Source organism: Diplotaxodon limnothrissa, linkage group LG9 (genome assembly GCF_057381915.1).
Source record: "Diplotaxodon limnothrissa isolate DT_005_m linkage group LG9, D_limnothrissa_male_GT1.1, whole genome shotgun sequence".
NCBI classification, from domain to species: Eukaryota; Metazoa; Chordata; class Actinopteri; order Cichliformes; family Cichlidae; genus Diplotaxodon; species Diplotaxodon limnothrissa.
In genome coordinates this window covers 25,418,268-25,558,798 of record NC_140604.1, presented here as the reverse complement: position 1 = coordinate 25,558,798, position 140,531 = coordinate 25,418,268, and the positions used below count along the sequence as shown (strand labels likewise).

At 42.9% G+C, this 140,531-nt stretch overlaps 9 protein-coding genes across 12 annotated transcripts; 5 read left to right on the top strand and 4 right to left on the bottom strand.

Moving 5' to 3' along the window:
• The first annotated feature begins 130 nt into the window (after nt 1-130).
• usp12a (ubiquitin specific peptidase 12a) lies at nt 131-8,235 on the top strand. The gene is made up of 9 exons (XM_085362355.1): nt 131-271; nt 1,256-1,336; nt 1,414-1,627; nt 2,949-3,184; nt 3,413-3,489; nt 3,964-4,047; nt 4,140-4,337; nt 7,112-7,190; nt 7,282-8,235. Exons 1-9 carry the CDS (start codon nt 224-226, stop codon nt 7,381-7,383), a joined length of 1,119 nt encoding a protein of 372 aa, XP_085218481.1. The 5' UTR covers nt 131-223; the 3' UTR covers nt 7,384-8,235.
• Nucleotides 8,236-9,988: 1,753 nt separating this feature from the next.
• gpr12 (G protein-coupled receptor 12) lies at nt 9,989-11,020 on the top strand. Its single transcript, XM_085362354.1, has one exon. The coding sequence runs from the start codon at nt 9,992-9,994 to the stop codon at nt 11,018-11,020; it is 1,029 nt and encodes a 342-aa protein (XP_085218480.1). The 5' UTR covers nt 9,989-9,991.
• A 4,899-nt stretch (nt 11,021-15,919) lies between these two features.
• wasf3b (WASP family member 3b) lies at nt 15,920-27,939 on the bottom strand. Its single transcript, XM_085362353.1, has 9 exons — nt 27,871-27,939; nt 23,708-23,866; nt 20,939-21,073; nt 20,617-20,770; nt 19,867-19,984; nt 19,410-19,591; nt 19,049-19,324; nt 17,857-18,170; nt 15,920-17,687 (listed from the first exon to the last, which is right to left on the bottom strand). The coding sequence occupies exons 2-9, from the start codon at nt 23,838-23,840 to the stop codon at nt 17,530-17,532; spliced, it is 1,470 nt and encodes a 489-aa protein (XP_085218479.1). The 5' UTR covers nt 23,841-23,866; nt 27,871-27,939; the 3' UTR covers nt 15,920-17,529.
• A 1,846-nt stretch (nt 27,940-29,785) lies between these two features.
• On the bottom strand, nt 29,786-38,721 carry cdk8 (cyclin dependent kinase 8). The gene is made up of 13 exons (XM_085362352.1): nt 38,299-38,721; nt 36,900-36,975; nt 36,354-36,464; nt 35,534-35,674; nt 35,031-35,088; nt 34,817-34,948; nt 34,586-34,729; nt 33,824-33,893; nt 33,570-33,642; nt 32,229-32,326; nt 31,941-32,019; nt 31,588-31,746; nt 29,786-30,836 (listed from the first exon to the last, which is right to left on the bottom strand). The coding sequence occupies exons 1-13, from the start codon at nt 38,424-38,426 to the stop codon at nt 30,711-30,713; spliced, it is 1,395 nt and encodes a 464-aa protein (XP_085218478.1). The 5' UTR covers nt 38,427-38,721; the 3' UTR covers nt 29,786-30,710.
• A 1,277-nt stretch (nt 38,722-39,998) lies between these two features.
• Nucleotides 39,999-45,719, top strand: rnf6 (ring finger protein (C3H2C3 type) 6). Its single transcript, XM_085362351.1, has 4 exons — nt 39,999-40,052; nt 41,092-41,247; nt 41,353-41,517; nt 42,973-45,719. Exons 2-4 carry the CDS (start codon nt 41,106-41,108, stop codon nt 44,817-44,819), a joined length of 2,154 nt encoding a protein of 717 aa, XP_085218477.1. The 5' UTR covers nt 39,999-40,052; nt 41,092-41,105; the 3' UTR covers nt 44,820-45,719.
• Nucleotides 45,720-48,756: 3,037 nt separating this feature from the next.
• Nucleotides 48,757-99,542, top strand: atp8a2 (ATPase phospholipid transporting 8A2). Of its 4 annotated transcripts, none has more exons than XM_085362930.1 (37): nt 48,757-48,996; nt 51,191-51,298; nt 55,748-55,892; nt 59,336-59,435; nt 59,657-59,755; nt 59,841-59,886; nt 60,115-60,155; nt 61,744-61,817; nt 62,164-62,233; nt 62,486-62,613; nt 62,886-62,997; nt 63,325-63,493; nt 63,596-63,723; nt 63,817-63,894; nt 63,978-64,066; nt 64,282-64,326; nt 64,524-64,599; nt 64,691-64,879; nt 64,958-65,007; nt 65,099-65,168; nt 65,257-65,341; nt 65,507-65,646; nt 69,698-69,836; nt 70,436-70,500; nt 78,881-79,053; nt 84,838-85,021; nt 86,239-86,349; nt 87,649-87,723; nt 88,087-88,209; nt 88,661-88,739; nt 88,814-88,875; nt 89,343-89,399; nt 90,786-90,893; nt 92,546-92,634; nt 92,811-92,915; nt 96,679-96,770; nt 97,981-99,542. In XM_085362930.1, the coding sequence occupies exons 1-37, from the start codon at nt 48,954-48,956 to the stop codon at nt 98,073-98,075; spliced, it is 3,642 nt and encodes a 1,213-aa protein (XP_085219056.1). In that variant the 5' UTR covers nt 48,757-48,953; the 3' UTR covers nt 98,076-99,542. The 4 variants fall into 4 exon arrangements, with proteins under 4 accessions (XP_085219056.1, XP_085219060.1, XP_085219057.1 ...); XM_085362934.1 differs by having other exon boundaries at nt 55,715-55,892; XM_085362931.1 differs by lacking the exons at nt 48,757-48,996; nt 51,191-51,298 and adding an exon at nt 53,842-53,949.
• A 1,396-nt stretch (nt 99,543-100,938) lies between these two features.
• shisa2b (shisa family member 2b) lies at nt 100,939-108,313 on the bottom strand. Its single transcript, XM_085362350.1, has 3 exons — nt 108,262-108,313; nt 106,900-107,800; nt 100,939-102,404 (listed from the first exon to the last, which is right to left on the bottom strand). The coding sequence occupies exons 2-3, from the start codon at nt 107,201-107,203 to the stop codon at nt 101,836-101,838; spliced, it is 873 nt and encodes a 290-aa protein (XP_085218476.1). The 5' UTR covers nt 107,204-107,800; nt 108,262-108,313; the 3' UTR covers nt 100,939-101,835.
• A 1,120-nt stretch (nt 108,314-109,433) lies between these two features.
• spice1 (spindle and centriole associated protein 1) lies at nt 109,434-116,413 on the top strand. Its single transcript, XM_085362348.1, has 18 exons — nt 109,434-109,491; nt 109,687-109,782; nt 110,106-110,153; nt 110,245-110,385; nt 110,521-110,623; nt 110,823-110,941; nt 111,196-111,281; nt 111,369-111,511; nt 111,648-111,773; nt 111,867-112,141; nt 114,335-114,466; nt 114,541-114,667; nt 114,758-114,853; nt 114,954-115,387; nt 115,625-115,814; nt 115,892-115,970; nt 116,134-116,197; nt 116,321-116,413. Exons 2-18 carry the CDS (start codon nt 109,687-109,689, stop codon nt 116,375-116,377), a joined length of 2,316 nt encoding a protein of 771 aa, XP_085218474.1. The 5' UTR covers nt 109,434-109,491; the 3' UTR covers nt 116,378-116,413.
• Nucleotides 116,414-130,053: 13,640 nt separating this feature from the next.
• On the bottom strand, nt 130,054-132,207 carry LOC146625643 (uncharacterized). Its single transcript, XM_085362347.1, has 2 exons — nt 131,076-132,207; nt 130,054-130,949 (listed from the first exon to the last, which is right to left on the bottom strand). The coding sequence occupies exons 1-2, from the start codon at nt 132,205-132,207 to the stop codon at nt 130,054-130,056; spliced, it is 2,028 nt and encodes a 675-aa protein (XP_085218473.1).
• Nucleotides 132,208-140,531: the final 8,324 nt, after the last annotated feature.

Here is a 140,531-nt window from a genome sequence, read left to right as displayed (position 1 = left end):
CATAATGTGTGGATACAATAGCCACAAGCTTTTTTATATACGCTGTATTGAAGCTACTCACTTCCGTGATTAAAGCTAAAACGGAAGCACCCGACAGAGAACGCTCTCGCGTTCTTGAGCAATTGGACCTTCCGTCGCGAGCTCCGCAGAATCTACCCTCACGAGGGGAGCCAGCCCAGTCTTGTCAGCGCGCTGCGGTGTGGTGGAAGATGGCGCTAGCCGAATGGAAATCCTAATGACAGTCTCCAAATTTGCCTCTTTTTGTACCATGGTAAGTGCGCGGCAGTCTCATACTGTTATTAGTCAGACTATAGGGTGGTACGGAAACCGCGGCTGCGCTGCTATTGGCGTTTTAAGCCGTGGAATTAGAAATGAAAGCAGTAAATTTTGCTGCCAGTGCTAGCCAAGCAGTTTTTCGTCTATAGCCCAGCCAAGCAAGCAGCCACCCACCGCCTTCTCCGCTCCCCGCTTTTTGTTAACGACAGTTGACGGGCACACGGGAATGCTTGCTGCTTTATTACTCATAGCTTGACGACTTATTTGGTTAACATTTCTCACAGCTTCCCCGGTGACAGTGCACCTGCTGCACCTGTGATTTACAGCTAACTAGCTAACGTGAAGGTAACTAAAGCTAAACCAGTGTTTCTGCTTGCCAGCAACTGAAACACAGCTGGATAATGGGTGACTTCCGAGGATTAATCTGCGGTATGTGACGGGAAAACAATGAGGAGAACAGACAAGTTGTCGTGGGAATCTGCCAGATAATATTAACGCGGGCAATGACGACATTGTTTAACATTAGCTGCGCAGTTGTGGACCCATTCCAGGTCCAGATCTACTCTGCACAGTTTGTTGCTGTCTGCACGGCGCGTCCTAGCCTTTCACCCGTACTAAATAATACCAAAGGGATACATATGCAGCCACCGAGTCATCGTAAACTTCAGAAACCTTTGAAATTGAACGTTTTCTGTTCTGAAACATGCAGTTTTGATCAGTTTTGCTTCTCGTGTTGACTTGAGTTGTGTCTAAGAACAGTTAAGGAATTATGACTCCTGGCAAAAAAAGGTTTAATATGAAAAAAGCTGGTCTTGGAGCTTTAAGCACCCACTGTTTTTTTCCATTTATAGCAGCATACATGACCTTGAAAATGTGAAGCTAAGACAGGATTTGCATTGGGATTCGGATGCAGTGTTGAAGAAAATTATCTGTCTTGTTTGAGGACAGTAAAATATTTGTCTGTCTGCTGTGTTTACAGGGCGCCAATGCCTCTGCTCTGGAGAAAGAGATTGGATCTGAGCAGTTTCCAGTCAATGAGCACTACTTTGGTCTGGTCAATGTAAGTGAGCAGTAACACTACCTGTGTTGCATCTGTACCTGACAAGTGCTCACATTGGGTTTTCCTCTTGTTTGTAGTTTGGAAACACTTGCTATTGCAACTCAGTGCTGCAGGCTCTGTACTTCTGCCGGCCTTTTCGGGAGAAGATCTTGGCGTACCGGAGTCAGCCTCGACGGAAGGAGAACCTGCTTACCTGTCTGGCTGATCTGTTTCACAGCATTGCCAATCAGAAAAGGAAAGTGGGAGTCATACCACCCAAGAAGTTTATCACACGACTGCGCAAAGAGAATGGTGAGAGGAACTGATCCAGACAGGGAGATTGGTGGAACAAAAAAAGACATTGCAGAGAGTGAAACTATAATTTGCTGACCTGCAGAGACAGCAAGTAGGGCTGGGCGATATGGCCTAAAATCCATATCACAGTATAATTTGAAGCATGTGCGGTAACGATATATATTGCGATATATTCTTTCCTTCTGTATAACGTATTTTACAAACTATAAGGCACACTTAAAATCCTTTAATTTTCTCAAAAATTGACAGTGTGCTTTATGTATGAATTGTGGTTGTGCTTACTGACCTCGAACAGATTTTATGTAGTAAAGGTGCACAGAAATCTGTCAAAAAATGTTTTAGTACGACTTTGGTAAGCTATGAAGCTGCACCGTTTGATGGACTGCCAGAGCATTACAGCTACCGTAGTCAGGAGCCTTGCAGAGTAATCTGGGTCCAAAACTCCGTCTTCTTCAGGTCCCAAAGTCAAAGGAACACTGCGGCATCACTGAGAGTTACAAACTGTCTAAATTCTTTCATCTTTAATAAAATGATCAGCGTTGCTGCTTTACCAGGTGTAACAATTAAGTTTAACATCCAGGCATCCATGAAAACAGAATTTATTACATTTAACAGAGTTAGAAGTTAACAGAAAGTTAGCTGGCTAGTTTCCACCTAAACATGATATAGCATGTTCTGACTGAGAGATGTCTGAAAAAATTCAAACGTACAGCTCTGCTATCACTTCCAACATAAATGAAGACAGAAAACTAAACAGCAGTGACTGAAGTTGGACTAGCTGGTATATAATGTTGTGCTACGTGATCGCTAGCTACACAGCTACGTTAGCATAACATTAGCACAGTGAAGCTCGAGGATGAACGCTAACTTTTTTCCACTCGATGAAAGTTAACGTGAGAGTTTCTGGTGGTTAGGGACAAATGCAATCACATGGCAGGATCCTAAAAACGGACCAAACTTCAGTCAGGAGAACAACTGAGATAATCCATCCATCCACAATAAGAGGTTAGTCATTAATATACTGCACCAACATGGGAATAGAGCAGCTGCGAGAGAATTCAACATTAATGTTGAAAGTGGAGGAAGCTCAGGTTTTGGCTTTCCCCATATTCCAAAAGTGCTTCTCTTTGCTATTACTGCCGCCCGGCATAATTTGCAGATGATGTTGTTTGTAGCTGCAATGCTTTCGACCAAAACAATATACCGTTTATACCGCCCAACCCTGACAGCAAGACATCCTGTTGTTGTTGTTGTTGTTGCTTCTGAACTTGGAGAAACGCTAAAAATGCTGCTTTTTGTTGCGATTTTTATTCCTCAGAGCTCTTTGACAACTACATGCAGCAGGATGCTCACGAGTTCCTAAACTACCTGCTGAATACTATTGCTGATCTGCTTCAAGAAGAGAGGAAGCAGGAGAAGACAAACGGCCGCCTGGCCAATGGCACTTTGGACTCGCAGAACAACAACAGCAATGCCACACCTGCCCCCACTTGGGTCCATGAGATCTTCCAAGGCACTCTGACCAATGAGACGCGCTGCCTCACCTGTGAAACGGTGAGATTCTTCACTTCATTCTGACACATAAGGTGTCATATCATCTTAACAAGACGGTTGCTAAACAGATTTGTTCAATATGCTTGCAAGGATAAAGCTGCAGTGGCACCACAGAGCTTAGTTTTTGTGCAAACATTGTTTAACTTAAGGAATTAAGACCTGACCGTGTAGTTTAACAGTTATTCTAACCTTTACAAGTCTTTTTGTTTTTTGTTTTTTGTTTTTCAGATAAGCAGCAAAGATGAGGATTTTCTGGACCTCTCTGTTGATGTAGAACAGAATACCTCCATCACACACTGCCTCAGGTAAAGCAACACTGCTGCATCAGCAATTGAAGGAACAGGATTAGTAGCTCCGTGCAACGATTGTGAAAAATGACACCTATTTGATGGTTCCAGGCTCTTAAAAGATAGCATTTGCTGCCTGTTTTCTTCTTACACTTCGTTTCTTTGGGTTTTGGACTGTTGGTTAGACAAAACAAAGCCATCTGGAGACAACAGGCTGGGCTCCTGGAAACTGAAATGGATCATTTTCACTGTCTTTCGATTGAAAAGATCAAGTAACTGCAACCATTTTAGATCTTTCCTAACACATCTTGTTGAAGCCCACTTAAGTCAGACTGAAGTTATTATTAACATTTTTGTTACCGGCCATTTCATGTCAGAATAGCTCCTGCAAAAAGGCCTGTTATTAACTGGAAGTGAGTCACACCCTGCATTTTGTTGTATTTTTAAATGTGGAGTTAAAATTGACCGATTTTCTCTTTTGATTCCTCTCAGAGGTTTTAGTAACACAGAGACACTGTGCAGTGAGTACAAATACTACTGTGAAGAATGTAGAAGCAAGCAGGAGGCACACAAGAGGTCAGTGTATAGGTTCATTTTTAATGTATGATTTTGTTTGTGGTTGGACATTTATATCCAGCGTTGCACTCGTCATTGTTCTTTTAATGTAGGATGCGTGTAAAGAAGCTGCCGATGATCCTAGCTCTGCACCTGAAGCGCTTTAAATACATGGAGCAGCTGCAACGCTACACCAAGCTGTCCTATCGCGTCGTCTTCCCCCTGGAACTCCGCCTCTTCAACACCTCCGGGGACGCCACCAATCCTGAGAGGCTGTATGACTTGGTCGCCGTGGTGGTGCATTGTGGGAGGTGTGTATGTGAACACATAACCGGTATAGAGAGATAAACACTTAATTCTTTGTTTTAATAATAAAATACATTTGAACCCGTAGGCTCAAGAGTAAAGTTGCATTACATCTGAATCTCATAGGGCAACATGTAGACTCTTGTGCATGGGTGGTGCAGTGGTTAGCACAGTTACCTTAGTTTGAACCTTCCTGAGGCGCCTGTGGTGTTAGCTTGCTATGTGTTACTACCTTTCTTCTAGCTACTCCGGTTTCCTCCCATGGTCCAAAGGCGTGCATGTTAGTAGGTTAACTGCTGATTCTAATCTGGCTGTAGAAGTGGAAATGAGGTAGATAAAGTAGATATGACAAAGTTTAGCTCATTTAAGTTTCCATCAATGCTCAGCTGTGTTCTCCTTTATGTCTGTACTGCCTTTGACCCAGTGTCACTGGGAGTTAGTCTGTCAGTGTTTATTCAAGGTGTTTCACTGCTTTTCAGCAAGTGGATGCTGAAACAGAGTCCAGTTTTCCACAGCTGTTTTAGGAATAATAGATTACACTTGAGTTTTTCTGTCTCCTGTCGAACTAAATTCCAGGGATGAATTCGTAGCATGACATTGATGGTCAAGGCTAAAGCCGCTGATTAGTCACAGAAATAAAACCGACAATTATATCATGCATCAATTTCTCTCAATTTTTTGTAAATTGGTTAGTCCGTAAATGTAAAGAGAAAGTAAATATTTCCATTTAATGAACATTACTCACTATTGAGAATGAAGAATGACACTATCAAGTCATTCTTAATTGGGGGTTCACTTTTCTACTCCTTATTGCCTTCTTACTGGGTGCAAGTGAAATACTTCAGTGTTTACCTTTGACAGGTGAACTGCTCATGATGTTACAGAGATGAACCGTACCAAAAAAAAAAAAAAAACATCTGTCTTCCAAGTACAGTTTATATTGCCCTTTATCTCTTCCCAGAAAAGCAAAATAAACAGCAACTCTAAAATATATGGTAGTGGTCTGCCAGCTGTTCACCGCACATCCGCCACTTGTTTTTCCACCTGTCTGGACATACTTATATTTAGGGGTCATAAAATATCTTAACAGGCTTTTACTGCAAAACTTTCCAGGAACCTGAGTTGGTAGAAGCAACTGCATCAGCCACATAGTCTGCCAATCATTCTCTGTAATGGAAGCCCCAGGCTCTATCCCACTTTTCAGATTTCAGCACATTAGTTGCTAGATTTTACTTTTATGCATTATGCTCACCGAAACTTTGTCAAAGACCAGAAACAAGGTACACCAAGAGTCTTCCCCCAGCAAGTCAGCGTGCCCTCCTTACCACAAAAACTAACTAACAGACTAAAACCAGGAATACAGTGGGTGTGTGGATTCTCTGATTTCTTGTCCTCATCACTTGCTCTGTGACACAGCTAACATAAAAAACGGACCCCGTACCGTTTTTGAAAGATGCAACACGGGGAGCCACTTCTGAAATGCTCCATCAGCTCTGGTAGCTGCGATGTACCTATACCCAGAGTATTCCTGGGAAACTCTAACCCTCAATGTGATAAATCTTGGCCTCACAACCCACAGGACACTGTGTACTCCAATGTCCGCTCTCTGACAGGTCACAGCTGTTTCAGAGGCACAAAGGAGACCTAAACAATAACAATCAGGCTGACACTTTTAATAACTGGTCTCATAATGATGATTCAAAGCTTGCATCGTTAAGCTTGCCTGCTTAAACTCGGCAACATTAAGAAACATCAAATTATGATATGTTTTCTAACCCTTTCCTATCATTTCGTCAGGCTTATTGCATCATAAGAATAGAAAGTGTTACATCAAAGCTGCACAGGTGAAGCTGAGGTTAGTCGAGTTAGACAGAATTAATAACTGCTTTCGATTTCAGTTTTATACAAAAAAGGGCTTGAGGCGCTTCCTGGCATATTGTTGTACTTACCAGACTTGCTTGCAGTCGTGTTAACATTTTCATAATTAATAGTTAAAGCTTTGATTGTACCCGTCTTGGCACTTAGCAGTAGAGAAGTGTCTGAAAACCAAACAAATGCAGATGACTCACTTCAAGTGAAGAGTGTTGATTTATATTGAGTGTTTTATATACAGAGTGTTTTAATCCATTAGTGCTTATAAATTGGTAATGTAGAAGTCATTTCTTACCCTTTCTCTCGCATGCTACTGAATCTGTTGTATTATTACAAACCTCCACGTTGAGATGGTCACTGTTGATTTTAGACTTGTGCAGTGAATCTTTGCAGAGTATACAATGTAACTAACGTATGTAAGTGGTAGATGTACGCCATAGCCTCGATGTCCTCCATTGTTCTCTTGGGTTTGTGTTGCATACAAATTATGTCATTGGGCTTTCGGGCCACCTTTCTATGACAGCCCCACCCATATTAAAGTGGTACTCAGTCATAATGGGGAAAATGGCTCAAACTGAGTGGACCTGAGTAAGTGCTTGTTGGGGGAAAAAACTCGAGTCGTTTTGGCAAATCTCCCTCCATCAGTTTGCTGACGTCTCTGTCCTCATATTGAGGTGATGATTGTTATTCTTACTGATTCATTCAAAAACTGCAGTGGAAAAGTAGCTGGAAATGCACAGGAAGAATTAACAGTACCGAACAGGCTAATCACGAGGTTTTGTTACATTTCCAGGGAGTTGGATGTCAGATTAGGGTGTAGTTTTAACACCGAAATATAAATCTCCTGTCAGGCTTAATGGTTAAAAGTGACTTTGCTGAGCTAATGTGCTGTTTTATTTCTCTTCAGTGGTCCAAACAGGGGTCACTACATTGCCATTGTGAAAAGTCACGACTTCTGGTTGCTGTTTGATGACGATATTGTAGAGGTGAGCGAGTTTATTTGTGTGTTTGTGTGATTTAGAGTTCACTGTAAGCCTCTATTTCTAAAGAAAATCATTCTCCATTTCTGTTCCACAGAAAATCGATGCACAGGCCATAGAAGAATTCTACGGTCTCACTTCTGAAATCTCCAAGAACTCTGAGTCGGGCTACATCCTCTTTTATCAGTCCAGAGACTAAATTTGGATCCTTGTGTGTTACTGCATAACCCAAGAGAAATGCTCTGTTTCCTCTCCGTGGACGGCGGCAGACTTTAAACGCACCACAGCAGCCTGCACGGTGTCATACCTGTCTGCACAGCTGTAATCCATACCTGTGCTTTTTACACACTCGGCAGTGCAGCTCAGCTGTGGAAATTCCCCATACGTACCAGCCTGACCCCGTCCTTCCTGCCCCTTCCACAGCCCCCCGCCCATGATCCGCTGCTGCTGCTGCTGCTGCTGCTGCTCGGACAATAAGACGATACTGAATGCAAACTGTGTCAAGATTGTTTTTAAAAAAAGAAAAAGACTTTGAATGAGGGTTGTACAGATGTTTGTTGGTTGTATGAGTGGCGTTTTAGTTTTTGCTTTGGGTGTGGGTTGAATGGGTATTTAATAATTCATATGATGTAACATTGGCCTGGTGTCTTCACCCCCCACATTGTGACCTGGAACGTACTGAGAGAGGATCATGGATGTAAAGGAAGATCAATTGTTGGGGGGAGTGGGTGGGTGTCCCACATAGAGGACACACCAGGCTGTGTATTTCTACAGTGTACAGAATGGTATTTGTATAAATATTACAAGAAGATAAAATTATCATAGGAAAATGTTAGACCTTGAGAAGACGTATTAACACTATGGTGCACTTTTGATACCGTTTTGTAGGTGTTGGCAAGCTTAATGTGAGGGTTTGCTTGAAAAAAGGCCTGTTGTGAAGCGATCATTTTCTGTTTTAAAGAAAAAGAAATAAAGCCAGTAAGAATGAGGCTGGGTGTGCTCCCTTTTTCGAGTCCCACAGGTGCACACTGATGACTCATATGGGGGACTCAACATCGCCCCTTAGTGGTGTTACTTGGTATTCCAGCTTTCCCGCTACAACAGGAGCTATTTTTAATCCATTCAGGCCCAAAAAGACAGGTGCCTTTAAAGAAACGCGCACAGCCGTTGTTACCCCCTGCATGGTCAGTTAAGTGTAGTCAGGTGTATTCACCTCCCCACCCGATTCACTTCACACGAGGTGTCTCTGAGGCAGAGGTGCAAGGGGATGTGACAAAGAAGATGGAGGACAGCGGGAACGGGAGGAGGTTGGGTGACACACATCTGGGTAGCTGTTAATAGCACAGACGGGACCAGAATAGCAGGGCGTCGCGGGAGGAAACCGAGCCTCTGCATCCAGCACCTTCACGCGTGAAACGAGTCGGGTAGCAAAAAGGAGAAAAAAGCCGGGTAGGGGTCATAGAAACTAACAAAACCCTGCAGATCAGGTGATCAAACCTCATGAGATTAGGATCCAGTGTTGCACTATCATATGTGTGCTCTTTGCACGGAAATCGTGTCAGAAAAAGCGAACCGTGCCGTACTAGAGCGCAGACACCTGTACGCGCGCTTCACACCTGTCTTTGTCCTTGAGACGCCACGGACTAGACACATTTAGCTCTTTGCCAGAGACCGGGTAAACTCAGTTAATCTGGCCCATTTGGGACTCCTCCTCCTTTATCACCCCTCCACCCCCCTCGCACTCACACCTCCTCTTCATCTCTTCCGCCGCTGCTCCGCTCGCTGCTCCCTGCACAGCCGCAGTCCACAGCGATGCGCCGTTAACGGCTGAGCCGCTCCGCGCTCTTTTTCTGCTTCCATTTATTCCCCTCTCCCGAGCTGCGTCTCCGTCCACAGTGAGATACCGTGGAAATGTCAGGCTGTCGTTCTTCAATTTAGACCGGGAAGTCTCAGCTCACAGAGTCAAGGTAGGCTGGGTGTGGAGGCGCATTATTGAGCATCCTTGACATGCATGGAAAGATGCCGCCTGTGTGTGTGCGTGTGGTTTTTTCCTCCCCCTACAGCATCCTTTTGCTGACGTGGAGCAGCCAGTGTGTTTCTTATGCAAGGTGCACAGGATAAAACGGCACTTATGGTATGAGAGGAAGAAACAAGCAATTCCTGAAATAACGGGTGCGGTGTCTTCTGTTGTGGAGAGCGGGACTTGTCTGTGAATTAACTTACTGCTATCGCCTCTGGTAGTTTATCGATATTTGGCTGTCTTGGCCTGGGATTTTTTTCTGCAAAGCATGCTCTGCTTTATGTTATCCTCTTGGGATTTTTTTCTCTTGCCACATTAAAAAAATGTTATAATCTCCTTAGCAGTCACGGGTTAAATTCCCAAAGGAAAATACCAGTTAGCCGTATGGAGCAGCGTATTTCTTCAGCGCAGGCTTTTATTGTTTTAAAAGGATGAAAATGAAAAATACAGATTTTTCTTTTATTTAATTCAAGCAACACTGAGGTAATGTGAGGGTTTGCTAATTTGCTCCTAAAGTTCTGTGCACCACCTGCACTGTATATAACCTTGACTGTCTGTGGAATGAGTTACCCTGGGTCTTAACAGCATGGATTGAGATGTACGATGCAGACAGTACTGATGAAACAGCCCCTGTTTTTGTCTTCCCGTGTAAAAAGCCCAAAACATAGAAAAAGAGGCACTTGTGGCCGGTTTATATGATGCTTCTTGTGCTCTTTTTGGCCATCAAAGTATGCATAACATCAGAGTGACCTGTATTTGTTTTTGTCAATTTCAGACGGGGGGCACAATGAGTGAAGAGCCACCAGTCACCCCCAGCTGGCTGGCTCCTGATTCCACAGCTTGGGCCAGTGGAGGTGGTGGACCAATGGACAACAGCACCAGCCTGGGGACGCTTCCACCGGAAGACTCCCTGCGGCCCAGCCAGCTGCCGCTGCTGGTCAACCCCTGGGACATTGTGCTATGCTCATCTGGGACTCTGATAGCCTGTGAGAATGCTCTGGTGGTGCTTGTGATCTGGCAGAACCCGGCGCTCAGAGCTCCCATGTTCCTGCTGATTGGCAGCCTGGCATTGGCTGACCTGCTGGCCGGCCTGGGCCTCGTACTGCACTTCACCTGTGCCTACTTGCTTCGCTCTGATTCAGCCCAGTTGCTGACTGTGGGCTTGATAGTGGCCTCATTTTCTGCTTCTGTCTTTAGCTTGCTGGCTATCACTATTGACCGGTACCTATCATTGTATTACGCCCTCACCTACAACTCAGAGCGGACAGCGGCCTTCACCTACACCATGCTTGTGCTGCTGTGGGGCCTGTCCCTTTGTCTAGGCCTGCTGCCCGTCACAGGGGTCAACTGCCTAGCAGAGGCGGCTACATGCAGCGTGGTGCGGCCGCTGACAAAAAATAACATTGCCGTGCTGTCTGTCTCCTTCTTGCTGCTCTTCGGTCTCATGCTGCAACTCTACGTCCAGATCTGCAAGATCGTGATGCGCCACGCTCACCAAATCGCCCTGCAGCACCACTTCCTGGCTGCCACACCCCACTACGTCACAACCCGAAAGGGCGTGTCCACCCTAGCCATCATCCTGGGTACTTTTGCTGCCTGCTGGATGCCATTCACTGTTTACTCGCTCATCGCTGACTACACGTACCCGCCGCTCTATACCTACGCCACACTGGTGCCTGCCACCTACAATTCGGTCATAAACCCGGTCATCTATGCCTTCAGGAACCAGGAGATTCAGAAGGCGCTGTGGCTGGTGTGCTGTGGCTGTGTTCCCACCAGTGTGGCCCACCGTGCACGGACTCCGAGTGATGTCTGACCAAGCAGACCCAGGTGGGAAGAAAGAGAGGCAACCTGGGTCAGCTCTGCTCCTCACTGGATCTTACCAGTGCCAAAGAGAGAGCAGCAGCAGAGGAGGTCCGGGGCAGTAGTGGAGGGCTGTGGCTTGAGCTCTGGCCTGGAGATGTCATTGGCAGACGCAGATTGGTTAATCATCCACAGCCAAATGGATGCATGGATGGATGGCTAGATGGCATTTTTTTCTTTGATACACGTACCACAGGGCAAAGTATCTCACTGTCTTCCCCAATAAAGACCACTATCGGGACTTCCTCCCGTTCAACCCATGCCACACCCTTCCTCATGTCTGCAGAGAGCACTGAGTGCATCACATGTTAAAGGCAGCAGCTGTATATATAAGACATGCATACACTAAGCGGAACCGGACCACTTGAGGACATGTGCTTATTTTCCACCAACAGGGAGGAATTGTTAGTTTGCGCCTGCGTGTGTGTTTGTGTAAAAACCTCACGGCGCATTAGTTTGTGATGAGCGGAGAAGGAAGGAGGGAGGGAGCCGACCGCGGCTCAGTACGCAGGCATTTCCACAGCAAAGCCCGTCTGGAGCAGCAGCAACCCGGCAGCTCTGCTGCTGCACTCTGAACGTGCGTCGAAAGCTAAACAGCCGCGGAGAGCTATAAATAGACCCGGAGCTCTCTGATCTGCGCCCTGCGTTCTCAACGGAAAGAAATCAAGCCGCTCCCTCTTTCTTTTCTCCCCTCTCTCATGTTCTCATCCCTTTTTTCCACCCTTTCTGGAGGTATTTTAGTTCAGCTCGCATCTCTGAAGGCCAAGACAAAGCACTTGAGAGACTTTCCCCATTAGCCCCCTCTTTCATTTTTTTATTAGTATGGATGGAGGCATCAAACCATATAGAGGCCTGTTGGATTAAATAACATGACTACATACCTCTCCTCCTCCACCTCCTGAGGGGAGATTTACATTTCAAACATATAAAAGAAAAACAGCTGAGGAATAACATGGGTGGTGAAATTAACACAGCTGATCAAATAAATGGAACCAGAGTAGCAAAATTATACTGTTTATTTTATTTGATCATGTTTCCCTCCCGAAGAGCCTCAACCTCATTAATAGGTGTGCATGTAATGGCCCGGTTTAATTTGCATGCAGGTCCCTCATTGCTCTTCCCGAGTTCAGTGTGGTAGGTCACACAGGTCGCTGCAGGCAATGTGCCGTGGTTTCCTGATGTCGCCATGACCCAAATAATTGTGTTTATGTATAATATACCTCACATTGAAAGAGCTAAAATCATTGCACCAAGGTCACAGGAGAGGTTTTTGTTTCAGCATTTTGCTTCAGATGCTCTGATAATGATCATTCCACATCACTCCTCAGCTGCTCTGAGTTAGTTCTCCAGAATATTTTGGTTTAAAAACAGGTCTGCAACCTTCTCGAAATCGTCAAGTCCTTATTTCCTATTCAGCAATAACTAGCCTGTGATTGGTAGTTATTTTTTAGACGCGAAGCAATACTCAGACAGCAATAACATCCGCATCCCACCGCGACTTCTTCCTACAGAGTCAAGTACCATCTTGGCGATGTGTTGCAGAGAACAGGCTCAGCGAACTACGAGTGATGCTTCAGAGATACATCTTCAAATGGATGATAGACACATAATCACTCCCATGGCTGAGGGAAAAGAAAAAAAAGAGGATGAAACTACTCATTCATCACAGTGACACCACTGCCTCATTTCTCCACAACCCTACATCGGTCTTCAATCATTTATCACACCGGGGTGAAAATGTGAACTTTCTTTTCCTGTTGCCTCTGCCTTTTGTGAGCATACGAACTGTCCGTCCTGAGTTTTGTAATCTCAAATGTGTGATTTGGGACTGTTTTGCATGGTCTCTGGGTGTGTGCATGTGTGTGAGTGTGATCCATCAGCTCAGCAGACCAGAATCTGTCTCCTTGTGTGGGTCAGAGGGGGAATAATGTAGGTCTGAGACATATCAAGTCCTGTTGACCTCTGACCTTATAGGAATATGCTGTAAGTCTTCCTGTCAATTCTGAAATAAGTGGCCTCGTTATGTGTTTGTAGAGCTTCTTGGAAGGAGATGGGACTAGGAGGTGGGTGCAGTGGCTGGAGGGAGCTCCAGCACCTCAAGCCAAAGTGAAACGGACTCTAAATGAACTGGGATCCTAGTCCTGCTGGTGTCTTCTGTCTCCTCTATCAGTAATATTTTACTCTACGTTAAACAGTTTAGTCTGGTTGAGGCAGGTGTCCGTTAAGTGACCTCTGAATGATCCTATGAGCTAAAAAAGGCTACTTCCAAATAAAAAGATAATGTCTCTTCTTTCCTTTCTTGCTGCTTCCCCCAACTCTCAGAGAGCCTGATTTGTGGGGCTCCCAGTATTAATCTTTCTGGCCTCAGACCAGGTGGGATCAGTGAGGAAAGTTAAAGGACAGCATTTCCAAGCATTGGAGTGTAGCCCTTGTATGTGAACTTGTGCACAGTGTCAGACTGCACCCTGTAGTCATTTGATTAGCACCGACAGGTCAGACTGGCACACCACAAACCATCACAAACTCTTGTTACTTTACCTTTGAAGAAAAGTCTATTTTGTTATATTCATTGAGAAGTTCTATTTTTTTCCACTTCAGTCTGGCTTGACTTCTTTCGGATTCTGATGTTGTCTTGATATATTAACCGCGCTGTAAAGCCTTTTTCTGAATGTAGTATTTATCAACTTGTTTAACCGACTCTCTCGACTTGTGTGTTTCTGTAAATAAGGCATGCCGAAGAGGAGGGACTTTATACCCACCGTGCATGGTGCTACCAAAGCCAGTCAAACTACAGGATGAGTTAAGGTTGCACCATATTTTCAGTGACATTTCTCCACTTTGGCTGTTAACGTGGACTCTTTGTTCAGTTAAGACTTTACTTTCCTCGCTTCAATATGCACCAGTTTGTCAAGGCTGGTTACAGGATGATTAGGAAGGCTTGGGTAAGCGTATGGGAGATGTTTTGGTGGTACGTGACTTTCTCTCATTGGTGAATGTGAATCTCTTGTGTGCAGCCAACAGTATTGTTGAGATTTTCATTGTTGAACATGTGAAAAAGGGCTTTGTATCCAAGAAAGGCAAACGACTGTGATGTTGGATGTAATACTAACCTGTAGACGCACCTGTTAATGTACCCAAAGGTTTCACGGTGTCATAGTACTTAAGGTTGTGTACTAAACAGCGGTTATTTTTGGTGGGTAATGTTGCCAGTAATGGGCGCTTAGTTAAGCAGGAGAAGACCTAATTTAGAGCTAAATATCAAAACACTCAAGGGTAGGGATGGGCAATTAATGCTCCCAAGGGGAAACCTGAGAAACTGAGACTGTTGTGGAGGGCCCCACCCTGCTGCCAGGGTACACCCTGGACATGTCAACGTCAAAGGATAAATTGGAGATAATTTACCTGAATTTCAGAGTTTTCCGTCTATATATGAATCCCACTGCCCCACTACAAGCAGTTTGTTCTTGTTTCTGCGCCCCACCTCTCCTCTCTTTTTCAATTAATTCGTCGCTCATTTGTACATGGGGTTCTGCCTGGCTCGGGAGCCACCGCCAGTGCCCTTTGTGGCCTTCCCGGACCATATCCTCAATTCATGCTTACGCCATATACCGTTATCTACTAGAAATGCTGTCAAATCTAAATGAGGATATGGTCCAGCTTAGTGATATTATTTGAGTAGAATTCAGCAAATTGGTTCAAGCTTCAACAACAGTCCCAGTTACTCATGTGATCCCTTAGGAAAGGTAATTGCCCAGCCTTGCTCAAGGGTCCGCGAATGTGTGGGTATGTGTGTGTGCGTGTGTGTTTTAGGGTTGGGTTTGGAGATAGGGGCGACACCACGGAAACGGTAAGAGGATCTTGTGTAAACGTATGCGTAGTTCTCGATGTGAAATGCACTTTATTTTTGGGGGGATGAAAATGGCACAACAATTTAAGTATCTGCAAAATATAAACGATAATCAACATGCACTAACTTAACTGAGATATTGTAAAAAGAAAAAAAACACATTTGTGTGACCGTGCTGTCTATTTTTCCAAGGTGTTAGTTGTACTTTTTATTGCTTTGGTTAGTTCACTCAACTGAGAGATCTTGTTAATTTTGTATTAAAACCAAACATGTGCTGTGCATAAAACTCCTGCCTGGACTCCCTTTGTTCATCCTTGCCCCTCCCTTTTCGCACTCTTCTGTTTCCCTGGCAACTCCCTTCTTAGCTGTACTGTTCCCATGGAAACTGAAGGGCCAGGTATTTGTCGTTCCTATGACAACAGGGAAGAGACACAGAAACCCAGTAATTTTTGTTCATTCATCATTTTATTTTTCTCTGGGTCAAAGGTTACACAGCTGACACTAGCATATACATGCCCCCGCCCTCCCCAATCCCGATATCCCTCCCTCACAGCAGTGAGCGACAGCAGGCGGCTCAATAGCCTATCATACTCTTCATCAGTAAGTCTCTCATCCATTCTTCCATCCCCAAAGTATTTCAGATGCTCGTTCTGGTCATCTGTTCTGCAGCCAGCTCCTCCATAAATTCCAGTTATTGTCTACACATCAAAGTCTCGCTTGGTGATCTACATCATAAGTGTTTCAGTAAAAATAGTTTTTAAAAAAAAGGTACATTGGTTAGCTCAAGAGGAAAGTTTCTAATAATTCTAACACTCTCAAGCTTTAACTATACATAAAATAACAACCTGTTCTCATTCCCAGGACGTTAAACACTCCTTTTTTTTTTTTTTCTTGACCATCCCAGCTTTGCCGTAATGGACGTTAAACACTCCTGTTTGTCTGAGCCGCTGGGCCTCACAGGCACGCACAAAGTGGCATGTGTGTTGCGACGGAGGATCTATCTCATGGTGCTAATAAAAGACCACTTGGCAGCACATTTAAACACACGGCGTAATCAGCATTTTTCAAAATGCAGGATTCATGTTGAGAAGGCCTGTATCTCGACATAATCGAGTGCTTTTTAGCACCTCAATTGAAACGTGAAAGAATCACAGAACACAAAGCCACCCATCCATCTCCCTAATGAGGGTTTTAGAGACGACTGTTATAGGTGTGACCAGAGCTTAAAGCATAATTTATGGTCCTGCAAATGCGTCTGTCTGCATATGTGTTTCTGTTTGAACACCGTACTAAAAAACGTGCTCCTGTCCAATCCTCCGAAATCCCAAACTGCACGCTGCTGGACGCACGCGTAGGTCAAATGCTAATGACAAGGTTTGACGAGTGGGCTGGAATAGGGAGGTGAGTGACAGCGGAGTTCATTGGGAACAAGAAAAGCATGAAATTAACATTAAAGATCAAAACTTCAAGAGCACAAAACATACGCTGGAGCTCATTGTTTTTGACTATTGGTTCCTCTTTAGCTCTTTGTCTGTTAGAAGTTATATGTATGTGTGTGACCCACAGACCGGTTGTACCGCATATTTCTGTACACTGCCTCCATCTGACAACAAACACTCTCCGCAGGCAGACGGGCAGTCCGGACTGCTTTCGCGCTGCCCCCGCTCAAGTATAAAACGCCTAAGCCTCCATTACACTCGTCTGCAGATACGGACACGACAGCAGGGTAAACATTCCTGTTATATTTCTTTGACATCTGCCGCCTAAGGCACAGACTTCAGCCCACGTGGTAATGACCCACATGCTTTTTCACACCTTGTCTAAAGTAACTTGCATGATTAAAAGTAGGTTAAATACCCTCAGCACCACCTCCACGGTGACAACCCCAACAGAGGTTAACAGCTGGGAGTCTCCATCGATCTTCTTTTAAAAGTGACAACTGACATCACTCAGACGCTAGCGGACTTGCAGAAAGTACAGCGCACATTTTAGTTAGGAGTGCGTGGGTGCCATGTACCGTGGCTGAGGCCTTACACCAGCGTCTTTTATCTATCTGTCTATCTTTTTGTCATCTATTCTATTAAGATTTAATAAATGCAAAAATGCTGCAAAATAGAGGACGGGTATCTCTTGGCCTGTGATATTGCCACAGATAGGATGCCAAAGGCCAATTTGTGTGCAACTGTGTGACACGGTGATATATGACAGGATGCTTGTATTTGACGCCCAGGGATGAGAATGTGTTGAAAATAAGCACCTTCACAGGGTTTCTATAGTGTAATAACAGGTAGAGAAACATCCACTGGGGTGTATTCACAATGCTTGTAATGTAGTCATCAGTTCTCAGTGTTAGTGTTTCACAGGGTGGTCAGCATTACATTATATTACTTGTCTCTTTACAGTGTTTATGCATCCCAAATACAACCCCAGATTTTCAGTCTTGGACCATTCAGCTTATATCAACCCACAGCATGTGACTGTGTGTAGGTGTAATGTGTGTGTTTCCAGCAACTAAGCCTGTGACGACCTGTGAACGTGGAAAAGTGGGCGTTTTTCAGGTGTGCGTGAGAGCGATCGACTGCGTGTCTTTTGGTGTGGTTGTTTACGTCTTCGTGTTAATCTGACCAATCATTCTCCTCCAACTCGGAGTCATCCTCCGAGTCGGAGTATTCCACAGCGATGCGTCGCGACAGGATGGTGGCCACGTCATTTCCAACCGGCTCTCTCTTTGCCTGCTGCTCCTGCTGCTCCTGTACTTTCTTCAGCTGTATGCCTGCAGAAAAATATGAAGTGTTTTTTTAACTACACAATTATTACACAAGTTATAAGACAACGTGAAAACTCATAAAAGGCATCGTTAAAAATAAATACATTAAAATAAATGTAAACATGTCCAAAGAGGACAAATTTACATCAAAAGGACACACAGGCACAGTTCTTACCCATACGTATCGCAGCCAGCAGATCGCTGCGGGCGTCGTTGACCGCTGTGGTCTCAGCGGATGCGGCGGAGGACATCTTGTGCGTTGTGGAGTGGGAGGCACCAGCTGGAAGTGGAGGAGGTGGAGGACCAGGAGGAGGTGGAGCAGCCTGGGCTCCAGATACAGGTGGTGGAGGCGGAGCATAGCCGACAGCACCAGCCATTGGTCCGGGAGGCATCGGACCTCCAGGAGGTGAGGCAAAGGCCGTCTGAGCAGAAGGGATGACAGGAGCAGGAGGAGGGGGAGGAGGACCAGTGTTGGCATAGCCGTCCATACTGCGAGGAAGAACAAGAGAGTGAATAGAGTTAACAATAATTTTGTTTTCTGACACTTCTGTGACTTTTTCTTACATTTCCCTCCTTAAAAGTAAAGATGAGCATGATAACGTTGATGTAAATCAAATGTATTCAGCTCCGTATCAGTTCATATCTTCTGGTGGGAAGCCCACAGTTTGAAGACCAAAAAATACTAACTCACTAGGTGGCAGCATTAGCTCAAACTTTACAAGAGTAGACTCAAGTAAGAGATTTGTGCTGGCTTTTTTTAAGTATTTGATACAGCCTAAAATATAAAAAGAAATTATAAGAAGAAAGTTTTACTTTATAAAATAAAATAGGGTCAAAGTCTTCTGAAGCAGCAAAATCACTTTCACTGGCGACCTGTGCAGGAACCTGAACCTGCCTAATGACTGCTGGGATAGCTTCCAGCTCCTCTGGGACCCGAAGCTAAATAAGGAGCTGAGTTGTGCTGGGATTTGATATTTATGTCTCATGTTTCTGATTTGTTTTCTCATATTTAAAGACTGCACCTGCCCATGGGCCCTGAATGTTTTTGTTTGTTCAAAGTCTAAGTGTATCAGCATGTTTAAATTTACATTTTTTTAAATGTAAAATAATGCAAAAGCATTAGCATTGGGCAGAAATGTGAAGAAAATACTGAACTATTAGTGATACAGTGGATAATTAAATACAGCTTATGGCAAAATAAACTGTCTGGCCTACTGTATAGCGTCAGTAGTGATTGGGATGAGGTTCCTGCATATGCACTGTGCATAAAGTTTAAACATATGTATGCAGAATATTTTGTGAAGCTTTTTTGCTTTGCTTATTGCTGGAAAAAGCGAGAGAACTAATAAGCAGACGAATCCATTTACCTGTAGTCCACTGGTGGGAGAGACATAGAGCCACCGTTCATAACCTCAGTGGGTGGAGGAGGCAGTGGAACGTGGTGGTGGTGAGAGCGGCCCAGTGTGCCACCCTGATAGGCCATCATGGTCCTGCCTCTGTTGTCGTGTTCCCCTCCTCCGCGTGGTGCGTGTCCGGCAGTCATCTGGGCAACTAGGGCGCTGGGTGGAGGGCCGGAGTAGGTGTGGGCGTGACCAGCATGGTTCATACTGTTGGGGTAGTGGTGCTGATCCAGCCCGTGTCCCCTGATGAGGAAAATATAAATGCAGCCTCATGCGTAAGAATAAAATGTGATGAAAACTAAGAGCACACTGGTGTTTGCTCATCTACCTGTTCTCTGGTGACATCGAGCCCTCAGAGGAAGCGCCTCTGTCCCGGTGTATGGTGTGTCGATGGTCTGGCCGCAGCTCCTTATCCAAAGCCATCATATTCCACTCCTGCCGACGGTTCCTCGCTTTGCGGACCTTCTTGACCTCCCTCTGTAGTGTCCCATCCACACAGCGCCTCTGCTCCTGGAAGAAAGTAAGCCAATAGGTTTTAGGTGATATTAGGTTAAAATAAGCAGCACTCTTTATTAAGAGTTGTTTAAGATATGAAAAATGTACATTTCTCTATCCATCAGAATCAGTTGGACTAAAAATACAATTTTATGTTGTATGTTTGGTTATCTGCCCAAGAGCACCTCAAAATGTAAAATTGCAAGCACCTGTGTTTGACACCCAAATAAATGCTTAATATTAGACCTGTCCTTGCACACTGTATAATATCCTCTAAGTCAATATGGTACCTTCTGCTTCCTTTTCTCTTTCCTCTTGTCCTCCGTGTCCTGCAGCATCTTTTCTTTCCACAGGTCAAAGAAGTAGGAGGGGTCTGTGTAGAACTTAAGTGCCTCCTTGTGGTCATCCCTACAGAGACGAACCCCGAGAAAGTTATGACGATAAACAACCGCCTCCTTATGCAAAGCCACGTTAAGTAGAATCAGTAAGTGTATTGATCCTTAAGATACAAAGAGATGATGGACACAGTGACAGCATCATTTGCTGGAAATGAGACACGCAAATACAACAGATTCTGAGGCTAATGGAAGAAAAGGAGTGAAACTACTAATAGAGCTCCAGCTTTTTTATCACAAAGAGAACATAACAGGAAACGACAGGATAAGGCAGAGCGATGCCGAGAGAATGGAAAAAAGTGAGCAAAGTGTGTCATGTAGTCAGGATTAGGAGTTGGGATTCCCACTGGAGCAAGACATGCTAAATATGTAATGCACACAAGTACTAAAAAGCACACTGCATAAAGGCAGTGACCAAACATGGTACGAAATAGTACCAATTCTGGTTTTTCACTCTTCATGTAGAAGCAAGAAAAAGCCAATGAAAACCTCCTGAAAATGTTTTAAGATTTAAGCCCTTTTTAAAACCACTGAATTAAAATCTTCGTTGGACTGACACTAACCAAAGTAAGAAAAATAAGAGTCATTTATTATCGCTTAAGCCCATCAAGCTGTTTGGGTGTGTTGTGCCTCAGCAACACCAACCTGTAAGGTGTTAGTATGTTGAGAGGTGGAGGCTTGTCGCTCAGGTTGTACATCTCTTTGACCGGAGTGGGAACGCTGCTCTTGGACACCACCTGCTGGTCCTGAGTGGTGGAGCTCTTGAAGGCCTTCCTCATGTTGATATCTTGCAAGGAAACTAAGAACACAAAAAGAGGAAAAGAGGACAAATGATTCATCATTGGAAGGACAAAAATAGTTTACAAAAGCCATTCAGTACGCAGAACATGAGATCAGCAGGACTTCACCAATGAACGATAGCTTAGTGTGCATCCCCCCCACACCAGACTTCAACCCTGTGACTCACCTTCCTCCACAGTGGAGTCCAGCTGTGTGACCTTGACAGCCAGCCGATCAATGCGATCCTGGAGAGAATTGGCACGCAGGTAGAAGGTGTTGGCCTCATTAAACAGCTCGCCAAATATGTCCTCCGCATGTTTGCCTGGGAAAAAAAAACAGAAGGAGAAAGAGAAATATGAGAGAGAGACTTTTAATCGTTACCTGGAGCCAAGAGAAACCCCTCAGAGACCAAAGTCCAATCAATACACCGGTAATGTGACACAACGTGAAACAGGAGTCTGCAGGAAATGGTGTCTCATACAACTCCATATAGCAACAATCCTCATGAATAATTGATTGTTAGCTGAAAACACACAATCCAAACCATAATATGAATTCGTCTGTGTGGATACAGACGCTACAGTGACTAAAGCAGCTAACCAGGATAGTAAATAACACATTCTCTCCTGCCTCAACAACTGCTGTTACGTAATAAATAAGCCTCATTGTCAATGTTTTAAGTAAAAGTTGAGTACTGATAATGCTCCATCTAAATATAAAGCAGTTTGCTTGTCGTCACCCATTTGATTTTAACAGGTCACTGCTGCAGATGAATATCCAGGCTCTCGCTGTACACATAACCCTCCTCTTTATTTCCATGCAGCACACTCCCTGGCTCAAAAATGGGGCAAACAAGGAAGTTCCAAAAACTGCAGTACCTTAAATGACCAACTCAGGCTGACTCAAAAATCCCCATGGACTCCCATGACTCTTAAAAAAACTTTTGGTCTCTATAGCAAATTTGCGGCATTTGTTTTTTTGGATCAAGTTTGATTTTTCAGATTTTCACATATGTATAAACAAAACTGACCGATCAGACCAATCCGGTGTGCTCATAGCTAAAACCACACCAAGGTACTGGATGTACAATGATATGACCAGCAAAATGAATAGTAGGATAATACGGTTTTGGCACCAACATGCAGCTAGACGTCGCTTGAGGTTAATCAGCACTCTGAAATTATTTCTCCGCCTTCTTAGATGTGGTCCCAACTCTGCCAACAAGAACTCAAACTGTGCCAGCGACATCCTGAAATATGTACAAAAGCGGCAGTGATACAGCTTCATCTCCTGGATCAAACCATAAAAGTGCCCCTACTGAGCCTTCTCCTGAGAAGTGGATGAACTCAAAATCTTAATATCTTCCTTTTCTTGTTTAGAAACATCAGGAACTGCTCATCATCTCTTAATGCCGACTTTAATTTTTTGACAGTGTGTTTTTGAGGATGGATTTTGAGCAAAAATGACCAACCATCAGCTTTTCAGCTATGAGCACCACCTTCCATCAAGGATGTGTAGAGGAACAGGCCCAGAAAACAGAGGTCATTTCTCGGGTTCCCTGCTTTGTTTTCACTCCCTGACTTTATTCAGGGAGTTTATTCTAGTTCACTTAGCAACAATAATAAAAAAGCCTGCATCACCTATAATTGATCAATTTCTGAGTTTCTTTTAAAGGCACTTGTTCTGGTTGTGTTGTTCAACTTGAGCCCCACCCATGAGTTTCCAGGGTCGCTCTCAAGGTCTTACCCCAGAGCAGATACTTCCTCCTGCCACATATATGGCCCTGAAGAAGTCTGACAGGGGAGGTTCTCACTGTGGGAATGCACATAAAGGTACGGGACACACCCACAAACCGCCTGATGGAAAACTGCCTAATCTTAGCACAGAACTAATGGCTGCAAAAGGCCCTTCACTACAAGACTGTGGATCTGGGCAGTAGTGAAACAGAAACATATTACAGCACAAAACAAAACAGAGCACCTCCGGTACAATTCCAATAAAAATATTTAAACATAAACACTTTGTAACATACAATGTGTGGTATGACAAACACATACTGAGGGCTATTTCTGTCCTTCCCGCTGACAGGATGGGCTGTAAGAAAAACATTTAAAGGAAGGAAGAATCGCAGATCTGGCATGTAGAGCCCCGGTCAACTCTGACCCCTTCAGGGGATTCCTATGGACACTTATACACATGTGCTCACAAACACACACGCAGTGTCTGCAGATATCCCCCCACCAGGCCTGTTAGAGCATTTATATTTAACCCGCACAGCTGCTGTTGAAATACCCACTCCCTGTGCAGGAACTTGACACAATAAGAGACAGAGAATGGATTTGAGGTCAAAGAGATGAGGTGTTAACGTCAGAAAGGACAGTTTAAATTTATGCTGCTGAGTTTCAAAACAAACCTTAAACACAATTGCCATGAAAGCAGAAGGCAACTGTGGATAACGGGGGCAAATGGGAAAATAGCTGCCCTTTGTGCTGTTATAATGTAATGCAATAGAAAGCCAGCATATAATCGATATGAAACACTTCTATACACACACACACACACTTACAGTCACATGTCCACAGCTATAGATAAGTTCATTTTTTGCGTGCCTGTCTAAAAGGATTACATTTCGACCCTCCATGTTCCAATGTGAGGCTGCTGCAAGGCCGCTGTGAGCCCAGTGACCTCAGGCTCTATAACCATGACAACGGCCAAATCAATCACAGCTTCGGGATTAACGATGAAAGCATGTGATCTTGGCCCGTATACAAAGAGGCTACACACAGTGTGTACCATCGTCACGCTGAAATTAACGGGGTTACAGCCTGAGGATGCTTTTCATGTTCCCAAAAAAAATACTTGTATGCTTTTTTCTACTAGACCCTTTTAGCAGCCTTTTGTTTACCAGGACGGGCGTGCTAGTGTTGGTGAATGTGTCTGTGAATGTGTGTCTTACTCAGGCTGCTGAGCTGACGGATGATGGCGGAAAGCGTGTTGTTCATCACACAGTCCAGCTCGCTGCCGATGCCCTCGGGGAGTGCCCCTCGGCAGAGGTGGCGCGGCTCGATGTTTCTCTTCACCAGCGGCATGGTGAGGCTTCACGCCGGCACGCAGACTGCAAGAGAAACAGAACGGCTTTAGACACAAACGCAGGTGAAGTGTCCCAAGTGAGGACATCAAATAAAATGCTGATCACTTTATTGATTACTACTTTGGTCTAAAAATATCAGAAGTTAGAATAGAGCCATAAGCCTGCAACGAACCTTAAATTCAGGGTATAATTTTTACGCATGCGTGGCAGTAAGAGATTGTATTTTGTTGTAAACTGTCCCTGTTTTTCCTATTCTTGCTCTAAAAACGCAGCATTTTGAGATCAAAAACAAACAAAGTGTGGGTGGGCTGTTGACCACAGAGCGATGACCAAGAGTGTGCCAAAGCCAGGAGACTTCTGTCGACCAGCACGGAGATTAAAGCATTAGGGATAGGAAGATACGACCTGCCAGCTAATCCCAGCGCCAGCTTGTCACCGGCCCAGCTGGAAATCTGACACAACCAGAGATTCGTGGATGTGGTCAAGACCAAAAACAACAAATCCTAACACAAAACCTGCAGCAAACAAACACACCCGCATATCTTTCTCCAGATACACTGCTTTCTCATTTTGCTTACACCCACCGCTACTCTGAACTTTAATTGAACCCTGATTGCCTCTGATCAGACACTCCGAGCCCTCTGTAGTTCAAAAGAGGAGAAATCCCAGAGCAGCCATCTTATCGTTGTCTCCTCCTGCTTCCTGTTTTTGAGGTCTGAGCCTGGCTCCTGTTTCCTGGTCCTCCTCCCTGTGTCACATCTCTCCATCCTGTCCAAACACTTGGCTAGAACAATGTAGCTATGGGAAGAAGCTTCAAGGAGGACAAACAGGGGAAACGGATGGAAACGTGCACAAACACTTGTTTCCAATGAAATATTTTTGTTTCAGATTTGCAAAAAAAAAAAAAAAGGAAACAAATTATTAATTTTGATTCCAGAGTTTTTACTTTGCAGATATGCCAAAAAAAGCAGGTTGAAAAGACACAGGAGGCCAGTCAGAAGACTAATAATAGCAAAAGATAAAGGGAACCCCACTAAAATTTAATAAAGACAGCATACTGGAAAGTAGATTTTCAAAAACTCATTAAACCATTAAAACTATAAAACATAGACATCCTATTCTTTGTCAATACTTATGTCACTGCTTTGCTTGCACTCCTCATACCTTTAATACAATAAATTGCCAAAAATACGAGCAGGAGTGCTATCAGTGTCCCAGCAGGAGACTACTGTAATTGCAGATTGTGTAATTACAGCTGTTCACAAAGACAAGGACCACTTGTGTTCATCAAGGCCAATTCCCATCAGCAGACCGCTCATTTGCCCCTGTTTTTTTAGCCAGCGACCCCCTGCAAACCCCTGACAGCCTCGCGCCAACAAGAGAAAACAAAAGGGTAAAATTACACCATCATGTGTTCCCACAAAAGGACCCTGAATAGTCAGCAAGGGCTGGTTTGGCACAGAAAGGCCCAGCTTAGGTTTAGCTTTGTGCATAAACATTTTGGAAAAGCGGCGCTGTCTGCTGCTTAAAAATGAGGTGATGCAAATTAGAAGATTGCATGTTTTTGCTTTTACTGTCTGACCGGCATGACAATCACACTGATGAAGCGAAATAATGAGGGACCGGGAGGGAGGAGGGTGGAGGGGACAGGAGGAGGGATGAGGCCTTGTGCTGCTTGTGGGAAATGGGGGGGGGGGGGGGGGGGGGGGGGCAGAAGCAAAAGCATGAGAGAGACATGAGAGAGACACCGAGCGGGACAAGAGTGTGACCGAAAAGATCGAGTGAATGACACTAAGTGTAAAAGAGAGAGATGTGACACAGCAGAGGCAGACAAAAAGTGTGTGTGTGTGTTTATGTGTTTGTGTTTTTGAGGGAGAAAGAGTGTATCGAGTAGGGGGAGGGGAAGGAACAGGGACCTCGGGGAAGCTGTTGAAAGGTTCCCGGGACAATAGAGCTCCGTTCACAGGGCAACAGCACTAGCTCTCCCATGCATCCTCCCCCTTCCACCTCCTCCTCCTCTTCAACGTTCTTTAAGGGCCCCTGTGCTCATGTGATGAAAGAGTAGCAAGCGAGCGCTCCTCCTTCATCTTCCTCTCACTCAGGGAGGAAGATAGGAGTGAGAAATGGAGAGTAAAGCCTGCTCACAGCTGCAGAGAAGAACACATCTCACTCCCACATCCAGTGTCTGCATCTTCTTAAATTATTACAAAACCCCATGCACAGTAAGTCAGTCACACAAATGGGTACAAACGCACCAGGTAGGCTCTCAAATGTCCCATTAGCTGCATGTAAACAGTCCCATCAGCTGTAAAAATGCCTCTGATCCCTTGATCCGGCACACTTTCCTCCTGCGACATACCCACAACTGTACACACAGAGCTTCCAGAGGACTTTACTACAGATGTGCGAACTCCATTAAGAGCTGAAAGGGAGAGTCATTACCAATTTATGAACCGAGTAGCTTCTTGTGTTGGAGGCTGTTCTGAATAATGCAACTTGGATTACGTCAGGTCACACTGCCCTAAATATGAATAAATATATATATAAAAATATATATATATTCCTGTTTTAGTATTTCTCAGAGGCACTCATGGTGAAACATTGGTGGTGCCGTGCCTTGGATACAGTGAATCCTACTGGGTGAATAAAAGGCCAGAACATAAGGCTTTCTTTTATTTTTCATTCATTTACTGTTTAATATAATCTGATGACATCACACAGAGTTGTCTAAATTAATTTTGACATGTTACTGAAATATTAAAAGTTTTCCCAGCATATGAAACATGCTGGCACCCATCAAAGAAAAACCATCAGTACTGTGATTAAAAAATATATTTTGAAGCAGTATTATTTTATTTAAAGTGGGATTTCATTTACTCACATATGAAATACATTTCTCCTGTAATTAAATGACCAGACATAACAGGAAAACACAGATCCATGGCAAGAGAATCAACCCTCAGAGGCCCATTTAACCCTTGAGAGTGTTTGTTTTGTACATATTTTTTTTACTTAATAATTCACATGTGATTCTCAATACTTCAGCTTAACCACCCACGGGATCATTCTTACTTACTTCTTACTTCTTCTTACTTCTTACTTGAACGCAAGTCAGTATAAGCCAAAGGGATAATAACCCAATGAGCAAAGAGGCTAACTTATTTGTCAATTAAACAATTTAGATTTTATCAGGAATATACGGAAATCTGTGAGGACTACTTCATTATGCGAGATTTAATGGCTTTTAGAGGCTGTGGGTTAGCACTTTATATTAACTAAGCATTTCTCACTTTGATTTCAGAGTGTTTTATAGATCGGGTCACAGAAAACCAAACTGTCATCATGTCATTCATTATTTCATCTCTAACACTTTATTTGGATTACAGATTGAAATAATCACGTGGATGTCACGCTGGACTGGATTAAATGCGCTATTTTGATGATTTATGGATTAAAATCCACCCACACAAACACACACACACACACACACACACACACACACACACACACACACACACACACACACTCCTTTTCTCCACAGACGGATAAGCGCACATTCACACACGCTCACACGCGCGCAGGCGTAAACTGATGGCAACCGCGATCAATCAGTGTTCCGCACCATCGCTTCCCGTTACCGATGGGCTGACCCACATCTGTTCATCTACCTCCGTCCCTGTGAGTTTTTGCACCGGTTCTAATATGAAATTTAAATAGCTGTTTTTTTGTCCAGGCGCCTAATACACTGAACAAAACGCCGGTGTACCGCCAGCATCAGTCATATGCTTAAAAAAACATTAAAGTTACCCTGTAATTGTTTTATAATATTCAGTGTTTGAGGCTTTAAGTCCGTTTATTATCCTCAAATCGGGGTCCGCTCCAACTGACCACTTAGCTAGCTCATGTCCAGTGGTCGACTTCTTAGTTTGGACTAATGAGACAAAAATAAGCAGAAATACCCGCACAGATTTCACCATTATGATAAAGGGTGTTATTATTCGCTGTAAAAAGTATCATAAGGCCCTCACCAGCACTTGAAATATTAGAAGAAATCAGCCCGTCCGCATGTCCCGTTAGATACTCCTATTAGCTCTGCCATCCTGTGTCCCCCAGCCCGTCTGGCCACTCCGGGGAAAATCCTTTGAGGACGGGGGCACGCCCACGGACCATATTCACCAATCAGATGTCCAAGAATAAGATTTAGCGTTTGATAGACGTTAAAGCCAACCAATGGCTTCTTTGATATATAATGAGTGACAGGGAGACTCCCCGCTAGATAGCCGTGTTGAGCTGGAAGAGGGCGGGGCTAAGGTTGGGCGTTGCTAAACAGCTTAACGAGCATTTTTTCCTCCCTTTCACCTATCCGGGTCTGATACTTGTCAAAATTAGAGGTGCTGTAATTTATCTTCGACTCTCTCGGTGATGTGTAGACATGTAAATAACCTAAAATAACACCTAAAAACTAAAAAACTTTTTAAAAAATGTATTTAAAAAAACAACAACGAGATAAAGCATCCTTTTCGGGGTTAGTGAGATTCTCAGATTGATGCTGAGGATGGAGAGTATTGTATAACAGAACAAAATAGCTAGGCCAGCATCCTGCAGGAAGCGGTTCAGTGAGGACTGGCTATACTTAGATCAGTGGTTCAGTCTCTCAGGTATGTTTGTGGAGAAAAACAGCCATCAAAGCAAAAGAAAAACAAGGATGCAGAGAACTGTCTCTTTTCTGTAGACAGGATTTGGTAAACTAAAAAGGGGAGTTTCAGTATATAAACTGCACTTCTATTCCTGGATAAAGCCTAAATTTATTAAGCAGCTGCTACTTTGTAATAAACACATAATTTAGACAAATATGTGACCAAATATGGGAATTTATGCTAGTTCATATGGACCTCTGAGGCAAAAGAACTCTTATTTAATTTGAATGTTTAGTAACTGTGTGAGGCTATCATATCAACATGGACCACACAAGAATTAAGATAGTTCTAAAGGTAAAAGTGAGTCCAACTCAGACAGACCTTAGTCACATGGCAAAGTGTAATTAATGAAATGTCCTAAGAGTGTATATTATCATTTAAATCAAGGGTGCAAAACATTAGGCCCGGGGCCAAGGGATTGTGGTCTGTAGAAGACTACACTCCAACCCACTTGATGTGATTTTACAAGTGTTAGAGCTTTCCCTACTGATTAAGACCACCGCCCATGGCCATCCATACCACACCAAAGTACGAGGGCACTTTCTGTGAATGAATGAAAACTCTATACTCTAAAATGAAAATTACAGGAGCAACGATCTACTAGAACATTTTCTTGAACATTACATGTTTATCATGTTTCATTGGTGTCACACCCACTTCACATCAAAGCATCAAACAATTTAACATGAATTTAGCTGCACATCTGTGATTTAAATATCTGAATTTTTGGGGCCACAAAATTGCAGTTGGTTGACTTTTAATGGGTCCTATTTTCTTTTTATACATTTTGTACATTAATTTAAAAATTTAATAATCTGAGAATTTAACAATGAAAACAGTGGTTAGTTGACGGCCTTTTTAAACATGATTCAGCTAGATCTCTACTATAATAACCCATTATTGAGCAAGATTTCATATAGGCCTTATTAAATAAATAAAATTCAGGACTGATTTGATTTTCTCTCACTGTGGTAATGTCAAGTGCACATATTAACATCTGGGTGGTTAAGTTTTTTTTTTCTGTCCGTTTTCAAACAGCAGTACTTTGTGAATGCCTCGTGCTACCACGATGCATCAAATATCATCAGCAAAACTCGTCTTCTCTTCTTTCCCAAACTGAATTTTGTGAAGCTCACATTAGATGTCAGGTGTTCCCAGAAAAAGAATAAATAGGATGAAAGATGTTACTTAAAATTGCTTCACAAATAAGAGTGACAATGTTGATGTTTCCACTTTTATTGTCGGGATACTTGCTTCATGTAAAATATTTCAATACATTACAGTACAATGCATGTTCCGCCTGCCATCCTCCATGCGATTGGTTGGTTTTGTCATCATGTTGTAAGGCTTAACCACAGCACATGAGCAGTCAGCTATTGCAAGCTGCTTTGCCGCTCTCGCCATGAAAACAGAACCATGAAAACAGATTAAATTAGAAACTACTAAAATCTTTTTTTTTTTTTTTTTGTCCTCTCTGAACAAAAACCCCTCAAAGCCACAGCTGCGAGTGGCTCCACATCCTCCCAGCATGTTTCACAGCAGCTCAGTAAAGTCCTCAGCTGAGGCCCTCGTAGGGCCGCTTGCACAAAATAAACAGACAGACAGGAGGACAGGAAATCTGTCAACGCTGGCAGTCACATAGCAGCTTTCAGTTTCGTCCGAGCTTCGACAGGAAAAGGGTAAACCGGCCGGGGTAGGCTGTAGGTAAAGGAGACAGGTTAAGAAGAAAGGGGGAGGATATGACGGAACAGATTAACATTTCCTTTAAACCACGCCATCTTCTCTTACATCCGAGATCCGAGTAACAGAAAAAGATTTGATTCAATCAAAATTTCCTTTTTTTTTTTTTTCCTTTTTTAATTATTATTATTATTTTTTTAAAACCTTCCTCCCACTTTGTGTCTCACCTATCACGTTTTCTCTATAACTGTGTTTCTAATACTGCGGTGTGTTATCTTTATCTGGAACAAAGTGAAGACCATTTCTTTCAGGCCTAACGTACTGCTGTAGAGATGGTGCCCTCTGTGAGGTGAAGTGGGGTGAGGCAGGGTGGGTTTTGTTGCCTTGGACGCCCCCCACATCCCTCGGTACATTCGTTCAGGTGGGCGTGGTGAGGGCTGTGTGTGTACATGTGTCTATTAACGTGTGTATGTGTGTGTGGGAGGGATGTTTCAGTAGCGGTGGGTCTGGTGGGAGTACTGGGGCGGCTGTTGGGAGGTAGAGGAATATCCCATGCTGCTCTGGGGCAGTGATGTGCTTGGTCCAGGGTTCTGGTAGGCAGCATGTGGATTGGAGCGCTACAGGAAGAAAACAACAAAGAAAGCAGTGACATATTCACAAAATCTTCTTTGTGTAATGGTTTAATTTGCATTTAAACTCAATGAACAACATATTCCAGTAAAATGATCACACTTTTAGTGTGGTGACATCTTAAATTCCGCATGCAAGAACAGTTGGATACATGGAAATTTCACTGTCATGTTAAGTAAAGTCACTTTTATTATGCAAAAACACCATCACTCCACGTTTCCAGTCAGATTAGATGGATTTGTGTCTGAGCATGTGTGTCACATCTGAAACACGATGATCCAACATTCACATCCGCCTCATGTTGCAGATCAAAAATGGTATTTGTTGCCATTTCTGGTTATGTGTGCAGCTAAAAAGCCATTTCCACATCATCCAGAAAGTAAAATAATACATATGTCAAGCATGAGAGGGTATTTAACATGTTCAGTTCTGCCACTGCGAAGAATATTAAAAGTATAAATCTTATAGTATATTATATTACATAGTATATTACCAATACTTACATCTCATGTAACATTCTTTTCAGAGTGGTTGCTATAATATTTTTGACCCTAGCCCACAACATCTTATGCTGTCGAGAGATTTCTAAACTTGTCTAGCCTGTTTCGTCTACAAAACAAAGCTATGCTATTTCACTGTATATGTATTCTATTAAAGTCGCTCGCTGATTTAATAAACAACAACATAGATGACAATCCAGAAACAGTGACAGTGAATATATGAGAAAGATGGATTTACCTGGTAGTCTGAGGTCATAATGAGGCCACCTGAGGTAGTGGTGGGCGGGACAACTCGCACTTTCTTTAGAGGCGGGCCCTGGGCGTGGCTGTTGTCTGGGTTGCCTGTGTGCCCCGCCCCATTTGTGTGGTTATTTCCCTGTTGCTGCTGCTGGTTTTTCTAAAGGGCACAAAAATATCACTTAAATTACACCCTGGACTGTATGAAGTTTCACTACATGTTACTCAGCTTTATTGTAAATTTTCTATATTTCTCATTTTACTTTTCTATATTACACCCATCTATATACCAATCAATTAATGTTTAATGACTTTAGTAATACAGCATGTGGCGTATGGATATGTAATATTTACTTTGTCTGCCTTGTCCTCTGGCTCCTCCTCTGTCAGAAACTCCCTCTTGGGGTAGGGAATCTGGCAACCTGCAAACACACTAGAGAAAAAAAAAGGCAAAGAGGCTTCTTCATCTTCAAACATTAATTCCCATGACTCTGAGCTAATTAGCTAAGAGACCCGCTCAAGGCATCCGTAGATCATGTGATTTAAGCTAAGGACGAACACAAGACAAAGAAACTATCTTGTGAGTTGAATGTAGTCTGTGTGTGTGTGGGAGTGTGTGGAAGTGTGTTCGGTGTAACTCACTCAGAGGTGGGTAAAGGCTCCTCTAAAAAGTAGGGGTCCTGCATGGCCTGCTCGGATGTGATTCTACGGATGGGGTCCATGGTCAATAGCTTTTGCAGCTGTAACATATAGTGCACCCAGAGTTAGTCTCAAACATGACACAAATTCACACAATGAAAATGCACACTTTGTTTGTTAACTAACCACACTGGGCACTTTGCAAATCACACCCATTTAAATGCTTGTTAGGGAAAATTTCTAAGTAAGCCAATCACTTGACACAAAGTCAGTGCATTTAGACATACAGTCCTGGTCACATGGATCTGCTAAAGCTCAAACTGAACATCAGATTGAAGAAGAAAGGCGGTTTAAGTGACCCTGGCTGGCTGTTAGTGCCTGGTAGGCTGATTTCAGTGCTTATGACAATCTGTAGAGTTTACAGAGATAGTCATATCCCATAACGAGTGAATCTCTGGGGCCAAAAAAAAAAAAAAAAAATGATGGCAGAGTCACTTGTCACCACAAGGTGTCCAGTAGAGCACTGCCAAATTTGCAACATGTCACAGCAAGAGAAGACCACACTGAAAGGCACTACAGTGAGTTTTGAACAGTAAATTAAGGCCAGTGAAGACAGGCTTGCCAAAACTGCCCAGTGGAGGTTCGGAAAAACAATTCCTAATCTGATGAGTATATTGATCCATCCAGCATTCCTATCCCCAGCTTCTTTCACACAGGGCTGTGCCTGTATTTCACTGTTCTGTGCAAAAGGTCAGCAACCGAATAAGGAGGCCACATCGTTGTTCCTGTAAGACAGCAGTTGAGACCCAATTCCAATACATCTCCTATGTCCTCCTACTCTGTGACGAGTGTCACATCTGCAGCTGCCGAAGGGTCTCATGATTAAGGGGTAGGGTGGAAATGCCGTTCAAGTTCTTTGCAGCTTGTAATCAGCATCCTTGGTGATTTACACTGTAATCAGACATTATGTCCGTAACTTAGTGGAGGCGCACCTCAGTTTGTTTTAAATGTCACCCCTTTATGATAACAGTGTACCATCTTCTCAAGGCTACTTTCAGCACAATAACGCATCGTGTCCCAAATCTCATATCATCTCATATTTTCTTGCCTCCAGTCAACAGATATTAATGCAATAAAGCACCTCTGGGAGGGAGAAAATCACATCATTGAGATGCTACCCACAACTGCATGATGCTAACATGTAAATATGTTCCCAGCATCTGAAGAATAAAGGAAGCTCTAAAAGCAAAAGTAACGTCAGGTATAAGCAACAAAATGGCAGATGACTGTAAACTCTTGCAAGTAATCGTCCTACTTCTCCTATCCTGACACATTTTAACTTACCAAGTGGAATGCTTTGCTGTCTGGTTTAACTTTATGTTTTTCCATGTACTTTATAAGGCTGCAGTTTGTGTATCTGTGGGAGAAAATTATATTAATGGCATGCCTTCAGTGGATTTATCCTGCATAACAATTATTAAATGAGTAAAAATCACACAAAGCACCCAGAAATGTCTTAACCAGCAGACCTGCTTTGCTCTGATCTTAAAAAAAAAGAAAAGAAAAAAAAATAGGGCAGTGTTGCTCTGCAGACTCACGTGTTCCTCCTAAAGTCTTTCATCAGCGTGGAGTGTTCTGGCATCTTTTTGATGTCCTCCCAGTCTTTATCTGAGGAAAACACAAGATTACAGCGTGTCACACCCTCTCACGAAGGACATATTATGTAGGTTGTTTTTATTTTAAGCAAAAACGCTCATAATTTCCACACAACGCCCCATTGTTTATACAGTGCATAATCAATCTGCATTCTGGCAAACATAATAAGATCTATTTCCTACAAAACTGACATGAACTTGCTTATCTGGTAAGCATTCACATCCATCATCTCTAACCTTTTCAGCATAACCCCATAAATATACTTGCCAAACATGGCAACGAGACTGTAAGACTTCCCCCCATTTTCTGCAGAATCTAAACAAAGTCCATCAAATACACTGGTGAATTATACAGCAAGACCAGGAGTGATAGTAGAAGGAAAAAGAGCAGGAGCAGCTTAAGTGAGCTGGAAAAAATAGGCCCAAATGTAGCCCTAGAGGTACAAGTTTCTGTGTTTGTGACTTGGCTTCATCTAACATGTCAGAGGATTGATGTGCAGAGCACTTAGACCACATTACTGCCTTTAAAAAAGAGAAGCCTGAAAAAGACCAAGGAATGGAAAAGGCTTTTCTTTCCACACAATTTCTCCACTGAATATGCAACACACTTTGTATAATAGCAGGTTAACCCCATTAATAGAAATACTGTGGAAAATCCGGTAAATCATTTCATGCATGTTTTAAATCGGGTCAATCAAGACTCACCGGCAGGGAAGCCCATGACATTAAAGATGCGGTCCAGCTGGTCATGATGGTAAGGGTTACTGGTCTTGATATCCTCCTGGCGACAGTGGAATATGGGCTCAGACGTCAGCAGCTCCGCAAAAATGCAGCCAATCGCCCAGATGTCTGTAAGCACGCACTAATTTCAGCTCAACTGGTTGCACATGTACACACAAGGAGGACAGAAAGACAGATGGTGCCGCACAATCTCACCGATGGCTTTGGTGTAGTGCCGAGCTCCCAGGAGCAGTTCAGGTGCTCTGTACCAGAAGGTGACCACCACAGGGTCGAGATCGGCTAAAGGCTTCAGCGGTGAATTGAAGAGACGAGCAAACCCCATGTCCGCTGCACAATGGGTATGTGTGTCAATGAACCGACAGATAAACTAAGCAGCAAATAAGTTTTAAAAACGAAACACTATACATACCAATCTTTACTCTACCCCTCTCTGGCCCTTCCCCCATCACTAAAATGTTCGCTGGTTTCTGATGGAGACAAAGACACACAAACACAGATAAAAATGTTTCCACACTCCAGACATCTGACAGGAAAACTTCCCAGTAATTAATTCAGCTTTGTTTGGCCCAGTTTCTGAACTACAGCCCTGCATGTGTAATGCAATCAAAACTCTTTCTTGCTGCCCTCTAGTGGACAAATGACTGCAATTTCCCGAACAGGAGAGAGAAAGTCTACCACATTTCGATCTCACTTACGGCAGAAAACTGACATCCTGTTCATGTGTTAACAAGTTAGTTACTCACCAAACAACCTAAGAATACTGTTCATTTACATATTCATCTGAACACATACAGACTGACACATGCACTCCACATATTCTCAGCCCAATAGCAATCTTTACGTCTCTCATTAACAGTTTAACCTAATTTTCCCTTGTAGCCAAACACCCTCCTCTCCCCCCAATCCTCTTACAAGATCTCTATGAAGGACCCAGTTAGCGTGAAGGTAATGGATGCCATCCAGAATCTGATAGAGCAGAGACTTCACCATTCCTCTAGGCAACTGAAGCGGCTTCTTGTTGGCCTTAGATGCTCTGTGGAACTTAATAATGTGCTATGGAAAGAAAGGGTAAACAGTGAGCAGGGCTTTGCACGTACAGACTGACTGAAATGCATGTTCTTTTGCTACAGATGATCACAAAAATGTAAGTGTGCTGCAGGCGAGTTGAGAGAACCTAATGTTTGTGGCATGTGTTTCCACTTCCTTGGGAGGGGAATGCAATTGTTGGAGCTCTGTGGCAGAAAACTGCATCTAACTCAGTTCTGATTCTCTGCCAGCTGTTTCTGTCAACTGTAATGCAGCAGAGGTTTAACTGCTCAACGTGGAATACTTCTTGGTGGATGCGTGTGCTTTAATGAGACTTACCAGTGCATAATTAGCACTATTTCAAGTCTCATTCCTTATTACTGGTTGAAGGCGAATGTGAATGCATTGGCATTAAAAGGACATGCAAAAAATAAAAAACAAATAAACAAAAAAACAGCTATCAAATTGCATGCACATTTATGACCTAATTATGAAGAGAGGCCTATTTTAAGTCATGTCTTTGTGCTCATAAAGATAGGTGGAAATCTGCAACCCATGCATGCATATGAATATAAACTAATAAAGAAATGCTTAAAACAAACTATTTAAAACCCCCCAACATGCATTACCCCCATAATATGTGTGATAAGTCATGTCATGCAGGTCAAGTGTGTGTATATGTGTGTGTTGTGTGTTTGCATTTTACCCAGAGATCATGTTCAGCATAGTCAAAGAGCAGCCATACTTTACGGTCAGCATGTGACAGGAAAACCTTCTGCAGTGAGATGACATTGGGGTGCTTCAGCTCCCGCAGCAGCTGCAACGTACAAACCCACTCAGAAGGCCAACCACACAATCTCATTACAGACATCATGAATGAAAATGACGTAACGAAAGAGAAACTTTGCGCTTATTTTTGTGACTGTATTGATTACCAGAGATTATACTTAAACAGGGGGGTGGACACGATATCATCTCCTCAACTGAACACTTTCAATCTTTGGCAGTAAGATGCTTTTTTTTGTTTGTTTTTTTAAATGCTTGTGACGCAATACTTTATATCACTAATTCTGTGTCTACTCTCTATATGCACTGCATTAACATCTGCTTCCTGACTTTCAATTTTACGATTGCTTGCACAAAAACTAGCGTGTGAATGTCATTCAGACGTTACATAAAGTGCCTGGAATGGCACAAAGGTGTTTAATCACAGACCAAACAAAAGGAACAGAGTAAGCCAAGCAGCTCTTACTGCAATCTCTCTGCAGGCTGACATGGAGATGCCAGTGCCTTCAATCTGCTTGAGGGCGTAGTCCTTATCATCCTTCCTACAAACACACACACACAGAAAGGTAGAGCAACATCAACACCAGACCAGTCCAGACTGAGGGCCCCCTGAGAGCCGTTTGCACAGCAACATAAAGGGGGGCACTTGGCAGCTGCCAGTGGGACTCTGAGAAGAGGCCGAGTTGCATTACCTCCAAATTTGTGTAATCAAGCTTACCTCTGAGGGTCAAAACAATAGAGAGGGAAAGGAAACAGGGCCTGTCTGGCAGCTGGCAAGGGACAAACAGAGCACTGGCACTGGCGCTTACTTGAACGAATTGGTTACAACCCCTCCCTCTGCCGGGCCTAAATCATCTCATAAACCCAAGCTTTGTGCCTCCTCAGGCCTCGTCCAAAAGCAGCAGCGCAACTCTGCTAAAAAGTCTAATAAAAAGCAGGCTCCTAAAGCGAAATACAGACATCTTTAAACACTTTAGGGCTCTTTTGTGTGGTTCCTGCTGCCAGTATGTCCGGGCTGTAATAACGGGACTAGTAGCTTAAACCATCTTGAGCTCTCCCCCAGCTCTGGTCCAGACACAGTTAAGGCTGTTACAAGGCTGGCATTAGAAACAGCAGGAAAGTTTTAGGAAGAAAGGTGGGTGGTGCCCTGGCATCCTGAGGGATTAGCACACTAACCACCACATGAGTCTACAGTTTGGGTTCAGCTAGTTCCCTTACTTTACTTCATGCAAAGGCTAAAAGCATAAAAAACCCCGCAAAAATGTTAAAATTGGGTAAAAAACAAACAAACAAACAAAGAAAACAAACAAAAAAAAAAAACACTAAAGAGTGCAAAAACTGGGCATAACTAAAGATTATTTTTTGAATTCACACAAAATCTTGTATAAGTCTCTTTGCAGCCATGTAGCTCATGTATAAGAACGACTTTAAAAAAAAGAAGAAGACATCAACAAGTGCTTCCACATGCACCTGCTGTATTACATTTACAACATCACATGGGAGAGGGAATTAAAAAAACACTTTAGCTTAAATAAATAAAAAAAATAGTACCTAGAGTTAGGCATATAAGTGACAAAACAGATGCATGAAAAGGGAAAGCTCCAATCCCGGTGGTAAACCGTATGTCGGTGTTTTTTGTGCGCGACACAAAGCTCCATCAGCATCCCAACAGTGCGAGCTCAAACTGCTCACTTTTGTCTCTACACAAACCCAATGCAACACTCCCACATCTGCAAGTGGCCTTGAAAGGGGGAGGAAGAGGAGAGAGGTAACATTTATTTGGAAGATGAGAAGACAGGCAGGAGGCGGGGGGTAAGCTGGCTAAGGGTTCACTGGCTAAAAGGCCTTGCTGCTCATCAACTCACCCATCTTTTCTCTTCGCCTTGTATACATGGCCGTAGGTGCCTCTACCCACTTTGCATCCTTCGTACTCAAACAGGTCCTCGACACGCTCTCTTTCGCCGGTCAGCTTCACTTTAAAATCATAGTCCATTTTCACCACCGTCTGGCCTGAATGTATCTGCTCCTTCCTTTTTTTAAAGCGTCGCTTGGGAGGCAACTAGGCTCCTCCACCGAGCTCGGTTTGGTAATTCAGCTAGTTGCCTTCTCCAGCGTGGCTCTTTCCTTCCTCCAGCCCGGCTTTCACATCGAGTTCTCGTCTTAAAATTAAAGCTCTGGAGGAGATAGGCGGTGCTCCGAGATAGTCCAGGTGCAAACGGAGCCCCAAATATATTCCTTTATCTTGTTGCTGCGTTTCTCTTCAGCCGGTATCTGCTCCAAAGGGACGCACTTCACTCGGTAACGACGGCGTATTCGCGCACGGCATTGTCGTAAAACGTCGTGAAGACAGCCCTGCAGCAGAGAAAGAGCCAAAGAAAAAATGGGTAGACTGACTACACCACGTGGAAATTCTCAGTCTCACTCAAATATAGCTGAGATATGACTTGATTTCATCATATCGTTTTTATGCTAAGGAGAAGTTAGCTTATTCTTTTCCGTATTGTGGGTTATTACGTGGCTATAAAAGGGCCGTGCAAACAAATATCTGCATATTCTGTCCACCACAAAGAAAGCAGACATGCGTTTGATTTTAATTCAAGAGAATAAGTAAAGTATGGTTTAAATAGCACTATATTACGAAAAGAAAAAGACTGTCCAAACAGATTAATGTTGAATGGGCAAGCACGGGATAAAATAATGAAACAATATACTTTTAAACTCTTTTTATCATCTTCTTTTTGCTGCTCCCTTTAGTGGTCACCACAGTGGATCATCTCCCCCCATCTCACCATATCTCTAGCATCCTCCTCTGTTACACCAACCCTCTGCATGTCCCCCTTCACTACGTCCATGAACCTCCTCTGTGGTCTTCCTCTTTTCCTCCTCCCTGGCAGCTCCATCTTCAGTACCTTTATTCAATATATCCACTATCCCTGCTCTGCACATGTTCAGCACTCTTGAGGTGTGCCTCTGATATGCTAATTTCTAATCCTGACCCTCCTGGTCCCACTCCCATTGGAAATCTAAGGGAATCAGTTTAAAGTATTTTAAAAGTGGAAAACTGCTATGATTGGTCCAAGAACCTATCAACTCATCACCATACCCTGAGATGTTGGAAGAGCTATTTTAGTTTCTGCAGCCAGCAACCTATATAATTTCCAATAAAGAATGGCAGTTATGACTGAGATACAAGATATGATTAGCTGAATATTTAAAATAATTTAAACGAAGGCAAACAAGAACCCTAATGTGGTATGGAAGCTTGTTCCCACCACTAAAAAAAAGTCAAGATTTCTGGGTTTTAATCTGAAAATTTCATCTTACTAACTCACATTTCTGAGAAAATAACTTTGAAGTTTTAGATAGGATATTTGATAGTATAGTATAGCTGAATAAAAGTATACCAACTTTATAAATGATGCTTTTACACTGACATTCACTGCTGTCACCTAGGTCAGCCAAACCTTGAGCTTAGCTTTGATGTTATGTTAGGTAGGAACTATTATAGCCGGGCATCTTGTTTTTGACCGACGCTGTAGTGCAGCACCGCTGGTCCCATCTTGATTTGAGAGAGCAGAGGGAGCAAAGCGAACCGTCCATATTACAGCTGCCTCGTCAGGTACGAAATTCTTTTATATGCCACTGTCAACTCTTATAAAAGTGTGTTAGGGTTAAGTGATAGGTTCCGTGTACTCCCACTGCTTGAGAAAATGTTCTGTCATAATAAATTATGATAAGTTAATGAGCCTCGCAGCTCGCTGGTGGGTCGGCTAGCGGAGCTAAGTGATAGTCGCTAACGCTGGTTGTGCTAACGAGCTAGCGCTGAGTTAGCAGCTGAAGCATTGCGCACTTAAATGGCTTTTAAAATATCTACAATTCTAATTCTAATTGTAATGTTGAGCCAATGTTGTCGTTAATCGCTACTATGTGTCAACATCTTGATTTTGTAATTCTCTAATAGCGCTGACGAGATTCTTTGTCTTTCACTGTTTGCCCTGCGTTTACATGGAGGAAGCCTCCCTTTCGGTTTATCACGGCCCGCCTATGTTCAACACTGATTGGACGCCTGGCGTGTCCGTCTTTGAGATTACGCCGCTGATTGGTGGCTAACCAGGATGACAACGCCAGTTTTGTTGCTTTATTCCGCTGCCTTCAACATGGCCTTCCGTGGATACTGTTGTCACTGCGTTAATGTTAGGTTTCGTGATGACTGCTTCATTGTTACACTACCCCTTAGATTTACCGTGGTAGGGATTTAACTGAGCATGTGCATACATATTAAATTTGATGAATTTTCGGCGCTAGCCTCTAGGCTAAACGTTAGCAAGATTAACGTAGCCATTTCCATTCTTTTGCTGTAAGTGTTTCGACAGAAAATGGATGGCGTTGATTTAACTGTTGCCCTTGGGTAGAAATAGTCACTCAAAGACAACGTTGAGCAAACAGCTCATATTTGCACTGTGTTTTGCGCTGGTCTTATTTATAGCAACTGCTCGCGTTATAACAGTTTGATCTTTGCCTGTCCATAACCGAATCGGATGACCATTAGCTAACACATGACTTGTTCATCTGCAACATATTAGAAAGACAAATATCTACAGAGGGTAAATTTAAGTGACAGATCATCCGTGACTGACTCTTGCTTATTTGTCTGCCAGCACTTTATACGGTGATGGACCCTCCTGGTGGGGGAGATGAACGGAGGAGGCAGGCAGAGCGTCTTCGAAGGGAGGAGGCGTACTATCACTTCATTAATGAACTGAGTGAAGAAGAGTACCGTCTAATGAGAGATGGCAACCTGCTGGGCACTCCTGGTAAGGAGGGGCACTTGATGCTTTTGCACAGTGTTGTTGGATCTGTACCCACAGTTATTTTTATTGTACAAAAAAACAAAAAGCCCATGAAATTTTGTTTTATAGGGGAGGTGACTGCTGAAGAGCTCCGCCAGCGTCTGGATGGAGCAAAAGAGCGTTTGTCATCTCAGCCTTCTACCGAGCAGCACTCGCAGACTTCTGAGTCTGGAGAGCAGCAGAGCAGCAGCGGTGAGGGAGAAGAGAGAGGTGCTGGAGGGAGACGAGGAGCAGGTAGGAAGGACGACTTCCCTTAATCTTTCCAGATCTGGCTTTCGTGATGTTTTGTTATGTTAAGCCCCAAAGTCACTTTTGAGTTAAATGGCTCTGTGGTATAGTGGTAGAACATTCACCTTACATGCAAAAGATCTGTGGTTTGATTCTGGGGTGAGAAGCAGACCCAGCTGTTCACCATTAGCTGTCGTTTTGTCTGGTTGTGCACCTCGTGACTTTTGTAATCTGGCAGATTGTGCTGCTAGCGCTGCAGCAGGGTTTAAGATAAGAGTTTACAATCATGTCAGTTTTCGCTGCAGTTTTAAAGTGTATCAGTAGAGAAGGTCAGAGATTCGCAGATTATTCCCAATATATAGGGAGATGCTGCAGCAGTTTGAAGAGATGGAAAAAAATTTGCTCTGGATTTATTTCAAATGTCTTTACTTTCAGTTTTGTCTACTTCTCTTCCTATATCAGCGCTAATGTGGTATTGTCTGAGTCGCGGCACCTGTCATTCATCAGAATACAGCAGCAGCTACCTGCGCCTGTCCAATGAGAGCAAATAGAAGTGACTATGTGACAAGCACTGGTGACGTGTGAAGTCACAAACAAAGGGGTATACCGGGGTCTTTAGGGATCCATCTGCTGTGGTGACCCCTAAAGCTGTGTACACACTGGAAGCAATTCACAGCAATGTGGCGACTAGAGACCCTAGAAAGTCATCAAAATTCAAGTGAATAAAGACAAAATGACTGCAGGGGAAAGGAAGTAGGTGTCATTCGTGATAAACCTTTGTCAACATTCAGAGGAGTAAATGAACAGACTAGTAATGAGACTAAAGACTACCCATGATTGACATATGACCTGGTAGTAAACTTATTAGGGGGTTACCGAGGGAACTGGAGCTTAGAATGTCCACAAATGACTGGCCATCAGCTTCAAAGCAATGTCCAGTGAACGAATCATCCATGGCGGTGTCTTCTTATATGTTGTTCCCCGCCTGGATGCACCAATCACGGAGAGGCACCTGCACACTCAGATTTCATATTACACAAAATAACGACAACAGTTGTAACACAGCCAAAAGTTACTTAATTTTTGATTTAAAAAAATGTGACAGGAAAAACACAAAATAATCTTTAAGGACTTGACTTTGGCAGCAAGAAAAAGGAAAAAAAAGGATGACAAAAGACAGGCTTCGCAATATGTCCTGTGAAGGTCTTGTATTTATTTTAAACCTTGCCTAAGCTGGTACCAAACAAGACGGCGTGCTTTGTAGAACCGTGTTTGTATTTATGTTTTAGCCTGACAGTAAATGCAGTCTAAGTACTGGTTTTGAATAGTTTAAAATGGCTTTCATATTGTTGCAAGAGAACAAAAGCAAGATTTCTGCTAGAGACCTGTGTAAAGAGAAGTAGATTTAATGATTTTACCTAGTCGTAACCTTTTTTTTTTCTCTTCTACTTCTTCCTACAGGGGGCGCAGAACCCGGAGCAGAAACTTCTAATGGTGACTCATTACTGGAGTGGCTGAATACTTTCAGACGCACTGGTAATGCTACTCGCAGCGGACAGAGTGGCAATCAGACATGGCGTGCTGTCAGCCGGACCAACCCGAACAGTGGAGAATTCCGCTTTAGCCTGGAGATCAACATCAACCATGACCAGCCAGAGCCAGGGGAGCATAATGAGACTGTGGATGCCTCAGACCCACCAGTGACTGCCCCAAATACATCACCCTCAATACGAACTGCTTCCTCCTTTTCAACCTCTCGACCTTCAACCACGCCAAGGCCTGCCCCGTACCCTACCCCCCGCCCAGCCATCAGTAGGCGGGTGCAGACACGGCGTACACGCAGCAGCACTACCACACTTTCTATGAGCCCCCCTGCACTTCCTCCACCAGTGGCGTCCTCAGCTGCTATTCAAAGGAGAGGTGGCACTTTGCACTCTTTAACACCTCCTCCCAACGTTCCAAACCCTCCTCCTGATCAAACTATACCTGTACAACAGCAAGCCTTGAATGTAGAAGGAGAGCAGGGGCGTAATGATGCGCCTGCTTCTATAGACTGCCCCCGGGTGTCATCCCAGTCTGCGACACAGGCTCCAGCAGCGGGACACGAATCCCGTGGCAGTAGGACTCGATCGCATGGTCGCACACGCAGAGCTGCATATGGAAGTGGGCTTTCATCGCGCGTGTCAAGGCGAAGTCGTTCCCCTTTACACAGAGTTAGTGTTGCTAGTACCACTCTGCCATCCAGTAGTGATTCCAGCAGCTCATCCATTAATACTGTTGAATCAGGCAGTGGCACAGCCTCTGTGTCAATGGAGACTGGAGAGGCTGTGTCAGAACCCGTTGTTCCAACGGAGCCAGCTGTAGAGATGGTTGAACGTGAAAGTGAATCACAAGTAATAGGAGCAGGAAGTTCAGCAGTGCGAAGACATCCGACCATCATGTTGGACCTGCAGGTGAGAAGGATTCGACCTGGTGAAAACCGCGATAGAGACAGCATCGCCAGCAGAACACGATCTCGTGCTCGCGTTGCTGAAAATACAGTGACATTTGAAAGCGACAGTGGTGGATTTCGACGCACCATTTCTCGCTCTGAGCGAGCTGGGATTCGCACCTACGTCAGCACTATTCGGATTCCTCTGAGGCGTATCAGTGAGACAGGCCTGGGTGAACCCAACTCCACTGCCCTACGTTCAATCTTGCGCCAGATCATGACTGGATTTGGAGAGCTTAGCTCCCTAATGGAGACAGAGGCCGATTCCGAAACTGTTGCACCTAACCATTCAGATCCTAATGGTACAAACGGTAACAACAGCCCAGGCAGTCGCGTGAATACAAATGAGAGTGCACCTGGCCAGGTTAGTACAGGTGGGGTAGTTCACGAGAGGGTGGGGCTGGTGAGAAGTGATGAGGACCAGAATGGGCAGGCTAGGCTCGGAGGAGTAGTGAGCACCACAGATGGACGGCCTACCAGCAGGGACACCAACAACCTAGTAGAGAACGGTACTCTACCCATCTTGCGGCTGGCACATTTCTTCCTGCTCAATGACGAAGAGGATGATGAACATCCGAGGGGCCTGACCAAAGAGCAGATTGACAATCTATCAACGCGTACGTATGGTCAGGCCAGCCTGGAGGGGGAGATTGGTCGAGCCTGCAGCGTCTGCATAAACGAGTATGTCCAAGGCAACAAGCTGCGCCGCCTGCCCTGCTCTCACGAATTCCATGTCCACTGCATCGACCGCTGGCTCTCTGAAAATAACACCTGCCCCATCTGCAGGCAGCCTATACTTTCAGTGCATCATGACTGACCTATTATCTCACAAACACAACTATCCCGCTCCTGGCTCCCTGAACTGAGCAGATCCAAGTGGGCTTTGCATGTACATAGCGCTTTCATGGTTTAATTTCTTTGATTGCTCATTGTGTTGAAGAAGGTTGAACCAAAAGTGTGGAATAAGAAACTATAAATGCAGAGAATAAACAAAACTTTATTTTTTTAGACCTTTGGTTTTCAACAACTCATTATTTTCTTTTCTTCTTCCTGTGACCTAGTTCGCTTGACTCTGCGATGACGCTTCAGAAACTTGTCTATAGAAGGCATTGATGCTTATTAAGGAGCTCCTGTAGCTGCTGCTGAATAGTCTCACTTTAAATCTTTGATGTCTGACACGCGGCAACGTCTCTGTGACGGCTGGACTATACAAATAACTTCTAGGCTCGATTTCTCTTCCAGTATAGGATGTAAATAACTCACCACTGCTTATATTTAAGGGTTTTGAAGAAAGCTGCTCTTCACATGCGATTTATTCAGAATGGAAGCAGGAAGCTTAGCTTATTTTAGCTTCATTTTTCAGCATCCATTTTAAAGTGTCCCATTACAATTGGTTAAGAATTGTTTATTTGTCGGGTATAAATGAGGAATGTCTTTAATTTTGAAACTATACTCTGTCCATCTAGTAGTATTTGTTTAAGCCCTTAAGTCCCATATAGTCACAACATAGTAGTCATCCATTAAAGTAACCTGCTAAAAACAGCCACTTTGAAATCATTAACATTAGCCATATGAGCAGCACAGTTTCAATGAAATGCAAAATGTGATAATCAGGAATTCAGACTTGTCAGTATGAGTTGTGCAATGCAGAGGGGAAAAAACAGTATTGTTTGTTTTGCTGTTCATTGTTGTTTACATTGTAACGCCTGAATATCATCTCCACTTAAAGTCTTGTTAAGAAATTGATGTTTGTTCTTGGTTCCTGTTTTTAGGTCCACACCTGACAGGACCTTTGTCACGAGGTTGCGTAGTTAGCCTCTCACATGGAATTAAAAACAAAAAGAAAGAAATTGATTTTCAGTTTTTGCGGTTCTCTGGCTAACTCATAAGTCTTTATTCATGAGACTGGTGCAGGAAAAATGTTTTTTCGATAATGAACTTGTCCAGAAATGTTCTGCTAATGAGAACCTGTTTACTCATTTTTTGCCCCCCTGATTGGGTGAGCCCATAAGCTATCGGTTAAAGTTTCATTGCAAGTGCACACGTGTGAATAAGGCCGTGCTAGTAATATATTTCTCTTTGCTCTTTGTTTGTTTTTACATAACATGGACAAATGTTGCATTTCTAGTGTAAAACAGGTGGGATATTTAGCTGAGCCACCCAGTCAGCATTTTCCCCACCAGTGTCACTTTGTACATCGGTGATTGCACAAGAGCTACTCTGCCTGTGCAGTTAACACATCACTAACAAAGCTGCAGGATTTGTGCAGTTTAGTCTGTAAGAGTGTGTGTGCGTGTGTGTGTGTGATAATTATGTGCGTGTGAGGGGGGGGGGGAGGTCCGGTGTACCAATCAAACCTGGTTCTCAGAAGGCTTCTCTCTGGTGCATGTTCACCTTAGATAAAATTGTGGGCAGTTCAGGAGTAACTATTTATTCTGTTTGTATTTAATAAGATGGAAATCGACCTCTGAAATATGAAATGTTACAATGTGATGAGAGTAAATGAAATGGTTATGATGAACATGTTACTATGTAATAAAATGAAGACGGTTTTCTTCTCTGCTCCTTAACAGTGTAATAAAATGCCGCTTTGTTATGCTGGAATTTCTACTGTATGGATGTATATGGTTGAAACTGTGTCTGCGCAGTGATTACGGCCAGGGCATCATCCCATGCCACTCTTTAGAGGATATAATAGATTAATCATCACACTTTAAATCAAACAACCACCACCAAAAGAATTCACTTTAATTTTATTATGGTGATCTTACAAGTGTAATGAGGAGAGTAACTTTAAAAAAAACCACACACACACAAAAAGAACAGTTATTGAAATAATCTGTGTTAAGATATGAAAAACAAAGTTTGGACATTGTTAGTTCTCAGTTTTCAAAGCTAATTCATTAAAATGTACTATGAACACACACCTATCTATACGAGATCATTTGCATAATTATTAAACTAATATACAATAAGCTCAAACGTCCCAATGTTTTTATACTGAAAAATCAAGCAAAAGTATCAAATTTCACTCACACTCAGCGAAACTGATCATGAGCTACATCGATGTAAACCATATATTTGATTGGCACTTTGGGCAAGTTTTCAACTTGTAGCAATTTTTACATTTATATTTCATTGTATTTATTTTTCTATTAGGTACCTACTTCTCTTCTCCGTGTTTTCATTTTGTTTTATAGACCTGTTTACCTGGTTGCCTTAGCGACAGAAAGCGAAATAGAGATTACACGCGCTTAATTATGCGCGTCTTTGGCGTGCGCACCAGCGTGCCATGGATACGCAGAGACTCTGTCTCCGTGACGTGCGCTTCTTCCAGGTTCCCAAGCAGGCCAGAACGACCCTCGGTCCTCCGGGAAACGTGGCAGATGTAAACAGCAGCACTGGCTACCAATAATCGGATCTATTTTTAAAGACCTTGTTAAATCTGAACTTCCACTCAGCACTTTTAATTGACCTAAGCGATAAAAGCATAAACGATTATATAATAATATATAAACTTTTTAAAAAGTACTTTGAAAACAAAGTTGCTGAGAATTTCTAATAACAAGGGAAATCTTCTAAAAGACTTAGCTGTTTGTTCAGTAAAATGTTTCTGGCTGTATCTTTATGTATTTATCTCACACTGAGCCTCTAGAGACCGGGAGCGCTTACGCGTCTTATCCTCATCCCATGCGCGCTCCCGTGGCTTGTCTGAAGCAGTGTCATAAAGCAAAACCGAATACGAGCAAAAATGTCTCGCCTTTCCTTAAAAATATGAGCCTATTAAGCGTTCACTAAAACCATTTCCAAGTAAAATAAAATAAGATTTAAAAAAAGAAAAGAAAATATATTGTGAAAAAGTGGCTGTTTTCACAATATAACAAACATTTACAGTATAGATATACTGTATATAAATATATATATATGTTATAATATATAAGATATATATTTTTCATTTATTTATTTTATGCCCCTTTTATACTTTATATTTTAGACACAGAAAGGCAGCCAAATGATAGTTGGCTTTTAATATAGAATATAGTGAAAAAAAGATTTAAATAATTTCAAGTGTTTTGTGTGTGTATATAAAAGGAAGACTTTTATTTTATCCTTGTGACAATAAAGCTTTGAAACTTGAAACTACATTTTGCTATTAGCAGGTTATGTAGCGTGACAGTTATTAGTGTGTGTACTGTTTGTTTTTTTCACTTTAAAAACAAAATCAATTAATTTATTTTCTATCCTCTTAAAGCCCGAGGAATAAAACAATTGCCAGAAAATTATATATATATATTTTGAAAATGGAGGATTTATTGAACCATCTGATTAAATTAAAAAAAATTAAAATAAATATTAATTTCTAATATATTTATTTTTATTTTTCATTTTATTGCTCAAAAACGTGTATAATTTATTTCGGTTTTTCATTAGGGAAAAATCACACGGATGACGTCTCAAAAAAAAGGTGGCGGAAATACGATACAGTCGTCTTTACAGAATCCGAATCAAATAGAGTTATAGGGTTAAATAACCCGTTTTTCTCCTATACTGGACTTTGTAGGTTTAAATATGCTTCATAAATAAAACTGAGTGCACCGAAAGCAGAAGCAGGTCACCGTTTAACCGCAAACTTAAGCGTTAATTGACCGGCCGATGTCATGAATCCAGTTTATTATAGTCTAACGTAATTTTATTTTGAAAACACTGACCGGAAGCAACTATTGTGTCTAGTCTGACGCGACGCTGGAGCAGGCTGCCCTCTACACCACATCTCCGCGGTTTGACCGAGAAATAATGATCGCTGAGAAGCAGCAGCAGCAGCATCAGCGGCAGCGGCGACCGCAGCCCGAGCCCATGCAGAGCGTTGCTCCCCTGCTCCCCTCTCCGTGAGCATGACACCGCTCTGGCCTCCTCGTTCTAGCCGCACCGACTCTCGTTCACCGCTCGCAAGATGTATTTCAACCGGAGAGCCAAGAAGATCCACAGCGAGGGAGGTAAGCAGCACGAAGAAACGTGTTATTTAATCTTTGCACGACCCGGGTTCCGCCCGCCGCTCTCTGCTGTCACACATCACTGTGAAGTGAATCCCACTAACGGGCCTGTCCTTTTTTCTGCATACAGCGGCCTGTGTAGAAAATCGTGCGCTTTTGATATGTGCTTGGCATAATAACGGGGAACCGTTTTATTCGGGACTGCGGCATCCACACGGCGGGACATGCCGGTGTTTATCCTCCAGTCTCGCTCATTTCTTGGCACCGGAGAGGAATGCAAAGGGCAAGCAGACTGCAGGTGCCTGCTTCAGGTCTCATTTAGAATAGCCTGGCATCATTATGGAGGAGCCAAGTGAAGGAATTTCTGATGACCTCAATAGTATTTATCTTCCACGGGTTAAATGTGTGACCTTATCAATAAATATTGACTGCCTTGTGTAAATCTGACCTATGGCCTTGTTATGGTGTTATATAATTATGCTGTAACAGATTTGTGTTCCTCCTGTGCTGCATCATAGTGTCCGCGATTGACTCTTAGAAAAAAAGACAATGTATTAACCTACTTTTGCTGTGATTGAAAGCGAAATATTAGCAATATAAGGTGACAAATTTACCCCCAGGCCTGCAGATCGGTCCAAGAACAGCCTATTACCTCGCCGACTTAAATGCCACGTGACTCTCTAAAGCGCTCTCCTTATCTCACCTTTATCTCAACCTTAAGGGCATCCACATCCACAGCGTGTTCAGTTTTAAAGTGCTTCACACCCTTATGTTGAATAAAGGGATGTTTCAGTCTGTTGCTCACGCGTGAATCTGCCTCATGCAACAGGATGCATTGAACCCCCGTTCATGCAAGAACCTGCACTGTCTCAGTTTTTAGCAGGAAAATGTCCTCATCAGCTAACAAGCTGGCCAGAAGGTGAGGATGCTGAAACAACCTGCTGCATCAGATGATTTCACACATGGCAAGCAGACGCTGGATTGGATTGTCCTGGAAAAGAAGAGCACGTGTTCGCCTCATCCAGTGGCTTTTAATAGTGACCGGCACATATTGTCAGGCTGCTCTGCTGTTGTGTGTGTGTGTGTGTGTATCTGTGTGTGAGTGTGGCTGCATGCCTCTTGCAGCTTCCAGAAATAGAAAGCAGGGTAAATTGTGAGCGCCAACTGGGCCATACTATCTTCAGGCCAGAAGTTCCACATATTTATTTGTTGTTAAAAAAAATGCATTTCCACTTTTTACAAGCAGAAGGTCAAATGGTTAAGAAAGTGACATTGTTCCTGTTTTGTAGATCCCTCCCACCCACTTATTATTTGCATATATAAATATGTTTTAAACTGAATATCAGGTGGTCTCATGATGAATTTGTTACCTTATTTACACTGTGATTTTCAGATATAATCCTGCAGCTTTTTTTGGTTTCGTGGGGTCTAAAAGTTGCTTTAAAGCTTTTATACTTTAAGCACAGGATGGTAGTCTAGTCAACGTCTGCATGTTTCCGCCTGGGTTCCTCACGGTGCTTTTACTGTAATCTCTTGAAGCCTGACCGCTTGATTCTTTGCTCCAATTAGCGAGCTGCCACATGCCTGGCAATGACGTCTGCAGCTGCCAGTCTGTCACATTTATTTACACACATTTGCAAAGAGAGTTATAGTTTTAACTGTTTGTGTTTAAGAGGAGCCTTAGAAATATAAAGCATGTGTGTAGTAGTGAGTGCTGAGTAAAAGCATTCTGCTCCATTTGAATATCAGTGTAAGGCCACATTTTCTACTAGTGTTGATGTGCTTTCTTAATGTGAGTCATGCAGCTCAGCCAACTGTCAACAATACATCTGTTTAGGGAAGATAATGAGTGGTTGTCATGGCTGCCAAGCTACCTAAGATACCATTTAGGAGATAACAGGGAGGCCCAGTAAGCTGCTGAAACAAGGCATTTACATGAAGTAGCCAGGAGGAGGCACTCCTGGGCAAGCTATGAGGGGTTTGGTCAAAGTGATTTCTGAGCAGCTGTTCAGGCTTGCATCCATCATATGCTGGCATGAGTCTCATCTCAGCTCACACACAAACAAATCATCTGGGTAGTCACTGACACGTGGATGTGCTGTGTGAGGTACAGTCTGTGTGTACTGACTTGTTGTCTTGTTTGTGTGTGTGTGTGCTGTCCTCTCTCGCCGTGGCCTCTCTCTCTTGGCGTCCACAGAGCAGTTAGTGTTGACCACCATTAGGCAGGAGTCTCCTGAGCTGCAGGACCCAGGCCAGGGCGCCGGTGCTACCATGCGTGCCCGCCTCGCAGACAGGTTTGACAAAAGTGAGTTTGCTCGAATTAGACTGGATGATGCCCCCATCTGTGTCCGGAGTCCCAAGGTGCATGTACCAACAGCTAGGGGCAGGCGTGTCTCAACCCCCGGCCCTCAAGAGCTACAACATTGAGTTACTCACATTAGGATCTCAGGGTCTTTGCAGAAAAGGTTATGACACGTTATCACTGTTGTGGACTGATCATCTGTAGCTCCTTGGGGCCTGGAGTGCGATGAATGCTGAACAGGACCCTCTCACTGCATGTGCTTGTAGATATTGGTGGCATACCTGTAGTAGTTCATGCTGGTGAAGACAAAGCTATATGGGGTATTTAAGCAAGTGCATCTGCATGCTGTAGAACTCAGCACATGCACGCATAGATATGGCATGCCTGAACAGCATGTACAAGAACACTGCTGCATGCATGTAGGTACGACTCTGGGTATAGAGAGGGGCATGGAAGTAGCTGCATGTCGATGGGTCTTTTTTTATGTTTTATGGCTTTAAAAGATTTACTTTCACCTGGTTGTGTGTGTGTGTGTGTGTGTCCATAATGCAGTGTCAGTGTGTGTGTGTGCATTTGCATACATTAGTTTAAGGTGTATGAGCGTGTTGCAATCGCACCTGTGGGATTATTAGGTTATGGATGAGCAGCAGGTGAAGTTGCAGAGCAGACACAGAGGGGATTATCACGCTTGCTCACTTGGGCCGTAAGAGGCTTGCTCGCCTTACTTCCTACTCTGTCAGAGCGGCCAATGGACCCACTGGGAATGATAGACGCCAGGTCTCCCGAGACCTGCAGATAGGGCGTGCAGGTCACCTAAGAGAGCAACGACAGCCATGGGACGCAGGGGTCGCCAAGGCAGACGGCGCTCTGTCGGTAATGCTTTCCTGACAACACACAGCCATTTTATTCTTGACTGGATTCAATGCATGTAGGCAAAGATGTGGGTTTTTTTGGGTGTTTCTTTTTTCTGAACTTCATTAACGTTAAATGGGGAGGGGGGAGTTGGTGTTTAGCTCAAGAACACTTTGACAGGCCTTCTTGTTGTAGAGGATGACAAATGGAGGTTTTGCTGTTAAGGGATGAGCTAAGACACTTTCCTGCCATTCTTTGAGGCAGGGATACCAAACACAGAAATAGAGTACTTTCATTTGCATTGTACATTCAGATAGTTGTTCAGATAATGAAAACATAGAATGAGCCAGAGGATCTGTCCCAAGTGTGGCTTGTTTGGAGTGGAAGTTCTTCACCAACCGAGGATAATTGTATTCTGCTATAACTGCTGTTAATTAGTAGCTATTATCTTTTTGGCTAATTTCATTTCTGAGCTGAGAATTGTGTCTGCACCAGGCATGATTGGATTAGATGCCCAAGCATCTCTGAAGCTACATTCGTGCCATTTCAAACTCTATTCTGACAGGCAGTGAGGGACACCGCTTGACAGTGGAAAGCTGTGGGCGCAGCACCGGGGCGGAGTGTCTGGTGAAATATGCTCTGCCATACTGGAAAATGTTGATGAATTATGCAGCTCCCATCTATGCATTATTTATAGCCTGGCCAGCTTTTTAAACTGTGAAGTTTTGGCACGAGGCCAGATCAGATTGGATTCAACACAAACCCACAACAAATTAACACCGTGTATTAAGATATTATGAAGCTTGTGATAAGTAATATGCTTTGTTTTCCCATCTGAGGCCCTTTGCAAATGCTGAAACATCACATTTTGCCTGCTAGCTGTGCTAAATGTGTTTGGCTTAATCGCCTTCTCATGACACATGTATTCTCAGCAGAGAGGTGCGTAAAAGATTATCAAGCATCGTTGCATAATGGATGTATGTTTTCCTCGGAGCGTATGATTGCTCTGAGGAAAGGAGACGTGTTTTTGTTTAAGACTCACCAACAGAATGGGTGGCTGGTAGCATCCTGCAAGCAGAGTAAGAGATCAGCGTGTTAATTGAATTGGGATCAGTCTAGTCTTACCTGTTGTGGCTGCAGGTCATCAGACCTGCGCTACCTGTGTGTCTGTCTTGGGCGCTTCACGTGTAATTGACCTGGCTGCTCTCTGAATGGGGTTTGCTGCTGAGTCATCGCTGGCCTGTTCGGTAATGAGTTACGGAGGTGGTGGCATTTCTGCTCCATCAGAGATGAGTTACTGAGGCATTAATCTCCTCAGAAATGAATTATAGCTTGAGTGGGTTGCTGAAAAAGCCATTATTGATCTCCTTGGAAAGGTGTCTACAGGGGTTTTAAAAAGTGAAGTGGAAGGATGAAGTTTGTTCAATAAAAATGTCTGCCCGTGTAGAAATGACCAAAAAAAGGCTGAAAACATCAGAGGTGCTCGATGGCATTATAGTTGGCATGCATTGCCGTTTATTACCTTTACCTTTGAATGTTCCTTGATCACTTCCTCGCAGCTCTTTACTATCTCAGTTGACTTTGTTGCAGTTTGCACTGTGGAGAGCTGAGCTGTGATTGGGTCTTAAATCTCCGTGTGGTCCAGAGGTAATAGCTAATGGAGATATAGAGATAAGAGGCTGTTCATTTTCTGTGGGCTTGGTTAGACTTTGACCCTTCCTCTGTGTCATGTGCGGACACGTCGCGGGCTTGTGTGGAGCGGTTGGAGTGCGCAAACTCTTGAAATGTCGAGCAGTTTTGAGGTAAAAAGCAGAAAACACGAAAAACTCACAAATATAATACCACGGAAATACGTTGGGTTCACATAACTCCCTGGTAAACTATTAAATAGGTGTAGCCGTTTCCTGTAAGCACACGTAACCTTATGTCTCTTTCAGTGGAAAAAGTCTGATGGGCCAGCAGATTTGATCACGTAAGCCTGGCTCGCTTACTTCTGGGTAATTTTACAGTTTATTGGCTACTTTAGAGCCGCAAGCTTGAGTGGAATATAATAGTATTAAACTGTTTGGTTATTGATGAGGGGAGAAGATGACTCGTCTATTGTTGGAGTTCGGTAGTGCTGCAGAAATAGAGTTTCAGGACTGTGGAAATTCAATCTTGCAATTAGCCTGCTGTTGTTTTCACTTACAGATTCACTGACAGAGAGTACACAGATCCCAACAAACTCAGAGCATTGTGATGCATATGATTTCATTATGCGTTATATTTGCAACAGCTTTTAGGGAATAGTATAACAATGACACAGCTCGTACATTTGGCCTATTATACATTGCAATTTTGGACATGCAGAAACACAAACGACTATATAATCTATACAACCTGCAAGAAGTGACTGTTGCTGCTGTTGCAGAGGCATCACAGTGGAGGGAAGCAACACGAAGTGATCTGATGGATAGCTCCAGCTTCACGGATGTTATTTGACCCATCTGGTAAAGTGCCACTAGACCTTAAGGCGATATCAGGCTTCTGGCCCTTTAAAGACGAAACCCCGGCTTTGCCCCTCCGCAGCACTGAAGGAGCTCCATATGGCTTCCTCTCCTTGTCTGAGCTGGTAACAGCGAGCGGCTCGATACCACACCAGAGGGAGGAGATCGTCCAAAAAAGAGACGGATAAAAGCTTCAAGAGGCGGCAGGTGGCCAGATGACACGGCGACGGAGCTTCTCGGGCCAGTATCTTTCAGCACCGGGGCTGGGAGTTTCCTGCTCAGCAGAGCCGAAGGAGGGCAGAGGGAGGACGGGCGTGCTGCTGCATCTGTCCTCGCCCAGGTTCGCTGTTGTTCCAGCTGAGTAAACTGTGGCGTCCCGACCTGTTTGGGTGTCCGTCACTCCCCTAACGGCTCCACAGAACCGCACTTGCTCCGCGTTAATGCGCACGCTTGATGATGAAAAACTGCCCGGCTCCCGGAGCTCATGCGGGGGTGAATGAGCGGAGATCACGACGCTTTAAAATGGTTGGAGACGACAAAGCCGGGAGGGCGGGCGGGGAAGCAGCGAGTCTGCAGGAGGAAAAGCGTGGTGCATCCTACTCTGCCACTTCCCCCCACCCCCCCCACCCCCTTTTTTTTTTGATAATTTGTTCTTAATGATGGTCGCGATGCGCGAGGAGGTTTCTCAGTTTTACATTTGAGCAAGTTGAAGTGCTGATTTTAAAAAAAAACAACAATAACAAAAACCAAACCGACCCGGTGTGTTTGTTCGCCATTGTGCATCCCTCAGCACATCCATTATACGCGGGGGGTCCCGTGGGCGTCGGGAAACGCGCGTGTGTGCATTGACGGTACCTGAAAGACAAGAGGGGGGTGTTTATAACGGGAAACGTCATTGAATCAACCCCGCCGGCTTCAGCATACATCAGCATACAGTAGCCTCTAGTACTAATTAGTCGCCCTCGCTTTTGAACCTAAACCACGTCTCCAGTCTCTGTCTCTCTCGCGCTCTCTCTCCCCTTCCCTCCCTATCTCTTTCTCTCTCTCTCTCTGCCTCTCATTCTCTCTCGCACTCACTCAGCCTCGCCTCTCTCCCATCAATCCAACGGTGCAGGACCTGCTTGCTCGTCCGCCGGTTACCGCAAGGCAGATGATGAGATGTCCGGGACCACTTCCCATGCGGATCCCGTAGACGCCTCGGCGCGGACGGTGCTTCTCAACCGGCCTCAGAATACCAAGTTCTGCGACAACCATGTCAGGTAGGCGTCACCCCCGAGCTTTTAACTTTTGCTACAAAGCATGCCTTGCGTGCCCTGTGGTTTTACGCACTGCTTTTTTAGGAATAGAGGACTGTGCTTCCTGACTAGCTGTCAGCAGAGAGAGAGAGAGAGGCGGAAGGATTTTACCCAAAATAATCGAAAACTTTTTTTTTGTTGCTGTAAAAAAAAAAAAAAGCACTTCAAACCGTTGCACACCTCAAAAGTCGGTCAGACTGACTTTTGTGCAGATTTTTAATTGTTTGTTTGCACTCATCTTATTATTGCTGACCCATCTTTAGTACGCCTACATTTTATTTGTGCATGTACCATTTCAAGTCAAAGCACACAACCAGAGTGTAGACATCTGGTGTCCTACTAAAGAACACCATTTGCTCACAGGGGCTTTAGACCAACCTTGTCAGGGTGAAGTACCCTCTCTTCTTCTGCAGAGTAGTCTTTGGACGAGTGAGACTTAGTTTATTGTCCTCTTGTAATAGCTCTCTTTGTTTTAGTTTTGATGAAATCACACTGAATGTTTTACTTTAGAATACTATTAGGGGTGGACGTCTATTGGCAAGCCAGTTTAATAACTCACCTATTAAAAAGCTTGTTTGTATCTCTGCAGCAGTCTAAAGGCTGAACATATGTCCACTGCCTAAAGGACGCAGGAGGATCTCAGTGGAAAAAGATTTAATCAGTATACGTCCTCATGAATAATTGTGGATGTTAATCAAAATAAAGATACATGTTAGAAAGAAAATTTAGAAGAAGGTTTCTTTTTCTGTTCCCCTGTTGTCACAGTGTCTACTGTGCTTGTGCTGATTAGATTTCACTGAGGATCAAAGCTGTCCACTCTTATCTCTCATGACTCAGTCAAAGATCGTAGCTGTGGGGACTACAAAAGATTCACCTAGTGTTTTGGTGGTCCCCGGTGCTTCTGCAGCCAACATATGTACTAATCTGTCGTAAGTAAGGTTCACGGGCCGAGCCAAACAGCCTGTGCTGCGACAAAGAGTCTCTTTTTTCAATCTCTTATTGTCCCAGCTGTCATTAGAATACTTTACTGGCTCAGCTGTAGTAATAAATAGAAACTCAGTCAAGTCTGATTCAGGCAGACACCAGTGAAATTTGGCTCTTGTTGCTGTTTGCATGTTGTAACTGAGGACGGTGCCATGAGGAGACCAGGGTTCGCGGTCGGTGAGCGAAAGGCTCGACGCTGCGCAGCGAGCATTCAGTGGGCTTGCTGTCATTGTCGGGAGAGTCAGTTCCACTTTTAAAAACCCCCCAATTCAGCTCTACAAAGAAGATTAAGGTGGTTGCTCCCTTGCTCCTCTGATTGCCCCCACTGCATGGTGATTGGAGAGGCGGGAGCACTCTGGCTCCAGAGGCATGGCCTTTGATGTCTCCGTGTTCCTGTAAATCTTCAGTTTGTGTTTTAAAAGTTCAATAGCACTATTGATTTTTTTTACGGGGGCGGAGATTAAAGCCTTGTAGCTTTTATCTGTATACTCAACTCACCTCTTCTCCAATTTCCCAGATCCATCGCTTCCTTTTTTTTTTAATGTTGTTGTTTTCATAGCACATTGCCATTAAGCACAAAGTAACATGTGCATAACTCATGTTCTTCCCATTATATCAATGACTCTTCTCCGACCTCGGCCCAGTTCTTAATGCATGAAGAACTCAGTCTGTTTTTTATAAAAACATGTCAAAGCCACACAACTGCAGGAGAGCATCACCCCTGCAGCTGACAGCTGTTAACCCCACCAGCAAGTTGGACATTTATGCTATAAAAAAATAACACCGGCAGAAGTTTTGGGTTGTTTTCTATCTTTTTTTTTCTTTTTTCTTTTTTTTGCTAAAGCACTGGAAGCCGGGGTCTTGCTCTTTGTGGCATCTGGTATCACTTGTCTGTGGTTAGATTGAGGCTACCTTATCTGCTCGATCATCGGTGTAGCTTCATTGACTCTGACGTAACCAGAGCATCTGGGTTAGACTCAAGTTCTGAATATGTCACACAAACAGGTTTTCATATTATAAAATCAAAGTTGGTTTAGCGCAGGTTCAGAAACAGTCACGTACACTGGGCATGTGAGTCACAGTGAAAACAGAAAGCAGACAGTTGGTTGCTTGTACACAAAACTGCAGGAGAAGAACTAGAGTGCCAACAAGACTTCTTTACTTGGATCGACCATCAGGTGGTACTCTTACTGAAAGTATCAAGCGAGTATATGGTTGTCATGGCAGCAGGGGGGGAAAAAGTAATTGCAAAGCAAGTATGGCGACATTTTTAAGAGAGGTACTGGGGGGCGTTATCCATCGCCAAAGGATCGTAGGGCAGTGGAAAAAGGAGTACCCACGTGAAAAGGATCACATGTGGGCTTAGCTAGATGTGTTTTGACTTAATTATGGCGATGGATAGAATCCAATTAAAAAGCGACTGTAGGTGTTTGCATCCAAAAAGTCTCCATTTCTGTCCAAACTAAGACGCTGTTTTAATTTTGTTTAAGTTAAAACTGGATAAACAGGATTTTCAAATGTCTCTACTACCCTTTTGGGTGTGTTAGAAGTTGCAAAACACTACAAAAGTTACGCAAAAATGCATTAGTGTGGCTGTACCCGGAGGACAGTGTGTAACAGTGTGACTGAAAAGCATCTGTTGGGCTTCTGTCTTTTTAGTTTTTTGGTGTGTGTGTAACATCCCGGCCTTTATCGTTCTGTGTCTGAGTGTAAGGCAGATGGCGAAAGCAGTTTTGGGTTCATCTCCAAGGAGATTCTGAATTGTGATAGAGGAGTGTGTTTTGCAATTTGCTGCATGCAATCTATGCCCTCACGCACGCTAACGCACACTGTCCATTATGCAGTCGGAAGCGGAGGCTCTTACTGTTCACTCAGGCTGCACGGGGGAAAAAAAGAAAACAACACAAAAACAAGGCAGGCCTTGATTTGAAGGGTGACTTCTTATTTTTAGCTCATCTGAAAGCTCTTACTGTAGCTCCTGGCTATAACAACGCTAATCGATACAGCTGTCTGATCAATACAGATGACTGACAAAAAGGTTGCCAAGGCTTCTTTGCGCTGTTTTGGGGTATTTTGGGGTCTAAATTTAGTGTTGGATTAAACGTCTTGGCCTATTTATAGAGAGGGTTGTGTGTTTGCAGGACGTAATGGCTCTGTTTTGCACTCTCTGAGCACAATTTTGTGTTTGTAAGAGATTTTCAAGTGCTGCAATATTAAAACCCAAATGGACTTCTTTGTTATTCAGCCTTTAAGGTAATGCTACTCAAGCATTCCCTGAGTGAGGAAAAAAAAATCATTAGCTCACAATTTATGCATGAAGTCCCAGCTTTGCTAAAGCTTTACCTGACTTTTCCGGCATCTCTTTGAACGTAAACAACTTTCCCTTTTTGTCTTTCTTTTGTTCTCACTGTCTTCTTCTACAGCACCACAAAGTATGGGATTCTCACCTTTCTGCCGCGCTTTCTGTACGAGCAGATCCGACGTGCTGCCAATGCCTTCTTCCTGTTCATCGCACTCATGCAGGTAAACCCCAGCAGCTGCCAGCGCTGTTTGCTCAGCGAACTGTTTGTTTGATTTCTGCACTCAGCCCAGCCTTTAGATGCTCCGTCCTGCAAAGCCTATTTCATCGCATGTCAGAGTGTGCAAAAGTCCACCTTTAAAGGAAATGCGGTGTTATGAAATGGCATTTCTTCTCTTTGCGATCAGCTCTATCAGCATCAATTTCTCTCTTTCTCCCTCATTAGCAAATCCCTGATGTGTCACCGACCGGTCGCTACACCACGCTCGTCCCGCTTATCTTCATTCTCACAGTGGCCGGGATCAAAGAGATCATAGAGGACTATGTGAGTATCACCATGTGAGTATCACCATAAACTGGAAAAGTGATGCGTTGTGGGGCTAACTTAATCGTCGTTCATCTCGCCACAGAAAAGGCATAAAGCAGACAACACGGTCAACAAGAAGAAGACAACAGGTATCACGCGTGTGCTTGTTAATGTGCTTTCTGTTTTTCATGAGAGTGCTCGTGTGTGCGTGTATTTGCGTGGGCTTTGTTTTCCTTTCATGTCAGGGTGAATGGCTGTTGTCTATCAGTCATTATAGCGCAGGCCGCCGTGCCCCAGACAAATGTTTAGTGGCTATGAATACTGCATGAGAGCTGCTCTATAGGCTGACTGATGGCTGTGTTGTCCTTGTCTCTCAGTGCTGCGGAGCGGAGCCTGGCAGACATTTATCTGGAAACAGGTATCGTCACATTCTTCGACTCTCGTGCTCTGACTTATCTCTCTTGCTGTTTCACAACACTGATTAGCCTGTTTCATTGCCACGAGCGACGTCAAATAACGTTGAAAGAAGTATGAGAAACTCTCTTACTGTACTGAATGAATTTCAGGTATTGTAAAAAAGCATGCAAAAGAAACAAAAAGTGAACGCTTCGGAATGAAATACTTCAAAGCAAGAGCAGTAACCCTCATGAGATGATAAAAAATAACAGTTAGTACATCTGATTATGTCCGTTAGAGCTAAGAGATGGCTTTTAATGTGGACTTATTCCACCGTTTCCCACACCTATTTTTTATTTGTTCAATAGACTGTCCTATGAGTACTTTGGATCCTTGACAGGCAAAACATGCTTGTCCTATTAGTAGTCACGTTTCATGATCAGATAACAAGCGCATCTAATTGTTCTTCAGGGGATTAATTTGTCCAGTATTTCAAACAGGCACATCTTTTTTGTTGAATAGTTGCGTTTTCTCCGGTGGTTTGCAGTTCATTGAACCGAGTGAGTGTATAACCCGCTCACACAAAGCTTTTTCCTTCCAGTCTTTTTTGTCATTTCTGCAGGGTTGTGAATGTTCTTAGCGGACATGCCCATTAACTGAGTCCAGCTGTGCACAGTCTTTCTCCAGCAGGTCAAGTCAAATCAAATTTGAGCTCTCGTTATGCGGATGACAGACGTCTACAGCAGAAATTAAGCCCCATTGTTTCACAGTGACACGACAGGTGCAGGAATTTGATTCAGTCGCCCTTCAAGCCCTTAAATAACTTTTCAGCAACTTTGGGTTCGCTAGATCATAAAATCAGTTTTTGGAAGAGTTTTTGCTTTTCTTTCTATTAATGAAAGTCTGAGGGATTCTTTAAAAAAGTCGCCCTTGCCCTTCATACGTGATTATAATAAGATGCACGGTCAGTACAGTAGTTTTTTTTGTTTTTTTGATTGTGTAGGAATTGGCAGTGTCACAGTTTACATCCTATCCAAGATTGTCACATTTCTTGAAGCGAAGCTTACCTCCCCCCTTCCTGTGTACTTGGAAAACAAGTTTCCGGCTGCTGATCCGAGGAGAACCGACAGCCTGAAACACTTGCGTAGTTTCTGCAGTGCCTGATGTAGCAAACTGGCAGTGTTTTAGCATGACTGTCTACAGTTATAAAGTCAGCTCCACATGCTTTGCCCTGACCTTGGTTCTCTGAAGTTATCATGCATTCCTTTTTTTGGAATTGGGTCATTTGGGGAAACTTCTCAGCTACACGAGGACTTTCTTTAGGAATTGTAATGTGTATATACTTTTAAATCAGCTGCAGAATTTCCTGGAACACTTCACAAGACAAAAGTGTTCCTTCTCTTTTCTTCTTTCTTGCTCATGAATCGCATAAAACTTCAAACTTGTCTTTTTTATTTGGCTGCATCCTCTGCTGGTCACACATTATTAACCTGCCCATTGTTTCCTCTCTGTCTTCATCTCTTACCCCTCCTGTTCTCTGTTACCCTCTGCCTCAATGCCCCTCTTCTTCCCTGCCTCATGCTGTTGCACTGCTGCGTCCTGGCCACAAGGTGGCAGTAGGAGATATAGTGAAGGTGACTAATGGCCAGCACCTCCCAGCTGACATGGTTATAGTGTCCTCCAGGTCAGAGTCCTGTGTCTCTCTGTCTGTGTGAGCATGCTGCATGTACCTCATTAATATATTCTAAACATCTGTTAAGCTGCTTTTAAGGGCTGCTGCTAATGTTTATTTTTATTTGTGGTTCATTTATTATTTTTGTTAAATGGATAAAAATAATAAGTCATTTTTAGCTTAATTACTTCCTAAAAATGTAGCTTATTATTTATCAACTTTAAATTAAAAATATTATAGTTATTTACAGATCTTTGCAGGCAATGTTTAATGTTCAGAAATAACAGTTTATGGTTTTCTGTGCATTGTTGTTTATCTTTATAGTGTTTTTAATCCAAACCTGCCCTCTTCTCTGCAGTGAACCACAGGCCATGTGTTACATTGAGACCTCTAACCTGGACGGAGAAACCAACCTGAAGATCAGACAGGTGGGTTGTCTGTCTGTCGTTCGTACGTCTCGCGAATGTGACGTCTCTTCAAATGTCCCTCATTTTGCCCCAAAGGACGACTTGAAAATTGACTGATTAAATTTTCAAAGGCAAAAACAAAGCAAATTTGTAATTTTTTAAGGAATTTTGTACAAAGTCCAGTAGTGCAGTTGCTTTCTCATACTTTGTCTGGTTAAACCATTGCCTCAGTAAGCGCTCCTTGACTTTACTTGTCATGCCTTTGCTTTCCAGGGTCTCCCACTCACGGCTGGGTTTCAGACCCTGGAGGATTTGATGGCACTGTCTGGTCGTCTGGAGTGCGAAGGCCCCAACAGACACCTGTATGACTTCACTGGCACTCTACGGCTGGAAAACCAGAAGTGAGAGACATACTTTTTTTCCTCGTCACTTAGGTTTGAGCTCTAGCAAATGCTCTGTCAGAATTAGGTGCTAAAATCTGTTTTGTTTTAAACTTGCACAGCACTGGTTCCTCACGGAAGACATGCAGTGATTCGCATTTTTTGTGGATTAAAAAAACAATTAGGAAGTAAAAATTGAGAAGCAACTTAAAAGTAGAAAAATTAATTGCATAAACTGCAGAAATCGACATTTATTTACTTGATTTGGGGCTAAAAACCTCTCTTTCATTCAGTCCAGTCCCTCTGGGTCCAGACCAGGTGCTGCTGCGTGGCGCCCAGCTCAGGAACACGCAGTGGGTTGTGGGAATTGTTGTCTACACTGGCCACGACTCCAAACTGATGCAGGTAAATCCTCTGCTGTGTTCTAAGTCAGTAAACTGTGAATAAGCATGAAAAATCCGGCATTTGAAGCCAAATTTCAAATTGTTTATTAATTAGGATCTCTTCGTCATCCTTGCCTGGGCGAGTTTAGAGCTTTCAGTTAACCGTGACACATTCTTAACCGGGACTGCATCCAGACTAATCTTCAGCTACAGTCTTTGGATTGCTCGTGCATTCTCCTGCTAAAAATGGATGAAAATCGGTCATCTGAATTATGCATTTCTGTTACTGTTACTGCAATAATTAATTGAGTAAAACGTAGCTCCTAACAAAAGCCTTTCCAACTCCCAGAACTCCACCAAGGCGCCACTGAAGCGCTCTAATGTGGAGCGGGTGACCAACATGCAGATTCTGGTTCTGTTTGGCATCCTGCTGGTCATGGCACTGGTCAGCTCTGTGGGCGCAGCCATCTGGAACAGAGAACACACAGACGAAGCCTGCTGGTACCTGTCCCGGGCCGGTGAGACCATAACGCGCCAAGATTGCTTAAGTCTCATTATATTACTTGCATGTTTGGGTAAATCTGGGTTATTACATGAAGGAATTTTGTCTGCGACTTCAGGCGACATCTCCCTGAACTTTGCATATAACCTACTGACGTTCATCATCCTGTACAATAACCTGATCCCCATCAGCCTGCTGGTCACTCTGGAGGTGGTGAAGTTCACACAGGCTCTCTTTATTAACTGGGTATGACCCGTGCATCATTTTTAATGCGTGCTTATAAACTACAACTGGTCGATTACACACTTACTTCAAGTGTTTTTTTGCTCTTGTCCTCAGGATGTGGAGATGTACTACTCAGAAACGGACACGCCAGCCATGGCGCGAACGTCTAATCTTAATGAGGAACTGGGCCAGGTCGGTTCCTCGCCCTCTTCGTAACGAGCTGCTCTAAAACATCCTGCTTTTGTTCTCGTTACTCACCGTCTGTCTTTTTCTAGGTCAAGTATCTGTTTTCCGACAAGACTGGAACTCTGACCTGTAACATCATGCACTTTAAGAAGTGTACCATAGCCGGGATAACGTATGGGTCAGTTATCGCATCTGTAAATAAATTCTCACCTCTTTTTCTCTCAGATCGTCTTACTGATATTTCCTTATCGGCCTGTGTTAGATGAACTTAATTAGCATTAGCTGCTGCTCAGTTGATTAATCTCGTGCATGCTTAATTAGATGAACTAATCAAATTCATCAACTGATTTCAAACTAATTCCTTTTGCATTTCCACCGCATTCATTACTGCAGCCACTTCCCTGATCTTGACTGTGAGCGTTCAATGGACGACTTCAGGTTAGTGACCACCTCCCCCTCAACATCAGCCTTTCCCTTTTTAGTGGTTTTTTTCCTCATTTTGTGCGTTGGACTCTTTCCTAAATGTTTACATGCTTTTATCAGAAAATTATGTCTTGTAGCCTGCAAAGACCCCCCCCAACACACACACACAAAATAAATAAAATACATTTGGATTCTTTTTTTTTGTCTTTTAGTAATCTGCCATCCAGCAGCCACAACTCCACAGAGTTTGACGACCCAACTCTGATTCAGAACATCGAGAAGGACCATGTGAGGCTTTTCTCTTTCTTTCTTTGAAGCCATCCGTCTTGGAGGCTGTTGCTAATAACCACGTTCACTCTGTTTGCTCGCGGGCGTTCAGCCTACATCACCTCAGATCTGCGAGTTCTTGACGATGATGGCGGTGTGCCATACGGTGGTTCCAGAGAGGGAGGACGACCAGATCATCTACCAGGCCTCGTCCCCTGACGAAGGAGCACTGGTCAAAGGAGCCAAAGGGCTGGGCTTTGTCTTCACTGCCAGGACCCCTGATTCAGTCATCATTGAAGCTGTAAGTGTGTAACCGCACACGTCTCTGGAGTCGCAGCTACTTTTTGGACAGGAGCTGACATTTTTTTGTGGGTTTCAGATGGGGGAAGAGAAGAGCTATGAGCTACTGAATGTGCTGGAGTTTTCCAGGTGAGCTTGAAGTTGATGTTTTTCTTAACCAGTGATAAAATGCTGATATGAGACTGCTTTGGGTTGAGACTAAACTAAATTGTCTTTACAGTAACCGTAAACGGATGTCTGTGGTGGTCAGGACACCCAATGGGAAGCTCCGGCTGTACTGCAAAGGAGCGGTGCGTTTATCTCATTATCAGTAAATTCAGATGTTAATGAATGTAAGGTAATGGTTTTAATTTAATGGTCAATTCCTTGTTTTTGTAGGATAATGTTATTTTTGAACGTCTGACCGAAGCGTCTCAGTACAAAGACTTAACAATTGCTCATTTGGAACAGTTTGCTACTGAAGGTAAGAAGGTAGATTTTGTAGTTTTTGATTTTTAAGGCTTTTCCTCTGTAAGTCAGACTTAAGTCACAAATTTGTTGGCATTTGGTGGATGTCTTGCAGCTAACAGCAACTATTTCAGCTCAGTAACAAGGCTTTGACCAGCTTATCTTCCTTCCATCCACTCAGGCTTGAGGACACTGTGCTTTGCGTACGTGGACCTGGAGGAAGAAGCGTATCAGGAGTGGTTAAAGGAATATAATCGTGTCAGCACCATAATCAAAGACCGCGCTCAGAAGCTTGAGGAGTGTTATGAGCTGCTGGAAAAGGTAAACACAACATCTCTTTGTCTAAAATGATGTGTGTTGGTGACCTCCTGTTGGTTTATTCTGTTGTATTTATCCGCGACACCTTAAAGGCCGGGAAAATATTTTCTGACATTAAACTTCTTCACCTTCTGGCTGAATATTGGACATATCATCTTGGCAGAACTGGTAGGGTTAAAGTTGTGGCATTAAATACATTGTACATTGTAATTATGTACAATTGTCTGAACTGATGATCTTGGAATCCTCAGTTGATTAGAAATGGCTCCCAAAGATCTTCCAAGTTTATGTAAATGTACAGGTTCCTTGGATTTCCCCATTGTTTTGAGTATTGATCAGTCCAGTGAGTGCTGTCAAACAAAAAAAATTATGCTGCCAAAGAGAAAATACCAGTTGCAGTCAGTCATGATCACTAATGAGAAGTTAATGGGCCTTGGTCTCGTCAAGTTAAAAGACAGTCTACTTCTGACCCTGTGTGGATCTGAGAAAATCCAAAAAGAATTCAAGGTTATACACCCAGTTATTGTTTTTTAGTCATTAAAGATGCCTAGTGTACAGTCATTCCACCCTGGAAAAACAACAGTTCAAAGAAGTCATTAAAAGCCCCGGATTATCACGAAATTCAAGCCCAAGATGAGTGTGTAAACTTCAGACCACAGCTGTCTCTCAGTTATTCACCCTGCTGCATTTTCCGAGGTATTTTTGTGTCTGGTTGGTAAGCATGGTTGTGGTTATCACTCTCCACAAATATGCTACACGTAAAACTGGAGACTGATGAGCAATCCCCCCACCCCCACCCGCCCGGAGCCTACAGATGGATGTTGGCGTGGTGGAGTGGTCAAAACAGCAGGCAGCAATGCAGGGTGGCAGCAGTGGTGCTGACATGTCAGAGGGAGAGATGACACATTTTGCAGCTTAAATAGACTGCTAATTTGGGAGGGCATGTTTGGGATATGACGTGAGGAGAGTGAGGCACGCTAGTCCGTATGACACAGTGCAGCTTGAAGTGTTGCTCGTCTGAACAAACTCTGAGGCTTTGATCCTTTTAGTTGCACCGTGGCTGAAAGATTGTAAGCAAAATATTTGGAAAAGGCTGAAAAACTGAGGTAAACTAACAATAAACTGAATAAAAATACAGTCAGATTGAGGAGACATGGAAGTATTGATCTGATAAATTCACAGTGTGATTCACTCATGCAGAGAACGAAATGCTGCTTGGTGGCCAGCAGGTGGCAGAGTGGCTCCATTTAGGGCCACGCTTGGGACTGGAGCTGGTGCCATTTCTTTAGGTATTCATTATGTTGTTTTTTTTTTTATTTGGAAAACACAGTTGAAGTCACCTTTTAAGGCATTTAAAAAATAATCATGATTTAAATGCTAGTCTGTGCTCACAGGTAGAACATAGTGAAAGTGAATTGCTGTTTTGGTTTTTAAAAAAAAGGATAAATAAGTCAAGTCAAGTCAAGTTTATTTATAGAGCACATTTAAAAACAACCAAGGCTGACCAAAGTGCTGTACAGTAAATACAGATAAAAATACAATAGAACACAATTTCGTAATAACACCTCGCTGATAAAAATAAAATAAAAATATATAAAACAAATAAATTAAACCTTTCTAAAAGCCAATGAAAAGAGGTGAGTTTTAAGAGCGGTTTTAAAAGTTTCTAGGCTTTTGGAGAGTCTGACGTGAGGAGGTAAACTGTTCCACAGTCTGGGTGCAGCCACAGCAAACGCCCTCTCTCCCTTTGTCTTTAATTTATACCTGGGAACATCTAAAAGCATCAGGTCGGCTGACCTCAAAGATCTCCTGGGGCGATAAGTACTAAGGAGTTCTGACAGGTAAGAAGGTGCAGTGCCATTTAAAACCTTAAAAGCCAGCAATAAGATTTTAAAATCAATCCTAAAGGCAACTGGGAGCCAGTGGAGAGAGCAGAGAACCGGAGTGATGTGGTCTCTTTTTTTTGAACCAGTCAACAGGCGAGCGGCAGCGTTCTGCACCAGTTGAAGGCGATGTAGACAGGAACGATCTAGGCCAGCATAGAGGGAATTGCAGTAGTCTAGCCGTGAAGTAATAAAAGCATGGACCACTCTTTCTAGATCGTTCCTGCAAAGGTAAGACTTGACTTTGGCTAAAATCCGCAAATGATAAAAAGATCCCTTAACTACAGAGCTGATTTGTTTATCAAGTTTAAAAGCATTGTCAAAAATAACACCAAGACTCTTAATGGAAGAAGTGCAATCGGAGGTTAGGGGTCCCAAAAAGTCAAGAGAGAAGTTGGGATCTTTAGGAAGCCCAAACACAATGACTTCAGTTTTGCTTTCATTAAGGTGTAAGAAGTTAAGAGTCATCCAAGTCTTAATGTCAGACAAGCAGGAGAGTAGCGGCTGCAAAGAAACATTGCAGTTCAACCTCAGAGGGAGGTAGATCTGAATATCATCGGCAAAGATGTGGAAGGACACATTATGTTTACGGAGCACATCGCCCAGAGGGAGCAAGTACAGAATAAACAACAGGGGGCCTAGTATGGACCCCTGAGGTACGCCACAGGTTAAAGGAGCTCTGGGAGATGACAGTTCACCAAGGTGAACAGAAAAACTCCTATTATTCAAATAGGACTGGAAAAACTTTAAGACAGTGCCCTTTAAACCGACACAATGTTGAAGGCGGGATAGCAGTATGTTGTGATCAACAGTGTCGAAGGCTGCTGTCAGGTCCAGGGTTACTAAGACAGCAGCACAACCAGAGTCAACAGTTAAAAGCAAATCATTAAAAACTCTCAGAAGGGCGGTTTCTGTGCTATGCCGAGCTCTAAAACCAGACTGGAACTTCTCATAGAGATTGTTATTGTCAAGAAATAGCTGGAGCTGCGTGAGGGCGGCTCGTTCCAGTACTTTAGACAGAAAAGGGAGGTTGGAAATGGGCCTATAGTTAGAGAGTAGGGATGGATCTAGATTAGGCTTTTTAAGGAGAGGTTGAACAACAGCGTGCTTGAAGGGTGTTGGAAAACAACCAGAACTGAGGCAGGCATTGATCAGGACCAGAAGGAAAGGTCCGACTGAGTCCAGAACCTGCTTCAGAAGCCGAGAGGGGATAGCATCGGTGGAACAGTTGGTAGTCTTAACCTTGCAGACTATTTCATGCAGCTGAGAGAGAGAGATTGGTTCGAACTGATTAAAGGCAGAATGGCACAAAGACAAAACACAGGGATTGGAAGGTGAAGATGGAATGACAGACTGCAGGGAGGAAATCTTGTTTACAAAGAACTTTAGAAAGTCATTACAGAGGGTGGCAGAAGGTGTGAGGCTGGTGGATGTGTAAGGATTTACAATGGAATTTAAAACACGAAACAGAGTCTGAGGTTTATGGACACTACTGCTAACCAGGTTTGATATGTAGGAGGACTTGGCCTCTTTAACGGCTTTCTGATAGGTTGAAAGAAATAAGAGGATATGGGGATTAACAGTAGAGCAGTGAATTGTTTGGTGGGGAAATCAAGGTTTTAGAGGAGAGAGGCAAGGTGAAAAAAGTAAGTGAAGAAATTAAAAGAAAGAAAGAAAGAGGAAGCAAGAAGAGGGGGTTAGGTTTGACTGGAAGACCGCAAGGGTAATTACCTTCACCAGCATGCCAAAAGCCCCATAAAACTGGAGTCAACAACACATTAGTGTTAACTTGTGTGTCTGTGCATGTGTTTGTGTATGTCCGAGTGTGTCTAATGAGGGTACACGTGCATATAAATGCTGAACAAATTAAAGCGGGGGGAGGGTTATGTCTTGGCATGGAGAAACAAAGTTGGTACAGAAATCTAAAGTGAGCTGAACCGAATCCGCTGGCATCGCTCTCGCCCTCAAATTAGACGTGGATGATGCCATCTGGGGAAAAAGAGCCCTCACGTACACTCTGGTGATGTCTATTTCTGGCCTAAATATGATTGTTTTTAAAACCTCGTTAAGTATTCTGTGCTATGTTTTGTTCCCTCTCTTTTAGTCTAACTTTATTTCTTTTTAACAGAATATGTCTGCATGTCTTTCACGCTCCTCTGCTCCTCTAACAGAACTTAATGCTGTTGGGTGCCACAGCCATCGAGGACCGTCTCCAGGCTGGCGTGCCAGAAACAATTGCCACTCTGATGAGGGCTGATATCAAGATCTGGGTCCTCACTGGAGACAAGCAGGAGACTGCCATCAATATAGGTGAGAGACGCTTAAATAACAATGTGAGGGTAAAATGTTGCTTTTAGCAAGTAAACGTGCTGCTGCAGTTTCATGTGCAACAGCGTAGCAAACTGAATGTATTGTGGAGTTAATGAAATCATGGCTGGAAGAATAGCAGGCATTATGCGGGCTGTGAGATGCCTGAGATTCCTCCATTCTCTAAGTGGAAAGTGCCTGCGACCAGTGTAGCCACCGTCTGGGGGTGACATGAGTGGGTTTAGTGTCTTGGCAGTCGTGGAGAAAGTTGGTGGCAGACGTCCAAAAAAACAATGACGGGAAGAGGAAAATGTGAGCTGACACTTGTCGCTCCAAGTTTAAAAGCTGGGGCATCCTCAGAGATGGCGCAGATCATCTTGTCAAAGTGTGTATGAGCGTTGATTTCCTGATTTACTGCAGGGAAATAAGGCTGGTCACAGGCTGGTGAAGGAACTCATATTGGTGTGTGTGTGTGTGTGTGTGTGTGTGTGTGTGAGTGTGAGCCAGGACTGTGTCGAGTTTTCACCTGTGTTTTGGGTTTGAGAAAACCCTCCTCCTCCTCCTCCTCCTCTACCCTCCACTTATCTGTTTCTGTTTCTCAGGTTACTCCTGTCGCCTGGTGACACACGGCATGTCCCTCATCATCGTCAACGAGGACTCGCTGGACGTGAGTAGGCAGGCCTCTTCCTCCTCCTTCGTGCCTCTGGATACTTTGTACAGCGTTGAGACTTTTTGTTGACTTTTAGGAGATAGTGGGCTGTGTGGTGGGGGTCTTAAGAAGGTTACCGTGGGAACAAGGGTGTGGTCTGCAGCCAAGATCGGTGGGTGGGGCTCTTTGTGTGTTCACAGGTGCAGGTAATTAAAGTCTCTGGTGTCCTCTTTGGAGAAAGGGATGAAAAGAGACAAACACTGCGCTATCGCTTCTTTGCCCCTCGGTCTCTTCCACATACAGCGCTTTCAGTGCTCTTACAGTGGTCTCTCCTTCTTTTATCATTTCCTATTTCAAGCTAAATCCCAGAAGAATGAACACAGCTTATGTGTTCAGTCACTTTATGATCCTGTTGCTATTTTGAGATCTGAGACATTCCTTTACTCTCGATTAGATTTTCTAACCCCAGTTATGTGTTCTTTGCATTCAACCTCCTTGTGTGACTGCTTCACCTAAGTGGCTTGATTGCTGTCATGTGTCCCTGTCTTTCAGACAGTCTCCCTGAGTCCCATGTGTGCGCTCGCACAAATATAATCACCATTACTCGGTTTGTTTTTATGGAAGACACGGGAGATTATGACTCGTAAATTTCAAGTTTAAGCACTCTGTGTGTGCCCTTGTATTAGTTTATTTGTTTATATGTGTGTATTGTGTGGTAAGCATTCATAAAGAGATCTCTGTGTTTACATTCAGAATTTTCTAGCCTCATATAAGTCAGTGTGCAGATGGTGTGTTTCCTGGACTGTGGGTTTGTAGAGTAATTGGATTTGTCTCCGGCATGATCCCTCCATAATATGGTTTACTGGTCTGAATGGATTTTATTGTTGGTGACGATTATGAATTTAAGTGTAAAGCTGTGCACTTTTAATTGTTTTGGATTCTTGCATTATGCTGAATTGTAAAGCTCTGACTGGTAAAGTTTACTCTGTCAAAATTAGCAAAGTGATGTCTGAAAGCTCTTAGATTTGGGGAACTGCTGGTCAGATAACATGCAGGCCACTTAGATGCTAAATCAATTGAATTTGATGGGGTAAGCATTTAACGTTAAGGTAACGAGGGTACTCTACACTGGGAATTGCCTATTAGGACACAAGGGTGAAAACTAATCTTAGCGCTGTAAGCGGATCAATCCTAAACTGGTTTGTAAAATATATTTTAGCAGACTGTCTCCCACGCTGATCGTGTACAGTTTCAAGCCTGATGGGTTTGTGGTACTCCATCTCAGAACTGAACTTTCACTTGGACTAAATGTAATTATCAAAAGGTTTTTTAGGGCTAGGAAAATTGGAAATTAGTGCAGAGATTTCTTAAAACATGTGCATTTATACATGGAAATATAGTATATAAAGGAAGGAGTTTGTACAGTTCTAACAAGCTTAAAGGTTAATATTTGGTGTGACCACCTTAATTTTTCAACACAGTCTGAACTCTCTTAAACAGCTTTCTTGTAAATTCTTTAAGTAGTCTTCAGGAATAGTTCTCCAGGCTTCTTGAAGGACATTCAAAGCTCTTCTTCAGATGTTGGCTGCCTTTCGTTCTGTTTTCTGTCAAGATGATCCCACACTGCTTTAATATTGCTGAGGTCTCTGCTCTGGGGAGGCCGATCTATGGCTACATACTGACGATGATTCAAACCAAAAAGCTTTAAATTTGGATTAATCACTCCGTAAGAACATTTTTGCATTTTAATGATCAAGGAACTGGCCTCACAGCCCATTGTTCATTCAGTGGGCTGGTTTCAGTCATTGTGCAAATGTAATGTTTATAGGATTGGGGAAACCTGTAAGTCAGCTGAGACCGAAGAAGTCCAGATTAAGAGAATCAACCTTCTGCCACTCTGTAAGACCCGTTGCAACTGATTTTCAGTGGAATTTTAAGCCCAACTTCCTTATAAAATTGCTCTACACAAATAATGAATAGGCTGAGGTAGGCTCAGTATCATCTAAGTTAAAGGTTCGTTTTATGTGGGGCTGCAGGTCAGAAAAGAAAACTTTGTATTCATACAGAAGTTAAATTTTTCTATACATGAGAGTTAAATAAAATCACATTGCAGCTAAAACTAAGGAGAAAAAGTCTGATATAAACACGTAAGCAGCCACTGGATATTTTTCAAAGTAAAACCTGAAACATGCCAGGAAGTGATCTTTAATATGATTCAGTGTTTTTCTTTTGATAATAAATTAAAACAACTTAGCAGGAAATCTATTTTTAAGCTTCAAAGTTTGGCCTCCGTTCACTTTAATGGGGACAATTCACCCTGCTGATGTGTCCTTGAGCAAGATTTCAAATGTTCACCAGCTCTAGGGAGGCTCTTCTGTAGTTTGTTCCAACTTTCTTGTGCAGCAGGGTCAGGACAAAAGGCAGAATCTCATAAGTCTGAGTTTAAAAAAAGAAAAAGATACTGTTTTGATTCAGATGGACTTGTTTGTTGGTTGAACAAACACATTTCATTTGGCTGCAGGTCAAAAATGCAACTTACACACATAGGCAGGAAGAGTCACAGCTGGCTGACGTGAAACATAAATGAAGCGCCACGCGTAGCGATATAAAATATGCCTTCAAGCTTGCGGTGTTTGCAGGACGGACGCACTTTAAAGTGGTTGTAAATGCAACGCAGCAAAAAAACGACACAGGATGACATCCCTTTGTCATCGCTGTTTACTCATCCCGTAAACATCGAATTAATCTTCACATGTTTGCAAGACGAGAAACATGCGAGTGCGCGCGCTGATGACAGTCGTGCCTTCTTATCGGGACAGCCTCAGAGAGCTCTGGTCGTGAATGACACAGATGAAAGCACCGCCGTCTTCGGCGACACTTCTCTGACACTTAAAATAACTCAAAAGTGCGACTTGGACATGAGTGAATGCAGAAGCTGTGTCACTTGTTCTCTTTTTTTTAAAAGTCTCACGTCTTTCACACCCTCTCTTATCCGTAGGCAGGATGATCTTTGCAGTGGATCTAGGCCAGCAGATGCGACACCCTCTCCTCTCCCCTTCTTCCCCACCGAGCCCCGTTCTCCGTTTCATCTGCTTCGCGCTGCTGCCTCCACATCTGTCAGCGCTCTCTCTTCGCACAGGATTTGACCACACACCCTGTGTGATTTTGTAACAGCAAATATGTGTGTGTGTTTTAGACAGAGAGTCAAGAAGAGCGGCAAAATCTGTGTCCATCTTTGCGCAAACATGAGAGTGTGTTTATTGTGCTTTATGTATGATATAGACAATCTGGAAGCGACCGGAGGACGAGACTTAGAAAAAAAAGAGGGGGCGAGGAGTTTGGCTTGAACCATGTGAGGGCGATGAGTGAGTGGTAACGCGATCTCCTTTTGGTCCTCCTCCTCATCAAAACAAACCCTGTGAGCAATGCCTCCTGGGTAAACGGTTTGCGAGCACTGAAGCTGTGACAAGCGCCATCTGTCACCTTAAAATCACATGCCACACACACACAGCCTGACACACATCTTTGCCCTGGCTGTTTCTGTGCAGTCATTAGAGAAGTCTCGTTCTTATTACCTCCATACATCTGACTTTGAATCCACACACATACTTTGCACAGTTTACCCAAGAAGCAGTGGCACATGTTGCCCTCATCACCTTGTTAGTCCTGAACATAAATTTCATCCAGCTTTCCCACAATCCCCAGGCCCTCGTCACACTGCCCGCAATACAACTCCTAAACAAACAACGCCTGTCTTCTGCTCATTCATCATTTTTATGCACGCGTGCAAATGCAGACACGCACATTTTGTTGTGCCTCAACTTGCATTCTCTGTCGTTCCGACATTTCTTTTAAATGTTTTTTACATTTTTCAAGGTTGTAGAAGTTTTTAAACAGCAGGCGCCTTTTTGTTAAAGCCTAACATGTGTTCCCGTGTGCTTCCAGCTCCAGCAGCAGAGGATGTGGATGTTTGCACAGATGCACAATATGATAATTAAACAGTGTATTAAATCTTACCGGTGACAGACTGTGCACTGCAAAAACGAGCACATCCTTCTCCGCCTTCTTTTCACTCAGCGGCTCTCTGTGTTTGAGTTTTCCCCTGCGTCTGCTTCACACTCCTCGCCTTCTGTCTTTCCTTCTTTCCTTGTATTTTTTTTTAAACTTCTTCTCTCTTTAGTCGCCTTTGTTTTGTATATTTTACACTCGAAGGACATTTATCATGACGGGGCGAGTGATTACGCCATCTTTGGAGTAGGTGGCCTGGAATGAATCAAATTCAAGCGTCCTCCTTGCGTTCATTTATATAAAGGGAGAGACGTGCACGTTTGTTTCTGCGTGCGCTGTCTGCGGTAAAGTGTGCAATAAGGGAAGGAGACCTGCGATATCTCAAACCGCCTCTATGATCCTGCTCATTTTGCGATCCAAATATAAACCTGATAAAATTCCACGCAGAAGGGCCTGTGAGCATAGTGTGCAAAGAGTGTGCGCATGGAGTGTGTGTGTGTTTAGAGGTTAGAGAGTGTCTGGTTTCTTCCAGACCAGATGCATATGAAAAATAAACATTTAGTTTGGAATCTAAAATGCTTGCTAATGAGATCTGTCATTTTGCAAGTGGTGCAATCAAAGAATTACACTTTTTTTCCTCCAGGGTCTCCAAAGATAGAACATTTTAGCGTGAGAAATAGAGAAACTACAACATATTGCATTATTTTTCCTCCAGGATTTTTTCTTTCCTTTGGGAAAGTGTTAGAAGATTGTCTTAACACAAAAACAGCTCAAAAGGATCCATAACAATGTTTAGTCAGGAAGAAAACATTTTTATTGTAGTTTTCTGTTCTGGAAACGGATACTTTTTAGCTTTAGGAGCTAGCTACTGTACCTTAGTCGCCTTTTTAAACTTCTACGACTCTTTGCAGGACCTGTCTGCTCATTATGTCCTGTTTTAACTGCCAGTGAAATGTTGGCTAAACTTGCTGTGACAAGTCAATGTGCTGTACTAGTAACGCTTAACACCCCCACCCCACCACCTCCCATCCCTCCCACCTTCATGATCTGATACTTAATCTGGTTAAGGCAATGATAAATGTCAGATACGGTGTATAATCTGGATGTTTTTGCTTCCACTAAGTAAACTGGAACATGAATGAGAAAATGTAGACTGTCTCCAAACACATTCGATCGTGTCATGTTGAGGAAATCCTCAAAAATCAAACCCACAAACCGTTCTGCAAGACGTCATTGGTTGGTGTTTTACTTTGCATTGTGCCTGTCCACCCCTGGCTCAGAATGGACCTCGTGCAGTAAGCATGATCCATATGTACAGCAAAGGCAGTGAGTCTGATAGTGATATCTGATTAGACAGAAATCTGTGCAATTTATATCTAATATAGCTACAGAACTGTGCAAACGTTTTGAGGGGTGGCTCAGGGAGAGGGAACAGGAGAGACGTGCAGTGATTTATTGAAACATGCAAACATACATGGAAACACAGTATATAAGGCAACTAGAGGTTGTACAATTCTAATGAGCTTGAAAGTCGATATTTGCTATGACCACCTTTATTTTCCAACGCAGCCTGAACTGTCTTTGGAAGCTTTCTCGTCATTTCTTCATGTAGACTTCAGGAATAGTTCTCCAGGTTTTTTAAAGGAGCTTCAAAGCTCTGCTTTGGATTTTGGCTGCCTTTTGTTTTCTGTCAAGATGATCCAACACTGCTTCAATAATGCTGAGTTCTGGGGAGGCCGATCCATGACTGATAGTGTTTCACTGTGTTTTTTATATCAAGGCATGGTTTAACTGCATTGGCAGTGTGTTTGGGATCATTAAAATGAAGTTGTTGTAGATCAGATGTTTTCCAGATGATATTATATGGTAGATCAAATTCTGATGGTAGTTTTCTGTGTTCGTAACTTCAGTAGTTTTTAATAAGATCTCCATCACCACTGGCTAAAATACAGTCTTCTTCGTGGCCTGTAAACACACACTGTTGTACTGTCCTGACCTGTGAATCACCTTGTTTGTTTAAAAATGCTATTTTGTGCCTGTCAAAGTGTGTTATTTTGTTATTTTTCAGAGATTCAAAGAAAGAAATTGGAACAAATGTGCAGACAGAACACTGGTTCATCCCTTGAGTTGGGTGTCTTTTTTTTATGGTTGAGTGATTCACAGGTCAGCGGTCAGTGTTAAGTGGCTTAAACAAACTAAAACGATTCCCAAGAAAATGATTAGGTTCTGGACTGAAAGTGAGTGAAAAAGCAGCCAGTGTCCAAAGAAAAACATGGCAGGAGAGCTGTTGCTCAAGACCACTTCATAAAATTCCATCCGAGATCCTTGGAAGCAAAACGTAAAGAAATGAGGGAGTGGCTCAAGATTTTTTCCACAGTGCTGTAATTAGTCACTTTTTTTCATCAGAAACAGACATTGTTGACTTTTTAAAATAAAAATAAATGACTGTTGTGCTTTTTTTAATAACAGTAATAAATTATTTTAATATAACATTAGAAGTAGGGAGAGGGGGTTTACTTCCTGTCCTCATGCTGTGATGAGCTGAGGGAAACGTTTTTGTCCAGTCTCCATCTCTCACACACACACTGCATGCGTACACGTGCCTACATGCAATCATATACTCTCATGCATGCATACACATGGTTTTCTCCCCTAAGAACAAGATGCAAAGACACAGCCAGACACACACGAGAGCCACCTTTTAGATTCAGAACTCAGACAACCTATAATCTCCTTTAATCCCTTCATTATGCTTTTGTTTTCCTTTCCCCCTGTTTGGGGAAAAAAAAAGGTGAATGCAAACAGGAATTCCGGCATACAAAGAAAAACACACAGCCTCAGGCTGAGAAAACAAGAGCAGGGAATTTTTGGGGAGAGGAGGGACGCTTGTGTGCCGAGGGTACGCATGTGTGCATCGCTATTTGGCGAGAAGAAGAGAGGCGGCATTGTTCAGATGATTGCGTTACATGCATGTATATGTGAGCGTGTTATCTGCGTCGTCTCTAGCGCATGCTGATCAGTGGACAGAGGGGTCGTCTCTCTGTCAGTCACGGGATCCTCTGAGGTCAGACGGGTGCCAATAACCCGCTGCGAGGGCCCGAGCGGATTCTTACCGGCGCCAAATCTTCAAGTGTTTGCGCACTTTTGTGTCTAGAGTTTTTGTCTTGTGTAGCAGCTCGCCATGTATTCAGCTCTATTACTCATGTTTCCACAAACACTTCTTGTTATAGGTCATTTCATTTTACGTCATTCCTCGTTTATTACGGGAATAATCTGAATTCCACATGTAAAACTACCAAAACTGTCCCCAGGTAGAGCTAGCGAGCTGTTTGCTCCACTTGATGGATAAAACATTCAAGCTCCATCTGTTTAACGCTGGAGTGGTTTTGATTGGCTTTCCGCTTTTCCGAGTCCACCTGGCAAAATCCTGAATGTAAAACAAGTCGCCACAAAGTCAGAGCTGCGACTCTGATTTGTCTTAGCCGTCTCTGTTTGTTGGATGATTATGGATTCATTTCTCACCGGTTATCAGCTTCTATTTGGAAGCTAAAGGCGCAGTTAACAATAGGATGTGTGCGTGTGGTGGCGAGCAGGAAGGCTTGTAGCACGTCTGCCTCTCCACATGGAATTCATTACATCCCGGTGGGATGTTTATTTTCTCTATTAATCCCTGTTCCTCTATTATCAGGAGCTCCATCAAAACTGCCCCAAACTACTGGCCTGCAGGCGAGCTGGCATTAACACAAACACATGTACACATACATGTGAATGATGCATTTAGCCCCGTCTCGACATTAGTTTACCTCATCTGTCTTTGTTACCTTTTCCCCTCTTGTTATGTGCCTCTCTCTCTCTCTTTCTCTCTCTCTTTTGTTGCTGCTTTGTGAGGAGAAGCTTTAGGATTTAATTACACGATGAAAATGCCTCCAGGACTTCATACCATCAGCATGTAGTGATGAAGTCTAGAGCAACTGTGAACTTTATATTGGCGTTGTTAATTGTTTGGTGTACACAGAAGCAAATAGTTTCTCCAGATGAAAGCGAACTGCGCGACCAGCGCATGCAGCGTATGTCTTCAATTTACTGCCAGCGGTTTTGACCTTTCAACAAATTGGTCTCTGTGTTTTTTGATGTGTGCGATTTACATTTTTTTACTACTTTGCGAGGCCACAAAAACGTAAAAAACCTGGAAATGCGGTTGTTTGAAAGCTCTGCGGCAAGATCGCGTAACACCGAGTCTGATTTAGAGCTATTACTGGTTATGGCGCAGATAAAGATCCAAGATGTTTGGCGATTAGTAGTGAGTTCATGGTTACAGGGTAGCTATGAGTTAGTTGCTGACTTTAATGGCAAACTCAGTCCTCCCTTCTGTGTGTTTGTCCTCTTGCAGGCTACTCGTGACACGCTGACAGCTCACTGCTCTTCCCTCGGCGAGTCTCTGAAGAAGGAAAACGAGCTGGCGTTGATCATCGATGGCCAGACATTGAAATACGCCCTGTCCTTTGAGCTCCGCCAGGCCTTCCTTGATTTGGCATTGTCCTGCAAAGCCGTCATCTGCTGCCGGTAGGGAAAGCTCATTTATCAAATGCATATACATATACACACAGGTATTATTGGTTATCTGCAATTACTCATAAATGCCTGAAGTAATTTACAAATAGAATCACAGGTTGAGCAGGTATTCATCTCTAAATGCAGCAGCCTGTGTTTGACTCCAGGCCTGTGTATCTTTCCCCAATCTCTCCCTGTCTCTGCTTCACTGCCCAATCTAACAAAGAGAAAAAGCCCAAAGAAATAATCAAAGAAATGGAAAGCGAAATGCCAGATTGTCTTTGTTTAAATCATAGAAAAAATGGGTTTCTCATAAAAAGGGCGTGATCGCTGATAATCCTGTTGAAACGTGTGTTTCAACAGCGCTTTGTCCGTAACACTTTGGACAAAGTTTACAAATTACTCTGCAAAAAGTCATTTTTTTCTGTGAGGAAAACAATGACGCTCTGTACCAAACTGTTTTACAGATACACAACGTGATTGTGCTGCTGTGGGAAAGTCCCAGTGTGAGAATGAAAAATGAAAGCTTTTCCACAAACTTATATTTGCTTTAATGCAAAATTTCTACCTGAAGTCTTTGGTTTTCTTTATTTCAATACCTCTACTCAGCTGGGGTAAAATATGTAGACTATCCAAACACAAAGGCAGCAACAAAAGAAAAAAACTAAATATAAAGACAGGCTTCTACCTCATTATCTTTTCTACTTAGACACAACTAGTGTTGCATTGCCTAGTGTGGAAATGTGAATCAGTCTGAATGCATCTGGCCACAGCTGAACAGACAGAAAAATGTAAACACACTACAGCGTGCAGAGACGTCAATCATCGTGCTGCAGCCGGCTGATATTAAACAGCTGTGATTGGCCTGGCCTGGCCTGGCCTGGCCTGGCACGGGCACGGTCGAGTGAAAATCTGTTTAAGCAGGCCAGACGCTTCGTGCCAGAGATGTTAAAACACGTGCTCGCAGATTTATTTGGTTCCCAGGGTCGATACCTGTGTGAACACAGCTGTTCCTCCTCAGGTGATTTCTGAGGCTGCGTGCTGTAAAGACACATTAATCTGTGACGTTTTAAATGCCCAAACAGCTCCTTTGAATTTGTGAACTTCATTAGAACAATCATCTGAAAGAAAAAAAATATACACAAGCACTTAAGAAAAAGATCCACTTCACACAGGCGGGTTTTTAAGTTGTGGATAAAGTGTCCATGTGGAGGACTTCATTACCTGCACATGTGCCAGTTTGCAAAGGTTACCGGTTGCCCACAGACAGCAAATGAATGAGGACGATAAAAGCCTGTCCTGTTGCACAGCAGGGACGATGTAATACACTAGGCTGCTTGGAAATGTCAAAGTCATGACTCACTTACTGCCGGTACCCCTGGAATGGGCACCAACACACACACAGACACACACACACCTAGTCATGACCGTTATATATTTCCATTGATACAAAGTGTGGTCTGTTCAATGAATGTTTACAGCATGTTCCCTTTTTTGGGTATGTTTCACTCAGCAGCAGCTGTGATGTTTAAAAAAAAAAAAAAAAGAGTTTCCACTCGTCTTTTTGTCTCTCTGCATGTGTGTGTGTGTGTGAGTGCAGACGTGCGTGCGCGTGTGAGCATGTGTTAGCCGGGAGGCACGTAATTGACTCTTCCTTGCACTTACAAGCCATATCCGGACTCAGGTCTCACAGGCCTTGCAAACAGCCTCAAGCTTCCTTTCCTGCATCCTTTACTTGCTATACCCTTGCCTCTCTCCCTGCATCTCTCTCTACCTTCCTCCCTCCCTCGTTCGGTTTCTCGACTCCTTCCTCCTCTGGCTAAGACATGTTAAACATTAGCAGACTAGACTGAACAGCATCATAATTAGTTTAAGCACATCTGCTGAGCCCTTGTCTGGTTTTAAAACACATTTGAATAAGCAGGCCCTCTTTGAAAACAGCTGCACTGAAAATATATTATAATTTATCCAAAAACTGCAAAGAAATGACTGATTCTGATCAATATTTGGGTGTTGTTAGGTTTTTTTTTTTAACAAAACAAAAAACATGGTAGGTTTGCCAACTGCTTTGGTGTAATAGTGTCTAATTTCAAGGTTCCTGGATATCACAAAAACAACATAGATTAGAAAACGTTCAAAGGCAAAAACACAGCTCACTTTGTCCTGTTTTGTTGTCTTGTAATCTTACCATGACGCCATTTATCTTATGTCCCCCTGGGAGGTCCTATGCTGAGAACCAATACTCCTTTAATGAGTGGTTACGGTGAGGTTGCTGCACCGAGTGCCATAGCTTTGACGTTAAAGAGCCGGATTGTCAGTTAGTTGTTTCTCACCTACTGTATGTGTGCGATGTTTCACCACGCGGGAATGCGTGCGCGTCTCAGGGGCCCGAGGAGCCGAGCGCACTCATACGCTTGGGTTCCCGACTCCACTGCGCGTTTGTTTATAGGAGGACTCGGTGGCTGCTTATTTTCTGCTCAGTTCCACCGTGAAGAGCGCTGGGAGCCTTTTATCTCCCCCGACTTCACTTTACACAATCGCAGACACTGTTAGCGGTGTTTAGGGGAAAGGTAGAGTGAGACAGAGAGCGCGACGAGGAGAGATTTGCGGTTTGAGGCCAAGAGACGCAAAGGCGGACTTGTGCGCACACACACACACACACTTCGGATGCAGAAACAGGAAAAAACAAAGAGCAGAGGTTGATCCCATCATTCAGCAGTAGCTCTCTTTGAGGTTTCCCCCCTCAAATGTCCTGTGGTGCAGGGTGTGAGGCGTGTGTGTGCGCTGGTCTGATTTTTGCTTCTTAAGCATGCCAAGCAGACCTCCCGGTTCTGTGATTCCAGCTCGACTGGGACATGCTCTTTACATATTCACAGAGGACAGACCGTCTTTATGACCTGCAGACCTCAGCCGGATGCGTGCATGCACGCGCACGTAATTTCATTTTCCCATACCCTTATAAAAGCATCATATTTTGCTCTGCTTCCATGTGATGGCTCATACAGCTGCACATAATTTCATTTTTCTAATATGATTACTGCAGCACTGATGAATGAGGTGGTGAGTCACTGCTTGTGCTGAGCTCCCAGGAGTGAGGCCTGTTCGTACCATACAAACAGTCATTGTGAGGGTGACTCCTCCTCTTTCTAGGAAAAGTATTGGGCACACTTTTAAGTCCAGTGTTGATTCTCAAATTCCCATCACCTAATGCATCACAGAGGCTCAGGTAATAACTATAATCAGTGAAATGTAATATAAATATTTAATAACTGGATTTGGACTAATCTCTTGTAATGCAGCCAGTAGCTACTTTCTGCTGCCTGATAACTCTCAAAGCCACTTTTTAACTCCAAGTGAGGATGATTTATTGGATGAATCTGTACTTAAAAAGTGCCACGTTTTTTATAAAAAACACAAACATCCTGTCTTAAGATGCTGTACGATGTTTTTGTTTCATACTGTACTGTAGGGAGTGGCTTTAATCCCAGCCCCAGTATCACTTTTCTCCCACGTCTCGTCCTTTGGAGACATATTTGCTTTCACCGTACGACATGCAGGTAGTAATGACAAGACTCGTGTAAGCAGCGTGCATGTGAACGGCACGCAGTGGGAATGCCTCCTCATACGAAGCAGGTTTTGCAAACAGAAGACAAATTCAGTCTTAGCTGCTGTGTCCAGAATGCAAGCACTGAAAATGTAAACAGTGTGTGTGTGGGGCTGGATTGCTTTCCCACACAATCTCCGTCAAAGCTCGCCAGCCATGAGGCACGCTCTGTCCCTCGTTACACCGTCTTGCTAGTATTGAATTCTTTAAATGGCCCAGAAAAAAGAAACTCCTCTTACATATCTAAATGCATAATTCACCACGTATATTAAGTCCTGGCATAACCAGTACCCCACCAGAAACGAAGGAATATCGTATTTCTCTGACTTTAAACGGGAAAACTGCATCAGAACAGCAGCTGAATATATGTTTATAAAACTGAACTGTTACTTGTGTTTTTCTTAGAATATCCCACTTTAAATTAGCTAAAGATAATAATTTCCTCTAAACATTCTAATAATCACGTTCTAATAGAAATCTTTAGGCTTATTATACAACATCCATCATTCACCCTCATCACCACTTTTTTTCCACATTTAAGTGCTTTTTCTATCTGACATTCGCACACATTCATACTACACATAACATAAATACTTTATTGACCCCTGCAAGGGTAATTACTCTGCTACTGCAGCAGGTTAAAGATTAACAGTAGTCAACAATAAAAAACCGACACAGTTAAAGTAAAAGTGACACAGGCGGATAGTAAGAGCCTGAAACTGAGAGAAATACAACATTTGATATGTAGAACGGTGATTAAATTTATTTTATTAAAATAAAATGATGTTAAGTTAAAGTAAAAAAAGAAGAGTGAGACTGTAAAAGAGAGTAGTGCAAATTGCAGTAATAAATAATATGTGCGCTATAAATCTGAGAAACAGCTGCAAGAAGGTTTAATACAGAAATATATGTGTGTGGAATCGAATGCCCGACAAGTGTGCTCACCTGTCACAGAAAGGAGAGTTATTGTACAGTTTCACAGAGAACTGCAGGAATGATTTCCTGAGGCGTTGTTTCGGCAGCTGTGCTGAATAAAGTCTGAGGGAGAAGGAGCTCTGCTGCCTGGAGCGGGTGAGGTAGACTGTCCATGATGGAGAGCAGTTTGTTCAGCGACCTCCTGTCCGTCACTCACTCAAAGGCCTCCTGATTCTGGAAACTGATGTTCCCAGCCTTGTGAATGAGTTTTTTGATCCTGCTGGCACCGATGCTACCGCAGACTGGTAGAAGATCTCCCAACATCTTTCTTCACACATTAATAGATCTGAGCTTTGTCAGTATCCTCATCTTCTTCAGCGGGTTAAATTCACATGCTAGTTTGTGCTTTCTGATTTAAAGCGTTCACAGTTTCTTTCACTGGTAGGGAAAACAAATGATTACTAGGGGTAAAAACAAAACAAAAAAACCCCCCATCAGATCCCAAAGTTTTTTATTAAAGCCAAACAGAAATCCAGCACAACAGAAGGAAAATTAGCCACGGCCCTGGATGGGGCTTCTTCTTATTTGTCTGCAGATGAATTACACGGCACCATAAAATTTGACAAAATATACCCATCTCTTTAGCAAATGCAGCATGACACTTATCCACTCTCTGTGGCCCTGAGGGAGGCGTCTGTAATCGGATCTCTGCACGTCTCCATTGTCACTGAGGAGACAGAACCGGTTGTAGACTGAGGATCAGTGATACAGGTCAAGAGGGTGGAGTACTGCTGGAAGCTCCCTGCACACACACACACACACACACACACACACACACACACACACACACACACACACACACACACACACACACACACACACACACTTACTTTGGAGCACTTTGCAGTGCTGTGTTTACTGCACTTTAACAGGTATTAGGAAACAATGATTCACTGTGCTGCTAATAAGATGTGGGGTAACTTGCTTTTGATCTGTTTATACAAATGTGCACTTACATGGGTTTGTGCATGTGTGTGTGTGTGTGTGTGTGTGTGTGTGTGTGTGTGTGTGTGTGTTTCAGCCTCTCATCCATCTCTTTCTTCTTCCCTTCCAACTGTTTCCCAACCTGTGCTTCCCAGGCTTTATTCTTCTTACGCAGTGGCTCGCTTCTTTGCTTTCTCCTCAAAACACACTTTAATCTTTCCATCGCCCTGCCTCCAGTTTCCTCCAACACATTTAATATCGCCTCTTTTTTTTTTTTCTTGTTGCGTCTGCAGGGTGTCTCCGCTGCAGAAGTCTGAGATCGTGGATATGGTGAAGAAACACGTGAAAGCCATCACGCTGGCGATCGGCGACGGCGCGAACGACGTGGGGATGATTCAGACGGCTCACGTTGGAGTGGGGATCAGCGGCAACGAGGGCATGCAGGCCACCAACTCCTCCGACTACTCCATCGCACAGGTGGGTAGAAACGTAGCGCGGAGACAAACAGACGTGCACGGCTAGGTTCTTATGAAAATGTTTACAGGCTTTACTCGAACACAGATAAGGAAGGGACGCTCGTTCGGCTTGAAACCCCTGCAAAGGGACAGGCGCTGACTGCTGACCTGCTCACCGTTCAGCTCGTGTTGATCTTTAACCTTCCCTCAGGGGACAGCTGACTTACACGGATCTGTGTAGGATCATGTTATCGATCCGAACGCTGCTCATCACAAACATCTGCGTCCTAAAATAAAACCTAGTCAAACTATGAGCTGAAATTCCTCTTTTTTTCTGTTTTTGATGCTTTTTCATTTCAGAGAAGGTTTCATTGTCTACTTGTATGCACATTGTTTAGCCCTGTAAAGTTTTATTTGTATCATATTTGCTACATACAACATTTTATTTATTTATTGTGCAATTCATGTAAGTTTTTCATGGAGGAAAAAAAATCACTGTTGATGTCGCAGTCTTAAAACCTTACAAAAACTCTAAAGGAATGCTAGAGGAAGGCATAATTATCTGTTATTATACTTTTAATTATTTGCTTAAAATTGTCAAGAAGGAGTTGAAGCTATGGAGGGTAGTTCAGTTTTAAAGGATTGTGAAAATAGCTCTCATGGTCGGTGTGATTGCTCTAAAAGTTGCACTTATATTCATTTGAAATTGGACCCTTTTGTGTTGATATTTTGTAGCGTATGATCTGGATCTGGTTCTGTTCACCCACTCGTACTTTACTGCGATTGTTTATGCCAGCAGCTGTTACAATAAGTGCCACCCTCCTGGCTAAGAGAGAGCTTTAATCTCAGTGAGACTTTAACCTGCATAAATTCAGGCTTTCCTAGATATAATTCCCCAAATCTCTCTTTTGTGTAAATAAAACCTCTGTTATGTGTATCCGTTGTTCCCTTTGAAGTATGAAAAAAGTCTCTCTCTGTGTCCTAGTTACTCTGGAGTCTTCTTTGTATCTGTATCTCTCACACAGACACATTCTGCCACTTTCACTGTCTGCGTTGCCTGTCTCTTTGCTTATCTTTATCAGCAGGCCTCCTCTTGCCTCAGCTTTCCTTTCTCCCGGTCGCATTCTTGATACATACCCTGTGCTCCATTACTGCCTCAAGTTTTTGCTTTCTAGCCTTTTGTTTTCCCTCCGAGTGATTGACCGAGTGTCTGTCTTTGTCTCCTCTCTGATTCGGTAGTTCTCCTACTTGGAGAAGCTTCTGCTGGTCCACGGGGCGTGGAGCTATAACCGCGTCACAAAGTGCATCCTCTACTGTTTCTACAAGAATGTGGTCCTCTACATAATAGAGGTAAGAGCGTCGCCACCACACCCTGTCTCTTTTACACACACACAGTTACATTAACAGAGACATTTTGCAGCTGTTTGTCGACACGGCTGACAGTGATGGACGAGGTGCCCTTCTGGTGTCTGCTTTCTGTCCTGCTTGCGTTTGCGAACACACACAAACACACACACTTAAAAAACTGTGTAGCACTGACGAGACCTTGGCTCCAAAGGTCGACTGTTGTCTCTCTGTGTGTGTACTTGTATTGCTCATGAAGTTGGGACACGTATCTATTTACACAGTCACATAGCTGGGGCCTCAGGGCCTTTTGAGGACAGAAAATCCTAATAAATCATTAAATTTCACAAGGAAGACTTGGTTTAAGGGTTGAAAGGTGTAGTTGTTGTTATAGTAAAAGTCTTAAGGAAATGAACTTAAATCAGTTTGTTGTCATCAGAAGTGAAACATGACTGCGTTTGCGTGTGAGTGATGAAGGGGCTGCTATGAGGGGTATTTGACAGCTGTGCTCTCTCCAACCCCTCTTACCCCTCTGTCTGACATTAAGGATGCCAGCAGGTGCAGGTCCTCATGTAGCCCACGGTCCCACTCACACCACCACTCTGTGTGTGCGTTTGTGTGTTTCCACAATTATCTCACATAGCTGGCTTCCAGCAGAGCTCTTTAGGCCAAAGGTTATAGACTGTCTCTGTCCACTTAGTGGAGACAGCATAGGGGGATGGTGCGCACATGCGTGTGTGCGTGTGTGTGTGTGTGTGTGTGTGTGTGTGTGTATAAGAGAGAGGTTTTTGTGTATCAGGCCTCACCCTTAGGCTGTATTCTCCACTGTATGCCCCAGGAATGCCACAACTCCCACCAGCGGCCCCAAACATTTTCTTTATCTGTCCACAGATCTGCCTGTGTCTGCTGTCGGTGTGTGTGTGTGTGTGTGTGTGTGTGTGTGTGTGTGTGTGTGTGTGTGTGTGTATTAAAGAGCTAATGAGGGTTTACCCGAGGCGCATTCAGTTACAGTGTTTCGGTGAATTAGCTGAAATTGATTTTGAGGTCCAGACAAAACCGGCATTAAGAGGGGGTTTTAATGCTTGTTAGCGGCAAAGCAAGTTTAACTGTTGTACGAGGATTTTTATTATATGCATATACAGACATGCTGTTGCCATCTGAATAATTAAGTCTTAAAAAAGGACGTTTTTCTAACACCACTACCTCATTTTGTCATTTTCCCCCTGCTGCTTTTACTGTGAGGACCTCCCTAAGGCAGTTTTACCCTTCACTATTGTTCCTCTCATCCCTCTCTTTGTGTCCCAGCTCTGGTTTGCCTTTGTGAATGGGTTCTCTGGCCAGATCCTCTTTGAACGCTGGTGCATAGGCCTCTACAACGTGGTGAGTATCCACCCTTCACTATCTGACAATTTTCCATTACCCCACTCACCCTCCTTCGCTGTTACACTTTCCACTTGCTGGATATCGATTGTTATCTTTCACTCTATCTCTCAGTATGAGTAGCACTCTGCTTTGTCTTCTCCTCACAGCTCTTTTGGTTTGAAAGTGTATGCATGTGTTCTGGTGACTGCGAATTACTTCAGGGGAAATGCAGAGCACTTTTACTTACAAAGCAGGTGTTGTGTGCAGAGGTGAAGCCGTTTTGATGCTCATAGTCTGATATAAATAAAGAATATGTGCAGGCACTGTATTTGTCATTAAGCGTTTTAAAGGCTGCGCATGTGTGACCTCTGTGTGCTGCAGATATTTACCGCTCTGCCTCCGTTCACTCTGGGGATATTTGACCGGCCGTGCAGCCAGCAGAACATGCTCCGCTTCCCGCAGCTCTACCGAATAACCCAGAATGCCGAGGGCTTCAACACCAAAGTACGTGCGCAGATGTTCGCAGACACACACGCACATTTAGATCTGTCCTTTTGGCTTCAGGATTCGATGAGTGATGCCGGCTGTTTGTTTGGGACTTTGGCAAGTAAACAAGGGGGGGGGGCTATGGAGTCTGGGATGTTTCCATTGCAAACCATAATGAGATTCATAATGCGAGAATAAGGAAGTCTTTCATTTTACAGGGTACACCAGCAGCTTAACCTACTCTGTGTGCGTGTGTGTGTGTACCAGAGCTCACTTTTGATGGCACTAGAACAGTGGGAGTTGTGTGCTCTTGTGAGGAATTGCTGTTTTTGTATGTTTTTGTGTGTTTAGAAGTTTAGGGGGATGGAGCATTTATGTGTTTTGGCATTAATTTATACTGACTTGTTTTCCACTGTCCCTCTCCTCCACCTCCACCTCCTCTCTTTCTGTGTCCTTCTCCTTCTTTCAGGTGTTCTGGGGACACTGCATCAATGCACTGATTCATTCAATTATTCTCTTTTGGTTTCCACTCAAAATGTTAGAGCACGGTAAGTAAGCCTGCCCAGATCATCCTTCTGCAAGCGATGAGTTTGGTTTGCTGACACTCGCATGCTCTCCGCAGACTCTCCCTTCAGTAACGGTCAGGGAAACGACTACCTGTTTGCAGGAAACATGGTCTACACAGTAAGTGTCGTACTGGAAATTTATATGTGTCTGCTTTTGTTTTGATTTCTGCTTTTTGGCGCAGATTTGTGCTTTTTTTTTTCCACCTGCACAGTGTTTGTGTACACAGCACAGTGTTGCTGCTTCCTCAGAGCCCTTATGAGTCTCCAGTCAATCTAGTCCCGTCTAGCCAGCCTGTCTCCCCTGACATTCGTCCGTCTATTTTCTCTTTTCGCTTCGGCGTCACACACTCTCTATCATTTTACTCCCTTGGAGTCTCATGTGGATGTCGGTGGTGTTTATTTGTTGTGTGTGTGTGGACTGCGAGGGATTGTGGGACTCCAGAGTATTTTAACAGACATTGCTGAGTTTACTGTATAACATTATTGTTTATTATCTCCACAGTCGCCAGTCAACTAATCCTGTTTCTGTTTTTTTTTATTTGCCCACCCGCTCCTCTGTGCGTGTGTGTGTGTGTGTGCGTGCAGTATGTGGTCATTACAGTGTGTCTGAAAGCTGGAATGGAGACCACAGCTTGGACCAGGGTAGGAGCATTAACACACTCTTAATACACCACACAACATGTGCTGTATTTTACTCCAGTGTTGACAAATAAAGGGGAGGGTTGGGGTAGGGTGGGGTACTCTGTGAGCCTTTCAGTGTAAGTTTTCCATACGACCTGGTCTAAATGCTTCATAGTCAGGAAAAGCATGGCAGAAGATGTGGTCTACCTTGATGTTGTGGTGGAGGTTTCTCAAACTGCAGTTGCTTGCACCTTTTCTTCCAACTAGTTCCTCTGCAGCTTTTTCCTTTACTCGGTTTTTCAGATGTAGCCGTTTAAAAAAACAAACAAAAAGGTCTGGAAAGTGCCAGATCTTGACAAAGAAATCACTACTAAGCATTCAACTCAAGCAGAGATACTTAACTGCGGAGCAGCTGCAAGAACAGCCAAATGTGCTTGAAGACGTTCAGCTTGTAAGCAACAAATGGAGCTCAGGCCGTGCATAGTGAGGCGTACAGATATTAAAAAGTTCATCAGAAATCTGATACATGATGCATACCTGAAAGATGCATTATGCCTTTCAGTTGATCCGTCTACTGAAGCCTCATCAGAAGCGGTCTCAGTGGAAGCGTGGCTGTCGAGCAATTCTTAGCTGGAATACCAATGAAATACGGCAGTGATGATGCAAAACAAAGTAAGGTCTTGCCATTCGTGAGACATTAACTGATTTACTTCACAGGTCACTGACAGGCAGGGTGGTGAAAGGGACTGATAATAGTCGTGTTAACGTGATTTAAAAAAATAATCCTGCTGTTGATCGTCAAAATATACCAGCTGTCATAAGAAAATGCAGCAGCTCGTGACATTACACAGCAGTATTCTACACAGGCAAAACTTGGAGCACTGCTCCAAAGACTGCTCCTGAACTCTGCCTTAGTAAATAGAGATAAAACAAAGGAAAGAAACAAGTGGGCTTAAAGAGGGGAAATTCTGAAAAAAGACATAGAGAAAGCTGAGCATGTGGCTTCAACTTTCAGTTCTAAAATAACAGCAGCCAAAGTGGAGATGGAGTTTAGGATAACAGCAGCTCCAGCCATGACAGCCACATCGTTTGCTTTCTTTTTTTCCTGTGGTTGGAGAGGAAGGAGAGACTGGCAGGATGGACAGAAAGGGACTGACACCTCTGTCCATTCAGCTGTCCGCACAACAGTGTGGCGGTAATGAAGCCCGGGTCCCACTGGAATTCACACAGAGTCCCCTTACAGTGGATCACACACAGGGAAAGGAGGGAGGGGAAGGTTGTCTATATTGGGATGAGCTGTATATAAAGCATTTGACCTCATGCTGTCTCTCTTTTCTCTCTCTTAATCTCTCCTTAACTCTCGCCGTCCTTCTTTCTTCTCTCTATCTCCCCGTCTCTCTATTGTAGTTCTCCCACCTGGCGGTATGGGGAAGCATGGTGCTCTGGATCGTCTTCTTCGGTGTCTACTCCGCCATCTGGCCCACCATCCCTATTGCTCCTGACATGCTGGGCCAGGCAAGTCTCTCGCCATAAACACGCGTCATTCATTTTTATAACAAGGTGCAATGGTGGAGGTTAGAAAAAGGCCCTTCCTACTACATCTCTTCTCTGCAAAATCACCTGCCCCTCCCTTCCGTTTTGGTTCCTGTTACATGGCGCCTAAAAGACTCACCTCTTGGGTGTTCCACGGCGACACTGCTGGGCCCCCCTGGCTTCCCACACCTGCTGCGTGTCACCCGAGCTCCAGTCTTTTACTGCCCTCTGTGGAGGTGTTGACTCAACAGGGTGGGCCGCTGCCGCTGCTGGTGGTGGTGATGAGGGTCCAGTGGGGGGTGATGTGATGTGTGGGACCCCTTAATTAAGAGACTCATTTTAGAGTCTGGGCATGAAGGCATGGGTGAGATGAGGTGCCCCGCTGAGTGGCAGGGGAAGGGAATAGAGCCTTCTCAACTCCCCGCAGCCCATTAATTCAATTTGTGTCAGAAATCAGGAATGCGGTCAAATATCTCTGCAGCTGCTCAGCCTAACTGGGGAATGGTCAAAGACAGCCCCCCCACCCAACTGCACTATTGCCTCTCTTATTTCCCTCGCTCGCTCTATCTATATTTCGATCTGTCCATTAGGGACACAGGATGAAAAAAAGAGTTGTGTACGTCTGCTCAGAATAGCTAGGTGTGACATGTGTGTCCAGATCCATGTAGCGGCTCAGACCAGCAGTCTGTTTCTATGGATATAACAAAGCAGAGAAATTCATGTTTTCATGCCTGCATCCTCGCCGTCCACAGAGATTATGTGATATACTGTGAGTCTTTGTGTGGAGGCATTTGTCACAGACAGAAACGCTGATTATGTGTGAGTCCATTTGGATCGTCCGTGCCTTGGTTGGGATTCCAGCTGCTCTCTGATTCATTTTCCCAGTTTATCATCTTTCTGTGGGAACCCAAATCGTCCTTACAAATGCAAAAACAAGACGCGGGAAACATGTGATACGGGCAATAAAGTATTCGAAGCTAAAGAGGACACGGTGCATGCGATTTTGACACCTAGAGACAAAGACGTGCAAAGCAAAACACAAGCTCGTGCAGTGAGATAACCGAAGCGGAGAGAAACTGCAGGGATTTACCAAAACGAGTGAGGACAGGCAACAAACGATGCAGTCACTAATAATGAAAGGAAGTTGTGAAAGAGTGAGATTGGAGGGAATCAGAGGAGTAAGAGTTGTGTGGGAGTAAGTATCAGAGAGACATACAGGCTGACAAATGGAGTAGTCAGATGCGTGATTAATCCTGGGAGACAGAGTAAGAAGGGAGGCAAAGGTCACTGAGGGTGGACTGGATAGACAGGTAGTGGGTGGAGGGGTGGGACGCCAGCATCTCTGCCACTTAGCACGTTCACACAGCTTCTGTGATGTTGTTTGAGTTGTAGTTAAAAGCGGTGAGAAAGCTGTTAAATATTTCTGCCTAACATTCGAGATGTTCAACTTTGGCTAACTCCCTTTATGCTCTTTATGACTTTTGAGTCACATTTCCTTCAGCCGTTACCGTATGCGTCCTCCCCCCTCTCCTCCACCTCCACCCGTGTGCTCGCTGCTGAGAAAAATGACTTAATGCTCAACGTGGATTCATATATGAGTGGAAATAAATGGGCCCTGTGTGTTGTCACCTCAGGCTGGCAAGGTGATGCAGTGCTGGCACTTCTGGCTGGGCCTGGTCTTGGTGCCTGCTGCGTGTTTACTCAAAGACTTCGCTTGGACGGCGTAAGTAGTATCCGTTTAATATAAATACTTGGGGAATCCATACAGACGTTATTCAACTTAACTGAAGCGTTTACATAACCCGTACTGAGCACTTCTTACAATGAATTACACGTGTCTACGAGGTGAAACGCTCAGTTTCCTTCATTGGGCTGATGAGCTTTTTTTCTGCCGTGCAGCGCACGCCGCTCTGTGAGGAAGTCTCTTCTCGAGGAGGTGCAGGAGCTGGAGGCGCGGTCCGTTGACCCAGGCGCAGCTGTCCTTAGAGATGCCAGCAGCCGCAGGTATTGAAACGCTACAAAGCATCTTGGGATATCACATCATACATATACATCTTTTTATCATCAAGTAGATTTTTCAAAAATTTAATATGTCCTGTGCTACCATGTCCCAAATGTCTGCAGTTTTAATAACGGCCTGCTAGTGTCTTTATTATATTTTTATGTGTGAAAATAAACTATTTCTGTCCCCCCTGTGGCAACGTCCACAGGGCTGAGGCCAAGGCTGATGTCCCGTAGAGCCAGAACTGCTCACAGAGGTAGTTTCTGGGTTTGCACTGTCCCACTGTGTGACCTGTGACCTCAAATGACCTGTGTGCCCCATTGCAAGCTGCTTTGGAGTGACTCCTGCTTGTTTTCCATTAACCAAGTTCACATCTCCCTCTTTGTATCTTTTAATGTTGTATTGTTCTCACTTTTTTTTTCTCTCCTTATTTCTTTAAATGCGATCGTTCTTTTTCTTCATAGGTGGACCAATTTAAACTGCTGTACTGATCTGGTGTGTTTAACGTTTGCCTGTAGCTTCAAAGGCTGTGACTTAGTGTTGTGCTCAGTATTGCATTAGAATAAAGATCTTTGGCTAATTTTGAGGGAAATTATACAAATTATAGATTCAGTACACGACCACTTTTCCAAAATCATTGGGATGCTGGTTAAAATGTAAATGAACTAACAAAAAGCAGGGAGTTGAAAATCATTTAAAGTCTGTATTTCACTGGAAACTGTAAAAATAACATTGAAACAGAGACATTTAAATATTTTTGAATTTGATGCCAACAAAATGATTTATAAAAGTTTCAACATGAACAGTTTTCCATCACCTGACAGCATATATTGCTTCAAATGTTGCACACGTCATCCAGCATCACTGGGGGCTAAGCTATTAAGTTACCCAACCCATGTGCCTAATGCACCCTAATACCAACGTGAATGTTGATGTCCATGACTTCCAAAAAGAATTTAAGGTTTTGATTGGGCAAACCCAATGACAGCTTTCAACATCACTCAATTTATTGATGTTTATTTGTGTTTTATGGGTGACGGGGGGGGTTGCATGTGTGGATGTAGTGACAAACTGTGCTCACCAATGACGGCTAAGAGGCCAAAGATCTCAGCCATTTAGATTTGGTTGCCAGTCTTGGATTGTCTAAATTATGAATATTTTTTTGCACTGCACATGATTTCAATCCCCAACTTGAAGCTTTATTCTTACCTGTATGGACAAAAGTATTGGGCCAAACCTCTTAATCTTTAAATTTAGGTGTTTTCAGTCTAGCTGGATAAAATCAAACACCTCACCATGCAGATTTGTTGTATTTGTTTCTTGAGCTTTTTCCTCCAACGCCCCTTTCATCCATTCTGGAGGTGCAGAGATTTTGAACCAAGAAGTAATTTTTCCAGAAATGTCTGTGGTATTATTGCAAAGTGCAAGTGTTTAGAAGCCACAGGAACTCAGACTACAGAAAGTTACAGAGCGTGGTTGCTGACTCCTGAGGTGCGTAAAAGTTGCCAACGCTCTGCTGACTCAATAACTGCCCTGAAAACCTCCTCTGGCTTTAACATCAGCACCAAAGCTGTGTGCTGGGAGCTTCATGGCATGGGCAGCTCGTGTAAGTGTCCCGGTACTTTTGTCCATGTAACGGTGTCTGTCCAATTAACCCTAGTCAGCTGTGAGGTGTTATTTTTAGCAAGTCCACAACTTTAACAGTCTAATGTTGCCCTTGTCTCATCTTTGTTGGAGTGTTATGCTGGAAACAATTTAGAAACAACCTTATATTTGTCCAAAAAAAACCCCAATATTTCTCTGTTCTAAGATATGGTATGTTGATTTTTTTAATTAATTTGAAATAAATCAAACATAGTTCATATAATTACATTTGATACAGCATCCAAAGTATTTTGGAAAACCTAGTTTGTAGACGTTTAGTGATTTACTAGCTGTGGCACAAAGAGATTCAGGAAATTTCCATTTTGCTACTTTAGTTTAATGCCCCCAAACACCTCTGTAGGACACATCTGACTATATCTCCATATTTATTATTTGACGGCTATACTGTGGCTGCTAGCTTTTATTGTAAAAACTCACTATAAGCTTATAACATACAGTGCGGTGTTAGATGATAAAGAACAATACCAAGAACAACACAAGTATTCTACTTTTACTTCATATTTGACAACTTAAATTAGAAGTTAAGTTTGCATAACGTATACTCACATGAGGAGTGTGAATACTTATCTCCCTGTGTTACAGTGAGTTCCACAGTTTTCTCATTTTATGAGGAGGTTGAGTTAAAGGTTTCACCAAGAGAAAGTACATTAGAGGTGGTTCTTGTTTCTTGAAGTGAGCAGAAGAAGTCGGGGGGGGGGGGGGGAGTGTAAAACCACATTGCTCCTCTTGACCCTTAAACAGAGCTCCGTCCTTGACTGACCCTGCTTTTAAACGCCAGGAGGCAGGAACACATCCTTGAGTGCTTTCCATTCAGAATAAGAGAAGGAAACTAAGGGTGAGCTGGGAAGCAATGGAGCAAAATGGAAAAGAGCACATCTGTGTTTGTAGTTTTTGGGGAGGGTAGGCATGGGAAAAGGTGGAAAGGTACAGTACGGGAGTGTCTCGGGGGGAAGAGTTCAAATAGCGTACATCCTCGGGCCCTTTTGAATCAGAAAGTACCCACAGAGAAACTTCACGGCAGGAGCGAGGACAGCTTAAGTCATACTGATGCACGAACCGTTCATTTATTTGTCCAGCCACTGTTTAGTAATTTTATCGAACTCACAGTGCCGTCATCCTTGTAACAGACATTATTTTAACAGACATAACAGAAAGTCTTTGAGCAAGCTCGAGAGCTCTCTTTTTTTCACACCAGTGAAAGATTCCCAGCGGTCTTAGACAGTTATGAAAATTTCCTAACCGCTTGTTCCAAATGTTAGCCTTGGGAAGGCTGGGTCGACTCCATAATTACTCCACTGATCATCATCACCTCTGTGTACTCTAAGTGCCAGGGAAAACCCTTGTGTGTGAATTTAATGCTCCACTGGCAGATAACTGCACAAAACGTATTCCTTCAAGTAAATATGGCAGAAGTTAACTTCCCGAGGCGCCCCTTACGTTTACATTCGACGTCTGCACTTTATTGGCTGTAATAATGGCGATGACACGGGAGACAAATGTATGAATATATGTGTGTATGTATGCATTCGAGCCGGCCTGTGTTAGTGCGCAGTATCTGGAATGGGCTTGGTTATTTTTGGTCACCGGAGGAGAGGAGCCGTGACGGCGTGTGGTCTCAGAACAGAGGGTCCAGTCTTCTTCTTGGAATGGGGGGGAGAGTGGAGTGGAGTGGGGATGAGGAACAGTTTACTGTGGATGTCCTGTTACCCTGCAGGCAGTTTATGACTTACTGTTAAAGTGAATGTGAAAAGCAGTCGCTGTCTAATCCACCTCTAACAAACTTTCTGGTCCTAAATCTGCTGAGATTTTGTTTACTTATTGATCTGTGTGTTTCTATGTTACACCCTAAACAAGTGCTTTGCTTTTCTGTTATGCTGCAGTGTTTTACTGAAGAGCAGCTAAGATTAAAAATCATAGTCATAGAAAAATTAGAGGCAAAGATCCTGAAAGTCTGTAGACTGGTTGTTAGTAAGAGTGTTATGTAGTTGTGGGATTAGCAGAGATTCTCTCATTTGTATAATTATGTGTTATTATAGTGATTATGTTGTGCTGCTTTGGAGTAAATGTTCTTCCTTACCTTTCCTTCTTTTTATCTTGCAGTCTAAACGAACGGGCCCATCTGCTGACAAGAGTCTTTAGGAAAACACCTTCAAGTGTAGGACGCTCAAACTCTGTGCAGCAGACTGTGTCACGTGAGTGCTCTTTCCAATAAGAGATGCTATCATGTAAACCAAGTCTTGCTTTAATGCTCCAGTCACAGTAAGGCGAACGGTGGCTGGAGGCCAAAGCTATTGCGACTGTGCGCAACTGATTTGTGATCTTGTTGACTTTTGAAATGGTTCAAAGACAAAACAACCAGCTGCTGTCTTCAAAGCAACTTCAGTGCGTCAAAATGGTGATAAAACACCAGTAAGACAGAGTCGGTCTGCTATCAGTTTACTGTTGATTGGGATCAAGGTGGCAATTATGTGCAACCTGTTTGCGATAATCCAGCAATTAACTGTGATAAAGAGCAAAAATTGCAAATCTGTTGCAAATCCTTGGCAAGGAAGGCTTTGTAACGGCTTAACGATTAAGTACTCACAAGATTAAGTACCAGCAAGAACCTCATAGATATAAAGCAGAAATTCCTCCAAAAATAGTGACAGAGTTGCTGCAGGATGCCTAAGTAACATAACCCCTCAGCTACTTTTATATGCATTTATATAGGCAAATAACCAGAAAACAAACAGCTAAGTTCCCTGTTGCAAACGAGTTGTGCTTATCAGTGCAAACAGCGATTGATTGCAACGTGTTGGCAACCTGTGTCTGTTTATTAATTAGATGGCAAATTAGATCGTGGTCAGTCTGAGTTGGTCTGCAATTGTTTGAAGACAGGTTTCCCGTACGATCACTGCAGCTCAGCAGTTAGAGCAGGTCATTCACTAATTCAAAGGTTGGATGTTTGGTCCTGTTGCTCCTGTTTGCATGCCAAAGATACTGAACCGAGTTGCTCTCTAATGTATGTGTTGGAGTTTGAATAGAAGGTCACAGTGCTTGTGTAAATGGCTGAATGAATGTTGTATAAAGCACTGTGAGTGCTCCAGCAGAGTAGAAAAGTGCTATGTAACATACGTATTTGCACTGCAATCAAAAGTGGTAGCCCAGAGGTTGAGGGTGATGCATGCTCAGCCTCTGGGCTACCAGTTTATCACCAGCACTACTTGAGGTTGTTTTTAAATGCAAAAAAAAATCACAGGAAAAAAATCTCAATTTTTCCTAGTTGCAAGGAGTTTATGTGACTGAGCCATAAGACTGATAGAAGCCAACAGTCTCACTGTGTCATCTCTGTGTTCCCAGTTTTGTTGTCACTCAGCACACAGGCTTAACAAGTAGGACTTCTCCTCCTCTGTCTCTCTGCAGATGGCTATGCCTTCTCTCAGGAGGAGCATGGTGTGGTGTCTCAATCCCAGGTAGTGCGCTCTTATGACACCACCCGCCAGCGCCCCAGCCTCTAGCCCCATCCCGGATCAAAGCTTTGGCTCACTGAAGCAAGAATTTGTCAAGGTGACAGCGGAGATAGACTTAAGTGACACCCTCACGCCGGGTGACCGACCCCTGCTGTGGCCTTACTGGACAGTGACCTGACCCCTTGCCAGGGACGGAAGTCATGGTCAGGCATGGAGGCCGTCGCTGGCGCTTGGAGGACTGACTCGGGAGAAGGGACCAGGCCGGATATACGGACTAACCATTGTTATAACTCACAAAGGCTGCACAGGCATGAGCAATCATATCCATGCACAGACGTGACAAGTCAAACTCAGAGACTGCTACTCATATCTGTATATCCCTCAGACTGAGTTTGCTTTATGCCTACGTGTGTGCGTGTGTGTGTGTGTGCGCGTCCCAGTGCGTCTCTGTCTGCCTGTGCATGTGTGTCTGCACGCATTGGCGCTCCCGTGTTCGTGTGCATGCGTGTGTCGATCCATGTGCGTTCGCATCCACCGTTCCCTCTCATTTCCCGTCTGTCATCACGCGCCGATGTGGAAGGGGACGTCAAAATAGTCGCACTCGCTCGCTCGCTCACACGCATACAGGCGCGAAGAATTCCTTAAAATTAGAGGGTGGGAAGCATATACCGAGGACCCGCCAGAGCCCTGCACCCCCAGCTACAGGCCCCCTCTCTCTCTCTCTCTCGTAACATCTCAGCATCGAGCCTCACTGCCAAACACCATAGAGATGCCACTGAGGCAGAACGCTCACCAAACCGGACCACAACCCTGCCACAGCCCCTCCTACCCCACTGAGACCTCTTGCTTTAGCTCTCCCTTCATTCCTTCCTTATCTCTCCATCTCATAGCCGCTTTGCAGCCTCCGTGTCCCTCTCCTCCTTTTCGCAAGTTTAAAGAAATCCATTTTGTTTTATTTTCTGACCTCTCCCGTGACTCCAGACGTCGCCCGTCTACCACCGTCAGCTGACGTGGAAGCAGCATGACTGGCATTAGCGCTTCCTCTTTTATTTCTGTTGCATTTCCACTCTTTACTGGACTGTTTCTTTCTCTCTGTCTCTCTCTCTTTTTTAAATTAAAGCAAACATCAATGTGTATTTGTTTCTATTTTTTTTCTCTTTTCATTAATGCCCGTTTCTTTTGTACTCATATGTGAAAACATGTCTTAGCGGGAGTATTTTACTTGAAGTTGCCCTAAAAGGCACCCAACCAGAAGGGATTTGATTGAGACGCTCGCATGGATCATGTGTTGTTGTTTTTTGTTTTTTTTTCTAGCTTTGGGGTTTGTCTGAATGTAGAGTCCATTGACTGTGAGCTCTGTGTTGAGGACACTCTGGTTCAGGAATGCAAAACTGAAAGGGGATGGGCGAGAGGGGTTGTCCTAATCATTAAATCTAATCAATCCATGGCCTGACTAAATGTCTTTGTGTTTTGGCTGCGCGCTGTGTGCTCTTGCAATCAAAGCGAGGGGTTTTTGAGTCCAACTGTAGCTCCCGGGAAGCTGGAGGAGTCTTGGTTTACATTTCACACAGAGGATGGAAAGGAAAAGAAAATATAGAAAATGTCAATGCGAACATTAAAAGCTTAGCATTTTATAAATTGGCCAAATCAAACCTCTCCCACGCTCCTTCTTTAATCCCAAGGGAGTGACTGTAGACAGACCATTAGCCGATTAATTCACCACCACCACCCTCCCCAACTGGAGATCCCTTTCCCACCCACCTTCCTGGATGTGGCCCAGCCCGAAAAACTACAGCTGCTACAGTATGGAGAATCCATCGGGGTGCTGCTTTATGCTTTTCAACTCTTCCCCAGTGACTCTCCAACGGGACGATATGCTTTCCACATTACTGTAGCTGAGTTTCTGGAGGAGCTTGCCAAAACTGCACTTTCACATCATCATATTCTTAAACTGTCCATTGTTGTGGTTTATTATTTCTCCTGTGTGTGTGCGTGTGTGTGTGTGTGTCGGATGACGTCCTCTGTGGGAGGTAGACCAGTCTGTGAATGTGTTTCTAGTAGTTTAAGTGCGCGAGTGTTTTAAGGAGATTAAAACAACCCAGTCAACCAGTCATATTTGTTTTTGTTAACCAGGGCTTTGTTTCCAAATGTGCGTCTGTGCTTTGAGTATCACTCACCTTCCTGGTTATTAGAAAACTCACAGCAAGCCTATTTTCAGTTTTAAAATATGTTTATTTTTTCAGTTTCATATGAAAAAGTGTCTCTCCTGCATTAAATCACTGTATTTCAGGTGGAGCAAATGCATTCGATCTAAAATAATTCCACAATTTCACACACTCTCTTACTATTATTCCCCCCCCCCACGTCACATAAGTTCCCCAATGAATCTTACAGACATTGTGCTTGGAGTACAGATGAGGTGCGCAAGCAAACCAGTTTCGGTACTAAAGGACATGTCGGGCTGCACGCTCGGTGGAGCAGCACATTCCTCGAGCTGCACGTTCCTCGGTTACAGTGGCACAGCTTTACACCGCTACACAGAGCGGCAGAAAATTCAGCAACTTTCGCTTATTTTTACAGATTAACAACCAAAGCGGCCACTTCCTTGCCCTTCCTAAGTGGAAAATAATGACTCAGAGCTGCCCCGGAGCTGCCCGTGCTAATGCACTGAACTGTGGTGGTGTGAAGTACACACACACACCTCGCGGGAGAGAAGTGAAGGGGGCAGCTGGCATTTTTGGGGGTTTTTTGGGGGGGGTTGCTATATAATTAACTGTAATGCTCAGAGAACTTCCTCTCACTTCTCTGTCGCACACTCACACGTCCAAGGAACATTAACGGCCTGCCTTGTGAATAGATCTAATTTTGGGGGGATTTCTGAATGTGTTTCTGGGGGTTTTGTATTTCTTTGTTTCTTTTTTTTTTGCTTTCTGGGTGGCAGGCGGGGGGGTTGGATAGTAGGGTGGAGCGTCACAGTCTGTGTCCTGTGCTCACTTCATTAGATTTTAAATGGCCTACAGGGAGATCGCGACTGCCTTTCACATCACACCACCTGCATTTCCCATTACACACAGTTACACTCACAGTTACTCACAAGGCCACCGCATCCCTCCACACTTCACACTCTCTCGGACTCGCACACGAACAGTACAAATATCTATCCACATGCTTTCTTTCCTTGTACTTTCAGCGCAAACAAAAATATACTGTATTATATAAACCACTCACAATCATTCACAAGCACAGATGTGCACATGGCATAAACACAGCATGTGGTCATATATTGTTTTTGCTTGAATGTCCATTTTTCATACAGTCCGCTGCTATAAATCATCCAGTCATCGCTCATTCCTGTACATATAAGCTTGCAAATCTTTTTCTCACATACATCCATGCAAACACAAACACATGCAGCCTTTACTTGATCTCCGGGCTGCAGTGAACTGTGCATTATTACTCATCAGGGCTGCACAACCCTCCGAGATGCAGTTTTGTCTTTGCATCCAGTGAGAGGATATTTATGCATCTGCCTTACGCATCGCAGGCTGAGCCTAGCTCGTTCCACCTTTCATACAAAACAGACACAAACCACACACAGTTACAGGGCAGGTCCAGCTACCAGGAACAGCTTTATGAGTCCTTCATGTGAGTCTGACTCCTTGCCTTCTTTTTTTTTTTTTTTTTAACCCCCCCCCCCCCACTCTGGCAGTGTGCCCAAAGGTCTGTCTGCTGCAGCCCTCACAGGTTAAACTTGACAAGTTAATCTTTGAAAATAAAGTGGTAGAGTGGTCTGCTGGTTGGGCCCTCGTCACACTGTCACTGGAGGGTGTTTCTGATCACTGGTGACACTGGAGCCAGCAGTGGGAGGAGGGCAGGGTGACTGGAGGGGTCTGTAGCCCCCTTGAGTGGGGTCCAAGTAGGCTGCGGTAGAGGACATGGGGTGGGCATAGCCGATGTACTGCGGATGCAGGAACTGTCCCTGGTGAGGCATGATTTGGGTGGCCTGCTGACAGTTGAGTACAGAGAAGTTGGTGGGCATGTTGACAAAGACGCTGGCATCAGGGGGCAGGCAGCAGGAGGCCTGAGCCCGCATGACTGGAGGAGGGGCAGTGCGGGGGACAGCGGCTGGAGCGGACGAGCTGGATGAGGTGGCTGTGCTGGACTGGCGGGATGAGGAACCCCTGGAGGTGCTCGCCATCATAGGGATGGTTTCCAGGAGGCGCCCACCACCGCCGGCCCCACCTCCTGTCGTGCCTCCAGAGGACAGTTCCTGCTTCGGTCGGAGACACCGGCAGCAGCACACAGCGACCACAGAGCCCACCACGATGAAAGCCACGAACACTGAGCCCACGATGAGGAATGGCACGTAGATGGGAACTACAGAGAGAAAAGAAGAAGAGACATTGCCATTAAACTGACATTAATCCAATTCGTTTTTATTTCTACAGCACCAATTTGTCACTTTATATTGTAAGGTAGACCCTACAATAATACATACAAAGAAAAACCCAACAATCATATGACCCCCTATGAGCAAGCACTTTGGCAACGGTGGGAAGGAAAAACTCCCTTTTAACAGGAAGAAAACTCCGGCAGAACCAGGCTCAGGGAGGGGCGGCCATCGGAGCAGATGTAAAACAGCTGTAAAACATGCGATTAGTGAAAAAAACTATTGCCTGTTAAGCTGTGCTGCCTTGCATGCTCACATGTCTTGCTTATCTGCACAGGGGCTCCTTGATGTGAGTGGTGATTGAATGAGCCAGTGAAACAAAGGACTGGAGCAGAAAAATAGAAGGTACACTGGATTTGAGTCCCCAGGGAGTCCCAGAGTCTCATTAGCAGTTATTAACTTTGTTTTGATCTGTTTTAATCCTGCACACCCCACTGTGTCCCCGGCCTCTTCAACCCCACAGACCTGTGTGCATTTGTACTGGTGACATTCTTAAGCCTCGCTGCCAGCCAACATTTGTGACCCTTTTCTCGCTCTCTCATTTTTTTTCCTCTTACCCCTATTTTTTTTTTTTTTTTTTTACTAATCCTCTGAAAATAAGTTACTCAAGTTGAAGTACAGTACTTGGCATCTGCTTAAAGAAAGGTATTAAAGTGGACTGATTTAATGTAGCTGAATGGGAGGTTATTCAGCTCTTTAAATCAGAGGAATAAACCAGCTCCTTCTCACTGACCTTTTCTTTGTTTCTGCTTAACGCAGCAAATCATACTCTCAACAACTACGTATTTGTGTAACTCTCACAGTTCCACCAATCAGACTATAAATTGCTGGGTCAAATAGGAGATGTCTGTGTGAGCAGGTAGAAGCTTTGGCACGTTATTATGCGAGAAGAACTCAGTGTCAGTCTGTAAATTTTGTGAAGTGAGCAGGAAAAGCTCCAAAAACAAGCCTAAAGCGCGATCAACAGTAGGAACAGTTTTTCCTGACTCTTCGTTTTCGGTAAAGCATTGAAGGCTGAAACAGGGCGACATTCAAGATGAGGTCACCGCCGATGAGGTGTTTCCCTCAGTCGCTCATTCCCATGCTCACTACCACAAACACCTTTCAAAGCACAATAACGACCATGTTACATTACAAGTGATTAGTTGTGTTTTATTGTTCCCACTGGGTGTAGTTATTTTCCACTTTGAATGTGTCCGTGTATTACGAGGTGTAACTGTATGCCGGAGAGAGAGAGAAAGAGAGGGAGAGAGGTGGCAAACTGGCTCTAGTTTCCTTTTGTCTGTGAGCTCTTTGAAATGCATCCATGGGACTTTGATTTTTTTTTTCCAAAATGCTCATCAAACGTGGCAAGGTATTAAAAGGATTACTGCATGGAAGCTGTTAAGAGCAGGAGATCACTCATGGGCAGAGGCAGCAAGGTCTTGGTAACAAGAGCAGAGGCAGAGGCACGCCGACATGAAACAAACCAGGACCTTGACCCATTTCCTTTCGACAAGAAGTGGTGTTAACTTAAGAGGCTTCTGCACCACACAGCTGCACACCTCACAGTAAACAGGTTGTAAAAGGAACATTTACAGTATAAGTTACAAGAGCAGAAATGTACCAGGGAGCCTCTCTGTGCCATCTTTCCTGTACTTATATGGCCTCCACCTCAACATCTCTACCTCCACTCCCTTTTTATGCAATGCTAATGAGGAGTAGTCATTTCAAGGACTTTCTCCTTGTGTTGCTTTACCCCTGACTTCACTGCTATTAGAGCTACTTTCCCAAACACTGTATGGTAAATCATTAATGGAGTGAATAAAGGTCCTAAAAAGTTAATGCACAGTAGTAAATAAGCTCTTTACTGTACACAGCAATCAAAAAATCAGCTACCATATGAGCCTCACTTTTTGTATATTTCATTATTACATCGCTGGTAATGGATCAGTTTGAATCTTGTGGTTGTTGTAGCTGCTGAAACTGAATCTGTAGAGTCAGGGAGTTTAGGCCTTTGGGTCCTATCATAGGGGTCGTTAGCCCCTGAAGGGGGTCACAAGATAAATCTGGAAGGTCAAGAGATGATTAATGGAGTGGAAAAGAAGAAACAAGACTGAGAGCATGTTTCCATGCCGGTCAGTCGGTACAGAGGCACAGCTGTGCTTTGAGCATTGAGCTAAAGGCTGATTTCGTGATGCTGACATGGCCACAAGGTGATTTTTATCAGGTATAGAGTTAACTAATGTTACTTTAGCTTCTTAGAATACCAGTTAACACAAAGTGCAGCAGAGGCTGTGTGTGATTGGCTTTGCAGATATCCAAAGCAACAGATAAAGTGAAGTGCAGCTTTAACCTCCTAGGACATGGAGATCACATCACATTTTGTGTTGTCTTGACCAAAGTACTAAATTTCGGGCCTGATATCCACTTACGAGGCCATTATACTGCCACTGTTCGATTAAAATTTTAAACAAATATCCTCATATGTGCATCTCATTTTTGTCAGAAACAAAAATCAGGTAAAAAAAAATCTGGCAATTCTTTGTTTTTACATTCATCAGGTCCCAATCAGCCCAAATATCAAAGAGAAATTAAAAATGCATGTCATGGAAGAGTTCGGGTCTTAGGCGGTTAAATAAAAAAGCTAAGAATTCACCAGTTACTAACTAACATTTGATAGAGGATCCACAGAGCCTCCTTACTGGTTGTAATATTTACAAGTATTTCCTGCTGAAACACTTTTAATTTTAAGCCACTTCATGTGGACACTGAGCACTAAACCCCACCTAGTACTCACATAAATTTGAAAAAAAAAACTAACTTTATTCTTTACTTCTTTCTTTTGAGGCATTTTTTTGTGCACATGGCAGTTGTCCCCCATCCTCCTATTGTTCCCTGTCATTCGTCCACACCTGTTGCTGTAGTCGAGCTGTGGCAGCCCCCTCTGCTAAGCTCTTGTTTTGGGCAGATTCTTCGTGGCTGGCTGGCTGATTGGACCCCTCCTTCAGCCTATCCCATGGGCTTTCTCCTGTTCCCAAATACCATATGTTCCTTCATGTTCAGCACATTAATAATTTCCTTTGTGTTATTCCCCCAACACTGCACTATGTGTATCTCTTTGAGATGATGAATAGGCTGCATGCACATGAAAAATGTGTAAAATGCACAAAGTGAACTGGGCTGTGGATGAATAAAAACACTTCTTCTTTTTGTAAGAAAAAAAGGTTTTCCTTTAAGTAATTTTGGCTGGAGGCCTATGAATGAAATGTATATATTGCTTCCTGTAGTGATAAGCTGTGACAGTATTAGCAAATGACAGATTGTAGCTGGAGAGGGCAGGGTATCCTCTGAGGAAACATGTATTGCACTTTTCTCTCATGTCTAGTATGTTTCTTTCGTGATATGGTGCACTTTCAAGAGACTTTACAGTAGATTAACTTATGGGAATGTAAGCAGTGATGAATGAGGGGCCAGAGGGGGAGAGGTCTGTCACCCAATCCACGGTAAAAGTTGGAAAATGTGGGTCATACTTTGCCTCTGGTTTTGGCATTGATGCCTCTTATATGTGAGCTTCTAGTTTGAAGCATGACCTGAGTGTGAGGGCCTCAAAGCCCACAGATACCACAGAGACATGGAGTGGTTAGATTACAGTAGCAGCTTGGCCAACAGAAAGAGACTCCACGAGCCTGCTGAGAGGAAATAACGCAAATTGCGTGTGTTTTTTCTTCTTTTTAATGAACAGAGCTGTCAGCACCCTTCGTGAGCTACACTGTCCAAGATCCGGTCAAGTCCAAACTTGATCCCCGTGGGGACGGCGTGATCTGAGAACAAACACGGCTATTTATAAAGTGCAGCAGCACGGCACAGTTTGCCATTTGTGAGGGCAGTTAACCGGTTTTTTGGAGGAGTCTGCTGTGTCCGTGCAGCTGTCGCTTGCCAGCCAGCAGATGCAGCTTTTAACAGGGAGATACTGTGAGTCTGCTGGGTTTATGAGAGGAAACCAAAGCTCCCAGCAGGTCATATTAAATGATATTTACAATATCAAATTCAAGGCATCCTGTACATAAGCAGTGGGGTGTGTATGAGGTTGGCTTATGGGATACAGTATGGTAAGATTTATATGGAATGAATAAAATCAAAAAGGTTTTACTGAGACTGTAAATTCTGAAGTGAACAAAGACTGCACTCTCCCCACTGAAGCAACAGGTCAGGCAGTTTTAGTGCACCGACGTTATCTCAGTGTCTCTCTCATATGAATCACACGTAAGTCTACAGAACACAGGGGATTTAACTATGAAACTTCCTATACAAGAGTTTAACTTAAAGAACCCCCCCCAAACATTTAGTTTTTATTCTGTTTGCGCTTTGCTCTTCACATGTTTAAGCGCTCTTCTTTCAATACTACTCATAATATTAGCGGAATTAGTTATGGGCTTGTACCTGCACCGGAGTCCTTGTTCTCCTTGTTGTTTGTCCCGGGCTCCGGTGACTGTCGGTCGTTATCGCAGCTCCCCTGATCAAGCCGCGCATCCGTGCTGGAGCAGCAGTAGCGCAGCTCGCATTTCCCGCAGCAGATTATCGCGTCCACTCCGTCTATCTTCTCCGGGCACTGAAAGCCCTCTTTCCAGACACCCTGGGAGTCCCGCCAGCCGTGGCAAAACTCCCCGCTCGCTTTCACGTCAATAATGACCAACAGCAGAGTCACAATCGCGGTGACAGACATCGGGAAACCTCCTCCCCACATTCTCGGCCAGGTGGCCCGCGGCCGCACGCTGGCGCACTGGAAGAGACTGAGAGGCTTTTACTCCCCGCGTCTAAGCTGGTGAGGGGGGTGATACGCTGGGTCGGTCCGATGAAGGGAGCAGAGGGGATGCAATGCAGGAGCCACAAACCACTTAGAGGCTGTCATTTGTTAGAGAAATCGCGTGCGTAATTCTCCAAAAGTGACTCCGGTTATTCAGGAGATGCACAAAAAACAAATGGATACTACTACTAAAAAAAAGTCAGAAAATATATGAATTTATAAGTTTGACTGATATTCCAGTTGCAAACCCTCGGAGGTCTGGTAAATCCAGTGTAGAAAAACTAATGGATTTCCTTTGGCACTGCAGCGAGGCTGAACTCTTCAAATGACTTTCCTCGGGGATCCAGAGAAACTAACACTTGTAGCCTGATCCATGGGCGCGCAGCTGCTGTCACCCTCGAGTCCTCTCACAGCCAGCTCCGTGCGTAAAGATAACGTTTCAAACTTTTGTGGCTTGGCCTGCATTGTTGAGTGTCAGAAGTCAGTCAACCAAATCTGTGTCAGTCTTGAACTGAAGCCCACAGAATCTAACCCACCCTGTGTCAGAGTGAGAGGGGCGTGTAAAAAGTCAGATGCAAATCCACACCTCACTGTAACAACCAGAGTAGATATACAGGGAATACCAACAAACTGGTCAAAATGCTGCAATTTAGTTGATATTTTTAAAAAAGTAAAATAAGAAGATATATCACCCGACCGTCTTTTCTGGCAACAGTCGTCCAGATTGGATCTTAAATTTTTAACTTGAGGTCAAAGGGATTTTTCTCAGTGAAAAAAAAACCTGCAGTTTGGCTTAAAATACATTATTCATATGTTACACCGATTTCCAGGTATACAGATAGACTATTTGAATTTGTTGTTATTATTATTATACTATAAACTACTATTAAAATGCTACTACCTTGAAGGAAAGACACCATGTGTCCAGTTAAATATTGTTGTTGGTTTGTCGCAATTGTCAGGCTATCCTACAGCGTTAATTTTTTGAGTGAACTTACCCCACAGTGCAACCTAAACCAGTTCAGTCTGAGCCTTGTGCGATATAAAAATAAATAAATAAACCCTATCAGTTCCTCTCTGGTTAAGAGCAGATGAAACATTTGACAGTTGGACACGTCTGCGCCAACACCAGCAGACATTTAAATAGTGACATTGCCATCTAGTGGTGATTCCAGATATTAATGCAAAGTTTTTATTTTTTGTATGGCGGTTATTTGGGAAAGTTAGCAACAACTAGTGAAAGTTTCCATAAGTTTTTTTTTTTGTTTTTTTTTCCTGAAGGTTAATTTAAATAACATTTGAAGAGCGGGGATGTTCTCATAAGGCCGAGACAAATAGCCTTAGACAAGATTTTTCAAGAACCTCACCTTCATTCAGAAAACATCTCTAAGATTTTTATTTCTATTTAATTTTGAATCAGTTTTTTAAAATTCAGTTTACTATCATTGTATTTTTATTGCGATATGAACGTATTTATCAAAGGCAAATTTTTTGATCAGACTGACAAAGAAATTAAAATCACATCAATATTTTTGATTGAATTGTAACTGTTTTAAAAGTGCACGATATAATTTCACATGTATATTTTTAGCCTAGTTTTTAATTTTTTATTTTACCAGCATGTCTGGAACATTCAAAGAAAATTGTTGTGGTCTTCTTTAAAGCTTATTTCTGGGATTGCATCGGGGATCTGCTCCGAACCATGATGTTCACAAACGACATTGTAATCTGTAGTGTGAGTGGGGAGCAGAGGTAGTGAAGGTGGATGAGTTTAAATACTTACGATCAGCCATCCAAAGCAACAGAGAGAACACACGAGAGGTGAAGAAGAGAGTGCAAACAGGGTAAAGGGGTGGAAATTAGTCTCAGGGATTTACGATGTAAAAGCAATTTTATCACTCAAAATAAAAACCTCAGATATAAACTAACCAGTAATAAAAATAAAGTATCTCACATTGACCCTAAATCACCGACAGGGGGCATTTTTTGCCGCCTAATGAAAAGGATTCGCCACCTTTCCCAGCAGCACTTCATTTCCCGTGATGCTCCACTGTTTGAAGCGGTATCCGTGGAAACGGCACAGGAAGTGGCGCGCAACTGTTGAAAAATGTCTCACAAACTGAAGAGGTGGTTTTGATGCTATTATTTGTCACCAGCCTTTAAAACGGCGTCTAAAGACAGCTTGGTGGGCGTTTCTCTTTATTAACCGGAGCTCCACGTTGTAAAAAGTATGTTTTTTCAGTTTTAACTTGCCTTTTAGCCTAAGATAGCTCAGCCGTACATCCTAGTTTAGTGAAAGTTACAGAAGCTTCGCCATGGGAATGAGAGTTAACAGCTAGCTTGTTGTTACATACTAAACACTTTTGGTAAATGAAACGTGTGCAGCCTTAACGAAGTCTCCTTGTCGTATTGTTTGTGAGCAGATGTCGTTTGTGAGAGTGGGGCGTCCACAGCAGCACGCCAAAGGAAAAAGGCCTGTTCGCCCCAAGAAGGCAGCAGCTCAAAGAAGAGAGTGGGTGGTGAGTATTGACAGCTGAACAAATACTAGAAACATATGAAGGCCAGTCACAACTAAGCAGGCAGTCTTGTACTTGTACATATTTCTGTGCAATTAGAAGACAGTCTACTCTTGCTTGCTGTGAATCTTCTCTACCATAATCTGAAATAGAAAGGTATGAGGAGAGATTATTTGTTTTCCAGAGGTTACTCAGATCATCAAGGAATCTAATTTCTTGCTAAACTAAAGAAACATGTTCATGGTGTAAAAAAAACAAACATTCAAGCTAACCTTTTATAAGTTCCTTTATTTAGCCTGTCTAACTTCTCAGCGTTTTGGTTTCAGAGCACTGTCAACGACCTCTCTGTGCACAAGCTGACACCTGCGGAGCTGGTAAGGTGCAAGAACATTTGCACTTTTTATTTTTTAAGTGTTATTTACTGTACCTTGGTCTCAAGATTGTCTGATTGTTCTTCTGGTTCAGAGTCATCGGCATGAGCTCCACAAGTCTCACAACAAAGCAGCAGCTCAGTGGGAGCTGAAAGAGAAAGCCCTGAAACGACGTCTCAGGCACGCAGGGAGCCCTGCACCCCTGGACCAGGCCAGTCTCAGCATCATCAGGGAGGTAAGTACAGTGCTGTGAGAATATATATATTTGCTCTGTTCCTGATTTTTCAGTTTCAGCATTGCACGTGTATCTGTATCTTTTTAGTGGCTCTTACAGTGTTGAGTTAAACTCAGTTGTGTGGCGTTGCTGCAGGTTTTCTCTGATCAGCTGCTGCTGCAGGATGTGTTGGCCCGTTCTGACAAAGCCCTGGCTGTGGTCAAAGACCTGTTTGGAGATGCTCCACGCAGGCACACCGGTATCTGGCAACTTGTTTTGTGTGCAGATAAACAGATGCAGTGACTAGATAGAATAACTTCTTGTCCATTGCTTTATGTCATTGAGATACCCGATTGTTGAACATTGGGTGTTTGTCCCAGTATTTTCATTTTGAAGAGCTACAAATTCTCTCTGATGGTTGCATAAGTATTGCTTTATGTCTAAATGTTTTTCCTCAGGACACCCCAGAGTGACTGTGGCTCCAAACTGTGACTCTGACTCAGAACTGCCTGTTCTTCAAAGACCAGATCGTCCAACTCATCTGTCTCTCCTCAGCCAGTCAATGATGGATCAAGAGGTGTGTGTGTGTTATTGAGACTGTCATTAGTAGCTTCATAATACAGCATGTGCAATGTATAATCTAAAGAACAACAACTATGCTTATTAGTTTATTTTATTTCTTTTAATGATCTAAACCCTATATTTAACAGAAAACACTCCAGAGGTAACATATCCAATGCTTACACTGATTAAAAAAAGTGTATTTTTAAATACTATACACCGTTTTGAGTTTTTATTTGCATTTTACACAATTACAATGATTTATTTCAGGCTCTTAATGAACTGGAAGCTTCAGAGGACGACCACAGAGACGATGCCCGTCCTTCAACCAGTTCAGAGTATCATGTAATCCGAAGGTGCTAATCCCTGCTAACTGTTATACACTACAACAGTGACAGAGATGCTGCTGTCACTATTAGATTGCTCATAACGCTTTTTTGCAGGGTCAATGTACAAAAAATGAAGGCGCAGCCTCGGGCTAGAGTGTCACAGCAACACAAAGGTCATCATCACAGCTGTCACCGTGGAGACAAGGATAATAGTCCCGTGACACCCTGTACATCAGACAGGGCACCAGCTCAGAGAGGTAAGATAAACAGATAATCAGAAGGTCTTAGTGCCATTAGAAGTGTGTTATATTTATTTTAAGTAGTGATCAAGAAATCATTTATTACAATCTGGCATTAGACGTGAAAATAAACACTTATCTAATGTCATTTCAGCTCTCAATGCCACCGTGGCTGTTCAGCGTGTTCGGTCCAGACAGAGTCAGTCGGAGGACGCCAGAGAGGAAACATCAGTCCTGGTTTCTCAGGTTCTTAATTCTGAACCGCCTCAGAGCAAGTCAGGTAATATCTGCAAGGGATGGATTTTCTCCAAAATGAAATACTCTGTTTGGAGATGAGATCATGTCTGTTGTTCTTCTTTTATATGCTGAACAGACTGGATCGGTAATCACACCAGCAGAGGCAGGAAGTGTGTTTCCCAGGGTTCAGAGCTGGACGGCTCCTCTGTTGCCTCTCTCAGCGGGGATCAGTCCAGTCTGGGCCTGCTGCAGGCCATGTTGGGTCAGGTGGAGTCGGATTTGGACGCACTGAGCCCTGATACAGCACCAACATCTGCACAGAGTCCCAAAAAGCACAGAACACAAAGCCTTACTGGATTTTCTGTGGCCTTGGTCTCTACACTGGGACGTTTGGTGCACCTCCTTAAAAAGGTACTGCCAGATATCAAAAAAGGTTTTGTCACACAAGCTTGTGGAGATTATTATTCAAACTAAAGATAATCCATGCAGGCTTTACTCACATAAACAAAAAATAAGATCGTGGTACCATTATCACTGCATCTTTTAGTTTATAGGATACATTCATTTCTTATTAAATGTTGGTTTTATTTAAAAAGTCATGTCATCGATGGGGATGCAAGGAGACACGAATTCCTAGTTTGAAATCTTTAGATAGCAGCAAAACCACATTTTAGAAATGCTTGATCTGTAAAATGTTTGTTACTATTACTGATTTAGCATCACTAATGCTGAAAGTCTCATGTAAATATGCTGAAGCACAGTTCTTATCTTTTTCAGGGGTCTTCACATTAGGGCTGCTCAATTAATCGAATTTTAATCACGATTACGATCTGGGCTTTCAACGATCATTAAAAATGACTGAGCCGATTATTAGCCCCTCCCTCATTTATCCGCGACACCTTAAAGGCCGTCTGTGAAAATATTGTCGGGCATAAACCAGTCCGTGGCGCAAAAAAGGTTGGAGACCGCTGATTAAGAGGACCCGAGGGAAGCTCGGAAAGCTAAGCAGAAGTTATTTGGAGAGGAGAGTGACTGCCGTTGGTTGAAAAGAGAGTTTAAAAAAAAAAAAAAACTTCAGTGGTGTTGCACACTATTTTATATTATTTTTTTAAAGTTATTGTTAACCCTTTAAAGCCGGTGTTGTGCCAAAAAGTGATTGTCTGCCAAAAACTGATTTCCGGTATTTGCCAAAAAGCGATTGCTCATATTTAAAGTGCTATAAGTAACTTGTTGGGCTATAATATGTTAAACATATGTCAAATGCATCCCTTATGGATGACATAAAGTCATCTTGAGCCACAAACAACATTCGTGTAGCAAGATACAAGCCGCAATCAGTTTTTGGCAGCGACTTTTATATAACCTTTATTTATGCAGTAAAAAAAATCTCATTAACATTAAAAATGTATTTTGTAAGAGTAAGTTGCCCAACAGGACAGCAGAAATGTCAGCAAATATTACAGTAGTTCTGTAAAAATATTTTAAGTGGGGATAAAGGACCGGATTGGTTATAATGTAAGTACAAGTTGTAAAGATACTTAAAAAACAGATAATTTTTTAATTCTTTATGTAACCCCTTTGTATCCCCTGTTCACCGAAGTCTATTTACGAACATACGTAAAGATATTACACATAAAAAATACACAGAAACACTGGAAATCAGTTTTTGGCAGACAATCACTTTTTGGCACAACACCGGTCAGAGCAGCACGCTCCGTTTTGCGTAACTATTTTTAAATCCCTGTAGAATCTGAACCGTGTAAGCTAGCGCAATAATTTGTTTTGCATATGAAACCGGAGGAGTTGTACTTACATCTGATGCCATCAGCTTGTCCTCGGTCACGGTTTCGTTCCACATATAGCTTTGCAAAAACTGCATAAAAAGCGCTTGCAGGAACAAAAACATAATATTCCAGAAACACGCTTTGCCGTTACTATCAGCTGTTCGTAACACTTCCCACAGTAAAATGATGCACATGCTGTTTTCTTTGCAAATTTGCATCATAGGATTGTTTTTTGTTTTTCCTGCAGTATATAAAAATTGCTGTATCTCCAAAATAAAACTATGAAGACACTCAAAATAAATTTCCTGTGGTGGGAAACTATTTTTTTGCAACTTTATTGTATTTAAAGTTTTGAGGGATAAACCTCTTAAATTTCTCCAAGTAGAAATATATGTAAACAAAACAAAAACGATTTTCAATTTTTTTTGTAGTTTATTGCACTTTTTTGCAATTTATGTAATTACTATGGACTTAATGCATACATATTATTAAAATATGGGCTATAACAGTTGTATTGATGTATAGCAACTTGAAATGCTCCCACAAATGGCACTACAGCATGTAAAAAAAAAAAATAATATAAGCTCTGGTGGACTTGGTTCTATGGTAGGTCTTAAAGGGTTAAATAAATATCGTCAAATAATCGTGATCTCAATTTCAGTGAAAATAATCGTGATTATCATTTTTGCCATAATCGAGCAGCCCTACTTCACATTAATAAATAGAATTAGTTTTTAAATTGTAGGGCAGGTTTGCTTTGATGCAAATATTTGCAGTCTGCTATATGTGTTTAAATCACTGTCTGCCTGTAATGTGTTAGAGGGAAGATGAAGCTCAGGAGGCGGCACAGGAGAGGAGAAAACTGGAGGAGGAGCTGAAAGAGCAGCAGAGGCTCATTGATGCTCTCACTGCTGAAACCATGACTCTGAGAGAGGAGGCTACAACCCTGCAGGTGGGACTGGGCTTAGGTTATTGTTACTCCATCTATGCTGATAAATCATGAGTTGGTGACGATGTGCCTCTCAGGCAGGGTTACAGCAGCGGACAGCAGAGCTGGAGCGGAAGTTGGACACAGTGGTGTTGGCGATGGGAGGGCTCGGACTGCTGAGTGAACACAGTGGCCAAACCCCACACTCTGAGGTTAAAGTTGCAGGTTTGTGCAGTCTGTCTGTGTATATTCTGTCCAGAGGAATTTGGTAAATGGTGAAAATGGTTTATATTTTGGTGAACTGTTGGTATACAGGCTGTCAGTCTGCGACGGGTGCTGAGCGAGTACCTGTTTCTTCTGCCGTCCTCCTCTCACCACCTCAACAGCGGGACCACTTTCAGCATGTTCCTGGTAACTTTCTCACTTCCAAAATTATTATCTGATTTCAAATATTCAGCACAGAAATGATTCACCTTGAGGCAGCTAATTTTTGTTTCTCGTTCTTCCACAGCAACTTGTCCTGCGCCACCGCACCAGCAGCTTCCTGCTGCGGATCTCCTGCTCTCCTATGGGGACCTCCGCGCTCACAGCTCAGACTCTAGTCTCAGCAGTCTGCCCCTAGTTCAGCTTCCCTCTGCTTCCTCGCTATCGCTGACCTCTGACCCTCTTCGCTCACAGAGGTCTCCGGGCACAGTGCTAGCTGAGATTGCTCAGCTGAGCAAAGAGACCGATCTTATCAGGGCTCAACTCAGCCAGGCAAAGGGCCTCGGGTCAGGGGTCAGAGAATCGCTCGACAGTGGCAATGAGAGAAGAGGGTCGAGCTGCAGCAGCACCGGGAGAGTAACACCTCAGAGCGCTGCAGAGAGCAGGATGTCCGGGTCCAGCTGTAAAGAGAGGCGGAGCCAGCATGTGTGGACTCCTGAAGAACAACAGCTGACTCAACAGGTGAGATTTAAGGGGTTGTTTGAAGCTCTCTGAGAGCAGCTCACCTTTTAGAGGTGGAGTAGTGGCTCCCCTGACTCCGCCTAACTTTCTGACCCTCCCTTCATAGCGTGATGGGACAGGTGCGTCGAGGAATGAGCTGCGCAGAGCCTTTAGGTGGCCTCCTCATTCAGATTTAGTAATGATTCACATGCGGTGTGTGTCTCGTTCTTTGTTGTTTTTTTGTTTTTTTTTGCTTAGGCAACATCACCCAACACTTTCAGTGAAAACAGCGTGGAGCAACGCCTCCTGGAGCTGAACAGGCAGAGCGCTGCAGCCCGAGGTCGACTGCTGGAAATAATCGAGCAACAGAAGCAAAGTGTTTCAGCCAGAGTCTCTCCCTCTATCTCCCCGATCCCAGCTTCTGCCTTCAGCCCGAATCCAGAATCCAGTGGGTAAAAGCAACATGTCGCTGTCTGTTTGGAGCACACATGACAGTTTAAAATCATTACGCCTCATCTTTTGCAGCGAAACGCCTGGAGGCATCAGAGCTGCTGCCCGAGCGAGAGCTCCGGTCACACAGTGGTGGCGGTGAGGGTGAGAGGAGGTGAGTATCAGATCGGCTCAGGGAGGGATGTTATGACAAATAACAGCAAGGTTCTTTTTACCATTTCTTTTCCAGCACCTTAAACAGACACAAAGTGATGATGTCAGGAAGAAGAACTGACTGAAGATCACATGATGTAGATGATTAATTATCTTTGCTGCAGGTTTGCTGGCTCTGATGCATCTTCTCACAGTTTTGAAAGAGAAACCAGGGATGGCAAAACACAGGTATACACACATACACACACACACACACACACACACACACACACACACACACACACACACACACAATGTGCATTATTTACATGTCGTTGCTTGGATTTGAAAAAAAGACTTTCTTCATTGTAGATGGACAAGGAGAGAGCTCGAGAAGGCTGGTTTGCATTGTCTGCTCACGTGAGGTGACAAGAAGGACAACCCAGCATACCTGAAGATGTTTATTACGCAGAATGTTCTTACTATTTTTATCTGTTTTATTAATGATTGAATTAAAATGTTTTTACTTTTATACATTGTTTTTTTTTGTCTTCACTGTGACAAGTTTCTTTCTCCATTTGACGGACGTGACCCACATTTCCAATTTATTAGAATGAACTTCTGTTTGCCATTTCTTTGGGTTTTCCTCCTCAGTGTTACATCTGAGTACTCAGAAAACCCTACAGCTGAGTAATGTGTGAGCAGATGCAATTAATTTTTAATCTGTCTTCATTCAGTCTTACTTACTTGACTGTTTTTCCTTGCTGAGCAGTCTCGCTTTAATATGGAAGTTTGATTTGTGGTGGAGCTGTAATCTGCAAATACAGTCTGTATCTCCATCTGTTCGTTTATGTTTGAGGCTGTTCATTGGTTTCCTTATCTCACATATACGAAGGTTTATAAAACTGTCTTAATGTATAATGAGTGCCTTGCAAAATGTGCTTACACCTCTGGTGCGGTGGTTATGTAGTCTCTAGTATAATATGTACATGCACTGTTTCATTTTACAGTATACTGTAATGATCGTCCTTCCAGGAAATTTGAACCATCAGACACTTAATACCCTTTGAATTTTTTTCTGCGCCAGTTTGAAAGTTTGAACATTTCCAGTTTAGAAATATCTCTGTTTATAGAAGGAAAACTAAACTAAAATCAGGCTTTATTTGACAAGCATATGCTGGCATCCATGAAAGAGTGAAATTTAGATGCAGACACTCTCCCATGATGCCAGTGGTTTTACTTGGAACCCCTGTTGGTAATGACACATGCGGTTTTTCAAACCTTAGCTCATGATTAATAGTAGGTAGGTCAGCTACCACGTCCATAGAGAACAACCTCCACTAGGGTTTAAATAGCTGGGACTCTCCACCTTTTTGTTTTTCAAGCTGAACAAACCTCTTGGATGAGAAGTGAAATGTTTTAAAGGAGTCCAGCTGCCTCTCTTAAGACGACCATGACCTGATTGACTAGGAACCTACACAGATATGGAGTCAGCATGTCTTGTAGATTTCAAACGACATGCAGATAATATAGAGACTGTATCCAGTCTTTGTTTATCTTGGGTCTGTGTTTGAGTCCTTCCTGGCAGATAGAACAGTTCATTTTACCTGAGATTTACCGCTTAAAGCACATATGATAAAACACTAAATGGATCTAGGCAATCAAGATTTGAGACTTGCAACATAAGAAAATGTAATTTTTCAGAAGCTGACCACGCTGCAGCTGTCAGCCAGAGGTCAGAGGTTAGAGGTCATCTTGTTAAAGTCAAGCTCCATCATAATCTTTTGAAGAGCCTCAAAGGTGAACCTGAATCCTCGTGGATATTCCATATTAAGAGCATAACAGAGTCCAAAGACCATTGCCACTCCAGCTGCCACAGAAGGCAACTCATTCAGGACTTCCACACCATCAATGATTATCCCGATGTCTCGAGGCTGATGTAGGAGGCTTGAGTTGTCCCTGAAGACGAAGAGTGCCATGGTGGTACTCTGCAGCTCTTCCTCAGCTTCATCTTTCTGGGATATCTTGAGGTAAAATATGGAACAAAATGTACAAGTGAAGAACTGAAGTCTGGCACACCTGATAAATCTTTGACCATAATAAACTACTATTTTGATAGTTGTTTGGTCACAGACTATTAGAACAATTATTTGACTAATCAGATTTGTGAATTGCATAATCATTAAATTAAATCAATGGTGGAACATTTTCATAAATGTTCCACAAAGCCCAAGAAAAAAAAAAGAAAACAATACAGAACCCTAAGATATTAACTTGATGAGTTGATTAATCGTTGCTGTCCTACATTAATCACTGCATTTAATAGCAGAGTTGTCAAATTTACATCAAGAGACTGCATCTCATGTAGAGACAGAACAGATATGGACATACCATGTATTCTTTTATCAAGTCCTCAACACATCAGCAAGGTGAATGAGAGGATAATGAGGGAGAGTCTAGATTATTATGAAATGTTTAAAAAGGATGTGCAGTGTAAATGCAAAATGATACCTGTTCAGATTAAATGAAAATGTATGCTTCAGCCATGGAATGGATGGAGCGATCTGTGGTTCTGAAAGCATACAGAAAAAAAAGAATAATGTTACTTCTCTATAAAACACATTACATAGAAAAACCAAGAAATACGTAACATGACATACCAAACAGTCTACAGACCAGCCATTAGCGACTAAGTTTGGCATAGGGTCAATTTTTTGCTGTTAAAATTACAATTTCTTCAGAAAATGCACATTTTTCCGAGCCGCGCCTGAAAGTCAATTGAAGGAATTAGTCTTATGTCATTGATCTTATATGCTGGCGTGTTATTTCTTACGGTGGCCCCTAGAGACAAAGCACGTACAAACTCCAAAACACATGCAAATTCCAAAACACATGCAAACTCCAAAACACTTGCAAACTAAAGAACACACGCAAACTCCAAAACACGTACAAACTAAAAAACACATGCAAATTCCAAAACACATACAAATTCCAAAACACTTGCAAAATCCAAAACACTTGCAAACTAAAAAACACATGCAAATTCCAAAACACGTACAAACTCCAAAACACTTGCAAACTAAAAAACACATGCAAATTCCAAAACACTTGCAAACTAAAAAACACATGCAAATTCCAAAACACGTACAAAATCCAAAACACTTGCAAACTAAAAAACACATGCAAATTCCAAAACACGTACAAACTCCAAAACACGTACAAACTCCAAAACACGTACAAACTCCAAAACACTTGCAAAACCCAAAACACGTACAAACTCCAAAACACTTGCAAAATCCAAAACACGTACAAATTCCAAAACACGTACAAATTCCAAAACACTTGCAAACTCAAAAACACATGCAAATTCCAAAACACAACGGAAGTGCTCCAGGACGCTAGGGGCAGTGTTGAGCTCGATTTGCAAAATAAACGGCAAGTTTGTCTGTATGGGATGGTCTAGTCTCTGTCGCGCTTCCCAGGTTGCCTAGCAACCGTGATACTAACCGCTGGAAACGTGTCATACAACTTGGTTTGACAGAAATGAGGGAGAACATATTTTGTTCATTTGTTTGTTTGTTTCTACATGAGCTTTGTGTGATTTGATAAGTATCTGAGGCTGAGACCACAGGACAGTAAAACGTGATTTTTGGGCTTCATTTCTGTACTGAACAGTCATTTCAAGATTAATTAGTAAATAAGAATTAGCTGATGTTGTTCATGAGACTAAAGTCATATCACTTTGGTAATGTAAATATAATATGGCCAATATTATAGTTATTATATTAATCATTATTAGCTATTACAGCAGTGAACATGAACTCTGTGTCAAATACTGAGCTTCAGTACAGATTCAAGTTGCAGTTATTTATATGTCTTATCACCTTAAATCTTAAGATAAGATAAGATAAGATAGAACTTTATTAATCCCTCGGGTGGGTTCCTCTGGGAAATTCGATTTCCAAAAAAGCACAGCACCGACAGAAGTTACAGAGTTATACACACACACATATATATAAATACAGAGACAATATAAATAAAATATACGAAGGGGATAAATAGAATAAATAGGAATAAAAATAAAAATAAAAATCTTCACTCAAAGACAAGTATCTTTGACAGTGCATATATAGGTGTATCATATATAAGAGACAAATGTTGTTCCTTCATGCTGGCATTACTAAATTTGGCTCATTGCTTACATATATTTATAAAAAGAAAATGTACAAGCTGTGATAACTGTTTCTGATAAAATGAAGAGTAGACTGATATATGAAATATTCCTTTATTGGGTGAGAAAATCAGACCATGTCATAACTGCTTTAAGTCATACAGAATAGATATCAGAGCCTTAAACAGGCTGGCTTCTGCTAAATGGGTCAAACTGGGCAGAAAGTAAACAAACACATAACATCCTTACAGAATATGATGTAACACTATAGATCAACTTAGCTCAGAATATATAAAGCATATAAACAATTACAGCAATATGATGCAACAAACACAGCAGTGCTACTGATCCAAAATACTCAAAGCTTCATAGAACTGAAACAAACATTTGTTTTTAGCTCCATTCTGCTGCTGATACATACTTTAGGTTTCTGAATATTACACTTGTTGCTGCCTTTCATAGTGTGTAACTTGAAGGCCCTGAGTACTTTCTCCCACACTGAAAACACTGGAATGATAAAATTATTTGAACATTACCTAATAAGACTGATTCAGGACAGACAATTAGTTATTTTAAACTTTTCTAGCAGTCCTTCACAAACAGGGAACAGTCTGTCTATTCTCTCCATCTGTCAGCTGCTGCTGGCTCTTCCTCCTCCTCTTCCTCACACACTGTTGAGTTTGTCCTGGTGGATCATCAGGGGTGCAAAGCCTCACAGATGATGTGCAGCAGTGGGTCCCTCAGTCTGTCCTCACTCTGGACACTTGCAGTCGTCACACATGGAAATCAAATGTGTGATAAGCTGCAGGATTCAAACACAAGTGTGACTTATAAACACATGTTCATATTTTTATTACACAATCAGAGAGAAAGAAACAGAGAGAGTGCAGGACAGACAGACAGGTGACAGTCTCAGGTGTATACACTGCTACAAAACAGCACAAAAGAAGGAGGATTTAGTGTTTGTGTTATTACGAAACAAGAGGAGTTCCCAGATGGTACAGTGGACACACATGTGTGACTCCTGTGATTAAAGCATCTTTCTTTCAGCTTAACGAGTGAACCGTCAGCTCGTTCAAACACACGTTAAAGTCCGTTTGGCTCGACACCACCGAACAGAGGCAGCAATATAACACAGCTAACATTAACAGTGCAGTGAATCCTGCTTGTGCTGTGATATTCAGGACTGCAAACCGAGCAGCATCACTGACTTTCAGCTTGTTGTGTTTGTGGATATATGACTGACTTTAATTATCCACAAAATCATCACAATCTCTGTAAGATTAAGGTCGACTATATATATTTTTTTAAAGTAAAGGCTTTAAAACCAAGTTAATTCTGAAAGTACAGACATGACTAATGTCACATAACTTTCCCGACATGTGGCCAACAATAATGGTTTAATGTTCTTCATTAAAAAAATATTTGCGCATAAATAAGTGACATAATATTCAGTACTTACTTCTGAAAGTTTACACTTCCTCCGCTCCGCTTCCACCGTTTTTTTTCGGCAAAATTATCCACACCACCACCGCACTATGAAGTCTGGGATATGTTGGGCCATGAAGGCTACACCGACCCATCCTTAAAATTCAGGGAAATTATGGACGCATTTGAGGGCCGCATTTCGAGCAGCCTTTGAATTGGGAAAGCCTTCTCTTGTCGCTGTGACGTAATCGGCCTTAAAATGCGGCCTTTAAGGCTGCAAACCCCAAATCCGGTCATTGGTAGTGATGGGTCGTTCGCGAACGAAATGGCTCTTAGAGCCGGCTCTTTGACGTGAACGACGCGAGCCGGCTCCTTATCGCGAGCCGTCACGTGGGTTTTTTTTTTTTTCTTTCTCTCAGCCTCTCTCTCGCACTTTTTTTCCGCTTCACTCTGCACGCGAGCCTTGTGCTTTACGCTGGGCAGAGGGGGGAGGGGCGGTAGTTACACTCAGTAGCACAGGAACAGAGCCAGAGAGAGAGAAAGAGAGGCAGGGACAACAACATTAGAAAGGTATAGTAATCATCCACAACTATTTTCGGTTGCAGATGATAAAGGATTGAGAAAGTTTATTCATGCAGGTCCATATGACAGAGAATATGCATGTTCTTTTAGTTTTCATATTATAATTTATATTTAATTGTGTTGTGGTTTGCAGTGTTTTGTGTTCTTTTCACTTTAAATTTGTGAAAGGAAAAAGCTGAAAATTTAAATAGTTAAAACTTGAAATGTGAATAGTTGATTTTTGTATTATATGATTTATTTATTACATTTTATGTGGAGTGAATAAATAAAAGTATATTTACGGTGGCCCCTAGAGACAAAGCACATACAAACTTCAAATCACGTACGAACTCTGAAGCATGTACAAACTCCAAAACACGTAAAAACACGTACAAACTCCAAAACACGTAAAAACTCCAAAACACGTAAAAACACGTACAAACTCCGAAGCACGTAAAAACTCAGAAGCATATAAAAACTCAGAAGCACATAAAAACTCAAAACACGTACAAAAGACAACAGAAGTGCTCCAGGATGCTGGGCGCAGTGTTGAGCCTTTGTTATCTTGTGGCTACACAAACCAGCAAGTACCAATGACCGGATTTGGTGTGTGGTAATAACAGGTAAATGAACTTTTTTTTAAATTATTTGAATATATATATGAGTGCCTGTGTATAAATACACAAACAATACACACATGCTTTCAATTGTGTAATTTAAGTGATCTAGTAGCTCTGCTTTGGAAGTTCAGTTCATGCTAGAAATGTGTTTTGGAGTTTGTACGTGTTTTGTCTCTAGGGGCCACCGCATATATTTATATATAAACATATATAAATAAAACCACTTGTTTTTATGTTAGTAATTCCTTTTGTGCATAATTTTATATTATTGTTAATAATAAATTAATTAAAGCAACAAAACAACCTGAAGAGCCGGTTCGGAGCCGAAAGAGCCGGCTCTTTTTAGTGAGCCGAACCGAAAGAGCCGGAAATCTCATCACTAGTCATTGGTACTTCCTGGCTTGTGTAGTTACTAGGTAACAAAAGCTCAACACTGCCCCTAGCGTCCTGGAGCACTTCCGTTGTGTTTTGGAATTTGCATGTGTTTTTGAGTTTGCAAGTGTTTTGGAATTTGTACGTGTTTTGGATTTTGCAAGTGTTTTGGAATTTGTACGTGTTTTGGATTTTGCAAGTGTTTTGGAATTTGTATGTGTTTTGGAATTTGCATGTGTTTTTTAGTTTGCAAGTGTTTTGGATTTTGCAAGTGTTTTGGAATTTGTACGTGTTTTGGATTTTGCAAGTGTTTTGGAATTTGTACGTGTTTTGGATTTTGCAAGTGTTTTGGAATTTGTACGTGTTTTGGATTTTGCAAGTGTTTTGGAATTTGTACGTGTTTTGGAATTTGCATGTGTTTTGGAGTTTGTACGTGCTTTGTCTCTAGGGGCCACCATAATTTCTGTCTCTAAATCATGCACATTAATAATTATCTTTTGCGCTTGGTGTACACACACATAACACACAGATATTTATATGAAGAGAGACAGAGACAAACGTGTGCGCACAAACACAAGCTTGTGTCTAGAAACCGCGAGCTCACCAGAAAAATTCAAACGAAGCGGAGCACGGAGTTATACTATGAATGTTATGAACTATGAACTTATGCTAGCTAGCTGTATCCACCACCGATGCATCGTGGTAACGCTAGCTAGTTAGTATACTGGTAAAAAACGGCTTTTTGCCTAACTTGCATTCCCGACTGTGATGGTCGGTTTCTGGTAACCAGTTCTAACGTTGTGCAGGATAGCTAGCTAGCTTATAGCTAGCAGCTACAATCATGCAAAAATTAGGGGTGGCTGTCGACCCAGCTTAAATGGGGTTATTTTCTGCAATTTTGGCAATACAAATTATAAAAGCTTTTGTAACACACTTGGCTTTACTTACGTTTATTTTCAGATGAAATTAATCAAAGATGTGACACGATGTTTCCAGCAGCCATGCAGAATAAAAATGGGTCCCGGTCTATTTCTGGTGGGCGTGTTCAAGTGCAAATCACTTTGACTCAAATTAAAGATATTATCTGTTCAACATGAAAAGAAATATATGTTTTGAGAGAAATCAAAAACTTTGCGTTGTGTCCTTTGTACAGATATTTAGTTTCATCCAAATCAAAAGTGGTATTTTAAAATGCAAAAAGAAAGGGTTTCACAATCAAATCAATGATTTTATTCTGTTTTGAATGGCACTTATTAGATTGAATGAATGACTGCATGTTAGACTTTTTTCAGTGTAAAAGTGTAAATTCAGAAGAGGTTTTGGTCTTTTCCTCATTAATGCACATCATAGATAACTATGTAATGTGTCTGTTGCACACGTTGTATTTCAGGAATAACTACAAACGTGTTGTATTACAAACAGCTGTATCAGGTCTTTGCATCCACAATCAGTGAGGATAACAAAACTGGAGACCAAAAAAAAAAAAATCTGGTTCTTGTTTTTAAGACGGTCACCTTTAGTTTCACGCTGAGTGATGCTGGGTTGTTACAGACAAACCTGATTATGTTTCCCACTGGGTTTTATACTTCAGAGGCAACACAGAGTAAAGAGAAGCATTGTTATTTCAGTTTAACTTTAGTCTCAGTTTAGTTTAATTCCCTTGTAAATTTGATAAGAGCCAAATTGAGGAAACAAACTCAGTGTGTGGCCAGAAAATGCCATGGTGGCTTACAAACACATGTCACAACAAAATATGAAGGATAAGACAACACACGTATAACGGAAAGAGACGCCACGACTTTGCCACGGTGCCATGGACGCCCAGGTTTGCAAATACAATAACTTGAAAATGAAGCAATGTTGTATTTTCAAATTGATACCATAGATACATCTAGCACAAGACTCAAAAAAGTTTGAATCTTCGTGACCTTGACCTCAAGGTCTGATGCCAAGTCTTGTCACTGGAGATTGAGGTGATGCAGGATTTTGAAATTTATTCTATATGTGCAGCTACTAAGAGGCTGAAGGATAACACTGATATTTTTATATTTTCATGGAGCTGCTCTCAAAGCTTTGTCATCTCTCCTATAATTTAGTCCTGGTCCTGCATCACAGTGTGTGGTGTGGAATAACACTGTGATAGTGTCAGAAATTTAGCTTGATCATCTGAGTGTAGCTGCTGCTGCTACTAGCCAGCAAACCGAAATGCAGCATGTAGTGATGCACTGACGCAGGCATTTGATTTGGTATTGGACACATTGCACTCATAAAACCTGGTGTCCGTCGCATATGTGTTTGCGCTGCAGGTAATTAAGTCCTGGGTGTTTTATCATTGAGCCAAATTATCATACTGTTACACTCCTGTATCTTCTCCTGAGTGCTGGAGGGGAAAGCAAAACCTGACCATTACCAATTTATCATATAGGCAGGAGACCTTTGGTCAAAGACAATTATTAATCCATCTATAATATTTGGAGGTACAGCTGTGTCCTGGGATATCCTACACTTCCATGCGCAAACATGGATAGCCTGAGGTTAAGAAAGGAGCAAGACGGTGGTCCCATGATAGTGCAGTTTTTGTTATGGCCTGCAGGGGGAGGCAATTTCCAAACAATTTCTTACTGAGTTTAATTTATTACAACACTATGTTTCGGTCACTAATTGTGGTCTTTTTTTTTAGTTATTTAGGTAAAGCGGGCCATGCCTTACAGCATCGTTACCCTGCCTCTAACTTAGGAGTGTGCAGTCAAAATGTGGAAAGTGTTCAGTGTAATAAATATCTCCCTTTTGATTCAAAGCTGAATTTCAAAGCAAACACTGAAGCTGTGTGCAGAAAGGGGCCCCAGCGGCTCTTGTGTTTAAGAAGGCTTTCTTGTTTCCACGTTGATAAAACCATGATGGTTTTATTTCATCATGCTTTTATTGAATCTGTTTTGTCCTTTTTCTTGGTGTTGTGGTTTGGATAGTTATCTGAAAAGAGCAGAAACTCTCTCAGATTGTTAAGTGGTCTAACAGGCTGATTGGAGAACCACAGCTGAATTTTCCTGTGCACCAGACAGTTACAGCGGTCAGCTGGTTTAATTTTTCTTGATGATCCTTTACATAGTGAGAATCGTTTTCTTCCTCCCGGACAAAGGTTTCTGGTCCCAAACTGTAAAACGACAAGGTTTTGTTTTCTGTTGTTTCTTCAATTCACGAGAACAAATAAGAGATAAGATAAGATAAAACTTTATTAATCCCTCGGGTGGGTTCCTCTGGGAAATTCGGTTTCCAAAAGCATAGCACCGACAGAAATTACAGAATATTATACACACACACACACACACACACACACACACACACACATAAATACAGAGACATATATAAATAAAATAAAATATACGAAGGGGATAAATAGAATAAATAGGAATAAAAATAAAAATACAAGTGAATTGCACATTTCAAGTATTGAGGTCTATTGCACTGTTGACTATTAACAAAAGTATTGCACAAAAGGTATTGCACAGTGAAGTGAAGAGGCACTACAGCTTAGTTGTTCCCCCCTCCTTTGTCCTCCTGTTTCCCCTCCCTCTCCCCTCCAGAGAGGAGTTAAACAGTTTGATGGCGTGTGGGACAAAGGAGTTTTTAAGTCTGTTAGTTCTTGTCTTGGGGAGAAGCAACCTGTCACTGAACAGACTCTTCTGGTTGTTAATGGCCGTGTGCAGAGGATGCCCAGCATTGTTCATAATGTCCAGCAGTTTTTTTAGTGTCCTTTTCTCTGCCACTGTCACCAGAGTGTCCAGCTTCATGCCGACCACAGAGCCAGCCTTCCTGATCAGTTTCTCCAGCCTGCATGAGTCCTTCTTTGCTGTGCTGCTCCCCCAGCACACCACAGCATAGAAAAGTACTCCAGCAACCACTGACTGGTAAAACATCCTCAGGAGCTTCCTGCAGATGTTAAAAGACCTCAGCCTCCTGAGGAAGTACAGTCGGCTTTGGGCTTTTTTATACAGGTGCTCTGTGTTGCATGACCAGTCCAGTTTATCGTCCACCCACAGCCCGAGGTACTTGTACTTGTTGACCACCTCCACCTCCTCCCCCTCTATCTGAACCGGCAGTGGACCTTCTCTGGACCTCCCGAAGTCCACAACCAGTTCCTTAGTCTTTGAGGTGTTGAGTTGCAGGTGGTTTGTGTGACTCCATGCGACAAAGTTCCTCACCAGACTTCTGTACTCCTCTTCCTGATCATCCCAGATACACCCCATGATGGCCGTGTCATCTGCAAACTTCTGAATGTGGCATAATTCAGAGATGTAGCAGAAGTCAGAGGTGTACAGGGTGAAGAGAAGAGGGGACAGCACAGTTCCCTGTGGTGCTCCTGTGCTGCTGACCACAGTGTCAGACGTGCTGTCCTGATCTAAATCTACCTACAGTTACAAATAAAATACCTGAAGTTTGATTTGTGGTGGAGCTGTAATCTGCAAATACAGTCTGTATCTCCATCTGTTCGTTTATGTTTGAGGCTGTTCATTGGTTTCCTTATCTCACATATACGAAGGTTTATAAAACTGTCTTAATGTATAATGAGTGCCTTGCAAAATGTGCTTACACCTCTGGTGCGGTGGTTATGTAGTCTCTAGTATAATATGTACATGCACTGTTTCATTTTACAGTATACTGTAATGATCGTCCTTCCAGGAAATTTGAACCATCAGACACTTAATACCCTTTGAATTTTTTTCTGCGCCAGTTTGAAAGTTTGAACATTTCCAGTTTAGAAATATCTCTGTTTATAGAAGGAAAACTAAACTAAAATCAGGCTTTATTTGACAAGCATATGCTGGCATCCATGAAAGAGTGAAATTTAGATGCAGACACTCTCCCATGATGCCAGTGGTTTTACTTGGAACCCCTGTTGGTAATGACACATGCGGTTTTTCAAACCTTAGCTCATGATTAATAGTAGGTAGGTCAGCTACCACGTCCATAGAGAACAACCTCCACTAGGGTTTAAATAGCTGGGACTCTCCACCTTTTTGTTTTTCAAGCTGAACAAACCTCTTGGATGAGAAGTGAAATGTTTTAAAGGAGTCCAGCTGCCTCTCTTAAGACGACCATGACCTGATTGACTAGGAACCTACACAGATATGGAGTCAGCATGTCTTGTAGATTTCAAACGACATGCAGATAATATAGAGACTGTATCCAGTCTTTGTTTATCTTGGGTCTGTGTTTGAGTCCTTCCTGGCAGATAGAACAGTTCATTTTACCTGAGATTTACCGCTTAAAGCACATATGATAAAACACTAAATGGATCTAGGCAATCAAGATTTGAGACTTGCAACATAAGAAAATGTAATTTTTCAGAAGCTGACCACGCTGCAGCTGTCAGCCAGCAACCAGGACAGCAAGCCGGGCGAGCTCATCTACCGCGTCACCAAACAGACGAGCCTGGGACACCTCGAGCATGCTGCCAGTCTAGGTAGACCAGACCTATATGTCAGTGTTTTTAGAAAGGACGGAAAAGTAAAGATGAACGCCAAACTAAACCAAACCAAACTTTTCCCACCGCTTGGTGAGTAGTTGGCATCCTACATGCAAACTGCAGATGACTATGGCAATCTGATTGCAACCAAAGCAATCACAATTATGTTTTTGGTGCAGCAGACCCTGATTTCACCTGGCAACCACCACAAACCAGTGGCTTTACCCCCCAAAGTTGCCAGGGGTGTGCAGCGCTGTGGTCGATTAATCACCTCTCCGGTTTGAGCCTGTTCTAAAGTGCCTGTTGGTGTGATGGAAGTATTTAAAAAAGTGACAGCAGGGTGTGGAGACGGGAGCTGAGCCGAGGAAGCCTTCATGCATCAAATACCAAGAGTGTCAGGGGAACACCGGGGAGGACGACAACAAAACTGAAACAGGGAGCTAAGAACTTAATCACAAAAACCCGACTTCACTACCGTATGTTTTCAATGTTTTTCTCACTTTTTACAGAATCAAAGTCAAAGTAATGTCAGTACTTCCAAGCTTTAAACCCTGCATGGTCGTACTCTCTCCTGCACTCCATATTATCCTTTGTTGATCTACACACGTCTGTTGCTGCCACGGACGTCGCATGCTCGTACGTCATTGTCATGAGACACTCTCGCGAAGAAAATGACGAGGATTAGTTACGCAGTAATGTAGCCTGCTTACGGGAAAGTAACAGTAATCTAATTACTGTACCTTTTTTGCAATAGTAATCCCTTACTTTACTCGTTACTTGAAAAAAGTAATCAGACTATGCGGTGTTGCCCATCTCTGGTCCAAATACAGAAAGTATCATAGAAAGATTTAAGGTATCGTGCCACATTTGACCTCTGACCTCTTGTTCATGGTTAATAAATTAAGAGTCAAAGGGAAAGACAAATTTGAAACTTTGTTACTTACTACCGTTGTTTGGAATAGATAGGAATATAGGGAATTCTATATTTTTATTTAAAGACAGGACTCACATGTTTTCATTTCTAGTCTTTAAAACCTGTCTCTACCCATCTAGTATTAATTCCTTCTGGTATACAAGTATGTATATTATGCACACACACAAACACACATGCTGCTATTACCCATTTCTTGTTTTTATACCTAAGATGAATTATTGTTGAATGAAGACATTTTTCAAACACATGTAAAATGAGGCCAATTGTGTTTATTGGGTAAAGGAAAAGGTAGAAGGGGGAAAAGGGGGGATAGAAAGAAGGAAAGAGAGAGGAGAGAAAACCCCAACAATCCCCTCTGAGCAAGCACCAGGCGACAGTGGATAGGAAAAACTCCTTTTAAAGTGAAAGAAACCTAAAGGAGAAACCTATGGCAGAACCAGGCTCAGGAGGGGGCAGTCAACTGCCGGGACTGGTCGGGGGGTGAGGGTGAAAAAAGAAAAAGGAGGGAGGGGAAGGGGGAAAATGAAGATGGAATAGAGGTGGAGGAAGACGAGCTTACATCAGGTGAGAAGCAGCAGTGTCCCTCCTCCAGAACCAGTGGAAACGTTTTCTCTTCTTTTTTAGATATTCTTCCACCAGCACTTTTTTCTCAATGATGAGGGTTTTCAGCTCATCCATTGTTTCTGTGTTTTCTTTCTCAAGTTTGTTGCATCTTTTCACCATGTCTTCTAATTGTTCTTGTTTTTCTTTAAGATGGTCTTTCAGTTCTTTAACTGTTGCCTCCTCTATTTGCTTTGCCTTGTGCACATCTGTGTGCATGTCTTCCAGCTGCTGGTTTCTCTTCTGGATATCTTGAAGTCTACACTGCAGGTCTTTATGTGTTTTCTGTTGTTCTTGCTTTTGTGCCTGGATTTCAGTGTTTTTGTGCTTCAAGGTCTTAGAAAGTTCTTCAAGTTCTGTATTTTTTCTCAGCATTGCATTGATGCTACTCTGCATCGCTGAGCATTGATTTGCCAGTTTTTTCTTTTCTCCTTCCAGTACAGTTGTTTTGTACTTTGTTTCATTATACAGTTCTTGGAGTTCTTCATTTTTCCTCTGAAGAATAAGTTTTTCTTCTTCCAGTTGTATTTTCTGTTGGTCTTTTTCTTGAAGCAGCTGGTTATTTCCGTGCACTTTTTTATCGAGCCTGATTTGGAGCAATCTGTGTTTTTCCTCCATCTCGTCAACATTGGAGCCCATTTGTTTCAGTTTAATTTCCATTTGCTTCTTGTTTTGAAGCAACTGTTGATTTTTGTGCAGAGTTTTGTCATGTTTCACCTGCAGAGCTTTGTATTTTTCCTCCATGGCTTGGAGTTTGCTCTGCAGGTCGCTCTGCTCTACGGGCTCTTGTTTTTTGTCTTGGAGGATCTCCTTATTTCTCTCCAGAGCTTCATCAAGCATAACTTGCAAGCCTTCATTTTGTGTCTTGATGTTCTTCATCTTGCAATACATTTCTTCCTTTTGTATTTTCTGTTGGTCTTTCTCGTGAACCAACTCTTTATTTCTTTCCAGAGCTTCATCAAACATAACTTGCAAGCCTTCATTCTGTGTCTTGATGTTCTTCATCTTGCAATCCATTTCTTCCTTTTGTATTTTCTGTTGGTCTTTCTCGTGAACCAACTCTTTATTTCTTTCCAGAGCTTCATCAAACATAACTTGCAAGCCTTCATTTTGTTTCTCGATGTTCCTCAGCTTGCAATACATTTCTTCCTGATGTATTTGCTGTTGGTCTTTCTCATGAAGCATCTCTTTATTTTTGAGCTGTGTTTCCTCAAGAGTCATTTGCAGCATTTTCAGTTCTTCCTCCAAGACTTCAAGCTTGGAGTCCGTTTCTTTCTCGAGCATTTCTTGTTGCTCTCTCTCTTGAATGAACTCTTTATTTCTGTGCACTGTTTTCTCGAGCCTGATTTGGAGCAATCTGTGTTTTTCCTCCATCTCCTCAACATTGGAGTCCATTTGTTTCAGTTTAATTTCCATTTGCTTCTTGTCTTGAAGCAACTGTTGATTTTTGTGCAGAGTTTTATCATGTTTCACATGCAGAGCTTTGTATTTTTCCTCCATGGCTTGGAGTTTGCGCTGCATGTCTCTCTGCTGTGTGGACTGTTGTTTCTCTTCTTGGTGGATTTCTTTCAGTTTTTCCAGAGCTTCGTCAAGCTTCTCTTGGAGCTCCTGATTCTTCTTGAGCATGTTTTCCTGTTTTATGCTCTCTTTTTTCTCCTTTTGGAGCAGATCTTTATTTTTTTCCAGAGCTTCGTCAAGCTTCTCTTGGAGCTCCTGATTCTTCTTGAGCATTTTATCCCCTTTAATGTTCTGTTTTGTCTCATTTTGGAGCAGGTCTTTAATTTTTTCCAGAGCTCCATCAAGCTTTTCTTGGAGCTCCTGATTCTTCTCGTCTTGGAGAGCCCATTGTTTCTCCTCAATAATACCCTGTTTTTCTTCAAGCTGGTAGGATAATTCTTCTAATTCAGTGCTCTTTCTCTCATTTTCTTCCATCAGGATCTTAATCTTTTCTCTGTTCATGAGATTTTCTTTCTCCATTTCTTCCAGTCGCTTTTCCTCTAACTCTACCTGTTCATCCCAAGGAAGAGAGCTGATATAAGGGTCTAGGGACTCATACCATGGAATAGAGCTGGGGTCAACTTCTTGTCTTTCTTGCTGTTTCTGAGACATGTTGGAGTCTGTATACCGTGAGTACGGAAAGGATCCAAATGTTTGAAAATGCTTTACTGGTGAACGTTTGAATGCTGCTAACACAAGTGCTGCAAATAACGGACTGAAAGTTCTACATCCTCACCCCTACTTAAGAATTCATGAGGATCAAAGCTTCAAAGGATCAATGCTTTAGAAGCCTGTGACATCAGAATTCCATAGGCCAATGAGGTTGTCACATGACATTTTTGAATGAGGTCATAGTTTTGTATGAATTTTTTAAAATAACATCAACATTCCGTGAGCCAATGAGGTTCTTACATGACTTTTGAATGAGGATAATTTTTTTACTTGGAAAATTACCAATAAAGTTTCAATCCCTGTTATTTTTGTAAAAAGAAAATAAGTATTATTGCAATAACATACAAAGTGAATAAAGAAAGTAAGTAAAAGTACAGTTTTATTTATACAGCACCTTTCAAGACAAATTCATTTTGTTTGCATTGTATTGGTAACTCGTTGAAGTGTTACTGGGTATCATAACCAGACAGTTTGCACATACAGTGAGTGAAAGCATTGGGTGGACTGAATCAGGGTAAATTAAATTGATAGAACTGAGTGGAGTTCTATCAATTGTATTGATCAGAGAGTTAGAACAACAACTAAAAGAAACTTTGATTAATCTGAAAGGAACTAATATAGGTTAACTGGTAGCTGATACAAATCAGGATTTAAAACCTGTTTGACCCCTTGTTTTATTCAATATTGCAATTTATATGATAACTGTTCCATGTGAAAATGTTGGGAAATGAAATATCACAGCTGGAACTCAATAAAAGTGTAAATTCAGAAGAAGTTTTGGTCTTTTCCTCATTAATGCACATCATAGATAACTATGTAATGTGTCTGTTGCACACGTTGTATTTCAGGAATAACTACAAACGTGTTGTATTACAAACAGCTGTATCAGGTCTTTGCATCCACAATCAGTGAGGATAACAAAACTGGAGACCAAAAAAAAAAAAATCTGGTTCTTGTTTTTAAGACGGTCACCTTTAGTTTCACGCTGAGTGATGCTGGGTTGTTACAGACAAACCTGATTATGTTTCCCACTGGGTTTTATACTTCAGAGGCAACACAGAGTAAAGAGAAGCATTGTTATTTCAGTTTAACTTTAGTCTCAGTTTAGTTTAATTCCCTTGTAAATTTGATAAGAGCCAAATTGAGGAAACAAACTCAGTGTGTGGCCAGAAAATGCCATGGTGGCTTACAAACACATGTCACAACAAAATATGAAGGCTAAGACAACACACGTATAACGGAAAGAGACGCCACGACTTTGCCACGGTGCCATGGACGCCCAGGTTTGCAAATACAATAACTTGAAAATGAAGCAATGTTGTATTTTCAAATTGATACCATAGATACATCTAGCACAAGACTCAAAAAAGTTTGAATCTTCGTGACCTTGACCTCAAGGTCTGATGCCAAGTCTTGTCACTGGAGATTGAGGTGATGCAGGATTTTGAAATTTATTCTATATGTGCAGCTACTAAGAGGCTGAAGGATAACACTGATATTTTTATATTTTCATGGAGCTGCTCTCAAAGCTTTGTCATCTCTCCTATAATTTAGTCCTGGTCCTGCATCACAGTGTGTGGTGTGGAATAACACTGTGATAGTGTCAGAAATTTAGCTTGATCATCTGAGTGTAGCTGCTGCTGCTACTAGCCAGCAAACCGAAATGCAGCATGTAGTGATGCACTGACGCAGGCATTTGATTTGGTATTGGACACATTGCACTCATAAAACCTGGTGTCCGTCGCATATGTGTTTGCGCTGCAGGTAATTAAGTCCTGGGTGTTTTATCATTGAGCCAAATTATCATACTGTTACACTCCTGTATCTTCTCCTGAGTGCTGGAGGGGAAAGCAAAACCTGACCATTACCAATTTATCATATAGGCAGGAGACCTTTGGTCAAAGACAATTATTAATCCATCTGAACTCATTAATATTTGGAGGTACAGCTGTGTCCTGGGATATCCTACACTTCCATGCGCAAACATGGATAGCCTGAGGTTAAGAAAGGAGCAAGACGGTGGTCCCATGATAGTGCAGTTTTTGTTATGGCCTGCAGGGGGAGGCAATTTCCAAACAATTTCTTACTGAGTTTAATTTATTACAACACTATGTTTCGGTCACTAATTGTGGTCTTTTTTTTAGTTATTTAGGTAAAGCGGGCCATGCCTTACAGCATCGTTACCCTGCCTCTAACTTAGGAGTGTGCAGTCAAAATGTGGAAAGTGTTCAGTGTAATAAATATCTCCCTTTTGATTCAAAGCTGAATTTCAAAGCAAACACTGAAGCTGTGTGCAGAAAGGGGCCCCAGCGGCTCTTGTGTTTAAGAAGGCTTTCTTGTTTCCACGTTGATAAAACCATGATGGTTTTATTTCATCATGCTTTTATTGAATCTGTTTTGTCCTTTTTCTTGGTGTTGTGGTTTGGATAGTTATCTGAAAAGAGCAGAAACTCTCTCAGATTGTTAAGTGGTCTAACAGGCTGATTGGAGAACCACAGCTGAATTTTCCTGTGCACCAGACAGTTACAGCGGTCAGCTGGTTTAATTTTTCTTGATGATCCTTTACATAGTGAGAATCGTTTTCTTCCTCCCGGACAAAGGTTTCTGGTCCCAAACTGTAAAACGACAAGGTTTTGTTTTCTGTTGTTTCTTCAATTCACGAGAACAAATAAGAGATAAGATAAGATAAAACTTTATTAATCCCTCGGGTGGGTTCCTCTGGGAAATTCGGTTTCCAAAAGCATAGCACCGACAGAAATTACAGAATATTATACACACACACACACACACACACACACACACACACACACACACACATATAAATACAGAGACATATATAAATAAAATAAAATATACGAAGGGGATAAATAGAATAAATAGGAATAAAAATAAAAATACAAGTGAATTGCACATTTCAAGTATTGAGGTCTATTGCACTGTTGACTATTAACAAAAGTATTGCACAAAAGGTATTGCACAGTGAAGTGAAGAGGCACTACAGCTTAGTTGTTCCCCCCTCCTTTGTCCTCCTGTTTCCCCTCCCTCTCCCCTCCAGAGAGGAGTTAAACAGTTTGATGGCGTGTGGGACAAAGGAGTTTTTAAGTCTGTTAGTTCTTGTCTTGGGGAGAAGCAACCTGTCACTGAACAGACTCTTCTGGTTGTTAATGGCCGTGTGCAGAGGATGCCCAGCATTGTTCATAATGTCCAGCAGTTTTTTTAGTGTGCTTTTCTCTGCCACTGTCACCAGAGTGTCCAGCTTCATGCCGACCACAGAGCCAGCCTTCCTGATCAGTTTCTCCAGCCTGCATGAGTCCTTCTTTGCTGTGCTGCTCCCCCAGCACACCACAGCATAGAAAAGTACTCCAGCAACCATTGACTGGTAAAACATCCTCAGGAGCTTCCTGCAGATGTTAAAAGACCTCAGCCTCCTGAGGAAGTACAGTCGGCTTTGGGCTTTTTTATACAGGTGCTCTGTGTTGCATGACCAGTCCAGTTTATCGTCCACCCACAGCCCGAGGTACTTGTACTTGTTGACCACCTCCACCTCCTCCCCCTCTATCTGAACCGGCAGTGGACCTTCTCTGGACCTCCCGAAGTCCACAACCAGTTCCTTAGTCTTTGAGGTGTTGAGTTGCAGGTGGTTTGTGTGACTCCATGCGACAAAGTTCCTCACCAGACTTCTGTACTCCTCTTCCTGATCATCCCAGATACACCCCATGATGGCCGTGTCATCTGCAAACTTCTGAATGTGGCATAATTCAGAGATGTAGCAGAAGTCAGAGGTGTACAGGGTGAAGAGAAGAGGGGACAGCACAGTTCCCTGTGGTGCTCCTGTGCTGCTGACCACAGTGTCAGACGTGCTGTCCTGATCTAAATCTACCTACAGTTACAAATAAAATACCTGAACTGTAAAATGTTCAAATCAAGGATTCCCAGAACTGTAGTTTCTAACCCAGCGTCCACATAGAAGTTATTGGCAAATTGAAAAAGAAGGTTGGTTGCAAAGTGGTTTGCAGAAGAAACGGCTTAATAAACACAGCTGATATGAACTTTGTTTGTTGGATACATTGAAACTTATTTGAAATAATCATAAATGAATCATCTTTAAAATATACAAGACACACCAAAAAACATTTTAAGCCATCGCATCACCTTCTGTGGTGAATTTATCTGTTTGAGAAACAAACGGTTCTCAACACCAGTGGATTTATTTTTCACATGTTCCAGATGTGAAAGGTGGTGGTTTTAAACTTGGAAAACTGATGCTGTCCATTAACAGAATAGACAAGTTAACTACTTTCCCTTACTTTTGTTGGCTGAATCTCAATGTCGAGATGAGATACAGAGGTAAACACGTTTTTTTAGTTGGCGCTGTGATGTTGGATATGCTGATTTCTGTGTCTTGAGCCAGTAGTGAGGCGATGCTTCTTAATAGCTGTATTTTTGCTATGATGGCTTCATCAGGGACGCTGAAATTGAAAAGAAAACTTCCTGCTCAGCTGAATCATAGTGTGACATTGTGAATGAAATACCCAGTAATGAATTCTTGCACTGTGAGAGTCCCACTTTAAAGCAAAGATGATTTCTGATGTCTGTCAGGCCACCAATCTGATCACCAAGAAGGAGCTGCTGACCATGGACCCGGACACAGATGATGGACAGCTGGTTTATGAAATCACCACAGAACCAAAGCACGGCTTCCTGGAGAGCAAGCTGAAACCTGGGAACCCCATTACCACATTCACACAAGGTACAGAAGCTCTCTCTGTGGCCTTTATATTTACAGCAGTAACATTTTAACTTATTAGATAACCCATCCCTCTTGACTTCTCCCCCCCAGACAGCTTCAGTCCTTGTCCACAAAAAGAGTCATTTCATCAAATTTATCCAGAGAGTCTGTATTTATAGTGTTGATCCTTCTTCTTTGAAACGTTTGCAACTCTCTGTGGCATGCTGGACCAATCAGGGCCAAATCCTGATTGGCCCAAAATATTATTTTGGTTAAATATTGACTATTTAAGAGGCTGAAAATACTTATTATTTATTTTATTTTTCTTTGTGAGGCTGAAAATACTTTTAAGTTTACTTAACATGTTGTCTACAGTTTCTGCAGTTCAGCTGTTTTCAGTTAAGAATGGATAAACCTCACTGTGTTTATGTTGAACCATTTTTGCACTACATTTTTTGTACTATTTTGATACCTACAGCTCCTAAATGGTCTGAGGCACAGTTTAATGTTGGCACTGAGAAATACACTCAACAAAAATATAAACGCAACACCTTTGTTATTGCTCCCATTCCCCATGGGATGGACGTAGAGACCTAAAATTCATTCCAGATACACAATATAACCATCCCTCCCAAACAGTGGTCACAAATCAGTCCAAATGTGTGGTAGTGGGCACATCTGCTATATTGAGATAATCCATCCCACCTCACAGGTGTGCCACATCAGGATGCTGATCTGACATCATGAGTAGTGCACAGGTGTACCTCAGACTGCCCACAACAAAAGGCCACCCTGGAATGTGCAGTTTTTTTGCGCTATTGGGGGTCTGGGGACCCAGAACCGGTCAGTATCTGGTGTGACCACCATTTGCCTCATGCAGTGCAACACATCGTCGCATGGAGTCTATCAGATTGTCAATTGTGGCCTGTGGAATGTTGGTCCACTCCACTTCAATGGCTGTGCGAGGTTGTTGGATATTCGTGGGAACTGGTACACGCTGTCGTATACGCCGGTCAAGCACATCCCAAACATGCTCAATGGGTGACATGTCCGGTGAGTATGCTGGCCATGCAAGAACTGGGACATTCTCAGCTGCCATCTGCCCTGAACAATGTGAACCATGATTCCTCCGTGAAGCGCACACCTCTCCAACGTGCCAGACGCCATCGAATGTGAGCATTTGCCCACACAAGTCTGTTACGGCGACGAGCTGGAGTCAGGTCAAGACCCCGATGAGGACGACGGGCATGCAGTTGAGCGTCCCTGAGACGGTTTCTGACAGTTTGTGCAGAAATTGTTTGGTTGTGCAAACCAATTGTTCCAGCAGCTGTCTGGGTGGCTGGTCTCAGACGATCTTGGAGGTGAACCTGCTGGATGTGGAGGTCCTGGGCTGGTGTGGTTACACGAGGTCTGCGGTTGTGAGGCCGGTTGGATGTGCTGCCATATTCTCTGAAACGCCTGTGGAGACGGCTTATGGTTAAGAAATGAACATTCAATGCACGGGCGACAGATCTGGTTGACATTCCTGCTGTCAGCATGCCAATTGCACGCTCCCTCATTGCTTGTGGCATCTGTGGCATTTTGCTGTGAGACAAAACTGCACATTCCAGGGTGGCCTTTTGTTGTGGGCAGTCTGAGGTACACCTGTGCACTACTCATGATGTCAGATCAGCATCCTGATGTGGCACACCTGTGAGGTGGGATGGATTATCTCAATATAGCAGATGTGCCCACTACCACACATTTGGACTGATTTGTGACCACTGTTTGGGAGGGATGGTTATATTGTGTATCTGGAATGAATTTTAGGTCTCTACGTCCATCCCATGGGGAATGGGAGCAGTAACAAAGGTGTTGCGTTTATATTTTTGTTGAGTGTAGATTAAAACAGACACATAAAAAAGTGATGCATAAAACAAACATTGTTCATTTCTAATTTAGTTTTATTCATTTCATCATTAACTTGCACTCACACTACTACACTGCCATTTTAGTTTCAGGCCATTAGGTGGCACAGTGCACTTGTGGCAGGATAGTGCTAACATGTAAGCAAGATAGAAGACTGGCATCCTTGCTGGTATCCAGTTAGGGAAGCAACACATTAATAGGAGAATTCTGAGTAAAACCAAAGTTATTTTCCCTAGTAACTAGTTACTTTGAAATAACTGAGTTACTTTTGATAGAAGTAACTAGCAATGTAACTAAGTTACTAATTTAAAGCAACTTACCCAACACTGGTTACGGCTGATAGTCTCTTCTGTTTAAAGCACATGTTTTGAGTGATCAAAGTAGGGAAAGCACGTGTGTAATTATTAGTGGTCATTGTGGGTGGGACTTAATATAAGTGAGCCATGATAACATCTGTGCTTTTTCTTTAAGGCCTTTTAGAGTAAAGAACTATCAATGTCTCCCCCGGACGAGAGTGACGCCACTGGGATATTCAAACCAGTTTGGTGCGTGGTAGAGATTTAGTCATTGTTGATGGCCAACTTAGCCTGCGGTTTGCTCAGAGCTGAATTTTGAGATGTAATACTGCGGCCAAGATTTTTTTGGCAGTACCACACAGGGTGGTGTTTTGGTTGGACTGTTTTTTAGCTGCTTTTGCTGACTTTGACTGATGTTAGAAGAGAACAGTGTTGGTCCCGAGTTTTGATTTGTTCACAACCAAATAGTTGTTTCTTTTCCAGCACATCCCAGATTTGCCACAGTTTGGCACAAACTGGAACAAGCCACGTTACAAGAAGGGTGTTCACTCAAAAATAGTTTTATTAAACACTACAAAGGACTGAGCAGTTCTTCTGGGCCACCTTTTATAGCCTTGAAGGCCCAGGCAAACTGCTTCAGCTGACAACCCTCCCATCTCAGCTAGTCATCAACAAGATTAGGCAAGGACCTCCCTGGAAACAGGAGGCATCTGACCAGTTTGCCTCCTGGGCACCTCCCAGGGGATTTGGTTTTGCTGAGGAGGCCCGGGCAGACTCAGGACATGCTGTAGAGATTACAGATCTCAGCTGGCTTGTAAGCACCTTGGTGTACCCCTGGAAGAGCCGGAAGAGGTGGCTGGGGAGAGCGAGTTGTGCTCTCTGTTTAGACTGCGAGGGGAGAGATGGGTGGATATTCTATTGAATTTGCCGTAGTGTTCGAATGATAATTTAATGGTTTCATGGGTTATGTATTGCATCCTTATGTAGTTTCAATTATTCTGTATTTGTAATATTTTTGTAATATTTTAAAATTACAAATTTTTTCAAAAATATGATTTCGTTTAAGACGGTGTCACCTCCTCCTAAATACTTGGATTGTGTTGATATTTTTGATTGTACTTATATTATATCATCATTTTTAATACAGTTTATGCCTTATTAATAACATCAATGTTCAGTCATTTTATAATAACTACACTCACTTAATTTACTTATGAAGAGCCCTCTTCTTTGACCCCATCCACTCAAGTGGCAGTGCTGCTTCCTGTGCCCTAAATCAGATAGTCATAAATAAATGATTGTAAGCTGACTTACTTCCACTTCAGGTAGTG

Bases quoted from the DNA above. Each gene is read 5' to 3' on its own strand.
- wasf3b (XM_085362353.1), bottom strand. From the start codon at position 23,840: ATGCCGCTGGTGAAGAGAAACATCGAGCCGCGCCACCTCTGCCGAGGG. The intron at 20,771-20,938 runs GTGAGTCACAGG...TTGTGTTCTTAG, and splicing joins GGACTCCACTGTGGAGGAAG to TTTCCTTGCAAGATATCAAC. The intron at 18,171-19,048 runs GTAAATGGATTC...TCTTCCTCGCAG, and splicing joins CTCCCACCAGTGGACTACAG to TATGGACGGCTATGCCAACA.
- shisa2b (XM_085362350.1), bottom strand. From the start codon at position 107,203: ATGTGGGGAGGAGGTTTCCCGATGTCTGTCACCGCGATTGTGACTCTG. The intron at 102,405-106,899 runs GTACAAGCCCAT...TTCTCTCTGTAG, and splicing joins GAACAAGGACTCCGGTGCAG to TTCCCATCTACGTGCCATTC.
- LOC146625643 (XM_085362347.1), bottom strand. From the start codon at position 132,207: ATGTCTCAGAAACAGCAAGAAAGACAAGAAGTTGACCCCAGCTCTATT. The intron at 130,950-131,075 runs GCTTGCAAGTTA...CACAAAATGAAG, and splicing joins CATCAAGACACAGAATGAAG to GCTTGCAAGTTATGCTTGAT.
- rnf6 (XM_085362351.1), top strand. From the start codon at position 41,106: ATGGACCCTCCTGGTGGGGGAGATGAACGGAGGAGGCAGGCAGAGCGT. The intron at 41,248-41,352 runs GTAAGGAGGGGC...TTTGTTTTATAG, and splicing joins CAACCTGCTGGGCACTCCTG to GGGAGGTGACTGCTGAAGAG. The intron at 41,518-42,972 runs GTAGGAAGGACG...TTCTTCCTACAG, and splicing joins TGGAGGGAGACGAGGAGCAG to GGGGCGCAGAACCCGGAGCA.
- gpr12 (XM_085362354.1), top strand. From the start codon at position 9,992: ATGAGTGAAGAGCCACCAGTCACCCCCAGCTGGCTGGCTCCTGATTCC.
- usp12a (XM_085362355.1), top strand. From the start codon at position 224: ATGGAAATCCTAATGACAGTCTCCAAATTTGCCTCTTTTTGTACCATG. The intron at 3,185-3,412 runs GTGAGATTCTTC...TTTGTTTTTCAG, and splicing joins GCTGCCTCACCTGTGAAACG to ATAAGCAGCAAAGATGAGGA. The intron at 4,338-7,111 runs GTGTGTATGTGA...ATTTCTCTTCAG, and splicing joins GTGGTGGTGCATTGTGGGAG to TGGTCCAAACAGGGGTCACT.
- atp8a2 (XM_085362934.1), top strand. From the start codon at position 48,954: ATGTATTTCAACCGGAGAGCCAAGAAGATCCACAGCGAGGGAG. The intron at 65,169-65,256 runs GTGCGTTTATCT...TTGTTTTTGTAG, and splicing joins GGCTGTACTGCAAAGGAGCG to GATAATGTTATTTTTGAACG. The intron at 86,350-87,648 runs GTAAGAGCGTCG...TTTGTGTCCCAG, and splicing joins TGGTCCTCTACATAATAGAG to CTCTGGTTTGCCTTTGTGAA.
- cdk8 (XM_085362352.1), bottom strand. From the start codon at position 38,426: ATGGACTATGATTTTAAAGTGAAGCTGACCGGCGAAAGAGAGCGTGTC. The intron at 34,949-35,030 runs GTATGTATAGTG...CCCATTGTGCAG, and splicing joins GAGGGGTAGAGTAAAGATTG to CGGACATGGGGTTTGCTCGT. The intron at 31,747-31,940 runs GTAAATATTACA...TGTGCCCTTTAG, and splicing joins CAGAGGACAAGGCAGACAAA to AAAAACCAGCAGCAGCAACA.
- spice1 (XM_085362348.1), top strand. From the start codon at position 109,687: ATGTCGTTTGTGAGAGTGGGGCGTCCACAGCAGCACGCCAAAGGAAAA. The intron at 114,854-114,953 runs GTAACTTTCTCA...GTTCTTCCACAG, and splicing joins CCACTTTCAGCATGTTCCTG to CAACTTGTCCTGCGCCACCG. The intron at 115,388-115,624 runs GTGAGATTTAAG...TTTTTTGCTTAG, and splicing joins AACAACAGCTGACTCAACAG to GCAACATCACCCAACACTTT.